The following is a 141,567-nucleotide window of genomic DNA, read 5'->3' as shown; positions in this document are numbered from 1 at the left end:
ATGGCACAGATCTGCTGACCTATGGTTTTCCAGGCACTGACTAAATCCACACCTGTGTTAAGTGATTTGAAGGCACACTTAGGAATGATCTTCAAAATCTCCTTAATTATATTTTGGCTGGCCCCAACTAGGCGCCTGGCTTCAACCTCATCTGACACTCTGATTGATTCTTCCACAACGGTGGTGGTGACACCTGTCACACCTGCTGTTGCTCCCAGCCCCACTGCAGTTGCTGAGAGCAGCGGACTGGCCCCTTCTGTGAAGGGGGCCAGAGCTAATCCAAGGATGCCCAGGACTCCAGAGGCAGTGCCGACAGAGCCGGACACCACATTGGAGATGGTGCAGCCCTTGTGCACCTGGTCAAGATGGTCAGCCAGGTCTCGGAGCTTCCTGATGTGTTCTTCAAGCTTCCTTTTTAAGTCAGGAAATTCTTCCAAAAGCCTCCTTTTCTGCAGCCTGTCCTTTTCATCTGTGGGCTCCTGTGCTAAACGCTCCTTCAGTGCATCATGCAGTGCAGCTCCCTCCTCGCTGTGACAGAAGAGGTCAAGTGCATGAGAAAAACAGTTATTTAAAGCTAAAACCGTGTTCAAACTTCACTTCCATACTACACACCCAACAGGGAGCAGTTTTGCAGAGATCCATAATTTTGCATTCTACCATGAGTTTTGGTACTTCATAGATGCCCAAGGTTCTTAGTCCATAGGGGTCCGTGTGTAAAGTCAAGTCAAGACATTTGATAAAATTAGAGGCACTTGATAACATGACTTCACTCAAGGTCAATATCATCACTATCTGTGGGAGCCCTGCAGATGAACGCGGGGACGGGGACTTAGAGCAAATACTGTTTAACTCAGAGAACTGTGTGTGTCGTGAGGGATTCCCCTTTCCCAAGAGTCTCCTCTCTGCCCTCGGCTGCCAGAAAGTCATCTGCAGCCCGTGCAGTACCCAGCCTGCAGGAATGCCTGTGCTTGCCAGGGGAGCTCTGCAATTGCACCATACACAGTGCTCAGCAAGAGTGGATTCTTCAATCTGAAATGCTCCCAAACCCGAGCAATGGAAAGCTCCACATCTGTCCTCAGGGGACAACAATACACAGCGACAGCACATTTGCTTTAAAAGCTTTGCATAAACCAGCTCCATCTACAGTGCACAGTGTCTGCATTAGGGTAGATTTGGATCCTATGTGTAAGATACTCCACTAAATATCTGCAAATATTTCAAAGTGGGGAAATGCAGGATCTGAGATGCGTCTGTTCCCAAGAATTTCCTATAAAAATGCTCAACCTTACGGATGTGGGGTGTGGTGGGAACTCGGGTGCCGTTTCTGACCTTCAGGGGAATGGGAGGCCAAGGCACTGACTTCAGGAAGATTCCCATGAGGACAGTGTCGCTGGATTGATCTATTGTTGGTGTCCCTGTAAGGGATGTGCTGTCTCTGCCTTCCCTGACAGGTGCTGTAAGTCCCCAGGTCTCTGTGTGTACAGAATGGCTCCATCTCTGTCCCCTAGAGCAAGAGTCTTGAGCAATGAATGTCTGCTTTAGCCTGTTTCAGGATGAATATTCTTTCCTAGGGTGGGCTTCCCAGTGTGCAGCAGTCATGTGATTTCCTGGTGTGCAGCAGTCATGTGATTTCCTGGTGTGCAGCAGTCATGTGATTTGTGACACTGTCAATTCAGGACAACACTGTGTCCTGAGGACAAGAAACTTCAAGCTTGAAGCTCTCTAATTCCTGCTTGGTGCATGCTTTCATTGTTTTATTTTAACCCTTTGTGCTCCACGGTCAGCTGTAACTATCTTATATGTGAGTTCTATGGGTGATTCTTGAAAATTCACAATCCTGGTTGGTTTAGAGTAGTCCTTTATTAACAGCTGGTGTTAAATATAAAAAGAAGGGCTCACTGCAACTCTTTTCTCAGTTTTTTCATTTAACTATCTCTGAGAATTAATAATAAAACCCCAAAACAAACCCCTCAGAGCCACAAGTGACCCTCCAGGTAATTTTGCCTGCTGTCTGCTCTCTGCAGATTCCCAAATTCCTTTCCCTCCCTAGCTGGAGCTCACAGGGTCAGTGGCTGCCTGAGGTGACTGAGCCAGGACAGCTGCCACTGACCCTGGCTGCATGCTGACCCCAACCCTGACTCACTCCTGACCCACCACCTGGCAGTTCTAGTTCAGGGTCCTGCAGTCAGAGGCTACCAGACTAACAGACCCCACAGCTGGTGACAATGTCACATTTGAATACAACAAGGCCACGTGCAAAGGTGCAAGGGACCTGGAGATCACTAATAGTGGTAAATAGGCTGGACATCCCCTGAAGTTGGACAAGACAATAAGGGTTGTATTTTCCTCTGAGATGGTGACCTGGGACCCCCTCAGACTCTTGAGTTCTGCAAACCATCCTCCAGCCACACTGACTTTGGGCTCTTGCTTCTAGCCACACATCCTTCCTGATATTCAGGGAGCTCTGTGTAGAACAGAAGAGAGCCCCAAAAAACACCTGAGAACTCCTGAGCACACACAGCTGGTGGAGGGCGTACCCTAGCACATCCCTGCACAACCATGATGCATGAGGTCAGAGCGGAGGAGATAAATGTCCCTTGTCCTCTTGCATGTCCTCTGCCAGGCCTCTTCTTGTGCCCTCAATTCCTCTCTCCTTCCAGCCCTGCTGTCCAAGCCCTCTACCCACACCTCCTCTCTAGGTCACTCACAGTCTCTCCTGATCTCTGGCCCTGACCCTGGCCCTGGTCTCTGGGCTTTGGGAAGGGTGCTGGCACTTGGTTTTCCATCCCTGACCTGTTGCTCACCCCAGGCTGTCATCACCACATCCTTTCAGACTGAATTCCCATTCCTACTGAGCACACTGGGGCTCCAGATCTCAGTGAGGACAGTCAGGGTCACCCCAGCTCTGCAGCGGAGCACTGTGGGCTCTCTGCCTCCTCAGCCCACACAAGGACCCTGTTGTTGTTCCAGCTCCTCAGATGGGAGGAAAGTGACTGAGACAGAACCTGGGGACATGTTGACCATGTCCACACTTCTGAATTGTCCCCTAATGAGTTCTTCAGTCTTTTCTGCTACAAGGAGATTTTTGATTCTGGTTTCTTCACATTAGACTTTCAAAGCTAGCTTTCAGGAGCACCTACTGTGTGCTGAGCACTCCATGTGCATGCTCTTGTTCTGCTTACACTAATTTCAGTGTCAATGACACTAAGTCAGGAAGTGGTAACTAACTTGTCAAAGTCACATAACTAGCAGATGATAGAAGTGGTTCAGCCAGCTGTGGGTATCCCAGCCAAGACAGTGTCCTCCAGTCCTATTAGGATCCAAGGAAAAGTTGATCATTTGAAGTTGTGGCCATGAGAAGGGATTGAATGGGCACATGGGAGAGATGAGGAACAAGGTTCTGGCATCTGAGGGTGGGACCTGTGTGTATCAATGGTAATAGCTAATACAGATGAAGGGAATATGGCACAAGAGTGTGGACTCCCATGTTAGTGTTCATGGTTTCATTGGGAGGAGACCCTGACTGTGGACACTTGCTCTTGCTCTGACCCAACCAGCTTATTGATATTTGGATCAGTTTCTTAAAGATCTCATAACTGTAATTTCACTTGAGGTCTTTCTTTGGAATGGCATCATTGCCCACACTCTACATGGTACTCTGTGGGCAATCAGTGCCCACAGCCACTTCTCTTCCTTCTGTATTTATTCTTTACTTTATATCATGTGGATAGCAATGGATCAAGGCCACCATCACACTCTGATCAGCAGAGAGCAGAAAGTTAACTCTATGAATCCATCCTGAAACTTGTCAGCATTCTTAAAAATTCTCCTACATTTTTTCCTTGCAGAGCACTAAACTCGTTATGGAGAGCTATCATGGCATAGGGCGAGGTGTGAATGGTCATCATGACTGTCCACTTGGCTGAACTGCAGGACAATATGCAGGTTAATAGAGCTTGCCTCTGGTTGTGTCTGAATTTTCAGAGATTGCTTGGGGAAGGCTTGGACTTGAGTGGATAACTTAGTGAATAGCAAAATTCTGAAAGGTCTGTTAGGAAGTGGGGTATTCTTAGAGACAGTGGGTCACTCTGAGCATGTCACAGACTGGTTCATCTTGGCTGTGTCTCCTTCCTGTCACTCCTTGTCACTTCCTGGCTGCCATGTGGTGAACTGCTTTCCTTTGCCATGCCTGCCCAATGAGCTTGACCTCGGCACACACTGCAACTCCACTGATCTGACTGTGTCATTTCCATGTGTTCACAGTAGTCCTTGATTATTAATCACAGACATGGGTTCATAGAGCCCTTGTCACATCAAGGTCAAGAATTTTCTATCACCAAACAGTGACATCCTGGTGTATAGCCCTCAGGGTTCTGAACCTTCCCTATTCCCAAGGCAACTGCCCAACACTCCACTTCATCCATCATTTTTCATTTCAATAGTTTAGTTTCATAACAGAAATCACAGATGTTATAACCCATTACAATTGGCTCTGTCTTTACTAAGCACATGCCATTGACATCCATCTGTAATGGTGTGGGCACCATTATTCTTCCCTTATCTGTGGTTGAGGAATCACAGCTCAACATGAGGACCCTCTTAGTCTTCCCCATATCTCAGGACACCCTCAGAGCCTGATCTGAATGCAGTATCCCTCCAGGGGCAGCAGCTGCAGGCACAGTCCTGTTTCCTGACACTTGTGTTTGGCCGGGACAAACCTGGTCACAGCTTCTCCTCTGCACTGTCCTTCCTTCCCTCTGTCCATCTGTCATGTCCCTTTCATTTTCCCTGAGCATTTTCTGGTCTCCTTCTACAGACTTTTCCTTTGTTGATAGCAACTTCAAAACCCGAGACACATTATTACATCACATGAATTCATTTTAAGTTCTTTTTATATGTCTCTCTTTTTTTAAAATATTCTGCTACCTACTAGGATACTTTTACCACTCATAAAGTAACACAGTATCTATGAGAAGTGACAATAGGCCGTCTCCATTCTCCCCTCACACTCACCATGGCTTGTTTGTCTCCTTCGTAAAGGAAGGTGTGTTCCTAGGTGGGCAGAACTGTGGAGGTGAGGTGGCCCTGGACTGGAAGGGTGCAGGGATCTATCTGGACACTGGGCACTGGACACCTAGTGGTCATTCATTCAAAGGGCTGTGGTGCAGTGGTTCCCTGAGCCCTGAGAGCCTGGAGGAGTGCAAGGACAAAGGGACAGGCTCTTCAATAATTGATGTCCCAAAGGGCCAGACTGACAAAGTCAGGAAAGAGTACAGGGTTCAAGGTCAAGGGTGTGGTGAGCTCTGGTGATGGCTCTTGGTTAGTTAAGGGACAGATGCTAAGCAGCTGGCACAGAGTTCACTAACACAGCACATGGGCTCAACAGTAGAGAGGACTCAATGAACTTGGACCCGAGGAGCAAGTTGCTAGGCAGCTCAGGATGCAGGTAGCTTTCTTTCCCATGTTCATTCAGATCTCCGTTCTGTCCCTGCTCTGCACCCCAGGGAGATGATTCTGTCCACATCCAGCTTTCCCTTAGGCAGACATTCCAGTCCGGGAAGGACAGAAGGGGCTGTGGAACACAAGAAAGTTCCTCTAGAGGACAAGACCTAGGCTATGCACAGGTCATCTGTCAGTCTCCATTGGTGAAAACTTGGGAGGAAGGTGCTTGAGCTGCAAGGGAGGAGGGGACACTACTCGGTGTTGCCGCCTAGGGGAGCATCTGAGGCCAGAAGGGGAGGGCAGCAAAGAGAAGGAAATGCTTCTTGTCTAAATTTCAAATATTCTGGGGTTGGAGAGATGGCTCAGTGGTTAAGAGCACCTGTTGCTCTTGCTGAGATCCTGATTTCAATTCCCAGCTCCTACACGGTGGCTCACAACCACTTATACCTAAGATCCATCAGATCTGATGTTCACTTCTGACTTTTTTGGCCACTTCATAGACTTCGTTCACACATAGACATGCAGGCAAACACTTGTCCACATAAATAAAATATTTCTTTTTAAACCACAGGAAAGTAAACAGTTTTTAAAAGAGGAGTTGATGAATATCAGGAGACAATTATCATCTTTCTATAGTCAGAAATCCAGAAAACCCTTGATATTATTTGCAGAAAACACACAAAGCATGACTAGGTCAGTGTTCACAAGTTTACTCTTCAAATACTATGGAGCAAGTGTAGCCCTTCATGTGCATCTCAGCAGAACTCGTCCAGTTCCAGCAGATTTTAAACTTCAATAGGAAATAAACCTTGTGATTTTCCCCAGAATCTGGTAGCAGAGAGCAGAAATGACCAGCCATACCCTGTCACCTCTCCTTCCTTGTGGCACCCATGGCTGGCACTAGGACCAAGAACCTGTGATGACTGTACAGATGACATCCGCAGCATCCTTTCCTTTCTAGTCTCTGAGCATTTCACCAAAAGAGACATCACTCCACGTGACCAAACTATGAACAAAGATATGGGGTTTGTTGTTGGTTGTCTTTGCTCCTTTGGCCTTTTTGGGAGGCCTGCCACCCAGCTCGAAAATAAACCACACATGGAGGCTTAGTATTTGTTATGAATGCCCAGTCTTAGCTTGGCTTGTTTCTAGTCAGCTTTCCTTACCTTAAATTATCCAGTCTACCTTTTGCCTCTGGGCTTTTTCCTTTTTTACTTCTGCAATCTTACTTTCACTCTTACTCCGTGGATGGCTGTGTGCCTGTGTGGCTGTGTGGTTGTGTGGCTGGCCCATAGCATCCTCCTCTTCTTCTTCTCTCACTCTTTCCTTTTTTCCTTCCAGATTTCTCCTTCTATTTATTCTCTCTGCCTGTCAGACCTGCCTATCCTTTCTCCTGTCTTTCTATTCAGCTCTTTATCAGACCATCAGATGTTTTAGACAGGCAAAGTAACACAGCTTCACAGAGTTAAACAAATACAACATAAAAGAATGCAGCACATCTTGGCATTATTAAATAAGTGCTCCACAGCATACACAAATGTAACACATCATAAAATAATATTCTACAACAGGGGTTCATATCCAGAGTCTGATTGGAAGATTGAGAAATACTTAGAAAAAAAAAACAACAGATAATTAGGCAGAAGTAGGAAGGAGGAGAAGGTTTCTATGCACACATTTAGAAAGTAGTGGGAAAGTTGGCAGCTCAGGGGACAGTGAGGATGGTGAGCCTCAGCCAGGAGCAGTGTGGTGGGCATGACTGAGGAGGAGCCATGCTGTAGCTTAGTCATGCCTTGGATGTGCTCCGCATTTTGGGAGCTTGGTCCTCATGTGGGATGTTGGGAAGTTGTTGGATCTAAGAGGTGGAGTCTATGGGAGGTCCCAGGCCTGTCCCATCTGTGTTCTGGCTTCCTTTCTCTTAATGTGGCCTCCCGCTCTAGCAGGCACTTCCACCATGGTGACATTGCTGTAGAGGGGATACAGACAGGGTCTATCAGGTGTATAGAGCACCCCCATCCCCAGTCCTCTGAGCTGCACTGAAGAAGAGGTCACTTTGTCAGGCTGTCATGGACCTGGATGAGCTCCTGCAACTTCTGCTCTAGGTCCTGAGCCTGCTGCCGCAGCTTTGCAGCAGACTCTGTCTTCGAACCCTCGTACAAATGCTTTGAGTCTTGCACAAGGCTGACCACATCCAGCACCAGGAAGAGACCTGCGGTAGCTGCACCCATGATCCGGGCTCCTTTGGACATTGCCAGAGCTGTGCCTCCAAAGGCTTTCTGCACCTGTCTAGTGTTTCGGGCTGACACCCTCCCTGTCGTCATGAGACGCTTGGCATTAGATGCTAGTCGAGTGTTAGCTTTGGCCAGCTTGATGGCATCAATGTTCTTCTTGATGACTTCCAGGTTCCGGAAGGAATTCTTGGATACAAAAAGAAGCCTGGGGGTGCTCTCCAAAATTTCTTTAATGACCTTCCCTGGGTCCTTGCTAGTTGGCATCAGCTGGCTGGCTTCAGCTTCCACAGAGGCCGTTCTGACCTTTTCTACAATGGTTGTGGACACACTAGTCATAGCTGCTCCCACCCCCAGTCCCAAGCCTGTGGCTGAAAGTCCCAGACTGAGTCCTGCTGTCATGGGTGCCAGAGTGAGACCAAGGATGGTCAGGACTTCAGACACAGCACTGGTGGAGCCGGCCACCACTTGTGTGATGGTGCAGTCCCTGTGCACCTTGTCAATCTTGTCTGCAAGGGCGCGCAGCTTCCCGATCTGCTGCTCAAGCTCCAGTTTCACCTGAGGATAAACTTCCAAAAACCTTTTCTTCTCCTGCAGGTTGTTTTGGAGCTCATGTTCATCTTCTACATCAGGATCTGCAATGATCCCACCAAGAGCTTCACGTAAGGAAACTTCCTCTTCCCTGTGACAGGAGAGGACAATTGAGTTAGAAAGACAGCTTGTAAGATAAGCTCACTCAAGTGCAAGAAGTACACACACACACACACACACACACACACACACACACACACACGTATATGCACAAATTAAAAACAAAACCTGTAAAAATCAACTTTCAATGAACACATGTGCTCTGCTGGGCACATGCTATATGTTGGTCCTACACCTAGCCTTCCACACCAATCCTCTGATTTTTCTTACAATGAAGTTCAATGTCTCCAAATAAAGCACAAGGTCATAAACTAAGTTCTCATGGTCACAGGAACAGCAATGGCAGGAACAATCTTGTCCCCTGTGGCTGCCATCTCTCCTCAACCAGACGCTGTTCCCTGCTAGTGTAGCATTGAGGAAATATTTGCTGAGCAGGGAAACCCTGAACCCCTGTTACTTGGTCTTCCTGGGTAGAATATTCCTGCCCAGAAAAGCCAGTAAGCCTGTACCCTGGTGGCATTGCTAGCCTCCTCTAGGGCGGTGACCTGGATAGATTTGCTTCTGCCACAAGTTGTTTCCAGGCTTCCTTTTCAGTCAGCAGGCAATGCAGGTCTTCTGTACTCCATGTTTCCAGGAGATACTCAACCACATACTTAACGAAGCGTTTCCTCTCTAGATGGGAAGGAAAAGGAATATGGTTGGGGACCATGCTTAAGAACTTGAATGGCATCTGTAATATGCTGATTAAAAAATGTGTTTCTGAGCACCTGTCCCTTGAAGTATACTTTGGTGTCACTAGTGGTAGGGGCTGAGTTGTGTCCCTTATGTCATTTGTAACTCAGGTGACTGTATTTGGACACAGAGCCATTAAGGTAGAAAAGTAATTGAAATTAAGTGAGGCCATGAGTGAGGTCCCTAATCCATAGCGTTAGTGCCCTCATGGCAAGAGGAAGAAACTCCCTCCTTACTATTTCCTCCTTCTCTATCTTACCCCCTCTTCTTTTTCTCTCTTTTCCTGCGTCTCTCCTTCTCTCCAGACACATCACATAACCATGGGCCAGCACAGGTACAGGCTCCTACTACCTACGTTTGTATTTTTAAAACGGTTTGTGCAGCCTTGGTGTGTGGAGCCAAGGTGCCCCATGGCGGTTGAGGCATGGACACACCGTGCAGATGCTGCGGGCAATGGCCAGGGGGCCTTGAGCTAAGGAGAACGGTGGAAAAGTCACTCACACCATGCAGGAGGGACCCACATGTAGTTTTAAACTAAAGGGGAAGGGAGAAGAGAGGGGAAGTGGGGGAGAGAAAGACGGGGGGAGCGGAGTTGTGTGAGCCCTTGTGATAAGAGAGAGAGGAAGGATGAGAGAGAGAGAAAAGGGAGAGTTTTTTTCTTTCTTTCTTTTTTTTTAAAGATTTATTTATTTATAATGTATACAGTGTTCTGTCTGTGTGTACACCTACAGGCCAGAAGAGGGCGCCAAATCTCATTACAGATGGTTGTGAGTCACCATGTGGTTGCTGGGAATTGAACTCAGGACCTCTGGAAGAGCAGCCAGTGCTCCCAACCGCTGAGCCATCTCTCCAGCTGAGTTTCTTTTCTTTCTTTTTTTTTTTTGGGGGGGGGGGTTTTCGAGACAGGGTTTCTCTGTGTAGCTTTGTGCCTTTCCTGGAGTTCACTTGGTAGCCCAGGCTGGCCTCGAACTCACAGAGATCCGCCTGGCTCTGCCTCCCGAGTGCTGGGATTAAAGGCGTGCGCCACCACCGCCCAGCCAGCTGAGTTTCTTTTTTTAAAGGGGACTTTATGTAGGATGATGTCAGTATATTGGGTGGGTCAGGGGTGGGTCTGAATGCTAACACCTACCAGGAAGAGAGTTCTCCCTAGGCTAACCTGCCTCACTTTGTGGATGTTGGATTCCAGGGCAGTGAGAGAAGAGGTCTTTTCATTCAAAGCCACATACCCAGTGTCACTTTGTGATGGCATCCTGAGAAGACCAATGTACCAGAGCTGTGTCATGGTGCTTTGCAGAGACATGTCGATTTTAGCTCAGAACAAGTAGGAAGTGAGCTCCTCATCCCTAGGAAGAGGGAGAATCCAGTGATGGCTTCCATTTACACTGTGCCTATGGCATGGCCCTTGAGTGTGACTTTTTTTCCCTTGATTTTTATTTTATGTATAGGAATATTTGCCTGCTTGTATGCATGTCTATGTACCGTGTGTGTGGTGCCAGGGTGAGCCTTGCATCCCCTGGAGTGGCAGTTACAGACAGTTATGAACCTAATGTGGGTGTTGGGATTTGAACCCAGGTACTCTGCAAGAGCAGCAATGTTCTTAAACACTGATTCCCTCTCTAGCTCAGACATGACTTTTGACACTGAAAAGGTTAGTCATTAATTTCAGGGTGGTCCTTGGATGTAGTATGGTTCCTGGGTGTAAGTTGGTCCCTGGGTGTAGGGTGGTTCCTGGGGTTAGGGTGTTCCTGGATGTAGGGTGGCTCCTGGTTAGGAGCCACTTGTGGGTAGGGTTTTTTTTTTCCTTCTATTTTTTCTGGTTTTCATCTTAAAGTTCAGACATTTCTTTTAAATGAGAAGAGAAACCATCAGGCCCCACCTTAGGTAGGCACACCTGGTAAACAAGTGCCGGTCCTGGAAGTGCAGGGTGGGTATCCTAACACAGCTTGCCATGGGGATTGGATCTCATGGAATTAACAGGGTCCAGGAAGGGGAGGTGACCAAGGAGGGAGGACCTGCTATGCAGCAGGCACTGGCCTGCCTCTGTATTACTCTCAGAACAGCATGGGGACCCTGGACCCTGAAGGGATAGGTAATGTGAGAGTCTCTAGGTAACAGAATGTGGACAAGGTCTCCCTGAGGTGCAGGAACTTCCTGCTGAGACAGTTAGAAAAGGTGGGTTCCTGGGCTGGAACAGGGTGGGCTGCCTCCTCAGGGACAGCTCCCCAGCATCAGCTGAGAGCAAGCCTCCATGAGGGGGCTGAAGCTGTGCTATGGGCCACAGGAATGTGAAAAAGAGATTCAGCTGTATATGATAAAGCTATACATAGAAGGATCAAGGAATTCTTCTGGAGTAGAAGTCAAATGTCAAGGAATATTTGATGTTATTCAGCTTTTAATATGTCAACTGTTTCCTACTATGAATTTCTTGCACACTCTCAACTTCCAAGAATTTTACAGTATATTTTACCTAGCATCCTAGGCCAATGGCTGTCTTCTGTCTTAATGTAAACACCCTTCTGGAGACACCACCTAGGGGACAGCTAGGTGCATAGCTTTCTTTCTTGTGCAAATGAATCTCAGGCCCCTATCTCTCTCATAACCCAAATGGCATTCCTGAGCTATTGACTCAGATCAAAAGGTTTTTTTTGCATGCCAGGTGCAAAGTAGCTTTGAGACAGACTTCCCAGCTCTGAGCAGAGTTACCCTATCCTGTCAGTATATGGCGGCATAGGAAAACAGAGACAGTTTTATTTTTGTGACTTATAGACTTGTTTACCTAACTACCTGTAAGATTGTAGTTTGAGCACATTTATGATAGACTCGTAACTTTTCACCTAACCACTTATATGAATATATTTTGAGCACATAAATTTCCTTTCTGACTTATTCCAGGCCTTACCTGACCCCATCTCCTCTATCCACTCTCCTTTTGGGTTGCAAATGAAGCTGGCTATCATGGCTCTTACAGGGAGCTTGGAAGCTTTGCATAGTATTGTAAGTCAGGCTGCTGGCAGGGAGAGACTGGTTCCAGGAGAGCTAGGGGAAGGAACCACGATGGAAAAGTATGAGGATGAAGATGAGGATGGGGAAGAAAAGAGTTAGAGTTGTGAGAAGACAGGAAGAGAAGGGACAGAGAGGAGCTAAATATAAGGATAGAGTTGAAACTGTATAGATAGAATTTAATCTCAGAGGAATAAAGTAGAGAGCCCCATAAGAACCCAGTATACTTAGATTATTTTCCTGCAGAGTACCCCCATCATTAGTAGTGTCTCTTCTGGCCTCTGGGAAGGAAATTAAGAGGCCCTCAAAGTTTCCAAAAGAGCAGCCTGCCATCTCAACACTTCCTGCCTTCTGTTATCTCCATTCTTCTTTCCCTCCCTCCTTGAACCCCTCCCCCCTTCTCTCCCTCAACCCCTTCCCTCTTCTCTACCTCAGCTCCCTCCTTCCTACCCCTCCTCCTCCTGGCTTCTGTTTTTCAGGGTGGGTATTGAAGAGGTGCCTCCCAAGAAAGTACCCCAAGACAAGTTCAGGAAGGGGGGCCGCTCTGACCCAGGACTGGGACACTCTCTATGCTCCCCTTGGGGTTCTCCTGTATCCTTGACTCCTCAGCAGACACTCAGCAGGGAGGCTCTGGCAGTCCTAGGCCATGAGCAGGAGCAGAGAGCAAGACTGGTTACCTGGGGAGCCCATGGCAGCTGCTGGGTCTTGGTGTCACTCAGGGGTTCCTGACAGGTTTTTTTCTTTACAGCTCAACGGGTGTCCAGGCTACAGGAAGAAAAACAAGTGTGGGACAGAATGGGGACAGGTGCTGTGACCAGGGATCTGGTGACCCACAGTTCTCTCAATGGTGGCTGCCAAGGACGAAAAGAACTTGATCCAAAGTTCTACTGTTTCCCTGGGCTTTGTCATTCCTACTTAAAGAAGTTGGTCGTGTGGCTCCAGCCTTGCTGCCTTCTCCACAGCCAAAGCTTCTGGCTCTTATTCCTCCCAAACCAAGGATCCATTGGGGACAATGAAGAAGGCATCAGCTGAGGACACAGCTGTGGAGAATCAATGGACTCTGCATATGGAAGGAAAGATGGAGAAGAATGTTCTGGGGACCACAGTATTAATGGTTGTCGTCAGGTGTCCTGTGTCCCGCCTGGTCTGTGGTCAGGCAAATCTCTCATCCACAGTCCCACAGCCTCTATAAAATAATCACACCGAGGATTATATTAATTATGAACTGTATGGCTATTAACTCAGGCTTATTACTGACTAGCTCTTACACTTAAATTAACCCATAATTCTTGTCTATGTTTAGCCATGTGGCTTGGTACCTTTTCTCAGTTCTGCCTTGTCAACTTGCTTCCTCTGGGTCTGGTGGTGACTCTTGACTCTCTTCCTGTTCCCGGAATTCTTCTCATGTGCTTACCCTACCTATACTTCCTGCCTGGCTATTGGCCAATCAGCGTTTTATTTATCAGCCAATCAGAGCAACACATATTCAGAGCATACAGAATGATATCCCACAGCAAATGGTATTTTGTATTAATGGTAATTTCTATTAATGGAAATTTCTTATGCTTACTGTCCTATTTCCTGTCTTATTGCTGGGAAGAGACACCATGGCCAAAGAAACTCTTATAAAAGTAAACATTTAATTGGGGCTTGTTTACTGTTTTAGAGCTTTAGTCCATTTATATTCATGTTGGGAGCATGGTGACACACAGGCAGACCTGATGTTTTTATAGCTGAGAATTCTACATCCAGATCCACAGGCAGCAGGAAGAGAGATACTGGTCTACCTTGAGCTTTTGAATCTTCAAGGTTTACCCCTACTGACACACTTCCTCCATCAAGGCAACACTCACTCCATCAACACCATACTTCCCGTTTGCCCTCAAGTAGCGCCACATCCTAATGACCAGGCATCAAATATATGAGCCTACAGGGGCCATTCCTATTCCAAACCATGACACTTACTGAGCATGATGCACTGGGCTCCTTACTCATATACAATGAAGTCTTTACACATGCTCTGTTAGGTTGAGACTCTTGTGGCTCCATGTCAAGGAGGTCAACAGGCACGTATTTATCTAATGTGCACGTGTTTTCAGTGTTGATAGAGTCAGGACTTGAACTCGGGACATTCTACACTTGATCTTAGCCAAAAGGCCGAGAAGCGATGAACTCGGGACATTCTAATCCAGATCCCACTTCAGACAAATAAGCTTTACTATCTTAAAAACACAATGGCATTCCTACCTCTTTGTATTACCTATGTGCATCATTGTATGTGCATGCTATAAATGCTTTTTCTGCTTCCACAGCACTGCCTTGTATGGTGATATTTTATTTGTGCTGAAATGTGATTTTATTTGTATGTTAATAAATAAAAGTGCCTGGGGGTCAGAGTTAATAACAAGCCATTTAGCAGAAGTCTGGCAGTGGTAGCACACACCCTTAATCCCGATCACATGACAGGCAGATTTCTGTGTGTTCAAGGATATAGCCAGCATGGAGACACTTGCCTTTAATCTCAATACCAACCATAGAGACCTAGAGGTCTGTATAGACAGGCAGTGACGAGGAGGTCATGTGGTTGGATTTACAACCAGTGAGAAGGCAGAACAGAAAGTCAATAAGAAGACAGACACACAGGAAGTAGGTCTCTTTCTGAGGGGAAGGACGCCAGCGACAGCCAAGGGTAAGAAGGTAGTTTTGGTCTTAGCTCTTGGCTGCTGCTCTGACCTCTTGGGCTTTTAACTCTGCATTTGGCTCTGTGTTTCTTATGTAATAAGACCATTACATCTACAGCCTTGTGCCAAGTACTAGGTCCTTGTCTTAGTAAATTCACTGGGGTCCTTTGTGGTTCTTAGGGACCACACCCTCCTTGCTTCTGGGATTTCCTTGTCCTATCAGGACCTGGAGTCCTACCTGGCCCTGGTCCTGCTGTGTGCTGCCTTTGACATCTGCTCTTCTCCCTGACTCCTGGACCTTGTGCTGTTCCTAATCATTATGTAAATGTAATGCAAAGAATGTTTTCTTTGCCTGTTAGTGCCCGCATTTGAGATTATTTCCTTATGCTGTTTGTAGAAGTAGAAGAATTGGACTAAAGGGTGTTAACATCTAACACAGGCACCGTGTGAGGATGCTCATTCCTTCCTCTGACCAGTCCTCAGTAGTATTTGGGGTGGGGAAGACTTCATAAAGAGACACAATCTGCACTGAGATTGCCTGAAGCTGAGGAAGGAATGAAAACATGTTTAGCAGTGTGGGTCGGAGGCATCAGCTCCTCCTGGGACCTGACCAGAATGAGAGTGAACGACCTGTTGATATGGTGAGAGCTGAAGATAATGGTGGCTCACTCTCAGGACTGCACTCTGTCCTTGTAACTGATGACTCGGTGTTCTTGCCCAAACCTTGCAAACATGCACCTATGCCAGGCTGGCCTCAGACTCACTATGTAGACTAGGAGAATCATGAACTCCTAATTTTAGGCCTGTCCCACAGAAGTGTTAGGATCCCAGGTTTGTGCCGTCCATAAGCCTTCCAATATTCACATGAAATCAAAAGGAGATAGAGAGAGAATATTTAAAAAAAACTTTGAGCAGGGCGGTGGTGGCGCACGCCTTTAATCCCAGCACTCGGGAGGCAGAGGCAAGCAGATCTTTGTGAGTTCAAGGCCAGCCTAGTTTACAGAACGAGATCCAGGAAAGGCGCAAAGCTACACAGAGAAATCTTGTCTCGAAAAACAGAAAAACAAAACAAAACAAAACAAAAAAACCCCAAAATACTTAATAGCCAAACATGATCTGAGATGTGACAGGTGTTCTGAAGTCCCACCCCCCCAAAGTGAGACCGAGTGTCAGCTCCTCAGAGCCCAAATTCTTTCTGCTCTATAATGCTAACAGGGATTTGAGACATTAGCAGACAGGGTGGAGTCATTCATCTCATCATTGACAGGTTAAAAAAATCACATTAATACAGAGATGAATTTTAACTAATTTGCTCGCAAAAGAATTTAAACATAGAGATGATAAGCATTGATCCAGCTATGGGTACACATCCCATTGGGTACACATCAACACATTGTTGAGCTGTGGAAGGTTGTGGAGTTTTGTAGGGCAGTCAACAACAATCACCCAGGACTGTAATTCGCCCAGGTGGGGCCACAGCCACCCACATGTCCAGCAGGCAGACAGCAGAGTGAGTCCATGGCAACCTTGTGCAGGGGTGCGAGGTGCAGGTCAGAGTAGCTATAAGGCTCAGAGTGGGGGTAGGGTTGGGAGAAGTGACCCTCTGTATTAGTCAGGGTTCTCTAGAGTAACAGAATTTACAGAATAAATCTCTCTCTACATACAGAAAGGGGATTTATAGAATGACTCACAGGCTGTGGTTCAGCTAGTCCAACAATGGCTGCCTATGAATAGAAGGTTGAAGACTCCAGTAGCTGCTCAGTCCACAAGGCTGGATGTCTCAGCTGCTCTTCAGTACAGGCTGGAATCCTGAAGGAGGAGGATCTAATGCCAGGGAAGGAAGGGACTTGTTAGTCAGGCAAAAGCAAGCAGGCAAAGATCAAAAACTTCCTTCTTCTGTGTCCTTATATGGGCTTCCAGCAGGAGGCGTGGCCTAGATTAGAGTCAGGGCTTCCCTCCTGAAAAGATCTGTATTAAAGGCATATTTTCCCACCTCAAAGATGGGGATTAGAAGTGGGTCTTTACACTTCCAATTATACAAAAATCCTCTTATAGGTGTTCCCTATATATGGGTTTTAAGTTAATTCCTGATGTAATCAAGTTGACAACCAAGACTAGCCATCACACCACTCAACCAGAGTCTTAACAGACTCCAAGAGGTGCTCTGCCATCCAGACCCCGCCCCCCCAAAGAGTTAGCAAATAAACCCTATTGGAAATCTGTGGGACAAAGGTTGAATCACAGTTTCGTTGAGCTAAGTCTGAGTGGGAACTACGTGTGCACCTGTGTTTATGTGCACTGTGTTGGCATGTTGTTTCAATTAGTTCAAGTGGAAAAAAACCAAATTATTTCCATCATATAATACCCTTGATGGTTCTGGAATAAAGGATGCAGAGCCTGGCTTCTTCCCTCTGAGTATCTCCAGGATCAGAGACAAGCTCAAGATTCTTGGTACCCATATTCCCTTGGTGTCTGTGGCATATGTGCCAGATGTCTGCCCACAAAGGAGAGCAGTGCCCTGCTGGAGATGAGCAGAACAGCCAATCCTAACTCTGTTTATCAGGAGAAAAAGAGAGATTCTGAGTGGGCAAGCACTGTACACAGTGTCACACAGCTGATTCTGACTTTAAAGAGAAAATGTGATTTTAATAATTCCAAAGTTTCTAGACTATTCTTTGCTTGTATTGACAAATAGGTTGCCCTTACCTGGACTCTGCCCTTGGGTCTTTCAATTACACAAAGGTGCTGTTAACAGGATTATGCACCTTGCCCTCCCTGTCCCCACACTGGCTCTCTTTCCCACCCAGCACCCAGACTGCAGAGAGGATGGCTAAGGCCAGGGGTGTAGGCAGGACACCCACTAACTTAGTTCCTTCTGGTATGTGGAACAGGACACTCTTTTCTGGGCCTCAGTTTCCACTGTGGATCCTGCCATAGACACACACTCTGAGAGAGTCATGGTGCAGTCTCTGGGTTCCTTGTGCCTCACAAGTCTACATTTGCCACCATCTGTTCATGTGGGGGCCTTAGGGACAACGCCAGGGTGGTCTTCACACAAAGATGGGTGGACTTTGGGCTCTCTGCTCTCTCCATTCACATCCTTCAATTCCTCCATTACCCTGAGGACACCCAGAACAGCCATGTTCCCTCTGAGGTGCCCTGGGAAGGCATATATCAGGCGGCCTGAAATGACGTTGAACCTTTTAGTGATCCCATCTGAGGGGTGTCCCACAGTCTCTTCTGCTGATTTCTGAGGGAGAGAAAAAAGCAGCCAGATTCCAGCCAGGATGAAAGTTTAGTCAAAGGCTAATGAACCTGTGATCTGGACCAATGCCTAAATTACGTTTATAGACAGGGGCAATAGTCCTTTTTTAGAGTGGCTGTGGGCATGAGCAGTGATTTCCATACTTAGAGAAGTTCTTTCTGGCTGAGTTAGGTGGGACACAGGGGTCCTTAGCAGTGTGTCCAGTCTCCAGCTGAGCATCTGAGTCACAGCCAGAGGCAAGTGCAGGGCCAATGTTCCCAGCCTGAGAAGGGGAAGTGGAGTCACACCTGCTGAGCAGCTGATGATCCCGTGGACACCCCAGACAAGCCACTTACCTGCTGCCACCCTCAGTCTTGCCTTCTCCACAGACCCACTCGGAAGAGCGACCTCAGGCCCTTCTCATCTCATAGTGCTGGATGAATGTCTGTGGTCTCAGCCACCACTGACTGTGGGACCCTCTATAGATCACTCCCCAGCTCTGATGGACCCTGTCCCTCTTTCAAGTAGAATCCCCTTCCTATCTCCTCACCTGGGTTCTTAAGGGCACAGAATACTACTCCAAGGTCAGTAACAAATGTGGATATTGCAAATGAAAGTCCTGAAGGAGTCCCAACTGAGTCTTCTAAGAGCCAAAATAGGTAGGTAGAATGTCAACAGCTGTGGAGAGCTTGGAATGTTTCAGATCAAGAGCAAAATGACAGTTTGTCTCTGGCTGTTTTTAGTCCCTTAAATATTGGTTCCTTGTCAGCCCTGTGTTGGATTTAACATCCTGTGACTAAGAGATAAAAACCATTTGGGATATATTAACTTAGCTGACCACTAACTTCCACAAACCCACAAGCTGAGAACATCAGCAGATGGAATCTGAGGACTGTAACCTGCTCTGATGTTCGACAAATGTGTTCATTTATGGCTTTCTTTTTTCTGTTTCTACAACAACTCCATGATTGGTTACCATGCTGAAAGATGGACTTTGGTATAACCTGACTCTGTGTTCCTGGGCCATGGTCCCTCCTATTAGGCTCCAGATCAACACTGTCTTAATCCCTTTGAGGTGAGAGTTAGATATTTGTGTTGACAATGGCAATGAGCAGCTGCCTCCCAACCCTAAGCCCAGGCTTTGGACTTTAAACCCATTCCTGTCCTTCTTTGTCCCAGCATCAGTTCAGCTCCTGCCCCAGTTGGAGGGGAGGGTTCAGTCACACTGTTCTTCCTGCTGCCAACATCTATGGGAAGAAAACACAGAAGGGAGAGGCAGGAGGAGAGGAGTGCCCCCCACCCCCAGCCTCCTGAGGAAGGTTCTCCCAGGAGGAGGGAGCATCTCTGCACCTGGAGTCCTTGTTAATGCAGAGTTCAGGAGCATTTGTGCTTGGCTCCTGTCTGGCTGCACCAACCCTTAGAGGCCACACTGAGAATCAGGATACCTGAGGAATCTTCCAGGTTCTTAGGTCCCAGGACGATTAACTGAAGCAAACACACAGTGAGGTAGTTACAGCAGAACAGTTTATTTAGGGGATGAAGACATGCCTGAGGATGGAGCAGACTGGGAATCCGGGGGGAAGGCATTGCTCTAAACCACAGGGCCGGGGCTCAGGACTTATTTACACAGCACACATCTTCTCTTGGGCCTGTGTTTTGCGGGTTCTTCTCTCCCATGCTTTGTTTCGGTAGCTGAGGTGGGGAGGGCTTTCCAGTCTTTGTGACAAGTAGTTTCTTCCATGTTCAGTGCAGAGACCGCTATCTCCAGTCCCTCTTCGGCACATCCCCTGGTCCTGGTCTCAGGCACCAGTTGGACTCATTGACCCACTGCTGTGCACACTGACCTGCCATGATCAGGCAGAGGCCTGGCTCTCTGTCCCATGGACTTGACTGGACCCATGTTCCCCTTCTAACAGTGTCTCCACTGTCCCCAGCTCCGTCCTGACCCCAGCTTGTCTTGGGGGATGGGGCCTGATCAGAGTGCCTTGTAGAATTTGTCAAGCTTCCCCAACTTCTCCTCCAGCTCCTCAGCCAGCTTCCTGAGAGCTTCAGCTGACTCTGACTGTGCCCCTTCCTGCAAATGCTTTGACTTTTTCACAAGGCTGTCAACATCTTTCAGGAGAGACATACCTGCCTTGGTGGCACTCCTGATTCAGGCTTCGTTGCTCATCGCCAGAGGGGTTCCTTTCAAGGTGGCCTGCACCCTTCTAGCACGTTGGGCAGGGATCCTTCCGGTGGTGGCAAGGATCCTGGCATCTTCTTCTAAGCCAGGGTTGGCTCTAACCAGCCTGAGGGCATCCATGTGCTGCTGAAGGGCGTCAAGGTCTCTGGTGAGATCTCTGGTAGCCTGAGGGAACTTGCTGGCAATCCACCCCACGGCTGTTCCAGCCTCCAACACATCCAGGCCAGGTGAGGCCTGGTGACCGGCTTCAACTTCATCCCCAAACCTGCTTGTTCCCTCCACGATGGAGGTGGCAGCATTAGTCACAGTAGCTGCCACTCCCAGCCCCAGGCCAACAGAGGAGAGCATCAGACTGCCCTCCGCTGTCACTGGTGCCAGAAACAGACCCAGGAGGCCCAGGATGTCAGAGGCAGTGCTGAAGGAGTCGGCCACGACATTGGAGATGGTGCAGCCCCTGTGCACCCCCTCAGTGTGCTCAGCCAGGGCGTGGAGCTGCCTGATGTGCTCTCCCACCTCTGCTCTCAAGGGAGGAAATGCGGTCAAGAACTTCCTCCTGCCCTGCAGGTCTCTCCGGAGTCTGTGTCTGTCTGCTAGGGCCGAGAGCGCTGTCAGATCCCTCAGCACTTTGTGCAGTGCCAGTGCCTTAGCCCTGTAACCGCAGAGGTCAAGTGCGTGAGAAAGTCGGCTCCTGTCTGGGTAAAATGGGCTGTGTCAGACCCACCCTACGGTTATGTATGCTGTAACCATCCTCCCGGAACTCTAAAGATGTGCAGAGTTCCCCTGGGGTGGGTGATGTTAGGGCTTTCCAAGGCAAACTTTGTGGTCCTAGTAGGAGGTGAGTCCTTGTAAGGGCTGGGGAGACTCTGTTGGGAAGGTGCTTGCCATGTAAGCATGCAAACCTGAGTCCCATCCCTCAGACCCAGGTAAGAAGGGCCAGGCCCAGGGGCATGATGTGTAATCTCAGAGCTGGGGAGGCAGAGCCCGGAGGACCCTTGGGACTCGCTGACCAGCTAGTCCAGTCTGCTTGGCAAATGTGAGTCCAGTGAGAGACCCTGTCTCAGAAACAAGGACAGTATCTGAGTACAACTGAGGCTGTCCTTTCTCCCTTTGTACGTATGTACACCTGCACATGTACATGAACACAGGCATGTAGGCACATGTGTTATAACAGTCGTCATAATTGGCATGTTATCGGTAGACATTGCAGTAAATTCCATCCCCTCCCGAGAGATATGCTGAGTGGTGGATCAACACTACCACCACCAAGACGAGTGTGCTGAGGGGAGTCTGCAGATGGACACAGAGCCCCGAACGACCTCAAAGCCCCCTTCACTCAGGGAGTGTTGGTGCGCTGTGGAGAGTTGATTGTCCCCAAAGACAAGATTTCTCCTTGTCCTCAGCTGCTGGAATGTCCTCTACAGCCATGGCCTGCCAGAAAGGTGTGTTCACCTGAGCACTTCAGCTGTGAGACCATGCAACTTGAGCATCTTGAATCTGAAAGAGTCTAAATATGGGACCAGTCTCTGACCATGACTGATTATGTGTGCACATCTCTGCATTCTATTCAAATTTCAATGTCACTCAGGACCCGAAAGATGGAACTGACGAGACACTGGGTCTCGGTCTTTCCCTTTTTCAAGTGGCCTCTTCCCACTTTACCACTAATTGGTCTACTCTGGTTGTTTAATTGAGGATGGGTGGCTGAACCTGACTTCCCCAGATACAGACTGTGACCAGGAGTTTGGTAACCAGTGGGCAGTGATCAACAGCTGTTTCCCAGTCTCAAGTCTGTGCTCAGCAGCTCTACCAACTCATGGGTTTCTTTGCCCCTGCACAAGTTCAGCCAAAGAAGTAGAATAAATAGTGTCCTCTGACCTTGACACACACGCCCACATACAAGTATCATACAGATCTCACTTATTATAATCCACTAATTTCAAAAACGAAGTGACCTTTGCCCCTGTGGGCACCATGTCCTCTCAACCTGATGCAGCTGCTTCCCAGGAAGATCATGTTAGGACAGTTTCCAAGGATTGTTGGGGAGTGCCCTAAACCCCATCTCCTGGGACTGTCTGGAATGGCTGTGCCTGTCCAGAGAGAACCAGTCATGCAGGGGTTTGGGGGCAGTGCCAGGGCATCCCATAGAGGTGACCTGGGCAACTTGGTCTTAGATACAAACGCCTCCCAGGCCCCATCTTCAGTCAGCAGGCGATGCAGGTCATCTCTGCTGGCCATGTCCTGGAGATGCCCAGGGTCTTCCGTGATGAAGTATCTGCTCTCTATGTGGAAATAAAGAATGAAGTCAGAGACGGGGCAGAGGGGCTGAAGTGGCATGGAGGACAAGGATCTTATGTCACGTCATGAGCTTTGGTTAATGACATTCTGCTGATGGATTGATTCGCCAGTGTTGTGGACTGAATTGTGTCCTTCGGTTTCTATGTAAGAGTTGCAAAAGGCACTGGTGTGTAGGAGAGCGCATCCTTCCTGCTTCCTTCTTTCTTCACAGGTAAGGGCCTGAGAGAATGTTGGCTGAAGAGTTGGAAATTCGGTAGACAGTATGCATTGGTAAAGTGTCTGCACGTGGACCTTCTAGTTCTGTGTGAGTCTGGGCTCACTCATCAGTCAGTGGGTGAGTTCTTGCTAAGCATGCCCTAGGCCCTGGGATTGATACCCAGTACCACAAAAACAAATGAATAGATACACATTTGTCTTGATCCACATGTATTCTCCCCTCCCTCTGGCCAGCAGGACAGTGAGCCTTCTTAGAAAAGCGACTCCTTGGGTATGTCCCAGGAGGTGTGAGGATGATCCAGTCTTTTCCTGTTCCTGGCCAACTGAAGTCTCAGGCTGAGAGCCTCTGTTCTCCACCAGTGCACAAGCTCTCCAAAAATGGCCAAGCAGGGGCTCCCAGCCCAGCATCTCCCAGTGTCTGCCTGACTTCATCCCTTGGGCAGACAGGGCTGAGGGCAGCAATCTCCTACTGAGAATCTGTAATTCTCTCCATCTCTAGAATGAGGCAATTATTCTTTACCCCAAGGAAAATAATTCAAGACCTGGAACCTATCACAGAGGGTCCCTCCACCCGCCCCACCTCAGCCAGCTACAGTCCATCCTGCTAATCTCCTCAAGCGACTTCCAGTTTTTGAGGCCTACACTGGGCTCTTCCCTACCCATCAAATGCCTCCATGCTCCACCCCTTGAAATCTCACAGGCCACCTCTTTCTGGGTGGCTTCTGCATTCCCTCCCTGGACTGAATACACGGCTTTCCTGGGGCCCCTCTGTATATTAGTGTTGTTTCAGCATCAGCATCAGCCATGATGCCAGTAGTAGCCCAGTGCTGGTGCCAGAAACATCTAAGTTGGTATTGTCCTCCTGGGCCCAGGGTTCCCATATCTATGCTCTGGGAGACATTTATTGGACATAGAGTCACCAATATCTGAGGATATAGCATCATTAAAGGAAAAAAGAATGACTGCTTTTCAACTTTCTTCTTCCTCCCCTTCCCCTGTCCTTATCATCCCAAAGATTCCAGAATGTTCTCTGCTTCTACATGCCTCGAGGACCACACTCCCTCCCTCAACACACACACACACACACACACACACACACACACACACACTCACACACACACACACACACACCCACACACACACCCCTGAAGTCTGACTGTTGACCTTGTGATTAACAAACAGCCCAGTGTGCTGTTTATGGGATTGTTCCCATTTTCCCTCCCTGCCCCACACTGACACCCTTCCCCATCTAATACACAGGGAACCATTTTTCTCTTCTCTATCCTCTACAGATAGAGGCCAGGACAGGCTCAGATCCTGTGACCCCCCTGCTCAGCCTCTATCACACTCCTCAGGAATACACATTTCCTGGGTCCTCAGTTTTCCCCAGGGCATGGCACAGATAAATGCACAGAACTGTTCATGGCACAGTCTTTCTGCTTCTTAGATCTCCAAGTCAACATTTGTCCTGGCTGGTCTAGGCAACCACAGTCCTGGTCCAACTTCAGGATTCGCCCAAGGACCAGTAAGTTCTCAGCCTCCTGCCCTCCTCCACATACCTCAGTTTCCCCATTTTTCCAACTGCTGGACACCCATAACTCTGCCGTCTATCAGGAGTCTGCCTGCTGGATCCTAGGCATTCCAGCACCTGAGCTGAGCCCCCACCACATGGTGATCCCATCTGAGGGCTTGCCCATCCTTCTTGTGTTTAGTGCAGAGAAAGAGCCAGATGCCGACCTGGCCGCAAGTCCAGTTTTTCTGAACTCAGAGCTGGTGATGATGCCTAAATTTACTGAGTCCATCCCTCCAATGAGGCAATTATCCCTTATCCCAAGGTAAAATCATGAAGAGGAGGAGGAAGAGGAGCTGAAGAGGCTCAACTTACCAAGGAGTCTGGATCTGGTGAGTTTGAATAGGACACAGATATCCTTAACTGTGTAGATTCTGTCAACAGGTGCACATCTGAGTCATAAGGAGAAACAGCCTCTGGGCGGATAGACCTAGCTGGGAAATAGAAACTGAACGTCTCACCTGGGCAGACCTGGTCCAATCAGCATCCTGCAATGGATGGGTGCCACCCACTGCCCCACCCATCTTGCCGAGTCAAAAGAGTGACCTCAGCTCAACACTCCCAATTCTGCTCTGGGTAACCCATGTCTGGTGGGTTCTCCATGGTGGGAAGACCCACCACCACAAACTGTGGAGCCCTCCACAGATCACACCCAGCCCCTTCCTGCTCTGGCAAGCCTCCCCAGTGCCCTAGCACACCCCACCCCATCCCTCCTGCACTTCAGCGGAACATCCCAGTGCCATTGGTTGACGTGGACAGCGCTGCTGAGTGTGGCAGGCACAGTGCTCAGACAGCTGCCTATGTGGATTCTTCTGCCTCACGTCTCTGCTCCGTTCTCAGACCATTCCAGAGATTCCTCTGAGAAACCCCAGCATCTTACATGGCAGACTCCCTGGCTCCCTGATTGGCTCCTATAATCCCTAGACTAGAGGAGGCAAAGCCCATCTCTGATAGAAATTTTGTGTCTACAACCTCAGGTGAGATGGCTGTGGAATACCACAGCTTTCCTCCATGCAGCAGGGGATTTAAGCATGGCTGGACCTCAGTGGCCAATTGTGCCTTGTATGAGGAAAGGTTCCATTCCACACAAATGTCCTGCAGCTTAGCGGCCATCCCCACTCTTGAGAGAAGGACAGCAGGTGACATGGGATCCTCACCCTATCACTGTCAACACACTTATTTCAGTGTTTACTGAGTTTTATTCCTTATTGTCCACCTCTTCTCCTAGTTTCCAAAATCACACGCAAGTGTTGTGTTCATATGGAGGGAGCGCTGTGACTTTCTGTTGAGGACAGTGAGGCTCTGGGAGAGGGAATGGCTTATATCCCAGGGTTCAGGGACTTGTCAAACTCGAACCAAGATTCAGCATTAGACATTAGACAACTGTGACCATACTTTCTTGCCTGAAGTCATCTGGGGACTAGGTAGTTTGGTTCTCAGTTCATACATACATCATGTGGCCACAACCTCCTGTAATTTCAGCTGCAGGGGAGCGGACACACCGTTATGATCACTGTAGGCACTGTACACAGTGGAGCACACACAGACAACCAGACACACACACACACACACACACACACACACACACACACACACACACACACACAAAGACAGACACATGCACACACGCACCTACTCACTTACATTTAAAGAATCAATAAAATTTAAAAATTTAAAGCTATTTTTGTTATTCTCTTCCTCTCAACTCTCTTGCTCTGCCTCTTCCTTCTTCATCACCAAGGGTTTAGGTAGACAGTGAGAGAAATCCACAGCCAGATGCACATCATGAAAATGTCCACAAAAGTTTCGAGGCAGCCTCTCAGAACAGAGCATAGAATGAACCAGAACATTAACACACTCCTGAATAGAACCCACATGGGGCAGTGTGACCCGGCTGAAGATTCACCTGAAAGACAGAAATAAGGATCTCATCCTCCAGGTACACAAGAAGAGAACATCCCACCTGGACATCTTGAAGGTATGCTAAGGAAAGGCTCAGTAGATCAGTGACATGACAAGAAATGTCACCCATGGTGGCTGCCACTTCAGAGGTGAGGATGCTGATAAGACCTTTGTTCCAGAGGCAATTGTAGCCAATGGGAGTGTGACCTTAATGCATTGGGAAGCCACCCTGCAGTGACTTTGGAAAGCAGAGGGTGAACACCAGCACCACCTAGTGGAGCTCAGAGGGGTCCTCAGTAAGGCATCTGGCTACCCTGGTTATTGCATCCATCCAGTCCACACCATGAAGAATATACTCAACTCAAACACGCTGGACACTGTACTCGGTGCCCTGAAGCATGGGTCCATCTCTCTACTGGTCGCCCTTTCTCTAGGGACATCATGTAATAGGGACAGGGGATTGTCCAACTTACCATGTGAAATGGGGCTTCTGAAGTTATTCAAAGACAAACATCCCAGGACTATATACATAGGGAAGGGAAGTACATCCTATGCTCACATCTCTGTGACCACCTGGAAGCAGAAGAGGCAGACATTGTCCCCAAACACTGAGTCTAGCCGACAGCCTGAATCCAAGAAGAAACCTATGTGCCTTGGCTCCGATGAGACACCACATCCCAAATAAGAAGTGCCAACTTCAAGGAGATCACAGAAGATCAGTGTGTAGAGATGGAGTATAACTCACAATTACTACATTTTTATGACAAAGTGCAGATAACTCACCTCCAGTATTAAACACATATACAGGTCAGGAATGTCATGTGTATCTGCAGAGGGAACACAGTCCTGTGATTCCAGTTCAGACAGGATCTAGTGATTGACACAGTCCCTGAGGTTCACCTTGAAGACTCGCTGCTGAGTCCCGAGGATGGTGCCGGTGAGCTTTAGATAGAGAGAGGATCCATCTTCAAGTTGAAAGGCTCCCAAATATGAGTGGGGAGGAGAGAAAGGAGGGTCCATGAGAGTCACCCCACCAGGCTTTTGTGGAGAATGGGCGAAGGGCCCCACACTCCTTATTCACCAGAGAGAAGGTTGACTGGTATCACTCTCATGCCATTAAGTCTCAAATATCTCAAGATTTTAACCTAGCTTCCACCTCCTCTGTTGTAGTAGATACAGGGAGATGGGTCTGGAGAGGTCCCCATTGACCACTTCTATTCCAAAGCCATTCTGACGGCCAGATAGAAACACCAGCTGCAATGTTGACATTTCAGTCTCCCAGGCAGCAATTGCAGGCCATAGGGTTGACTCTATGATTCTCTTCCTACACAAACACACACACACACACACACACACACACACACACACACACACACACACACAAATGCACAAGCACACGCACACATGAACAGGGAAATGGACACAGTAGTAAGTAGGAAGCCCTGCGCTTGGACCTGATCTTGAGATGCAGGCAGAGTATCTGTTGTATCTTGGGAAATGGTCATGCAGTTGTTTGTCACATTAAGGAGGAGGACATCAAGGCCACAGCTAAGGCTGTGAGTGCAGTGTAATTAACCTGAGACCCCTTCAGGGTGAATTGCTATCATCCACTGCTCTCCACATCCTCTGGATGGACGGTCCAATTATTCACCACCTCAGCCAACCCTTGGTGTCTCCTGAGTATTTACAATTGTAAAGGTGGGCCCTAGAGTTCAAGGTGTTTGGACCTAAGCCATCTGAGGGCAGAGCACTGGGAGGGTGTCCAGAAGCTCCTGGTTTGGTTCTGGGTCCTCATGCCTGGGACCTGAGTGGATTTTGTTCTTTGCCATCCTCTGTGTGTGTCATTCCCTCTAATGGATGCTCTTTCTGTCCAAATCAGCCAACTCCACTTCTGCTGCTTCCCATCCAAAGCCCCTGACTGCACAGTTACCATGATTGGAGTCAGTGATCCAGGCCCAAGGGAAACTTCAGCTCTGGAGCCTGAGACACTCGGTGCCCAGGGACCATCTAGGGAAGAATGTGAAGTAGGAAACAGATGACAATTGACTAAGAAGTGAAATGTGTCATTCAGATGAGAGGCTGAAATGGGACCACGGCTCTGTGGACTGCTTCAGAGAAAGTGAAGACTCTATTGCAGGCCACAGGGGAAGCCGGGACAACGGACAGCTAGAGGGACAGTGAGAAGTCTTCAGCAGGGTTGTGGGCACTAAGGGACTCACTGAGCACTGTGGCCTCCTCAGGAGTGACAGGTGGTGTGGGGCGGTCTGCAACCTCATGCTCCTGCTCCGGTACAGGGAGAGCTTCCACTCAGACGCATGCGTGGATAAATGGAGAATCGATGCCCCTAGTGTGGACTCACACGGAGCCTTGTCACTTCTCCATGACAGAAGATCTGAGGATGGTCCCTTAAAGCCTCCTCAGAACGTTCTGGCAGGTTTAGTCGTCCATGTGAACAGGGGAAGGAGAAGGTGTCATTTTATCCACTATTGCTCTTCCCTCCGTCATTGCTCACAGTCGCTCCACACGCCCCAGAACCAGTCCTTACTCAGCCACTGTGTGTGACCCTGACCCCTGGAGGTGCCCGTGGACCCCCCTGGGTACAGCACTCACCGTATGTGTCATGGAATTGTAGGGGTTTGTCTGAATGGTAGTGGAAGCCACCAGGGAGGTGAAGCAGGTATTTCTCCAAATCTGTATTCTCAAGGACAAGAGGTCCCCTTGGAAAGTATTCAGGGGCAGTGCCACAGAAGAAATTTATGGAAGCTTTTGCAGGTCAAGGAGGGACCCAGAAGCAGATTGGGGCAGTTTTGCTGTCCAGCTGTCTCTCTGTAGCCGGTCCTCACACCCTCCTTTGTACAGGTCCCTGAGCCTAGGCAATCTTGTTCTCGCATGATGGCTGAGGAATGCACCTGTGCCCAGCCAAGCAGACAGGTGTGGTTTTCGACCATCGTTCCAGAGAGGCCTGCAGATGGCAGAGACCAAAGGAAGTGCCTGAGTGAGTGAGAGAGAGTGAGGGCACAGGGAGACAGTGGAGTATTCAGTTCCCTCACACCACACAGAAGGTTCACAGTGAAGGGAAGCCAGGCACGGGGTCCCAGGCATCAGTCAGCCATCACTACACAGGTTCAGTGTGTTATTGAAGGGATCCACCTTGGCTTGACGCAGCCATCTTGGAATGTTTCCATCAAGAGTGGCCATTAGAAAACCCACCCTGCTTTCCCTCCATGGTCCCCCTGCCATGACAGCAGCACATGGGACTTGACCACAGGATCCCTGTGCTGCCAGCGTTAGAAATCAGCCTCACAGCCTAGGTGTCAGTGAGATAAGAACAGCCACTACCTGACTCTGGCGAATGTCACCATTAGCCTACTCACCCCACACACCCTCCCTCTAAGTCCAGGCAGGCCCCCAGGCTTCCTGATTCCCTTGACCTTACATCAACCATAGCTCCCCAATAAAGACTACAGTAGGTGGCACCCCAACACTTTCTATCCATTTCTTCTGTCCCACGCCATCTTCTCTCGTATGGTTGACTGTTTCATCCATTTTTCCTGAGCAGTGAGTGGTTTTATTCAACCCAGGTCTACAGAGCATAGGAGAGTCAGAGCCAGGTGACCTGAGACATCGTGTTGACCGCACCCCATTCCCAGCTCTGGAAGAAGCTGAGACTCGGGGGCTGCATGCTTTTTAAAACCAAATAACCTCAGCATCTTTTAAAAAAGATACTTAATGACATTTATTAACTTACTGTGTGCATGTGTTTTGTAGGGGGTGGATAGGGTGCCATAGCCAGTTTAGGGGTGTCAGAGAACAGCGTGAGGAAGTCAGTGCTCCTCTTCCACCACGGGGTCCCCCAGCATCCAGTTCACATCACCATGTATAGAGGAAAGTGTATTCGTCCTTTGAGCCACCCTGCCAGGCCAAAAACATGTCTTGTGACACCCCATTGGTTGACACTACACACCACTAATTGTTTGGTTTCTGATAAAATCTGTCTGCACTCACCAGGCCCCAAATGTGCTGTGGTGGAAAACGGGCCGGCAAAGAACCAAGCGGAGCACAGAGAGCTGGAGCTCATGTTGATTTTTGCAATCTGGCCTGGACCCAGCTAGTGCTTTGCAAAGTCCAGCCTCAGCCTGGTTTTCTTTCTGATTTTAGGGGCTGAACAACTGTGTTGAATTCGTTCCCCGTGCAGTCACCTGCAGAGGGCGCTCTTAGTGGAAATCCATTGCAGTCAGGCTTGTCTACAGAAGCAGGGCTGACAAGGTTCCTGCAGTTCTGCCATGTCTGCTGAAGGGATAGCTTTCCCAAGTGTTAGCCCTCCCGAGGTCAGGGGGAGTGAGGGTGTTGTTGGGGTTCAGCTGAAGCAAGCAGGAACACAAGTCTGAGGTTAGCACTGTATCCTAAGTGTGTCAGAAGTGAAATTTTAATTCATTTTATTTCTACTTAATCCTAGAGGCCTGGAGTAGGAATTGTTATTTAAGCTTCCACAGTGTAAACAGAAGTGTGACTACACTAGGTGGACATTAGTGTAAACAGAAGTGTGACCACACTAGGTGCACATTAGTGTAAACAGAAGTGTGACTACACTAGGTGCACATTAGTGTAAACAGAAGTGTGACTACACTAGGTGCACATTAGTGTAAACAGAAGTGTGACTACACCAGGTGAGCATTAGTGTAAACAGTAGTGTAACTACACTAGGTGCACATTAAAGGTTATAATATGTGTCACAAATTTCTTTCTGACATTCACAACCACTGTCCCAGCACTGCACATGGTATCCATTTTAATTCCATTGGTCCTTTGGTTGTCTAAACCCTGCCAAAGGCTCCCCCCACTCTGCTGTCACCACCACTGTCACCATCTGGAAGTCACGTTCTGATGGACAAAGTACAAGCGAATGCTACAACTCTGGGCGGGGGAGGGGTATTCTGACTGCTCAGGGAGTCAGGCTATACCCTGAGCTGCTGGGACAGCTCTGGTGGCTGGAACTGCAATGGGACAGCTCTGCTCTGGAGGGAAAGGTTTCCTGACTGATCGGGGAGTCAGGCTGTACCTGCAGTTGGGGTGCAGTGGAGATGGTCTCCCCACAGGATATAGCAATCCTGCTCCTCTCCTGGAGAGCAGCTACAGCTGAGCTTTGCTCAGCCCCCACTTAAGAGGGCTTCCCAGCAGAGCTCTGCTTCTCCTCCAGCCCAAGGTGTTCCTTCTTCTACTTCACTCTGCTAAAGGGGAAACCCCTGCAGAAATACAGCAATCCCCTCTGGCTCTGGCAAAACGTTGCTACTTTTTCTGCTCCACATTGCTCAGTCCCCTGAGGGATGGCTCAGCCAGGTTCTTCTGTTCTGCTCCAGCAAATGAAGATCTTCACACCCAAGGCTCTTTTGAGAAAGAGATTTATTTGAGAAGGAGAAGTCCAGGAGGGTGGCTGCCTCTACCAGGATGGAGAGAACAGCCAACAACTGAACAGGCAGGTGGTTTATATAGGGCTACTTAGGGGTGGAGTTTCTCTAGGGAGATTTTCTGCTCAGGGATTGGTTAGATTTTCCTGCTCAGGGATTCTTTAGTTTTCTTGGTCAAAGGCAGAGATGGCCCTGGTTTCAGAGCCAAACTGTGTTTCTTTCACTGGCTTTGCTTAGCTTTTAGGCTCTAATTCTAAGGCCAGGGCAGATTTCTTTCACTGTCTCTGATTCTAGGGACAAAGTGTGTTTCTTTGGAACTGGTCTCAGAGTCAGGCATGTTTCTTTGGATCTGGGTTCAGGGATAAAGTGTTTTTTTTACTGACTTGGGTCCCTGATCCAGACTGTGTTTGTTTCACTGGTTCTGGGTTCCATGGTCAGGGTGGGTTCCTTTAGCTGTTGCTCCTGGAGAGGAAGGTCTGTGGCTGTGGCTGACATCACACTGTCCTGAGGGGAGGGGTATGGGAGAGCCGCTGTGTCTTCTCCATCTTCAATATTCTCACTCTGGCTTTCCCCTGTTCTCAGCACCTCAGTTTCCCCACTGTTCTCAGTGCTCCGGCTGCCCAGCCCTCTCTGTGTTCAGTCCATTCCCCTGCTCTTGTCTCCTCTGCCCCTTTGCCTCAGACTCCAGCCGTTGTCTTCCCTTTGATCCACATGAACCCTGGGCTCAGACACTCAAATCCACACTGCTCAGTGTTTGGTTCCCAGACTTGCTCTCACCCTTTCCCCTCTAACAAAATGGATCCACTGTTCCCCGCTCTGTCCGGCCATCTGTGTTCACCCTGTGCTGCCTGGGGACGTGTGGTCTGGCTGAGCTCTACAGACTTCTCAAGCTGCCCAGTCACCTGTCTTGTTGGTTTGGGCAGCCTTGACCTTTGCCCCCTTGTGTAGATAAATGGAGTCTGCTACGAGACTATACACATCCAATGCAAGGAAGGAATTCCCAGATGCTGCTCCTCTGACTCGGGCTCCTCTCTTCACTGACCAAGCAGTACCTTCAAAGGCATTCCACACCTGACAGGCACGTTGGGCGATGAATCCTCCAGTGAAGATCCTTCCAGGATTCTGCCTTCAGCATCATCTGACAACTGGCTTGCTTTATCCACAGGAAGTGGCATCACCAGTTACAGTAGCTGCTACTTCCAGCCTCAGCCCCACTCCTAAGAGAAGTGGACGTGATGTGAAGGGTCCCAGAATTATTCCAGCCATGTATAGTATTTCAGAGGCAGTGTCTGTGGACTGGCCACCATGTTGGAGCTGGCACAGCCCCAGTGAATCTGTTTTATGTGGTCAGCCAGGGCTAGGAGTTTTCCTGATTATCGCCTCAAGCTTCCTTTCAACCCAGGAAAAGCTTCTAAAAACCTCTTCCTGTCCTGTTCTTTTTGAAGACTGTCATTGGCATCCACAACCACGTGTGCTACATGCTCCTTCAGAGCATCAGGTACCACAGCTGCTTCCTCCAATGACAGAAGAGGTGAACCATGAGCATCACGTGGAACAAATTAAGTCCACACCTAAAGATTCAAGAGTATTTTAGACCCAGCTGTAGGAAATGCTGGGCCAGAAGTTTGCTGAATTTGGACAGTGCAGTAGGGGATGTATTTTCTTCTGGGGTCAGAACCTGGAGTCCCCTGAGATTCTTAGGTTGTGCAAATTGTCTTCAGACCACACTGACTTTGGAAGCTGTCTCAATCTTCCTGAATTTCAGGGAGCTCAGCGTAGATCGAGCAGCCACCTGAGAACTCTGCAGCGAAGACACTGTGTGGAGAGCACATCTAAGCTCAGCCCTGCACACACATGGAGTATGAGATCTTAGCAGGGCTGATAATGTCCCTTGTCCTGTGCTAGGCCTCTTCTCTGTGCCATCAATTTTTCCCTCTCCTTCCAGCCCTGCTGTCCTCACCCTCTACCCACACCTCCTCTCTAGGTCACTCACAGTGTGTCCTGATCTGTGGCTGTGACCCTGGCCCTGGTCTCTGGGCTTTGGGAAGGGTGCTGGCACTTGGGTTTCCATCCCTGACCTGTTGCTCACCCCAGGCTGTCATCACCACGTCCTTTCAGACTGAATTCCCATTCCTACTGAGCACACTGGGGCTCCAGATCTCAGTGAGGACAGTCAGGGTCACCCCAGCTCTGCACCTGCACTGTGGGCTTTCTGCCTCCTCAGCTCACACAAGGACCCTGTTGTTGTTCCATGTCCTCAGATGGCAGGAAAGTGACTGAGACAGAACCTGGGGACATGTTGACCATGTCCACACTTTTCTGAATTGTCCCCTAATGGTTCTTCAGTCTTTTCTGCTACAAGATTTTTGATTCTGGTTTCTTCACATTAGACTTTCAAAGCTAACTTTGAGGAGCACCTATTGTGTGCTGACCATATTCTGAGCACTCCATGTGCATGATCCTGTTCTGCTTACACTAATTTCAATGGCAATGACACTAAGTTGGGATGTGGTAACTAACTTGGCAAAGTCACAAATCTAGCAGATGATAGAAGTGGTCCAGCCAGCTGTGGGCATCCCAGCCAAGACAGTGGCCTCCAGTCCTATTAGGATCCAAGGAAAAGTTGATCATTTGAAGTTGTGGCCATGAGAAGTGATTGAATGGGCACATGGGAGAGATAAGGAACAAGGTTCTGGCTTCTGGGGACCTGTATGAAGCAAGGTAATAGCTAATACAGATGAAGGGAATATGGTACATGAGTGTGGACTCCCATGTTAGTGTTCATGGTTTCATTGGGAGGAGACCCTGACTGTGAACACTTGCTCTTGCTCTGACCCAACCAGGTTATTGATATTTGGATCAGTTTCTTAAGGATCTCATAACTGTAATTTCACTTGAGGTCTTTCTTTGGCATGGCATCATCGCCCACACTGTACATGATACTCTGTGGGTAAGCGGTGCCCACAGCCACTTCCCTTCATTCTGTATTTATTCTTTCTTTTATGTCATATGGATAGCAATGGAACAAGGCCACCATCACACTCTGATCAGCAGAGAGCAGAAAATCAACTCTATGAATCCATCCTGAATCTTGTCAGTGTTCTTCAAAATTCCCCTACATTTTTTCCTTGCAGAGCACTGAACTCGTTATGGAGAACTATCAGGGCAGAAGGCGAGGTGTGAATGGTCATCATGACTGTCCACTTGGCTGAACTGCAGGACAATATGCATGTTAATAGAGCTTGCCTCTGCTTGTGTCTGAATTTTCAGAGATTGCTTGGGGAAGGCTTGGACTTGAGTGGATAACTTAGTGAATAGTAAAATTCTGAAAGGTCTATTAGGAAGTGGGGTATTTTTAGAGACAGTGGGTCACTCTGAGCATGTCACAGACTGCTTCATCTTGGCTGTGTCTCCTTCCTGTCACTCCTTGTCTCTTCCTGGCTGCCATGTGGTGAACTGCTTTGCTTTGCCATGCCTGCCCAATGAGGTTGACCTCAGCACACACTGCAACTCCACTGATCTGACTGTGTCATTTCCATGTGTTCACAGTCGTCCTTGATTATTCATCACAGACATGGGTTCATAGAATCATTGTGAACATCAAAGTCAAGAATTTTCTATCACCGAAAAGCAACATCCTGGTGTAAAGCCCTCAGGATCCTGAACTTTCCCTATTCATAAGGCAACTGCCCAACCCTCTACTTCATCCATCATTTGTCATTTCATAGTTTATTTTCATAATAGAAATCACAGATGTTATAACCCATTACAAATGGCTCTGTTTTGACTAAGCACATGCCATTGACATCCATCTGCAATGGTGTGGGCACCATTAATTCTTCCCTTTCTGTGGTTGAGGATTCCCAGCTCAATATGAAAACTCTCCTAGTCTTCCCCATATCCCAGGACACCCTCAGAGTGTCTGATCTGAATGCAGTATCCCTGCAGGGGCAGCAGCTGCAGACAGAGTCCTGTTGTCTGTCACTTGTGTTTGGCAGGGACAGACCTGGTCACAGCTTCTCCTCTGCACTGTCTTTCCTTCACTCTGTCCATCTGTCATGTCATTTTCAGTGTCGTCTACTTAACTCTGAGCATTTTCTGGTCTCCTTCTACAGTCTTTTCTTTTTTGATAGCAATTTCAAAACCTGAGACACATTATTACATCACATGAATTCATTTTAATTTCTTTTTATATGTCTATCTCTTTTGAAAATATTCTGCTGCCTACTAGGATAACTTCACCACCCATAAAGTAACACTGTATCTATGAGAAGTGACAACAGGTCGTTTCCATTCTCCCCCACACCCACCATGGCTTGTTTGTCTCCTTCGTAAAGGAAGGTCTGTTCCTAGGTGGGCAGAACTGTGGAGGTGAGGTGGCCCTGGACTGGAAGGCTGCAGGGATCTATCTGGACACTGGGCACTGGACACCTAGTGGTCATTGATTCAAAGGGCTGTGATGCAGTGGTTTCCAGAGGCCTGAGAGCCTGGAGGAGTGCAAGGACAAAGGGACAGACTCTTCAATAAATGATGTCCCAAAGGGCCAGACTGACATGTCAGGAAAGAGTACAGGGTTCAAGGTCAAGGGTGTGGTGAGCTCTGGTGATGGCTCTTGAGTGAGTTAAGGGACAGATGCTGAGCAGCTGGCACAGAGTTCACTAACATAGCACATGGGCTCAACAGTAGAGAGGACTCAACTTGGACACTAGGAGCAAGTTGCTAGGCAGCTCAGGATGCATGTCCCTTTCTTTCCTAAGTTTGTCCAGGACTCTGTTCTGTCCCTGCTCTGCACCCCAGGGAGATGATTCTGTCCACATCCAGCTTTCCCTTAGGCAGACATTCCAGTCCAGGAAGGACAGAAGGCGCTGTGGAACACAAGAAAGTTCCTCTAGAGGACAAGACCTAGACTATGCACAGGTCATCCGTCAGTCTCCATTGGTGAGAACTTGGGTGGAAGGCGCTTGAGCTGCAAGGGAGGAGGGGACACCACTCGGTGTTGCAGCCTCAGGGGAGCATCTGAGGCCAGAAGGGGAGGGCAGCAAAGAGGAGGAAATGCTTCTTGTCTAAATTTCAAATATTTTTTAATAATCCATAAGAAAAAACAGGTTTTAAAAGAGGAGATGATAAAAATCAGGAGGAAATGGTCAACTTTATAGTCAACAATCTAGAAAACACAGGATATCATTTGCAGAAATTACACAAGCATGACCAGTCAGTGTTCACTAGTCTTCTCCTCAAATACTACGGACCAAGTGTAGCCCTGAATGAGTATCACAGCAGATTTTAAATGTCAATAGGAATTAAACCTTGTGATTTCCCCCGAATCTGGTAGCAGAGAGCAGAACTGACCAACCATACCCTGTCACCTCTCCTTCCTTGTAGGACACATGGCTGGCACTAGGACCAAGAAGCTGTGATGACCGTGCAGATGACATTCCCAGTATCCTTCCCTTTCTATTCTATGAGCATTTCACCAACACACCCATCACTCCAGATGACCAAAATCATGAACAAATAAATGGTGTTCCTTCCAGAGTCTGATTGCAGGACTTGGAAATACTTGGAAAAACAAAGAATTAGGCAGATCTAGGAAGGAGAATAAGGCCTCTATGCAACCAATCAGAAAGCAGTATGAAAGTTGGCAGCTCCGAGGACAGTGAGGATGGTGAGCCCCAGCTAGGAGCAGTGTGGTGGGCATGACTGAGGAGCAGCCATGCTGAGGCTAAGTCAGACCTTAGATGTGCACCACAGCTTGGGAGCTTGGTCCTCATGTAGGATGTTGGGAGGTTGTTGGATCTAAGAAGTGAAGTCTATTGGGAGGTCCCAATCCTGTCCCATCTGTGTTCTGACTTCCTTTCTCTTAACGTGGCCTCCCCCTCTAGCAGGCACTTCCACCATGGTGACGTTGCTGTAGAGGGGATACAGACAGGGGCTATCAGGTGTCTAGAGCATCCCCCATCCCCAGTCCTCTGAGCTGCACTGAAGAAGAGGTCACTTTGTCAGGCTGTCATGGACCCGGATGAGCTCCTGCAACATCTGCTCCAGGTCCTGAGCCTTCTGCCTTAGCTCTGCAGCGGACTCTGTCTTCGCACCCTCGTACAAATGCTTTGAGTCTTGCACAAGGCTGACCACATCCATCAGGATGGAGAGACCTGTGGTGGCTGCACCCATGATCCGGGCTTCTTTGGACATTGCCAGAGCTGTGCCTCCAAAGGCTTTCTCTACCTTTTTAGTGTTTTGGGCTGACACCCTCCCTGTGGTCATGAGATGCTTGGCATTAGTTTTTAGGTGAGAGTTAGCTTTGGCCAGCTTGATGGCATCAATGTTCTTCTTGATGTCTTCCAGGTTCTGGAAGCAATTCTTATATACAGAAACAATCTTAGGTGTACTCTCCTCCACAACTTCTTTAATGACCTCCTCTTGGTTCTTGCTGGTTGGCACCAGCTGGCTGGCTTTAGCTTCCTCTTTCGCCGTGATGACCTTTTCCACAAGGCTTGTAGAAACAGTAGTCACTGCTGCTGCCGCCCCCAGCCCCAAGCCTGTGGCTGAAAGTCCCAGACTGACTCCTGCTGTCACAGGTGCCAGAGCGAGACCAAGGATGGTCAGGACTCCGGACACAGCACCGGTAGATTTGGCCACCACTTGTGTGATGGTGCAGTCCCTGTGCACCTTGTCAATCTTGTCTGCAAGGGCGCGCAGCTTCCCGATCTGCTGCTCAAGCTCCAGTTTCACCTGAGGATAAACTTCCAAAAACCTTTTCTTCTCCTGCAGGTCATTTTGGACCTTGTTGTCATCACCTACATCAGTAGCCACTATGTTCTTACTAAGAGCTTCACACCAGTCATCTTTCTTTTTCCTGTAACAGGAGAGGACAACTGAGTGAGAAAGACAGCTTGTAGTTTAGATCTGTCCTGTGGAAACCACAGAGCATCTGCTCTCATGAAATGGCGGAGAGTGTTACAGTTGTATTGGATCTTCCTTATACCTATGAGAATTGACACACCACAATGTCTTGAATTGTTAAAAAGACAATGAGTTAAACCCATTCATGTGTCTTTTTAATTTATTTTATGTAGTATGAGTGTTTTGCATGTGCGCACACGTGCTTGAGTATGTGTGTGTGTGTGTGTGTGTGTGTGTGTGTGTGTGTGTGTGTGTGTGTGTGTGTGTTTACCATGTGCATGCCTGGTGCCAGTGGAGGGTAGAGGAAGGCATCATATCCCTAGGACTGGCTTTAGAGTCTGTTGTGAGCCATCATGATGGTGCTGGGAATCGAACCTGGTTCCTCTGGTGAGCAGCCAGAGTTCTTAACCACTGAGACATCTCTAGTCCCTTAACACACCTCTGTATTGCTAGATATTTAATAAAGATGGCTTCCCTTCCAGGTCAATGTTATCACTACTAAAATACTTTTCTGTAGGAACTCTAAACAAACACATAAAAGAGGATTTAGAGGAAAAAAATAATTCTTTGTTTTAGGAAAAGTTACTATTCCCTGTTTAGTTCACTGTCCCCCCACCCCCAAAAAAATCTTCTATGACCTTACTTGCTGAGATATGGCCTATGTCCTGCTGGTCAGAGATTTCCATGTTTGCTGGAGTACTTGGATTTTGAGAGTCTCCAAAGTGTATATTCCTAAGAGGGAAACCCTATATGGGAATTCTTTTTTCACTGCAGTGCTGTGTACATGTGTGATCTGGTGGGGCAGCTCACAGGTGAGATCCATCCACTCAAAACACAGCACAGAAAGTCCTTTTCTGGCTGTGAGTAGAAGTAAAAGAAACTTGAGCGGATTCCGCATTGATATGTGTCCTGTCCCCAAGAAATCTCACTGTGCCTCTACAAGTGTTTCAGTAGCAGGTAAAACTGAGTTCAGAACACGTAGGTTCCCTAGCAGTCCCCAGACTGAATTCCCAGCCTGAGAAAGGTGATGTGTGGTGGGATTTTTGCTGTCATTTCTGACCTGCAGGGGAACTAGACACTAAAGGCATGGACTCCAGGAGGGAGGCAGACCCCGGGTCCCTCTGGGGCTGTGTATATGATTAAGGCCCAACAAACTTCTGGACACAGAGGCTTATATGTTGACAAAATTTTCCCTTGAGTAAATATTACTTATTTCTAAACAACATCCAGAGTGTGGATCTGTCTTGGCTTTCCATGCCTTTCCTGTGTATGGTGGGTGTGCCCTGCCCAGGCTTGTCAAGAATCCTGTCAGGTTGTGAGACTGCCCTACCTCTGATACTTGGTACTCAATCAGGTTCCTGTGTCTAACTTCCGCGGTCTTAGGCCTTGACTCCCCTCAGGAGGATACCTGAGGTCAGCTGCCCAGTGCCCCTACTCTCTGCTGTCTACTGCCCCTCACTCCGCTTGTCCTCTAGAGTCCCCAGCTGAATGTATATCCAGAACTGTTCTGTCTCTTTCCTTAGAGCAACTGTCCTGAACAACATCTTCCTGACTGTTAACTTATATCAGAATAATTGTTCCTTCCCCTGGGAGCTTTCTTGGTGTGTGACACTCCATGTGAACTGTCACATGACTGCACCATGTCGTGAGGACAACAGTAGAATCCCCCTGAGGCCCTTGAAGAGGACTGTGGATGTGGCTAAGTTGGTAGAGTGTTTGCCATGCAAACATTGGCTCTGAGTTCAGTCTTCCAGAGTCCACATAGAAAGCCAGCTACTGGACATGGCCTGCAAACTCTATTTGGGGATGCAGAGTCATGAGGATCCTTGGTGTTCTCTGGTCATCCAGTCTAAACAAATTGATGATTTTCAGGTAGATAAAGGTAATTGTTCTTAAAGGGCCTGGAGAGATGGCTCCTTCATTCAGATCATGTACTTCTCTTCCAGGAAAAGTGAGTTTGGTTCCCACAACCCACACTTAGTGGCTCTAAGCTGAACGGTGTCTGATGTCCTCTTTGGCCTTCATTGCTAACACTTGGATAGGGAACTCACTCATGCCTCACTTAATTTCAATGATGTGGTCCCTTAAAGGCTCATTGTCTAAATACAGTCACCTGGGCTTAGGGCTTTTCCAAATGAGTTTAAAGACACCAGTCAGTCCACACCATTAGTGATACCAGTAAAATTATCTCATGTAGGGGTTGGAGATTTAACTCAGTTGTAGAACACTTGCCTATCAACCACAAGGCTATGGGTTTGGACCTAAGCTCTGTAATAAACAAAAAAAACCAAAAAACTTCAACACACACACACACACACACACACACACACACACACACACACACACACACACACACACACACAAGGGCACATAGAAATTAAAATAAAATCTTTTGTAAAAAATCAGCTTTCAATGAACACCTACAATGTGCTGGGCACGTATTTCATGCTGACCACGTACTTTATGCTGACCTGTTTCCTGAGGACAACAGAAAATTCTCCCATAAAGCCCTAGATGCAGCCTGAGGATGTGACTAAGCTGGTAAAATGTTTGCAATGCAAAGTAGATCTGAGTTCGTCTTGCAGGGGCCACAAAGAAATCCAGGTGCAGTTTTTAAAATCAAGCTACAGTTAACCTGACACCCAAACCACACAAAAATGCAACAAAGAAAGAGAATTATAGACCAATCTCCCACATGAACATTGATGTGAAAACACTCAATAAAATACTGACAAACTGAATCCAAGAACATATCAAAACAAAATCATGGGCTGGAGAGATGGCTCAGCGGTTAAGAGCGCTGGCTGTTCTTCCAGAGGTCCTGAGTTCAATTTCCAGCAACCACATGGTGCCTCACAACCCTCTGTAATGAGATGGTGCCCTCTTCTCGCCTGCAGGGATATGTGCAGACAGAACACTGTATACATAATAAATAAATAAATCTTAAAAAAAAAATCATCCACCATGATCAACCACGCTTCATCCCAGTGATGCAGGGATGGCTCCACATATAAGTCTGTCAATGTGATCTACCATATAAAGAAAATGAAAGAAAAACACCCACACGATAATCTCATTAGATGCTGAAAAAGCCTTTGACGAAATCCAACACCCCTTCATGATAAAGGTCTTGGAGACATCTGGGATACAAGGAACATACCTAAATATAATATAAGCAATACACAGCAAGCCGGCAGCCAACATCAAATTAATTAGATTGAAACTGGACAAAGCAGCTCCTTCCACAAGCTGTTGCCGCTCTACCACTTCATTCAGCTGGAGCTTCAGGTCCTCCTTGCTCCTTGTGTCCCAGAGGTACTCAACCACAGACTCAATGAAGCCTCTTCTCTCTAGATGGGAAGGAAAAGGAATATGGTTAGAGGACTGTGCATTGGCGCTTGAATGGCTTCGGGAACTAGCTTTGTAAATGTGGTTCTGAGCATCTGTCCCTTGAGGTAAATTTTGATGTCACTAGTGGAAGGAGCTGAGTTGTGTCCCTTAACTCATTTGTAAAAGTGAGGTTGTGAGTGAGGTTCTTAACCCATAGCATTAGGGTCCTTATAGCAGCCAGAAGAAACTCCCTCCCACCCTTTCCCCACTTCTCTATCTCCCCCCTCCTTTCTCTCTTTTCCTGCCTCTCTTCTTCTCTCCAGACACATGAGGGAGCCCATGGGCTAGCACAGGGTACAGACTTCTCTGCCCACCAGGAAGACAGAGCTCAGCAGTGCTAACCTGCCACACTTTGACTGTGGATGTTTGATTCCAGCAGAGTGAGAGAAGAGGTCTTTTCTTTTTAAATCACCTACCCAGTGTTGCTTTGCGATGGCATCCTGAGAAGACCAATGTACGAGAGCTGTGTTATGGTGCTTTGCAGAGACACATATCATATCATTTTTAGCTCAGACCAAGTAGGAAATGAGCTCCTAATACCCAGGAAGAGTGAGGAGATTCCATTGATGACTTCCATCTCCTATGTGCCTGTGGCATGGACCTTGAATGTGACTTTTCCCCTTGGTTTTTATTTTATGTATAGGAATCTTTGCCTGCTTGTATGTATGTCTTTGCACCGTGTGTGTGTGTGTGTGTGTGTGTGTGTGTGTGTGTGTGTGTGTGTGTGTGTGTTGCCCAAGGTGGGCCTTGGTCCCCTGGAGTGGCAGTTACAGACTGCTCTGAACCTGATGTGGGTGTTGGGAACTGAACCCAGGTCCTCTACAAGAGCAGCAAGTGCTCTTAACCACTGATCCACTCCAGCCTCAAACGTGACTATTGACACCAGAATGGTTAGTTATTAATCCCCAGTTTCAATCCACTGGACTAATGAATATCTTGGAAATCAGTAGATCTTATCTGGGCAGTTGTGAGGGGACTTCCAGTTATAGTAGAGCAGAATTGCTCTGAGCTAATGAGTGGTTCAAAGACTGAGCTGAGGCACCATGGGAAGGGGGGCCTGCTTGATGTCAGGAGGGCAGTTGGAATGAGTCTTTGGGTTGAGGGTCATCTTGTCTTGGACCTTTCATGTTACAGCTTTTTGTGTGCCATGATGTGAGCTCTCCTCCTGCTTCCCTTCCAGGATGGACCAAAATATGCAAAATTATAATAAATGTGCAATACTATAAGGAAAATAATGTTGTCATTAGTTACAACAATGACAAAGGTGAGTAATACCAGTTTAGAAACTGACTCATCATGAATAAATGAACGAATGGTCCACAGAGCCAATAGAAGAACCTTGAAAAGGAAATGCAGCCAGGCACAGTGGCGCATGCATGGGGAGACTGAGGCAAGTGGATGTATGTGAGTTCCACGTCCTGCTGGTCTACATAGTGAGTTCCACGACAGCTAGAGCGACAATGTCAGACCCTGTCTTGAAAAACAAAAAACATAAAAAGGAAATGGAATTGACAACACCAGAGGAAACAGCAGAGGAAGAGTGAGTATTCATGGATTATTCTATGCACGTCCATACGCACACACATATACATGCAAACACTCAACTCATTCAGAATCTAAATCCTTCACAATACTTTTAAGTGACCTTGGATTTTCATTTTTAATTGTCTCATTGTAATTGTAAGTATATATGTAACACAGTATGATATTTCATGGAAAATTAGTATGTTATTAGTTCAAACATTTGTCATTCAGCTAAGAATGATCAAAAGAGGGCTGGAGAGATGGTTTAGTAGTTAAGGGCCCTGGCTGTTCTTCCAGAGGACCCAGGTTCAATTCCCATCACTCATAGGTGTCTCATAACTGTCTGTAACTATAGCATTATGATATCCAGCCCTCTCATATAGATATACATTCAGGAAAAATCCAAGTTCACATAAAATGAAAATAAATCATTAGAAAAAAGAATGTTCAAAATTCATTTCTCACTATCACTACTACCTCTTCTGAAATATTCAATTAATTAGCATTTCTAATCTGTGAGAAATGCAATTCTGAAGTGATGGTGTAGACCCATAATCCCAGCACATCGAAGATGAGGCAGGGGGATTGTGAGTTTGAGGACAGCTTGAGTGACATAGCAAGACTTCCTTTGAGGGAAAGAGAAGAGAGAGAGAGGGAGGACAGAGAGAGAGGAGGAGGGAGAGATGCAAAAGGAAGAAGAAGAAAGGAGGAGGCATCCAGGGGCAGTCCCAGCAGTCCAGGCATTTATTCACGATGGCAGCAGAACAGGGGCGCTTTCCATGAAATGAGACCAACAGTGTAATGGCTGCAAATATTCTCAGGTCCCTTGAGGTCAGGTTCCAGCCCAAGTGACTTACCAACAATGTATGTTCTCAGGGATGTGGAGGTTATTATATTAAAGAGAAGGGAGTGAAGACGAGTTATTTGTAGCATGCCTGGTGGGTGTGCCTCTTACATTTGAAAATGACATTTCAAATGTCACACTACTAAAAATCAACTGTCAGTGAAGAGTATTCCTGTTGTGATAGAAATGCTAAGATCGGCAGCATATGGGGGTCGCTGGTAGGTGGGACCCTCCACGCTGACCTGTGGTTTCTTCATGTGTCAGGGGCTGATACCCCAGCACCTGTCAAGGTTTTCAGGCTGCCTCATTTAGTAAAAGGGAATATTTACCCTGAGGAATCCACATGCTTCCTAGCCTTCCTCAAGAATACCAGGGCCTGCTGGGTTCTCTGAGCTCCCTGCCTCTAAACTTTCCTCCCTCCCTTATTCTATTGAATGTTTTTTTCTTTTTTATTAACTCTATTTATTGTTAAAATGATGGGTTTCAAAAAGCCATACTCATTCAAGCTTATGTAAATTGACTATATTCACTCTGTACCATCTCCTGTTACTAGTCTGCCTTTGACTAAATAGTCCTCACTTTTCTTTTATACTGTGTGTGTGTGTGTGTGTGAGAGAGAGAGAGACAGAGAGAGAGAGAGACAGAGAAAGAGGGAGAGAGAGAGAGAGACAGAGAGAGAGAGACAGAGAGAGAGAGACAGAGAGAGAGAGAGATCTAGGTTCCATATTTGAAAGAAAACACTCAATATTTGTCTTCTAAGTGATAGATTCACAACACGCCCCCATGGTTGGGCATGCCCAGCAGACCTATTTTGACCAGTTCCGGGTCAAAATAGCCATTTCTGGGTCAAAATGTCTCATGTGACCAGGATCCTGTGGCTTTGCATGGTTGCATAAAGCACACAGCGCAGGCGTGGAGTAGCCACATGAGACTGTGTATACATGAGCCTCTGTATGCATGCACAACCCAGTCTTTATGAGCTGGTGCCATATTCCGGCTTCCTTCTTTATGCATGTGTCTTTCCGCAGGCCTGAGCACACCTGTCTCTCTCTTATCTTAATAAAACTCTTGTTAGTGGATTCTGTCGTGTTTCGCGACATTTCCTCACAGGGTAAGAGTGCCACCAAAATAACTAACACTAAGTCTGACTTATTTTGGTCAAAACACTGACCCACAGTTCCATCCATTTTCCTGAAGACAACATACTTTCATTCATCTTCAAGGATGAATGAAATTCCATGGTTAGTATACCACTTTGTCATCATGCATGTGGTCTGTGGATGTGCACGATTCTTCATTCCATATCTTAGTTACTGTGAATCACGCTGATAAACCAGGATGCACCAGCACCCCTCTAACACACTGATGGAGGTTCCCTTGGGTGTTCACCCTTGAGCTGGGTAACTGGGTCTTACGGAAGTTCTATTTTCATATTTTTGAGGAATCTCCATACTGATTTCCACAGTGGCCAGACGAACTTACATTCCCATGACGAACACGTGTCCCTCTCCCTGACTATCTGTTGCCTATTTCCTTAATGAGAGCCGCGCTGAGCGAGGTCACGTCTCTGCAGTTTTTTCTCTCTCATTCGTCAACACGACTGCTGTGCTGTGTGGGTTGGCCAAGTGCTGAGCAAATGACCTGACTGCCTAAGCAGCAGAGGTGGGGAGGAAGCCAGTGAACAGGGGGCTTGGAGATTGGTGTGGATCCAGGGCTGGTGTAGGGTGTTCCTGGGCAGAGTCACTCCAGAGTGGAGGTTTTAGTTCCTGTTTTATTGTTGTTGTTTGTTTTCTGGTTTCTGTTTCAAATTCAGATTTTTTTACATGACAAAAGAAAAAAAAATCAGGCCTTGCCTGAGGTAGGCACACCTGCTCTGGTCCTGGCTGTGAAGGGCAGGTGCCCTAACACAGCTTTGGGATGGGAACTGGGTCACTTGGAATTAATGGAGTGCAGGGAGAGGATGCAGCAGGCTGGAGCCTGCCTGTACACATGGGGACACAGGCCCTCGTGGTATAGGTAATTGAGGTGAGAGTCTCCAGGTAACATAGATGGACTGTGGACAAGGTCGCACTGGGGTGCAGTAACTTCCTGCTGAGGCAGTTAGAACAGGTGGGTTCCTGAGCTGGAGCAGAATGGGTTGCCTCCTCAGGGACAGCTCCCCAGCATCAGCTGAGAGCAAGCCTCCATGAGGTGGCTGGATGTTCCTGCTTCCTGTTCCTTTCATTCCTCCCTGCTCCCCTCCTGGCTTCCATTTTCCAGGAGGTGACTCCTGAGAATGTACCCCACGTCAAGACAGGAAGTAGGGACTTCTCTGAACCAGGACTGGGAAACTCCCTATGTTCCTCCTTGGGGTTCTCCTCCTGTATCCTTGACTCCTCAGCAGACACTCAGCAGGGAGGCTCTGGCAGTCCTAGGCCATGAGCAGGAGCAGAGAACAAGACTGGTTACCTGGGGAGCCCATGGCAGCTGCTGGGTCTTGGTGTCACTCAGGGAATCCTGACAGGTTTTCTTACAGCTCACCAGGAGTCCAGGCTACAGGAAGAAAAAAAAAACCTGTGGGACAGAATGGGGACAGGTGCTGTGACCAGGGATGTGGTGACCAACAGTTCTCTCAATGGTGAATGCAAAGGACCAGAAGAACTTGACCCTAAGCTTGCCTGCTCCCCTGGCTCTGTGACTGCTATTTAAAGAACTCAATCTGTGGCTCCAGCCCTGCTGCCCTCTCTCCAGCCAAGACAGAGGAATCTTGTCTTGTTGGGAACAATGGAGAAGGTGTCAGCTGGGGACACAGAGGTGGAGAAACAACAGACTGTGCACACAATGAGAGATGGAGCGTGCGGCTGTGAAGGCAATACAGACTCCATCTTAGGGTAGGGCCACCATCTTAGACCACCTGCTGTCCTTAGTTCCAGGAAGGACCTCAGGAATGTGCCATGACAACTCCAACAGATACAGGGCAGTGTGCTCCTGTAGACATTCTGTCTGCGGGTTATGGCCCTTGAAGCTATCTAGATAATGTTAGGATTCTGCCACTCCAACTTGATGACCACACATGTGCAATTCAGTAGCTAAGCAAGGGGTCCTCTGTCCTATGTCATCAGTGCCCTGCTTGATTGTGCAAATGTGGTCACACAATCAGCCCATGTGTGGTGTAGCTCTGTGAGCCCACCTGCTCATGTGCAGGGGAATCCTTAAAAAGCCAGACACAGACTGCTCCCCTCTCTTCTCTGCTCTCTCCTCCCCCCACTATCTCTCTGCCCATGTGTCTCCCCCAGGCCTGGTTACTCTCTTCTGTTGCCCCACCCTTCCTTCTAATAAAGTTCTGATGCTGGGTTTTGTTGTGTCTCGTGATCTTTTCACCTGGTAACAGTGCCATTTATCATTTTTTTAAAACAACAGATAATCCTATTGAGCAGCCCAGATAATCCTGCTCCACAAGTTGTGGTTTTCCACCAAAAGGTCTAACCCAATGGTTTTAAATGTGGTTTCTGTCCCAAAGTCTGGAACAATAGTTTCAAAAATTCACCTTGCCCCATATCCCTTCTGCCCAATTCCAAGTTGCCAAAGCATGTAATTCCCGGCTTGTGGTTTTTCCCTTTAAGAACCCTCTCTACACCTGGGCTCCCTGCTGCAGCTGCTGCATTTCCCTCCATTTGCTGTGGGGTGGCCCCTGTTCGAACCTTGCAATAAAAGAACTCTTATGTGCTTGCCTCAGAAACCGGCTCCTTGGTGGTCTCTGGGGGTTTCTTGAAATGGGTACAACACTGCAAGCCACAGGAAAATATAATGGAATTCAGTTACTACAACAAAACCTACTACTTGGAAAGTTCAAGGATGTTCCTGAAGGTCAAGCCATGGCTTAAGGAGTCTTGGTGATATTTTAGCTTTTGTATATATTGAGCTGGTTCCGGCAATGATTTTCTTGTATGTTATGTAAGTTTCCAAGAACTCCTCATAGTGTGTTTACCTGAAATATTCTCAAGCATCCTAGGCCATAACAGCAAACAGTCTCTTGACTTATGGTAAACAACTTTTGGAGCTATGCACCCAGGGGACAGCTAGGTGCACAGCTTTATTTCTTGTGCAAATGAAGACCAGACCCCCTTTTTCTCACAGCCCAAATGGCATTCCAGAGCAATTGACACAGAACAAAGGGCTTTTTGTACACCAGGTGCAATGTAGCTATGAGGCAGTCTTCCCAGCTCCATAGAAACCTTGTACAGGGGTGCGAGGTACAGGTCAGAGTAGCTTGTTTAACATGAAAGTGAGTAATGGGGAGAAGTGACCCTCTGTATTAGTCCACAGGCACATACTTAGCTAATGTGTGTGAGTCTTCAGTGTTGACTAGTGAGGACTTGGACCCAGGACACGCTAATTGACATCCCACTTTCAGATAACTGATCTCCACTATCTTAAAAACACAACTGCATTCCCTCCTCTTTATATTACATGTGTGCATCATTGTATGTATGTGTATGTTATAAATGCTACTTCTGTTTCCACAGCACTGCCTTGTGCCAAGTACCAAGTCCTCATCCTAGGAAGTTCATGGAATCCTTTGTGATTCCCACGGACCACACCCTCCTTGCTTCTGTGATTTCCTTGTCTTATCAGGATCTGAAATCCTACCTGGCCCTGGTCCTGCTTTGTGCTGCCTTTGATAACGGCTCTTCTGCCTGACTCCTGGACTTTGTGCTGTTCCTAATCCTTATGTAAACAGTAATGTAAAGGAGTTCTCATTGCCTGTTAGTGCCCCCATTTGAGATTATTTCCTTATGCTGTTTGTAGAAGTAGAAGGACTGGACGAAAGGGTGTTAACATCTAACACAGGCACTGTGTGAGGATGCTCATTCCTTCCTCTGACCAGTCCTCAGTATCTTCATAAAGAGACACACAGTCTGCACTGAGATTGCCTGAAGCTGAGGAAGGAATGAAAACACCTTTGGCAGTGTGGGTCGGAGGCATCAGCTCCTCCTGGGACCTGAGCAGGATGAGAGTGAACGACCTGTTGATATGGTGAGAGCTGAAGATAATGGTGTCTCACTCTCAGGAGTGCACTCTGTCCTTGTAACTGTTGACTTGGTATTCTTGCCCAAACCTTAACGTATGCACCTAGTCCAGACTGGCCTCAGACTCACTATGAAGACTAGGAGAACCGTGAACTCCAAATTAGGTCTGCTCCACCCAAGTATTAGGATCCCAGGTTTGTACCCCCCCCCAAGCCTTCCCATATTCACATGAAATCAAAAGGAGATATAAAGAGAATAGTTCAAAAACCACAAGAGAAAGTCAGGGTTTGAGATATGACAGGTGTTCTTAAGTCTCCCCAACCCCCAAAGTGAGACCCAGGGTCAGCTCCTCAGGACCAGCATCCTTCCTGTTCCATAATCCTAACTGGAACTTGAGACAATAGTGGACAGAGATGGAGTCATCTCTTCATTAACAGGCTAAAAAATCACATTAATACAGGCATCTATCTTAAAACTAATTTACTGGCCAAAGAATTTAAACATATGGAAGATGCCATTGATCCAGTTCTGGGAACATATCCCTGGAGCTGTTGGGCTGTGGAAGGTTGTGGAGTTTTGTAGTACAGCCAACAACACCCACTCAGGACTGTAATATTCCCAGGTGGGGCCACAGCCACCCACATGTCCAGCGGGCAGAGAATAGAGTGAATCCATGGAAACTTCGTGCAGGGCTTCGAGGTGCAGTTCAGAGTAGTTTGTTTAAGCTGAAAGTGAGTAGTGGAGAGAAGTGACCCCCTGTATTAGTCAGCATTCTCTAGAATAACAGAACTTACAGAATACATCTCTCTATATATATACAGAAAGGGGATTTATAGAATGACTCACAGGCTGTGGTTCAGCTAGTCCAACAATGGCTGCCTATGAATAGAAGGTTGAAGACTCCAGTAGCTGCTCAGTCACAAGGCTGGATGTCTCAGCTGCTCTTCAGTATAGGCTGGAATCCTGAAGAAGGAGGCTCTAATGCCAGGGAAGGAATGGACCTGCTATCGAGGTGAAAGCAAGAAGTCAAAGATGAAAAACTTCCTTCTTCTGTGTCCTCATATGGGCTTCCAGCAGGAGGCGTGGCCTAGATTAGAGTCAGGGCTTCCCTCCTGAAATGATGTGTGTTAATTGCATGTTTTCCCACCTCAAAGATCCGGCTTAGAAGTGGATTTTCTCATTTCATAGTAAGCAAAAAATCCTGACACAGGTGTGTCTCATATTTGGGTTTTAATTTAATCCAGATGTCGTCAAGTTGACAACAAAGATTAGCCATCCCACCACTCAACCAGAGTCCACTACCTCCAGAAGGTGCTCTGGCACCCAGACACAGAAATTGTTAGGAAATAAACCCTTTTGAAAACTTGAGGGACAAAGATTGAATCTTGTGGGACAAAGGTTGAAACTTGTAGGACAAATGTAGAGCTAAGTGTGACAGGAAACTATGTGTGTGCCTGTGTTTACGTGCGCTGTGTTGGGATGTTGTTTAAATTAGTTCAAACAAAAAAAATATTTTCACCATCTATACCTCAAGTATAACTCCTTGATAGTTCTGGGATTCAGGATGAAGGTCCTGGCTTTTCCCCTCTCAGTATCTCCAGGATCAGAGACAAGCTCAGTCTTCCTGGTACCCACTTTTCCATGGTCTCTGTGGAATTATTTATGTGCCAGACATCTAGCCACCAAAGAGAACAGTGCCTTGCTAGGGATGAGCAGAGCAGCCAATCCTAACTCTGGGATTATCTGATGAAAAAAGACTCTAAAAGGGAAAGTACTGTGCTCGATGTCACACAGCTGATTCTGACTTTGAGGGGAAAGTGATTTTTAGTAATTCCAAAGTTTCCAGAATATTCTTTGCTCATATAGACACATAGGTTGCCCCTCCCTGTACTCTGTTCTTTGATATTTCAAATACACAGCCTTTGGCACTGTTGGCAGATGTGCACCTTGCTCACTAGGTCCCCAGGCTGGCAGTCTTTCGCACCCAACACACAGACTGCAGAGAGGCTGGCTAAGGCCAGGGGTGTAGGCTGGACACCCACTAACTTAGTTCCTTCTGGTATGTGGAACAGGACACTCTTTTCTGGGCCTCAGTTTCCACTGTGGATCCTGCCATAGACACACACTCTGAGAGAGTCATGGTGCAGTCTCTGGGTTCCTTGTGCCTCACAAGTCTACATTTGCCACCATCTGTTCATGTGGGGACCTTAGGGACAACGCCAGGGTGGTCTTCACAATAAGATGGGTGTACTCTGGGCTCTCTTCTCTCTCCATTCACATCCTTCAATTCTTCCATTACCCTGAGGACACCCAGAACAACCACTTTCCCTCTGAGGTGCCCTAGTCATGTATCAGGCAGTCTGAAGCCATCTGTAAGGTGTCCCACAGTCTCTTGTGCTGACTTCTTAGGGAGACGAAAACACCCAGATTCCAACCTGGTTGCAAGTTCAGCCACAGGCTGATGAACTGTGACCTGGGCCAATTCCTAAATCATTTTAATAAAATTCGCAAAAGTCCTTTTTTTTTTTGGTTTTCTATTTTAGGTATTTCCATACTTAGGAAGAGCCTTCTTTTGGCTGAGTTAGATGGGACGTTGCAGTCCTTAGCAGTGTGTCCGAATCCCAGCTGCACATCTGAGTCACAGCCAGAGGCAAGCTCGGGGCCAATGTCCCAGCCTGAGAAGGGCAAGTGGAGTCACCTGCTGAGCAGCTGATGATCCCGTGGACGCCCCAGACAAGCCACTCACCTGCTGCCACCCTCAGTCTTGCCTTCTCCACAGACCCACTCAGAGGAGCGACCTCACACCCTTCTCATCTCATAGTGCTGGATGAATGTCTGTGGTCTCAGCCACCACTGACTCTGGGACCCTCTATAGATCACTCTCCAGCTCTGATGGACCCTGTCCCTCCTCCATGTACAAACCTTTCCATCCCCTCACCTGTCTTCTTGGGGCTACAGAATATGAATTCAATGTCAGTAACCAATGTGGATGGTTCAAATGAAAGTTTCCAGATGAATCTCAACTGACCTTCTAAGAGCCTGATTAGTTAATGAGAACTTCAATAGCTGTGGACTTTGGATGTTGCAGATCAAGGCCCTAATGACAGTTTTTCTCTGACTGCCTTTAGTCCCCTAAATATCTGTTCTTGGCCATTCCTGGTTCCAAAGGGCCAGACTGATATGTCAGGAAAGAGTACAGGGTTCAAGGTCAATGGTGTGGTGAGCTCTGGTGATGGCTCTTGAGTTAGTTAAGGGACAGATGCTGAGCAGCTGGCACAGAGTTCACCAACACAGCACATGGGCTCAACAGTAGACAGGACTCAATGAACTTGGACACTAGGAGCAAGTTGCTAGGCAGCTCAGGACGCATGTCCCTTTCTTTCCTAAGTTTGTCCAGAACTCCATTCTGTCTCTGCTCTACACTCTAGGGAAATGGTTCTTTCCACATCCAGCTTTCCCTTAGGCAGACATTCCAGTCCAGGAAGGACAGGAGGGGCTGTGGAACACAAGAAAGTTCCTCTAGAGGACAAGACCTAGGCTATGCACAGGTCATCCGTCAGTCTCCATTGGTGAGAACTTGGGTGGAAGGAGCTTGAGCTGCAAGGGAGGAGGGGACACCACTCGGTGTTGCAGCCTAGGGGAGCATCTGCGGCCAGAAGTGGAGGGCAGCAAAGAGGAGGAAATGCTTCTTGTCTAAATTTCAAATATTCTTTTTTTAAATTATTTTTTAATATATATATACATATATATATATATTATTTTACAATACCATTCAGTTCTACATATCAGCCATGAGTTCCCCTATTCTCCCCCCTCCCACCCCCTCCCCTTACCCCCAGCCCACACTGCATTCCCACCTCCTCCAGGACAAGTCCTTCCCCGAGGACTGTGATCAACCTGGTAGACTCAGTCCAGGGAGGTCCAGTCCCTTCCTCCCAGACTGAGCCAAGTGTCCCTGCATAAGTTCCAGGTTTCAAACAGCCAACTCATGCAATGAGCACAGGACTTGGTCCCACTGCCTAGTTGCCTCCCAAACTGATCAAGCCAATCAACTGTCTCACCTATTCAGAGGGCCTGATCCAGCTGGGGGCCCCTCAGCCTTTGGTTCATAGTTCATGTGTTTCCATTCATTTGGCTATTTTTTTTCAATAATTGAGTAAAACCGAAATTTATTATATGCCACAGTCGTCCTAGGGACCTCCATGCTATATATATATATATAGCCTCTATGGTTCTATGGGTTGTGGTCTGATTGTTCTTTATTTTATATCTAGAATCCACCTATGAGTGAGTACATACCATAACTGTCTTTCTGGGTTTGGGTTACCTCACTCAGGATGATTTTTTCTAGTTCCATCCATTTGCCTGCAAATTTCATGCTTTCATTGTTTTTCTCTGCTGAGTAGTACTCCATTGTGTATATGTACCACATTTTTTTTCATCCATTCTTCCGTTGATGGGCATCTAGGTTGTTTCCAGGTTCTGGCTATTACAAATAATGCTGCTATGAACATAGCTGAGCATGTATCTATATGGTATGAATCAGCATTCCTTGGGTATATGCCCAAGAGTGGGATGGCTGGGTCTTGAGGTAGTTCGATTCCTAATTTTCTGAGAAACCGCCATACTGATTTCCACAGTGGTTGTACAAGTTTACATTCCCACCAACAGTGGAGGAGTGTTCCCTTTGCTACACATCCTCTCCAACATTGGTTGTCATTGGTGTTTTTGATCGTAGCCATTCTAACAGGTGTAAGGTGGTATCTCAGAGTTGTTTTGATTTGCATTTCTCTGATGATTAAGGATGTTGAGCATTTCTTTAAATGTCTTTCAGCCATTTGTAGTTCTTGTTTTGTGAATTCTCTGTTTAGCTCTTTAGCCCATTTTTTAATTGGACTGTTCAGTACTTTGATGTCTAGTTTCTTGAGTTCTTTATATATTGTGGAGATCAATCCTCTGTCAGATGTGGGGTTGGTGAAGATATTTTCCCAATCTGTTGGCTGTCTTTTTGTCTTATTGACTGTGTCTTTTGCCCTGCAAAAGCTTCTCAGTTTCGAGAGGTTCCATTTATTAATGGTTGTGCTCAGGGTCTGTGCTGTTGGTGTTTTATTTAGGAAATGGTCTCCGGTGCCAATGCGTTCAAGAGTGCTTCCTATTTTCTTTTCTATTAAGTTTAGTGTAACTGGATTTATGTTTAGGTCTTTGATCCACTTGGACTTGAGTTTTGTGCATGGTGACAGATATGGATCTATTTGTAATCTTTTACATATTGACATCCAGTTATGCCAGCACCATTTGTTGAAGATACTTTTTGTTCCATTGTATAATTTTGGCTCCTTTGTCAAAAACCAGGTGTTCATATGTGCATGGATTAATGTCAGGGTCTTCAATTCAATTCCATTGGTCCGTATGTCGGTTTTTATACCAGTACCAAGCTGTTTTTATTACTATAGCTCTATAGTAGAGTTTGAGGTCAGGGATGGTGATGCCTCCAAGGGTTGCTTTATCGTATAGGATTCTTTTAGCTATCCTGGGTCTTTTGTTTTTCCATATAAAGTTGAGTATTTTTCTTTCCAAGTCTGTGAAGAATTGTGTTGGGATTTTGATGGGGATTGCATTGAATCTGTAGATTGCTTTTGGTAAGATTGCCATTTTTACTATGTTAATCCTACCCATCCATGAGCATGGGAGATCCTTCCATTTTCTGATATCTTCTTCAATTTCTTTCTTTAGAGATTTAAAGTTCTTATCAAAAAGGTCTTTCACTTGTTTAGTTAGTGTTATCCCAAGGTATTTTATATTATTTGTGGCTATTGTAAAGGGTGATGTTTCTCTGACTTCTTTCTCAACCCTTTTATCATTTGTGTATAGGAGGGCTACTGATTTTTTTGAGTTGATCTTGTATCCTGCCACTTTACTGAAGGAGTTTATCAGCTGTAGGAGTTCCCTGGTAGAGTTTTTGGGGTCACTTATGTATACTATCATATCATCTGCAAATAGTGAAAGTTCGACTTCTTCCTTGCCAATTTGTATCCCTTTGATCTCCTTTTGTGGTCTTATTGCTCTAGCTAGAACTTCTAGTACTATATTGAATAAATATGGGGAGAGTGGACAGCCTTGTCTTGTTCCTGAATTTAGTGGTATCGCTTTGAGTTTCTCTCCATTTAATTTGATGTTTGCTGTTGGCTTGCTATAAATTGCTTTTATTATGTTTAGAAATGTTCCTTGTATTCCTGATCTTTCTAAGACCTTTATCATGAAGGGGTGTTGGATTTTGTCAAAGGCTTTTTCAGAATCTAAGGAGATGATCATGTGGTTTTTTCTTTCAGTTTGTTTATATGGTGTATTACATTGACTGATTTTCGTATGTTGAACCATCCTTGCATCCCTGGGATGAATCCTACTTGGTCGTGATGGATGATTGTTTTGATGTATTCTTGGATTCGGTTTGCCAATATTTTGTTGAGTATTTTTGCATCAATGTTCATGAGGGAGATTGGTCTGTAGTTCTCTTTCTTTGTTGCATCTTTGTGTGGTTTGGGTATCAGGGTAATTGTAGCCTCATAAAAAGAGTTTGGTAGTGTTCCTTCTGTTTCTATTGTGTGGAACACTTTGAAGAGGATTGGTATTAGTTCTTCTTTGAAAGTCTGGTAGAATTCTGCACTGAAACCATCTGGTCCTGGGCTTTTTTTGGTTGGGAGACTTTTGATGACTGTTTCTATTTCTTTAGGGGTTATTGGTCTATTTAAATGGTTTATCTGGTCTTGATTTAATTTTGGTATGTGGTATTTATCCAGAAAATTGTCCATTTCTTCCTGGTTTTCCATTTTTGTGGAGTACAGGTTTTTGAAGTATGATCTGATGATTCTCTGGATTTCCTCATTGTCTGTTGTTATGTCTCCCTTTTCATTTCTGATTTTGTGAATTTGGGTGCTCTCTCTTTGCCTTTTGGTTAATTTGGCTAGGGGTTTGTCTATCTTGTTGATTTTTTCAAAGAACCAACTCTTTGTTTCATTGATTTTTTGTATTGTTCTCTTGTTTTCTATTTCATTGATTTCAGCCCTCAATTTAATTATTTCCTGGCGTCTATTTCTCCTGGGTGAGTTTGTTTCTTTTTGTTCTAGAGCTTTCAGTTGTGCTGTTAATTCTTTGGTATGGGATTACTCCATCTTCTTTATGTGTGCATTTAGAGCTATGAATTTTCCTCTTAGCACTGCTTTCATAGTGTCCCATAAGTTTGGGTATGTTGTAATTTCATTTTCATTGAATTATAGGAACTCTTTAATTTCTGTCTTTATTTCTTCCTTGACCCATTGATGTTTCAGGTGGGCATTATTCAGTTTCCATGAGTTTGTGGGTTTTCTATAATTTTTGTTGTTATTGAGGTCTAACTTTAAGGCATGGTGGTCTGATAAGATACAGGAGGTTATTCCAATTTTTTTGTATCTGTTGAGATTTGTTTTGTGTCCAAGCATGTGGTCAATTTTTGAGAAGGTTCCATGGGGTGCTGAGAAGAAGGTATATTCTTTTGTGTTAGGATGGAATATTCTGTAGATATCTATTAGGTCCATTTGAGTCATAACATCTGTTAGGTCCTTTATTTCTTTGTTAAGTTTCAGTCTGGTAGATCTATCTTTTGGTGAGAGTGGTATGTTAAAATCTCCCACTACTAATGTGTGGGGTTTGATGTGCGTTTTAAACTTTAGTAGTGTTTCTTTTATGAATGTGGGTGCTTTTGTATTTGGAGCACAAATGTTTAGAATCGAGACTTCATCTTGGTGGATTTTTCCCGTGATGAATATGTAATGTCCATCCTGGTCTCTTTTGATTGATTTTAGTTTGAAGTCTATTTTATTAGATATTAGGATAGCTACACCAGCTTGTTTCTTAGGTCCATTTGCTTGGAAAGCCTTTTCCCAGCCCTTTACTCAGAGGTAGTGTCTGTCTTTGGAGTTAAGGTGTGTTTCTTGTATGCAGCAAATGGATGGGTCCTGTTTTCTTATCCATTCTGTTAGCCTGTGTCTTTTTATAGGTGAGTTGAGACCATTGATATTGATGGATATTAATGACCAGTGATTGTTAATTCCTGTTATTTTTTTTTGGTTGTGTTGTGTTGTCCTTCTGTGGTGTATGTTGGTGTGGGATTATCTACTGCTTGATTTTTCATGGATGTGTTTAGCTTCTTTGGGTTGAATTTTCCCTTCTAGTGCTTTCTGTAGGGCTGGGTTTGTGGACAGGTATTGATTAAATCTGGTTTTATCCTGGAATATTTTGTTTACTCCGCCTATGGTGATTGAGAGTTTTGCTGGGTATAATAGTCTGGGTTGGCATCCGTGGTCTCTTAGTGTCTGCATGAGGTTTGTCCATGATCTTCTAGCTTTCATAGTCTCTATTGAGTAGTCTGGTGTTATTCTGATGGGTTTGCCTTTATATGTTACTTGGTCTTTTTCCTTTGCGGCTCTTAATAATTTTTCTTTGTTCTGTGTGTTTAGTGTTTTGATTATTATGTGGCAAGGGGACTTTTTTTTTGATCCAGCCTATTCGGTGTTCTGTAAGCTTCTTGGATCTTCATAGGTATTTCTTTCTTTAGGTTAGGAAAGTTTTCTTCTATGATTTTGTTGAATATATTTTCTGTGCCTTTGAGTTGGTATTCTTCTCCTTCTTCTATCCCTGTTATTCTTAGGTTTGGTCTTTTCATGGTGTCCCAAATTTCCTGGACGTTTTGTGTTACGACTTTTTTGTCTTTAGTGTTTTCTTTGACTGACAAATCTATTTTCTCTATCGTGTCTTCAGTGTCAGAGATTCTCTGTTCCATCTCTTGCAATCGGTTGGTTATGCTTGTTTCTGTAGTTTCTGTTTGTTTAGTCAGGATTTCTATTTCCAGCATTCCCTCAGCATGTGTTTTCTTTATTGTCTCAAATTCATTTTTCAGATCTTGGAATGTTTCTTTCATCTGTTTAATTGCTTTTTCTTGGCTTGATTTGATTTCTTCCCATTTTTTGTTCGTTTTTTCTTCCATTTCTTTAAGGGAGTTTTTTATTTCCTCTTTAATGGAGTTTTTCATTTCCTCTTTACGGGAAGTTTTTATTTCCTCTTTAAGGGAGTTTTTTATTTCCTCTTTAAGGAAAGTTTTTATTTCCTCTTTAAGGTAGTTTTTAATTTCCTCTTTAAGGAAAGTTTTTATTTCCTCTTTGAGGGAATGTTTTATTTCTTCTTTAAGGGCCTCTATCATCTTCGTAAAGTCATTTTTAGGGTTGATTTCTTCTGTTTCTTCTGTCATGGTATGTTTAGGTCTTGCAGGTGTAGAATCACTAGGTTCTGATGTTGCCATATAGGTCTTTATGTTATTGCCTGTATTTTTGCGCTGGCGTCTACTCATCTCTTCCTCTGTGCAGTGCAGGTGGTGTCTGTGTCTGAGAGTGCCTCTCTTGTTCTAATTTTTAGTCTTGGTTTAGTAGGGGTTCTTGGTTAAATTGGTGCTATTGGGCTATTTCTTCAGGGGCAGCTGATTTCAATCGGTGAATTATATACTTATGATTCTGGTGATCTGGTTTGGTGGCTGGGTAGCGCCTTCTTCTGTGTTCCCAGGTCACGTTTTGTTCCTTTGTCAACTCCTCAGCTGATCTTGTTTCTTCAGACTTTAAACTGTAGGCATCTGAATCCTCTCCCAGATGGGTTTCAGCTGAGTAGGGTAGTCTCACCAACACCTCCAAGTTGTTGGGTTTCACAGGATCAGCAGCTGGGCCCTGGGTTGTCCTCAGACGGAGTGTTCAGATTCGTTCTGGTTCCAACCCATGGAGATAGCTTCTTCCCCAGGTGTTGGGGTTAGGGGCGTCCCTGTTCCAAGCTGCGTCTGCTTGTCTCCGTCCCTGGGTCTGTCTACCTCTGCCGTCTTCCGCCGGGCCTGTATGTCCCTGTCAGCTGCCGCTGGGTCTGTCTGCCTCTGGGGGCCGCCACTGGGCCTGTATGTCTCTGCCGGCTGCCACCGGGCCTGAATGTCCCTGTCGCCCGCTGCCGCCGGGCCCGTCTACCTCTGCGGGCCGCCTCCGCCGGCCTACCTGCATCTGCTTGTCTCTGCTGCTGTGCCTGTCTACCTCAGCGGGCCGCAGCTGGGCCCGTCTACCTCTGTGGGCCGCCGCCACAGGCCTACCTGCATCTGCTTGTCTCCACCACCGGGCCCGTCTCTCAAATATTCTTGTTAAACCGCAAGAAAGAAAACAGTTTTTAAAAGAGGAGTTGATAAGTATCAGGAAACAATTATCATCTTTCAGCAATCCAGAAAACACTTGATATCATTTGCAGAAAACACACAAACATGACAGGTCAGTGTTCAGAAATATATTCTTCAAATACTATGGACCAAGTGTAGCCCTTCATGTGTATCTCAGCAGATCTTTTCCAGTTCTAGCAGATTTTAAACATCAATAGGAATTAAACCTTGTGATTTCCCCCAAAATTTGGTTGCAGAGAGCAGAACTCACCAGCCATACCCTGTCATCTCTCCTTCCTTGTAGGACACATGGCTGGCACTAGGACCAAGAATCTGTGATGACCATGCAGATGCAGATGATATTCCCAGCATCCTTTCTTTTCTACTCTCTGAGCATTTCATCAAAAGACCCATCTCTCCACACGACCAAAAACATGAAGAAAGAAATGGGGTTTGTTGTTGGTTGTCTTTGCTCTTTTGGCTCTTTTGAGGGGTCCACCACCCAGCTCCCAAATAAATCACACAAGATGCTTAGTATTTTTTATGAATGTCTGGTCTTAGCTTGGCTTGTTTCTAGTCAGCTTTTCTTAACTTAAATTATCCAGTCTACCTTTTGCCTCTGGGCTTTTTCCTTTTCTTACTTCTGTAATCTTACTTTCACTCTTACTCCGTGGCTTGCTGTGTGGCTGTGTGGCTGTGTGGCTGGCCCCTAGTGTCCTCCTTTCCTTCTTCTCTTGCTCTTTCCTTTTTTCCTTCCCGATTCTGTTTCTATATATTCTCTCTGCCTGCCAGTCCTGCCTATCCTTTCTCTTGCCTTGCTATTGGCTCTTCAGCTTTTTATTAGACCATCTGGTGTTTCAGACAGGCACAGTAAGACAGCTTCAAAGAATTAAACAAATGCAGCATAAAAGAATGCAGCACATCTTGGCATCATTAAAATAGGTGCTCCACAGCATAAACAAATGTTAACACGTCTTAAAATAATATTCTACAACAGGGGTTCATATCCAGAGTCTGATTGCTAGAATTGAAAATACTTGGAAAGAAAACCTAGAGAATTAGGCAGAAAAAGGAAGGAGGAGAAGGTTTCTATGCAAACAATCAGAAAGTAGTGGGAAACTGGACATTGAGGATGGTGAGCCTCAGCTGGGAGCAGTGTGGTGGGCATGACTGAGGAGCAGCCATGCTGAGGCTAAGTAGGCCTTGGATGTGCTCTGCAGCTTGGGAGCTTGGCCCTCATGTGGGATGTTGGGAGGTTGTTGGATCTAAGAGGTGGAGTCTATGGGAGGTCCCAAGCTTGTCCCATTGTGTTCTGGCTTCCTTTCTCTTAACGTGGCCTCTCTCTCGAGTAGGCGAAACTTCCACCATGGTGACATTGCTGTAGAGGGAATACAGTCAGCGGCTATCATGTGTACATGGCTCTGTCCAGGGCACCCCCATCCAAGTCCTCTGAGCTGTAAAGAAGTCACTGAGTCAGGATGCCATGGATCCAGATGAGTTCCAGCAACTTCTGCTGCCTCAACTCTGCAGTGGACTCTGTCTTTGCACCTTCATACAAATGTTTTGAGTCTTGTACAAGGCTGACCAAATCCAGCACCAGAAAGAGACCTGCAGTGGCTGTACCCGTGATCTGGGCTTCTTTGGACATTGCCAGAGCTGTGCCTTCAATTGCTTTATCTACCTGTCTAGTGTTTCGGGCTGACACCCTCCCTATTGTGATCAGATGCTTTGCATTAGTTGCTAGGCGAGAGTTAGCTTTGCCTGCTTGATGGCATCAATGACTTTCAGGTTATGGAAAGAATTCTCACATAAGGAAACAAGCCTGGGAGTGCTCTTCTCCAAAACTTCTTTAATGGCCTTTTCTTTGTCCTTGCTGGTTGGCACCAGCTGGCTGGCTTCAGCTTCCACTGACGCCGTGATGACCTTTTCCACAAGGCTTGTAGAAACACTAGTCACAGCTGCTGCCACCCCCAGCCCCAAGCCTGTGGCTGAAAGTCCCAGACTGACTCCTGCTGTCACGGGTGCCAGAGCGAAACCAAGGATGGTCAGGACTCCAGACACAGCACCGGTAGATTTGGCCACCACTTGTGTGATGGTGCAGTCCCTGTGCACATTGTCAATCCTGTCTGCAAGGGCGCGCAGCTTCCTGATGTGCTGCTCAAGCTCCAGTTTCACCTGAGGATAAACTTCCAAAAACCTTTTCTTCTCCTGCTGGTCATTTTGGAGCTTGTTGTCGTCACCTGCATCAGTAGCCACTATGGTCTTAGCGGGAGCTTCATGCAAGGCATCTTTCTTTTTCCTGTGACAGGATAGGACAACTGAGAGAGGAAGACAGCTTGTAGGTAAGATCTGTCCAGTGGAAACCACAGAGCATTTTCAGTAAATGAAATGAATGAGGGAGAGTGTTACAGTTGTACAGGATCTTTCTTATGACAATGACAGGACTTGACACACTACAATGTCTTTAATTGTTAAAGAGACAGTGTTTTAAAACCCATCCTAATGTGTCTTTTCGATTTTTTTATTTTATGTGTATTAGTGTTTTATCTGCACACATGTGCGCAGCTGTGTGCGTGTGTGTGTGTGTGTGTGTGTGTGTGTGTGTGTGTGTGTGCGTGCGCGCGCGCCTTGTGAATGCCTGGTGCCAGTGGAGGGCAGAGGAAGGCATCAGATCTCTAGGACTGTCTTTACAGTCTATTCAGATCCATCAAGAGTCTGCTGGGAACTGGACCCTGGTCACCTAGAAGAGCAGCCAGTGCTCTTAAACACTGAGACACCTCTTGTGCCTTTAGCACACTTTTTTATTGCTAGACATCTAGTAAAGATGCCTTCCCTTTCAAAGTCAGTGTTATCACTACCAAAATACTTCTCTGTAGGAACTCTAAACAAAGACAGAGAATTGAAGTTAGAGAAAAAATAACCCTTTGTTTTAGGAAAAATTAGTGTTACAGGTAAAGTTAACTTTCCCCAAAGAAAAACCTTTTATGGTCTTAACTGCTGATACAATACCTATGTACCCAGAATGTCATGCTGGTCAGCAATGTTCACCTTTGCTTGGGGACTTGGGTTTTCAGAATCTGTAAATTGCACATCCCTGAGACAGAAACACTATACAGGCCATTCTTTGAAGCTAGAGGTCTTTTTATACTGCATTTGTGTGTACCCCTCAGCTGGTGGGGCAGCTCACAGCTGAGATCCATACACTCAAAATACAGCACAGAAAGTTCCCTTCCAGCTGTGAGCAGAAGGCAAAGAAACATGAGTGGATTCCTCATTTACATGTGTGTCGCACTGCCAAGAAATCCATTTGTTGCTGGAGGGCTTCTCTCCAGGTTCCCCAAGCCCTGCAGTCCCACAATCCACGTATAAAATAATCACTCAGACGCTTATATCATTTATAAACTGTATGGCCGTGGCAGACTTCTTGCTAACTGTTCTTATATCTTAAATTAACCCATTTTTATAAATCTATACCTTGCCATGTGGCTGGTGGCTTACTGGCGTCTTTACATGCTGCTTGTCCTGGCGGTGGCTGCAGTGTCTCTCCCCTCAGCCTTCTGCTTCCCAGAATTCTCCTCTCTCCTTGTCCCACTACTTCCTGCCTGGCCACCTACTTCCTGCCTGGTCACTGGCCATCAGTGTTTTATTTATATAGAACGATATCCACAGCATTTCCCCTTTTCTTCTTTTTTTAAAAAGTAAGGTTTTAACTTTAACATGGTAAAATTACATATAACAAAACAATTATCGAGCAAGAATTACAGTTACAATATTAAAGAAGATGTCCTATCTATCTTATATTTGTGAATTTAAGGTTTTATATCTAATTTATCTTTTATCATAACTGAGGAAATTACAACTATCTAGTTTTCAACTACATCAAAGACCTGAGAAGGAACATAATGGTACCTGAGAAATGGTAGATGCATGCAAGCAACTTTCAGGAATCTTGCAAGAGTAGACCAAGACAGCTGGCAGCCTGGACAGTCACCTAATGTTTCTCAGCATTGTTGGTGCATTCAAATTGGCTACAGGCCTAGAGTATCTGACAGACCATTTTCAGAAGCAGGAATGCTGAAAGACCATCTTACCCTGTCTTGGCAGAGTACAGTGGTCGCTTTCCTTGTGTCCTGCTTGTCCAGAAAGGACAGCATTGCATTCGTACTGTCAGCAGTCAAGGCAAGGGCAGTTCTTTGCCCAGTAGGCCATTTTGTGCCAAGAAGACAAACTTCCAAATGGAAATGTCTTAGAAGCCCAACATTCTCTCGGGATCAAATTGGTGCAGCCAGGAGCAATTGTGTCTCATGTCAACAGAATTCTAAGTTATTTAAATGCCATATTCTCTAGGACTATGAAGTGTTTGAAGATTACCTATCTATCTGAAATATATCTATGTATATCTAGAAGACTTAACTAACATGGCTACAAATATGATTATCATAGATGACTAATTATTAATCTATTTTTTAATTATCCATTACAATTTTAAATGAGTTAAACATAATACCTCAAACAAGAATGGAAATATATATATATATATATATATATATATATATATATATATATATATATATATATATATACAGTATACCAAAATTAGCTTCAAGTTTGTATCAATAAACTAAAATTTATACCAGTGTAAAACATTTTTTTTTTTTTTTGGTTTTTTTGAGACAGGGTTTCTCTGTGTAACTTTGCGCCTTTCCTGGAACTCACTTGGTAGCCCAGGCTGGCCTCGAACTCACAAAGATCCGCCTGCCTCTGCCTCCCGAGTGCTGGGATTAAAGGCGTGCGCCACCACCGCCCGGCCTGTAAAACATTTTAAACATAAACTAAAATCTATACCAATGTAAAACATTTTAAACAAGTTGTTCTTTAAAAGTAGGTTCATTAATCTACCCTTTTATCTTATCATCTCTATATCCTCCTATATATCCATATCATATCCCCTTTTCTTTTTTATAAAGAGATCACATTTATAATCAACCTGTTTTAAATAAAAATATTGTTTTTTCTCTGTCCCACACCAGAGGGCTCTTCTGATTTGGGACACAAGAACCTTGTACAGGGGTGCGAGGTACAGGTCAGAGTAGCTTGTTTAACGTGAAAGTGAGTAATGGGGAGAAGTGACCCTCTGTATTAGTCCACAGGCACATACTTAGCTAATGTGTGTGAGTTGTCAGTGTTGACTAGTGAGGACTTGGACCCAGGACATGCTAATCGACATCCCACTTTCAGATAACTAATCTCCACTATCTTAAAACCACAGCCGCATTCCCTCCTCTTTATATTACATGTGTGCATCATAGTATGTGTGTGTATGTTATAAATGCTTCTTTTGTTTCCACAGCACTGCCTTGTGCCAAATACTGGGTCTTCATCTTAGTAAGTTTATGGGGTCCTTTGTGATTCCCACGGACCACACCTTCCTTGCTTCTGTGATTTCCTTGTCCTATCAGGACCTGAAATCCTACCTGGCCCTGGTCCTGCTTTGTGCTGCCTTTGATAACGGCTCTTCTGCCTGACTCCTGGACTTTGTGCTGTTCCTAATCCTTATGTAAACAGTAATGTAAAGGAGTTCTCATTGCCTGTTAGTGCCCGCATTTGAGATTATTTCCTTATGCTGTTTGTAGAAGTAGAAGAACTGTGTTAAAGGGTGTTAACATCTAACACAGGCACTGTGTGAGGATGCTCATTCCTTCCTCTGACCAGTCCTCAGTATCTTCATAAAGAGACACACAGTCTGCACTGAGATTGCCTGAAGCTGAGGAAGGAATGAAAACATGTTTAGCAGTGTGGGTCGGAGGCATCAGCTCCTCCTGGGACCTGACCAGGATGAGAGTGAACGACCTGTTGATATGGTGAGAGCTGAAGATAATGGTGTCTCACTCTCAGGACTGCACTCTGTCCTTGAAACTAATGACTTGGTGTTCTTGCCCAAACCTTAAAGTATGCACCTAGTCCAGCCTGGCCTCAGACTCACTATGAAGACTAGGAGAACCATGAACTCCAAATCTTAGGTCTGCCCCACCCAAGTGTTAGGATCCCAGGTTTGTGCTCCACCCCAAGCCTTCCCATATTCACATGAAATCAAAAGGAGATAGAAAGAGAATATTTCAAAAACCACAAGAGAAAGTCAGGGTTTGAGATATGACAGCTGTTCTGAAGTCCCCTCTGCAATGTGAGACCCAGGGTCAGTTCCTCAGGACCAGCATCCTTCCTGTTCAGTAATCCTAATAGGAAGTAGAACATTATCTGACAGGGATGGATTCATCCCTTCATTGGCAGGCTCAAAAAAAAAAATCACATTAGTAGAGAGATCCACCTTAAAACCAATTTACTGGCCAAAGAATTTAAACATCTGGAAGATGCCCATTGATCCAGTTCTGGGAACACATCCCCATTGTAGCTGCTGGGCTGTGGAAGGTTGTGGAGTTTTGTAGGACAGTCAACAACACCCACTCAAGACTGTAATATGCCCAGGTGGGTACACAGCCACCCACATGTCTAGCAGGCAGACAACAGAGCTAGTCCAAAGAAGCCTTGTACAGGGGTGCGAATAGCTTGCTTAAGGAGAAAGTGAGTGGTGGAGAGAATTGACACTCTGTATTAGTCAGTGTTCTCTAGAGTAATAGAACTTACAGAATCTCTCTCTCTCTACACACACACACACACACACACACACACACACACACACACACACACGGAAAGGGGATTTATAGAATGACTCACAGGCTGTGGTTTGCCTAGTCCAACAATGGCTGCCTATGAATAGAAAGTTGAAGACTCCAGTAGCTGCTCAGTCCACAAGGCTGGATGTCTCAGCTGCTCTTCAGTACAGGCTGGAATCCTGAAGAAGGAGGCTCTAATGCCCTTGAAGGAATCGAGGTCAAAGCAAGCAGGCAAAGATCAAAAACTTTCTTCTTCTGTGTCCTTGTATAGGCCTCTAGCAGAAGGTGTGCCCTACATTAGATTCAGGGTTCCCTTCTCAGAAGATCTGTAGTAAAGGCATATCTTCAAAGATCCACATTAGAAGTGGGTCTTCTCATTTCAAATTAATCAAAAATCCCCCACAGGTGTGCCCATATTTGGGTTTTAATTTAATTCCAGATGTAGTCACGTTGACAACCAAGACTAGCTTTCACATGTCTCAACCAGATCCACTACCTCCAGGGTGTGCTCTGGCATCCAGACACAGAAATTGTTAGGAAATCAGCCCTTTTGGAAACTTGAAGGACAAAGGTTGAAACTTGAGGGACAAATGTAGAGCTAAGTGCGACAGGAAACTATGTGTGCACCTGTGTTTAATTGCGCTGTGTTGGGATGTTGTTAAAATTAGTTCAAATGAAAAAAGTTTATTTTCACTATCTATACCCTAAGTCCTTGATAGTTCTGGGATCCAGGGTATGGGATCCTCTCGCCTCTGAACATCTCTGGGATCATAAAGAAGCTCAGGCTTCGTGGTACCCACTTTCCCATGGCATCTGTGGCATGTGTGCCAGACATCAGGGCACCAAGGAGAACAGTACTCTGCTAGGATATGCAGAGCAGCCAATCCTCACTCTATCTGATGAAAAAGAGAGATTCTGAGGGGAAAAGTACTGAACTCAATGTCACACAGCTAATTCTGACTTTGAGGGAAAAAGTGATTTCTTTTCATAGTTCCAAAATTTCTAGAATATAATTGACTTGTATAGACACATAGGTTGCCCCTACCTGGACTCTGCCCTTTGATCTTTCAAATATACAGGATTGTGCACCTTGCTCTCTGGGTCCCCAGGCTGACACTCTTTCTACCCAACAAAGAGACTGAAGAGAGGCTGGCTAAGACCAAGGGTGCAGGCTGAACATCAGCTGCTATAGTTCCCTCTAGTACGTGGAACAGGACACGCTTTTCTGGACTTCAGTTTCCACTGCGGAACCTGGCACATATAACATGTTCTGAGACAGACATGGTGCAGTCTATGTGGCAATATCTTAGGGCTACCTCCAGGATGGTCAAGACCCAAGGATGGGTGGACTCTGGGTTCCCTGTTCTCTCTATTAACATCCTTCAGTTCCTCCATTTCCCAGAGGTCACTCAGAACAACCACTTTCCCTCTGAGGTGCCCTAGTCATGTATCAGGCAGTCTGAAGCCATCTGTGAGGTGTCCCACAGTCTCTTGTGCTGACTTCTGAGGGAGAGGAAAACACCCAGATTCCAACCTGGATGCAAGTTCAGCCACAGGCTGATGAACTGTGACCTGGGCCAATTCCTAAATCACTTTAATAAAATTCAACAATAGTCCCTTTAAAGATATTTCCATACTTAATAAGAACCTTATTTTGGCTGAGTTAGGTGGGACACAGCGGTCCTGAGCAGTGTGTCCGAATCCCAGCTGCACATCTGAGTCACAGCCAGAGGCAAGCTCGGGGCCAATGTCCCAGCCCGAGAAGGGCAAGTGGAGTCATACCTGCTGAGCAGCTGATGATCCCGTGGATGCCCCAGACAAGCTACTCACCTGCTGCCACCCTCAGTTTTGCCTTCTCCACAGACCCACTCGGAGGAGCGACCTCACACCCTTCTCATCTCATAGGGCCGGATGAATGTCTGTGGTTCATCCACCACTGACTGTGGGACCCTCTATAGATCACTCCCCAGCGCTGCTGGGCATGGTGCCTCTTCCGTGTACAAACTGTTTCCTGTGCCCTCACCTCTCTTCTTGAGGGCACAGAATGTGACTTCAAGGTCAGTAACAAATGTGGATGGTGCAAATGAAAGTTTTCAGAAGGAATCCCAACTGAGCCTTCTAAGATCCTAATTAGCTAATGAGAACTTCAAGAGCTGTGGAGAAGTTGGAATGTTGCAGATCAAGGGCCTAATGACATTGTGTCTCTGACTGTCTTTAGTCCTTTGAATATCTGTTCCCCGCCACTGTTGTGTTGGATTTAGCATCCCTTGACTAAGAGATAAAAACCATTTGGGATGTATTAACTTAGCAGACCACTAGCTTCCACCAACCCTCAAGCTCAGCACATAGGCAGATGGCATCTGATGCTTATAACAGTCTCTGATGTTTCCAAAATAGTCTTTGAAACGTGTTTACTTATGGTTTTCTGTCTTCTGCTACTATAACAGCTTCATGAAATGGTTACCATGTTGAAAGACAGATTTGCGGTAACTTAACTCTGTGTTCCTGGGCCGTGGTCCCTCCTATTTGGCTCCAGCTCAACACTGTCTTATCCTCTTTGAGGTGAGAGTTGGATCTTTGGGTTGACAATGGTAATGAGCAGCTGCCTTCCATCCCTAAGCCCAGGCTTGGGACTTGATGTCAATTCCTGTCATTCTTTGTCCCAGTATCAATTCACCTGATGTCCCAGGTAGAGGAGAGGGTTCAATTCACCCTGGCTGTGTATCTCCTTCCTGTGAGGCAGGACCTAGCTCATTGTAGACAGTAAGAGAAAAGATCCATGGTGAAAGCTCTAAGTGCTGTCCTCTGGGTCAATGATATTAGGCTGACTGCTCTCCCTCCCTCCATCCCTTCATTCCTCCCTCAAAGCTCTTAGGATTGCCACCAAGGTCACTGCTCCTTTCACAACTTAACCCTTGGCCATCCTGATACTGCCTACAGCTTAAACTGAGTATACAAAAACTGCAAAGTAAGGTCAACTTTCCAGAGTTCTTCCTCTACAGGTAAAACACTCAGACCTGGGTCTGACATCTGAAGGCTCGCTGCTCTGTGTGACCACTGAAGATTAAACGCTGCTCTTGTTTGACAGCCAAAGACTGATGCTTCTCCACCCCATGACCCACATAAGCCTCCAACAATGTCTAAGTACATCTCTGTTGTTTTAAATGATGCAAATCTCATCTAAATTACACTTCCCACTCAGTTATCCTTCTCAGATCTCTGAGGACATTTATAGCTAACTGCAGCTTCAAGGAGGACACACACTCAGCTGCCTGGTCAGTCCATTTCCTATGTACAGTTTCCTTGCTGACAGGCTTCACACTAAGAAAGATTTAGAGTTGCTGCAGGTTTAAGAAAGTTATTTAAGGTACATAAATCCAAAAAGTAATTCAAGACAGGTCTGAAATTCCATCAGGTCCTGTGGTGCCTCATACAGATCCTGCTCTAATACACAAACCTTGACCCCACCCCCTCGCCAGACTCCTCCTTAACCTTCTCCTTTCAAGGTTTTTCCTTTTTCAATCCCTTCTCCTCATTCCTCCTGTCCTATTCCTTACTAGGAAGGGATGTCCTCTCCAAAACTGACACATACTTTACCTTTTACCCTTACAATCAGGACACCCCTGCATCTCTCCTCCTTCTTTCCTCAGCCTCATTGGTACACCCCCACTCTATAAATTCCCAAATCTCCTACCCCATCCTCTCACACACAAGAGGGTCCTCTTCCTTCTTTTCTTTCTACACATTTTCCCCCCACAGATGGCTGCTCCTTCCTTTCAGATGGCCACATCAGACTGACCCATCCATTGTCTAAAGACAATAATCACACCAACCTAACAGCTGGTCAAGCTGTCCTATGACACATCTCACTTCCTTCCAGACTACTCTACCACATAACCCAGATAACAACATACCCAACTTTCCGTCGACCAAGGTAACTCTCCTAACCCTCTGGTTCCTGCTTCCTCAAGATCACTTGTTCCCCACAAATCTCATCTCTCTTCTCACACTTTTACTTTTCCTCTGCCCAAATGATTGTCAAATATAACCGCCAACTGACTCCTCTATAATCATGACCAATTCAGATGTCCTCATACACCAAACACTCTGAACAAACCCAGGCTGAACCAATTCTAACCCCAGTCATCCAGCAGGCAGAGTCAGAGCAAACATTCCAGGAAACCATGTGCAGGGTCACAGAAGCACCTGATAGCAGCTGAGTTTTAATGGCAAAGGAGAGAAGGGATTGACTTTCCAGTCATTCTGCAGTGGTCAAGCAATCCCGAGTCCAGTGACACCAGAGAGCACTCTGACATCCAGAACGTATGCTGCAGGTGTGGGGACAGGGGAGGCACTCGGCTTCCTGGAGCTAGGTCTGAATGCATAATGCAGCTTGTGTGTGTGTGTGAGTGTGTGTGTGTGTGTGTGTGTGTGTGTGTGTGTGTGTGTGTGTGCGCCAACCTCCACTTGGATGCACCGGAGCCCCTGCCCTTTCCACTCACCCCCTAACAGTTGAGTAGAGCTCAGGTGAATCCCAGAAGGAAGATGGCTGCCAGGCACCTGTTCAGCCCCTGTCCCAGAATCCTGGTCAAGTCACTCTCTTCTGAAGCCTCAGTTTCCTCACAAAGCCTGACCCAGAGTGAGGGTTCAGAGATAGACTGGGTGGAAAAACTCTGAGGTCTCAAAAAAGCAGCCATTGTCCCTATTCCATTTAAGTCACAACACCCCAGAGCTGGGTTTGGGTGTCCAGGCCCCAAGAACAGAGAGGCTCGGTCCTCTGCCCCCCACTATCTCATTGTTTCCTCTGTAATCAGAAGTTTCTGTCTCACCAGCAACTCCCAAATACCTGGCAGGCACTCTGTACATAATTGACTCAGAGGCTTAATATTACTTACAAATGCTCAGACAGTAGCTCAGGCTTATTACCAACTAGCTCTTACATTTAAATCAACCCATAATTCTGATCTATGTTTAGCACTGACTTGGTACCTTTTCTCAGTATGGCATTCTCATCTTGTTTCATCTGCATCTGACTGGTGACTCCTGACTCCGCCCTTCTCTTTCCCAAAATTCTCAATTTGGCTTTCTGTCCTAACTTCCAGCCCAGCCTCCAGCCTGTCAGCTTTTATTAACCAATGAGAATAATACATATTCATAGTGTAGAAAATGATTATTCCACAGCATTTCCCCTTTTTGTCTAATTAAAATGGAAGATTTCAACCTTAATATAATAAAACTATATACAACAAAAACAGTTATTAAATAAGAATTACAATAACACTACCTGATCTATTTGCATTTGGCAAAATTAGAGAAAATAGTTAATTATCTACCTTATCTTGTTGAGTCTAAAGTTTTGTGTCTAATTTATCTTTTTTTTTTTTTTTTTTTTTTTTTTTTTTTTTGGTTTTTGAGACAGGGTTTCTCTGTGTAGCTTTGCGCCTTTCCTGGGACTCACTTGGTAGCCCAGGCTGGCCTCGAACTCACAGAGATCCACCTGGCTCTGCCTCCCGAGTGCTGGGATTAAAGGTGTGTGCCACCACCGCCCGGACTAATTTATCTTTTATCATAACTAAGGAAAACTATAATTATAACTATCTAGTCTTCAGCTCCATCAAAGACCCCAGAAGGATATAATATTACCTGAGTAAACAGGAAGTGTATTGTAAGCAACTTCCAAAACTATAGAAATGACAGAGACAGCTGGCTGCATGGAGAGTCACCCAAAGTTTTTCTGTAATATTAGGGCATCCATCTTCATTCTGTAGGCCTAGAGTATCTGGCAGACATTTTAGTGAAGCAGGAAATTTGAATGATTGTCTTGCCTATATTGGCAAAGTTCATCAGTCACTTTCCTCTGTGTCCTGAAGAATGTCTGGAAGTTTCTTTTGTGAAGCAGGAACCATCTTGTCTTGTTTTTAGAAAGTTTAGTGGTCATTTTCCTGTGGGTCCTGCATGTCCAGTTTATACAGCATACTGCCAAGCAGTCCAGGTAAGAGCAGTTTCTTGCTCAAATGGTGAGCCTTGCCACATTGAAAGCAGACTCCATAGCCAGTTTCTTTGATGCCCATCATGCTCTTTGAAGTAATTGGTGCTGCCAGGAGCAGATGTGTCTCACTGTTGAGAAAAGTCTAAGTTCTTAAAATATTTAAAATGCCATATTCTGTAGGCCTTTGAAGGGTTTGAAGATTATCTATCTAATTGAAATATATCTTTATATATCTAAAAAATCTAACTAATATGGTTATAAGTTTGACTATTATAGATGACTATTAATCTGTATTTTTAATTATATATTACATTCCTAAATGAGCTGCATAAACATAATACCTTAAACAAGAGTAGAAATATACATACAGTATAACAAAATTGACCTTAAATTTATATCAATAAACTAAAATATATACCAATGTAAATCATTTTGAGATTAACAATTTTTTTTGGATTAAAGTCAATCCAATAATCTGTCCTTTTTCCCATCATTTCTATATTATATCCTTCTTTATTCTTTAGAAAGAGATTGACTATGACCATCAACCATTTATAACCAACCCCACCTTAAATGAAAACAAACATTCATAAAGAATATTAGTAATTTGGGTGTGGTTTTCTAGACTATTTCCTGTTGATTGAGGGTGCTGGTAATCTTATAGGGACCCTGAGAAAATTTGAGATAGTGGCCAAGTCCTGGGAAGATTAGTTATAACCTTTGTTGATAGATACCACCTGAAAAGGTTCAGGAAGTCTCCCTTGATCAAATCTGGTCCATCTTATCTGGACTGAATTCATAGCCTCTTGTTTGCAAAACCACTTCTCCAAAGCAATGCATGTTTTAAGTTCTGGTTTACAAATATATTTTTTGACTTCTGTTATAAAGTTAAGGCACTTAAAAAACATTTATGTTGGTATAATCACTCTTCCTTTCAATCTCATGTCTCCCAGCAGCTGTCTCTTGTCCATCATCCATGCAAAAATTCAAAATCAACATAATAATATACAGGATCCAAGCTCCAGTTTGTCCCTGAAACCAGAGCCAACACTGCCTCTGACCAACTAAACATGAAACCAACCAATCCCTGAGCATGCAATCTAGCACCCTGATCCTGAACCCATAGTGAAAGAAACAATTTAGCCCTGAAATCGGAACCAAAGAAACACACTCTGACCCTGAAATGAGAGCCAGTGAAAGAAATAAGCCCTGGCCCTGAAACTGGGGCCAAAAAGCTAAAAAAGGCCAGTGAAAGAAGCACAGTTTGGCCCTGAAACTAGATTCAACTCTGCCTCAACCAACTGAACATGAAACAAACCAATCCCTGAGCATGAAATCTAGCCAATCTGAGCTTGTTCAAGCTCAAGGAAATTGAAATCTGACCAATTCCCTCCCTGAAAATCTTCTTCCTGGGAAAACTCCATCCCTTAGAAACCCTATATAACCACTCTGCCTGCTCAGTTGATAGCTGTCCTTCTCCATCCTCGCAGAGATAGCCGCTCTTCTGGATTCATCCTTCCCAAATAAATCTCTTTCTTAAAAGAGTTTTAGGTGAAGACCTTCTTTTGCTGGGGATGAGCAGAGTCTCTGCTGAGAAGCTCCTTTGGGAGCAGAGCAGAGCAGAGCAGAGTAGAGCAGAGCAGAAAAAGAAAGGGATACTTCTGCTGGGCAGCTCCCTTTGGGGAGGAGCAGAGCAGAAGTAACAACTTTTGGGCTGGAGCAGATTGCTACAATTCTGCAGGAGTTTCCCCTTTAGCAGAACCGAGCTGAGAAGAAATGGATACCTCTGCTGGGACATTCCCTTAGGGGAGCAGAGCAGAAGAAATGGATCCCTCTGCTGGGCAGCTCCCTTGTGTGGGGAGGAACAGAGCTCAGTTGTAATGAATCTCTTGGAGAGGAGCAGGATTGCTACATCCTGCAGGGAGACTATCCCCCACCAGACCTCTGCTTCAGGTATAGCCTGACTTCCCAACAAGTCAGGATATCTTTCTCACAGCTGTAGGTATGCAGGATACCTCCCTTTCCAGCTGTAGGTAGAGCCTGACTTCTTGGCAAATTAGGATACGTTTCCCTCCAGAGCTGTAACACTTGCAGGTATAGCCTGACTTCCCGACAAGTCAGGATACCATTCCCTCCAGAGCTGTAACACTTGCAGGTATAACCTGACTTCCTGACAAGTCAGGATACCATTCCCTCCAGAGCTGTAACACTTGCATTTTGGTGCCCAGGCTCTCCCATTGTAGTCTGAGCCACATTGGGACCCTATCCCTTATCTCTAGTCCATCTGCAATGGACTCACCTTTGGCTGACTGATCCCTCAGCATTCCATCCAACAGCAGCAATTAGGTGAGTTCTCCCTTTGGTCGGTGTCTGAGGACATGACCATTGAGTGTCTGGCACCCCTCTAGTACTCTTGGAAGTGGAGGTACTCTCAGTCATTGTCTTTAAGGCTATGGCTGGCCCTCTTCACCTGACCACACTCCCCTACCTGTGGAGTTTCAATCAGGCAGTTTCCTTAGGGCCAAATTGGGTTATTGCATTCCTTCTTGTCCTCTCCTCCTAGTGCTGTGGGATGTTCTGTATGTTAAATGTGTTGTTCTGATTGGTTAATAAATAAAACACTGATTGGCCAGTAGCCAGGCAGGAAATATAGGTGGGACAAAAAGAGAGGAGAATTCTGGGAAGTGGAAGGCTGAGGCAGAGAGACACTGCCAGCCACTGCCATGAGAAGATGTTAAGATACTGGTAAGCCACGAGCCACATGGCAACTTACAGATTAATAGAAATGGGTTAATTTAAGATATAAGAACATCTAGCTAGAAGCCTGCCATGGCCATACAGTTTATAAGTAATATAAGTCTCTGTGTGTTTACTTGGTAGGGTCTGAGCAGCTGTGGGACTGGCAGGTAAGAGAGATTTGTCCTGAATGTGTGACAGGCAGAAAAACTCTAGCTACAAATGGTGCCCCATGGCTTGAGTTTCCACCTTAAACTTGAGAATATTTAATAAGCATTTCTAAACAGAGCCAAAACCAGGTTTCTGCTTCATGTCTCATATGGGTGGCTAGACACCACAACATGCGGGCTTGAGCTACTCTGTCAGGTTTGTGACATGTGGGCTTGACTTATTCCCACCAAGTTACACAGAGGTTTCTGTAAGCTGCACAACATGGTGCATGGTGGATTTAGCCTTTGCTAGTACAAAAAAAAAAAAAAAAAAAGAAAAAGAAAAAAAAGAGGTTTCTGGGCTACACACTGCTTTGATGGAAGCATAGACCCACTGTTTCTGAGAGTTGATGGCTCCCAGAGCTGACAGAAAATGTACCACCGCCATGTTGGGGAGCTGAGGTGGGCAGAGCCAGCAGCCACAGCACCATTTCAGTCTTAGAATGGTGCAGTTTAAAGCAATAGGTTCACAATAAGGCAGATTCAGCCTGCCGTGGCCATACAGTTTATAAGTAATATAAGTCTCTGTGTGTTTACTTGGTTGGGTCTGAGCAGCTGCAGGACTAGCGGGTGAGAGAGATTTGTCCTGACTGTGGGCCAGGCAGAAAAACTCTAGCTACATCCTGTCTTCCCTTGCCAATAATTACACAACTTCTTCTCTGGGCCCTTGTGGCTTTTGTGGATTCTTTCTTCGGCCATTTCCTGTGGATGAGACCCTCCCTTTAGAGCTTGGTTTTCTTTTGCCTTCTTGCCTCTATGGAAGCCCTGGCACCAGGCACCCAAGTCTCTCTGCTGGCTTAGCCAGGCTAAGCTTGACCCCCTTGACTGTGGTGATGACCCATTGAACAGCTTTGTCCTTGTCCATTCCTCCCTGAGTGCAGAAGATGCCTGTGACTACAGATTGCAACGACCTTTTCCCTCCCCTCTCTCATGCATGGGAACTTAGCATTCCATACCCTCCCATTCCCCCTTGGGATGCCTCCTAGAAAATCTCAAGCCTCTATACCTGGTGCCCAATTTAAAAAACCCTAAACTAGTTCACCTTTGCAATGAACTTTGGCCTCAATATCCCTTAGATGATTAATCTAAATGGCCAAATAACGACACACTAGATCCCAATATTATTTCGGACCTTCACAGCTACCGTGAGGGATCAGGGAAATTGAAAAAGACTGTGTCAAAGCTTTCTCCTACCTTCACTCCAAGCCTTCTCTCTGTGCCTCCTGTTCCCCCACTTAGCTCTTGCTAGCTATGAAGTCAGAACAGGATAAATCTATTACTTTCAATCCAGCTAATGAGCCTCCCCCCTACAGACCAAAGCCCACAGCTCCCTCTCCTCTGGTCCCTTCAGTTTCCCCTTCTCCTTACTCAGTGACAGGTCATCCAGGTCAACCCTCACTGGCACCTACTTCCAGCCCTCTGACAGCCCCGAGTCCTCCCACTAATCATTCCTGCTCTATCCTGGAGTTCTGTCCCCCACTATCTATTCCTCCTGTACCTTCCCCATCTAAACCAGCCCCAGCATTCCCTTTGTGAGAGGTTTCCAGGGTGGATGGTTTAGTCAGGATAAGTGTCGGCTTCTCGTTATCCGAACTCTCCCAAGTAGAAAAAAGATTAGGGTCTTATACTGCCAATTCTTCAACTGTTACTAAAGAATTCTAGTCCATTACCCAATCCTATGACCTTACCTTGCACGATGTTTATATGATTCTTGCCAACAATCTTCTCCCAGAAGAGTGTAGGTGAGTCTGGGATCAGGCTAGGGCCCATGCAGATGAACTCCACCAAACAAATAACACCTACCCAGTGGGGGCTAAGACAGTCCCTGATCAGGACCCCGAATGGATTATAATGCCTCAGGGGAATCCTAGTGAGGAACCTATAACTTGCCTCTTAGCTGGTCTCCACAGGGCTGCCCTTAAAGCAGCAAATTATGAAAAGCTCCATAAGGTTATCCAGGAAACACATGAAAACCTGTCTGGATTCCTCAACTTCCTTACAAAGGTCCTCCTACAATATACCAACCTGGATCCTGAGACCCCAGATAGAAAGCAACTCCTTATGACCTGCTTCTTCTCCCAGAGTTTCCTAGATCTTAAGGCGAAACTTAAACATCCAGAGAGGGGACCCCAGATTCCATAGGCAGAAACCTTAGCTATGACCTTTAAGATGTACCATGGAAGAGATGAGTCTTGCCCTGCCTGAGATTGACAGCCCTGCCTGAGCTGTGTAGATCCAGTCACCAGCTGCACATCTGAGTCCTAGGGAGAAGCAGCCTCTGGCCTGATGGACCCAGCACAGAAATGGAAAGCAGAAGTCTCATTTGGGTGGCCCTGATCCACTCAACACACTGGAATGGACACTTGAAGGGTGCCACCCACTGCCCCACCCACCTTGCCAGCTCAAAAGAGTGACCTCAGCTCAACATTCCCAATTCTGCTCTGGGCAACCCATCTCTGGTGGGTTCTCCATGGTGGGAAGACCCACCACCACAAACTGTGGAGCCCTCCACAGATCACTGCCAGCCCCTTCCTGCTCCAGCAAGCCTCCCCAGTGCCCTAGCACACCCCACCCCATCCCTCCTGCACTCCAGTGGAGCATCCCAGTGCCATTGGTTGATGAGGACAGTGCTGCTGAGTGTGGCAGGCACAGTGCTCAGACAGCTGCCTATGTGTATTCTTCTGCCTCACGTTTCTGGTCCGAGCTCAGACCATTCCAGAGATTCCTCTGAGAAACCCCAGCATCTTACATGGCAGACTCCCTGGCTCCTAGATTGGCCCCCATGACACCCTGAGTAGAGGAGCCAAAGGCCACTGCTGACAAGTTTTGAGTCTACAAACTCAGGTAGCAATGGCTGTGGAATACCTCAGCTTTGCTACAGGCAGCAAGGGTTTAAGCATGACTGGACCTCAGGGGCCAACAGACCCTTGTATCAAGACAGATTCCATTCTCTACATATGCCCTTAAGGTTTGGTGGCCATCCTGACTCTTGAGAGAAGGACAGCAGGTGACATGGGATCTCCCCACACTGCTGCCAACACACTTCAACATCTGACTGGAGTTTAATCATCGTTCATTGTTATCCACCTCTTTCCCCAGTTTCCAAACAGACAAGCAACTATTGTGTTAAAATGGAGCAGTGCTGTGACTTTTCAGTTGGTGAAACTGAGGTGTTGAGAGAGGCGATGGATTAGACTTCAGGATTCGAGAACTTGCCAAGACTCAAGACTCATCATTACACGTTAGACCATACTTACTTGTTTGAAGTAATCTGGGGTCTGGGTGGTTCAGTTCCTGGTACCAACATCAAGTGGCTCACAACCTCTTATAATTCCAGCTCCAGGGTATCTGATGCTCTGCTGTGATCTCTGTAGGCATTGTATGAAAGTGGAGCACATGCAAATAAGTGGACACACACACACACACACACACACACACACACACACACACACACACTGAATTTAAAGAATCAATAGAAATCAAGAAGTTTAAAGTTATTTTTGTTGTTTTCTTTCTCTAAACTCTCTTGCTCTGTCTCTTTCCCCTTCATTATGAAGGGTTTAGCTAGACAGTCAGAGAAATCTACTGCAAGATGTAGACCCATTAAAATGTCTACAAAAGCCATGAGGCAACCTTGAGGGGAACTCTCAGAGACTGGAACATTAACATACTCCTGAATAGAGCCCACATGGGGCAGCAGTACCCGGCTGCAGATTCACCTGAAAGACAGAAATAAGAATCTCATATTCCAGGTACACAAGCAGAGCGTATCCCATCTGGGCATCCTGAAGATATGCTCAAGAACAGATCAGTAGACCAGTGACATGACAAGAAATGTCACCCAGGGTGGCTGCCACTTCAGAGGTGAGGATGCTGAAAAGAACTTTGGTCCAGAGGCAATTGCAGCCATTAAGAGTGTGACCTTAGGGCTGGAGAGATGGCTCAGAGGTTAAGAGCACCGACTGCTCTTCCAGAGGTCCTGAGTTCAATTTCCAGCAACCACAGGGTGGCTCACAACCATCTGTAATGAGATCTGGCTCCCTCCTCTGTATATATAATAAATAAATAAATCTTTAAAAAAAAAAAAACAACAACAACAGCAACAACAAAAAGAGTGTGACCTTAAAGAATGGGAAACCACTCTGAATGACTTTGGGAAGCAGAAGGTGAACACCAGCACCACCTAGTGGAGCTCAGAGGGGTCAGCAGCCAAGGCATCTGGGTACCCTAGTTATTACCTCCACCCAGTTCACACCATGGAGAGTATGCTCAACTCAAACAAGCTGGATACTGTACCAGGTGCCCTGAAGCATGGGTCCATCTCTCCACTGGTCTCCCTTTCTCTAGGGACATCATGTAATAGGGACAGGGGATTGTCCAACTTACCATGTGAAATGGGGCTTCTGAAGTCATTCAAAGACAAACATCCCAGGATGGCAAAACACAAAGAAGGGAAGTGGATCCCACGCTCACAGCTCTGGGCGAGCATGTGGAAGGAGAAGAGGCAGACACTACCCCCAAACACTGGTGTAGCCACAGCCTGGATTCAAGAAGAAGCCTGTTTGCCTTTGCTCAGATGGAATATGAGGGTCCAAATAAGAAGTGCCAACTTCAGGGAGGATCATAGAGGACAGTGTGTAGAGATGGAGCATAGCTCACAATTATCATACTTTTATGACAAAGTGCAGATAACTCACCTGCAGTTTGACACACATACAGGGCTCAGGAATGCCAGATGTATCTGCAGAGTGAACACAGCAGTCCTGTGATTCCAGTTCAGACAGGATCTAGTGATGGACACAGAGCCTGTGGCTCACCTTGAAGACTCTCTGCTGAGCCCTGAGGATGGTGCCAGTGACTTTAGACACCGAGAGGATCCAGCTTCAAGTTCAATGGCTCCCAAGTAGGAGTGGGGAGGAGAGAAAGGAGGGTCCACGAGAGTCACCCCACCAGGCTGTTCTGCAGAATGGGCGAAGGGCCCCACTTACTCCATATTCATCAGAGAGAAGGTTGGCTGGAGTCACTATAATGCCATTATGCCTCAAATATCTCAAGATTTTAGCCTAGCTTCCACCTCCTCTGTTGTAGACATAGGAAGATGGGTATGCCCGTGTCCCTATGACCACTGTTATTGATGCAAGTCATTAACATATTCAAAGCCATTCCTACAGCCAGGTAGAAACAGCAGCTGCAATATTTACAGACTATCAGGGAGCAGCTACAGGTTTTTGCCTCTACTGTACTATTCACCTTCACACACACACACACACACACACACACACACACACAAACAAACAAACACACACATACACACAGACACACATGTGCGGGGCAAAAACAGGGGTACTGACATAGTACTAAGTTGGGAGCCCTGCACTTGGACCTGATCTTGAGATGCAGGCAGAGTATCTGGTGTTTCATCATCTTGGGAAATGGTGTGTGTGTGTGTGTGTGTGTGTGTGTGTGTGTGTGTGTGTGTGTGCTCTTGTCTTGGGCTTTCGGGATCTATGACAAGTAATGAAGTTGTTTGTCACGATAAGGAAGAAAACATCAAGGCCACCGCTAAGGCTGTGAGCGTAGAGTAATTGTACATTATGCTTGACCTGAGACTCCCTTCAGGGTGAACTGCTATCATCCACTGCTCTCCTCATCCTCTGGATGGACGGTCCAATAACCCACCACCTCAGCCAACCCTTGGTGTCTCCTGAGTATTTGCAATTGTTACGGTGGGCCCTAGAGGTCAAGGTGTTTGGACCTAAGCCATCTGAGGGTAGAGCACTGGGAGGGTGTCCAGAAGCTCCTGGTTTGGGATCTGGGTCCTCATGCCTGGGACTTGAGTGGATTTTGTTCTTTGCCATCCTCTGTGTGTATCATTCCCTCTAATGGATGCTCTTTCTGTCCAAATCAGCCAACTCCACTTCCACTGCTTCCCATCCAAAGCCCCTGACTGCACAGTTACCATGAATGGAGTCAGTGATCCAGGTCCAAGGGAAACATCAGCACTGGAGCCTGAGGCACTCAGTGCCCAGGGACCATCTAGGGAAGAATGTGAAGTAGGAAACAGATGACAATTGACTAAGAAGTGAAATGTGTCTTTCAGATGAGAGGCTGAAAGGGGACCACGGCTCTGTGGACTGCTACAGAGAAATGGAAGACTCTATTGCAGGCCACAGTGGAAGCTGGGACAAGGGACAGCTAGAGGGACAGTGAGAAGTCTTCAGCAGGGTTGTGGGCACTAAGGGAGTCACTGAGCACTGTGGCCTCCTCAGGAGTGACAGGTGGTGTGGGGAGGTCTGCAACCTCATGCTCCTGCTCCTGTACAGGGAGAGCTTCCACTCAGACACATGCGTGGATAAATGGAGAATCGATGCCCCTAGTGTGGACTCACATGGAGCCTTTTCCCTTCTTCATAACAGAAGATCTGAGGATGGTCCCTTAAAGCCTCCTCAGAACGTTCTGTCAGGTTTAGTCATCCACATAAACAGGGGAGGAAGAAGGTGTCATTTTATCTACTATTGCTCTTCCCTCCGTCATTGCTCACAGTCGCTCCACATGCCCCAGAACCAGTCCTTACTCAGCCACTGTGTGTGACCCTGACCCCTGGAGGTACCCGTGGACCCCCCTGGGTACAGCACTCACCGTATGTGTCATGGAATTGTAGGGGTTTGTCTGAATGGTAGTGGAAGCCATCAGGGAGGTGAAGCAGGTATTTCCCCAAATCTGTATTCTCAAGGACAAGAGGCCCCCTTGTAAAGTATTCAGGGGCAGTGCCACAGAAGAAATTTATGGAAGCTCTTGCAGGTCAAGGAGGGACCCAGAAGCAGATTGGGGCAGGTTTGCTGTCCAGCTGTCTCTCTGTAGCCGGTCCTCACACCCTCCTTTGTACAGGTCCCTGAGCCTAGGCAATCTTGTTCTCCCATGATGGCTGAGGAATGCACCTGTGCCCAGCCAAGCAGACAGGTGTGGTTTTCGACCATCGTTCCAGAGAGGCCTGCAGATGGCAGAGACCAAAGGAAGTGCCTGAGTGAGTGAGAGAGAGTGAGGGCACAGGAAGACTGTGGAGGATTCAGTTCCATCACCCCACACAGAAGGTTCACAGTGAAGAGAAGCCAGGCACGGGGTCCCAGGCATCAGTCAGCCATCACTACACAGGTTCAGTGTGTTATTGAAGGGATCCACCTTGGCTTGACGCAGCCATCTTGGGATGTTACCATCAAGAGTGGCCATTAGAAAACCTACCCTGCTTCCCCTCCATGGTCCCCCTGCCATGACAGCAGCACATGGGACTTTACCACAGGATCCCTGTGCTGCCAGCGTTAGAAATCGGCCTCACAGCCTAGGTGTCAGTGAGATAAGAACAGCCACATCCTGGCTCTGGCGAATGTCACCATTAGCCTACTCACCCCACACACCCTCCCCTAAGTCCAGGCAGGCCCCCAGGCTTCCTGATTCCCTTGACCTTACATCAACCATACCTCCCCAATAAAGACTACAGTAGGTGGTACCCCAACACTTTCTATCCATTTCTTCTGTCCCATGCCATCTTCTCTCGTATGGTTGACTGTTTCATCCATTTTTCCTGAGCAGTAAGTGATTTTATTCAACCCAAGTCTATAGAGCACAGGACAGTCAGAGCCAGGTGACCTGAGATATCATGTTGACCAGCACCCCATTTCCAGCTCTGGAAGAAGCTGAGCCTCAGGGGCTGCATGCTTTTTAAAATCAAATAACCTCAGCATCTTTTAAAAAAGATACTTAATGGCATTTATTAACTTACTGTGTGCATGTGTTTTGTAGGGGGTGGACTGGGTGCCACAGCCAGTTTAGGGGTGTCAGAGAACAGTTTGAGGAAGTCAGTGCTCCTCTTCCACCATGGGGTCCCCCAGCATCAAGTTCACATCACCATGTATAGAGGAAAGTGCCTTCATCCTTTGAGCCACCCTGCCAGGCCAAAAACATGTCTTGTGACCCCCCCCCATTGGTTGACACTACACACCACTGATTGTTTGGTTTCTGATAAAATCTGTCTGCACTCACCAGGCCCCAAATGTGCTGTGGTGGAAAAACGGGCCAGCAAAGAACCAAGCGGAGCACAGAGAGCTGGAGCTCACGTTGATTTTTGCAATCTGGCCTGGACCCAGCTAGTGCTTTGCAAAGTCCAGCCTCAACCTGGTTTTCTTACTGCTTTTAGGGCCTGAACAACTGTGTTGAATTCGTTCCCCATGCAGTCACCTGCAGAGGGCGCTCTTAGTGGAAATCCATTGCAGTCGGGCTTGCCTACAGAAGCAGGGCTGATAAGGTTCCTGCAGTTTCTGCCATGTCTGCTGAAGGGATAGCTCTCCCAAGTGTTAGCCCTCCCGAGGTCAGGGGGAGTGAGGGTGCTGTTGGGGTTCAGCTGAAGCAAGCAGGAACACAAGTCTGAGGTTAGCACTGTATCCTAAGTGTGTCAGAAGTGAAATTTTAATTCATTTTATTTCTACTTAATCCTAGAGGCCTGGAGTAGGAATTGTTATTTAAGCTTCCACAGTGTAAACAGATGTGTGACTACACTAGGTGCACATTAGAGTAAACAGAAGTGTGACTACAGTAGGTGCACATTAGTGTAAACAGAAGTGTGACTACACTAGGTTCGCATTAGTGTAAACAGAAGTGTGTCTACACCAGGTGCACAGTAAAGGTGATAAATGTGTACCACATGTTTCTTTCTGACATTCACCACCACTGTCCCAGCACTGCACATGGGATCCATTTTAATTCCATTGGTCCTTTGGTTGTCTAAACCCTGCCAAAGGCTCCCCCCACTCTGCTGTCACCACCACTGTCACCATCTGGAAGTCACGTTCTGATGGACAAAGTACAAGCGAATGCTACAACTCTGGGAGAGGGGGGTATTCTGACTTCTCAGGGAGTCAGGCTATACCCTGAGCTGCCAGGACAGCTCTGGTGGCTGGAACTGCGATGGCACAGCTCTGCTCTGGAGGGAAAGGTTTCCTGACTCTTCGGGGAGTCAGGCATACCTGGAGTTGGGGTGCAGTGGAGATGGTCTCCCCACAGGATATAGCAACCCTGCTCCTCTCCTGGAGAGCTGCTACAGCTGAGCTTTGCTCAGCCCCCACTGAAGAGGGCTTCCCAGCAGAGCTCTGCTTCTCCTCCAGCCCAAGGTGTTCCTTCTACTTCACTCTGCTAAAGGGGAAACCCCTGCAGAAATACAGCAATCCCCTCTGGCTCTGGCAAAACGTTGCTACTTTTTCTGCTCCACATTGCTTAGTCCCCTGAGGGATGGCTCAGCAAAGCTCTTCTTTTCTGCTCCAGTAAATGAAGACCTTCACACCCAAGACTCTTTTGAGAAAGAGATTTATTTGAGAAGGAGGAGTCCAGGAGAGTAGCTGCCTCTACCAGGGTGGAGAGAACAGCGGACAACTGAACAAGCAGGTGGTTTATATAGGGTTACTTAGGGGTGCAGTTTCTCTAGGGAGATTTTCTGCTCAGGGATTGGTTAGATTTTCCTGCTCAGGGATTCTTTAGTTTTCTTGGTCAAAGGCAGAGATGGCCCTGGTTTCAGAGCCAAACTGTGTTTCTTTCACTGGCCTTTCTTAGCTTTTAGGCTCTAATTCTAAGGCCAGGGCACATTTCGTTCACTGGCTCTGATTCTAGGGCAAAGTGTGTTTCTTTGGAACTGGTCTCAGAGTCAGATCATGTTTCTTTGGATCTGGGTTCAGGGATAAAGTGTTTCTTTTACTGACTTGGGTCCCTGATCCAGACTGTGTTTGTTTCACTGGTCCTGGGTTCCAGGGTCAGGGTGGGTTCCTTTAGCTGGCCCCTCTACCCTACACCAAGCATGAGAAGGTGCTGTTGCTGCTGGAGAGGAAGGGCTGTGGCTGACATCACACTGTCCTGAGGGGAGGGGGACGGGAGAGCTGCTGTGTCTTCTCCATCTTCAATACTCTCACTCTGGCTTTCCCCCCGTTTTCAGCACCTCAGTTTCCCCACCGTTCTCATTGCTCTGTCTGCCCATCCCTCTCTGTGTTCAGTCCATTCCCCTGCTCTTGTCTCCTCTGCCCCTTTGCTTCAGACTCCAGCCGTTGTCTTCTCTTTGATCCACATGAAACCTGGGCTCAGACACCCAAATCCACACTGCTCAGTGTTTGGTTCCCAGACTTGCTCTCACCCTTCCCCCTCTAACAAAATGGATCCACTGTTCCCTGCTCTGTCCGGCCATCTTTGTTCACCCTGTGCTGCCTGGGGACGTGTGGTCTGGCTGAGCTCTACAGACTTCTCAAGCTGCCCAGTCACCTGTCTTGTTGGTTCGGGCAGCCTTGACCTTTGCCCCCTTGTGTAGATAAATGGAGTCTGCTACAAGACTATACACATCCAATGCAAGGAAGGAATTCCCAGATGCTGCTCCTCTGACTCGGGCTCCTCTCTTCACTGACCACGCAGTACCTTCAAAGGCATTCCATACCTGACATGCATGTTGGGCGTTGAACCCTCCAGTGAAGATCATTCCAGGATTCTGCCTTCAGCATCGTCTGACAACTGGATTGCTTTATTCACAGGAGGTGGCATCACCAGTTACTACTGCCAGCCTCAGCCCCACTCCTAAGGGCAGCAGATCTGATGTGAAGGGTTCCAGAATTATTCCAGCCATGTCTAGTCTTCCAGAGGAAGTGTCTATGGACTGGCCACCATGTTGGAGCTGGCACAGCCCCAGTGAATCTGTTTTATGTGGTCAGCCAGGGCTAGGAGTTTTCCTGATTGTCGCCTCAAGCTTCCTTTCAACCCAGGAAAAGCTTCTAAAAACCTCTTCCTGTCCTGTTCTTTTTAAGGCTGTCATTGGCATCCACAGTCACGTGAGCTACATGCTCTTTCAGAGCATCAGGTACCACAGCTGCTTCCTCCAGTGACAGAAGAGGTGAACCATGAGCATCACGTGGAACAAATTAAGTCCACACCTAAAGATTCAAGAGCATTTTAGACCCAGCTGTAGGAAATGCTAGGCCAGAAGTTTCCTGAATTTGGACAGTGCAGTAGGGGATGTATTTTCTTCTGGGGTCCGAACCTGGAGTCCCCTGAGATTCTCAGGTTGTGCAAATTGTCTTCAGACCACACTGCCTTTGGAAGATGTCTCAGTCCTCCTGAATTTCAGGGAGCTCAGCATAGAACAGAGCAGCCACCTGTGAACTCTGCAGTGAAGACACTGTGTGGAGAGCACATCAAAGCTCAGCCCTGCACACACATGGAGTATGAGATCATAGCAGGGCTGATAATGTCCCTTGTCCTCTTGCATGTCCTCTGCCAGGCCTCTTCTTGTGCCCTCAATTCCTCCCTCTCCTTCCAGCTCTGTTGTCCTCGCCCTCTACCCACACCTCCTCTCTAGGTCACTCACAGTCCCTCCTGAGCCCTGGCTGTGACCCTGGTCCTGGTCTCTGGGCTTTGGGAAGGGTGATGGCACTTGGTTTTCCATCCCTGACCTGTTGCTCATCCTAGGCTGTCATCACCATCTCTCTGGACACTGGGCACTGGACACCTAGTGGTCATTCATTCAAAGGGCTGTGGTGCAGTGGTTTCCAGAGGCCTGAGAGCCTGGAGGAATGCAAGGACAAAGGGACAAGCTCTTCAATAATTGATGTCCCAAAGGGCCAGACTGACAGTCAGGAAAGAGTGCAGGGTTCAAGGTCAAGGGTGTGGTGAGCTCTGGTGATGGCTCTTGAGTTAGTTAAGGGACAGATGCTGAGCAGCTGGCACAGAGTTCACTAACACAGCACATGGGCTCAACAGTAGACAGGACTCAATGAACTTGGACACTAGGAGCAAGTTGCTAGGCAGCTCAGGACGCAGGTCACTTTCTTTCCTAAGTTTGTCCAGGACTCCATTCTGTTCCTGCTCTGCATCCCAGGGAAATGGTTCTGTCCACATCCAGCTTTCCCTTAGGCAGACATTCCAGTCCAGGAAGGACAGGAGGGGCTGTGGAACACAAGAAAGTTCCTCTAGAGGACAAGACCTAGGCTATGCACAGGTCATCCGTCAGTCTCCATTGGTGAGAACTTGGGAGGAAGGCGCTTGAGCTGCAAGGGAGGAGGGGACACCACTCGGTGTTGCCGCCTAGGGGAGCATCTGCGGCCAGAAGGGGAGGGCAGCAAAGAGAAGGAAATGCTTCTTGTCTAAATTTCAAATATTCTTGTTAAACCACAAGAAAGAAAACTGTATTTAAAAGAGGAGATGATAAAAAATCAGGAGGCAATGATCAACTTTTTATAGTTAGCATATAATCCAGAAAACACACAAAGCATGACCAGGTCAGTGTTCACCAGTTTACTCTTCAAATCCTGTGGAGCAAGTGTAGCCCTTCACATGCATCTCAGCAGATCTCATCTGATTTCAGCAGATTTTAAAAGTCAATAGGAATTAAACCTTGTGATTTCCCCCAGAATCTGGTAGCAGAGAGCAGAACTGACCAGCCATATCTTGTCACCTCTCCTTTCTTATAGTGCCCACTACTGGCACTTAGGACCAAGAACCTGTGATGACCGTGCAGATGACATTCCCAGCATCCTTTCCTTTCTACACTCTGAGCATTTCACCAACACACCCATCACTCCACACAACCAAATCATGAACAAAGAAATGGGGTTCCCATCCAGAGTCTGATTGTAAGATTTAGAAATACTTGGAAAAACAGAGAATTAGGTAGAACTAAGAAAGGAGAAGAAGGTCTCTATGCAACCAATCAGAAAGCAGTATGAAAGTTGGCAGCTCAGAGGACACTGAGGATGGTGAGCCTCAGCTAGGAGCAGTGTTGTGGGCATGACTGAGGAGCAGCCATGCTGTGGCTCCGTCAAGCCTTGGGTCTTCTCCCCAGCTTAGGAGCTTGGCCCTCCTGTAGGGTGTTGGGAGGTTGTTGGATCTAAGAGGTGGAGTCTAGTGGGAGGTCCCAAGCCTGTCCCATCTGTGTTCTGGCTTCCTTTCTCTTAATGTGGCCTCCCCCTCTAGCAGGCACTTCCACCATAGTGACATTGCTGTAGAGGGGATACAGACAGGGTCTATCAGGTAGTTGTCTAGAGCATCCCCTATCCTCAGTCCTCTGAGCTGCACTGAAGAAGAGGTCACTTTGTCAGGCTGTCATGGACCATGATGAGCTCCTGCAACTTCTGCTCTAGGTCCTGAGCCTGCTGCCGCAACTCTGCAGCGGACTCTGACTTTGCACCCTCGTACAAATGCTTTGAGTCTTGTACAAGGATGACCACATCCAGCAACAGGAAGAGACCTGCAGTAGCTGCACCCATGATCCGGGCTCCTTTGGACATTGCCAGAGCTGTGCCTCCAAAGGCTTTCTGCACCTGTCTAGTGTTTCGGGCTGACACCCTCCCTGTGGTCATGAGATGCTTGGCATTAGATGCTAGGCGAGAGTTAGTTTTGGCCAGCCTGATGGCATCAATGTTCTTCTTGATGACTTCCAGGTTCCGGAAGGAATTCTTGGATACTGAAAGAAGCCTGGGGGTGCTCTCCTCCAAAATTTCTTTAATGACCTTCCCTGGGTCCTTGCTGGTTGGCACCAGCTGGCTGGCTTCAGCTTCCACAGAGGCCGTTCTGACCTTTTCTACAATGGTTGTGGACACACTAGTCACAGCTGCTCCCACCCCCAGTCCCAAGCCTGTGGCTGAAAGTCCCAGACTGAGTCCTGCTGTCACAGGTGCCAGAGCGAGACCAAGGATGGTCAGGACTCCCGACACAGCACCAGTGGAGCCGGCCACCACTTGTGTGATGGTGCAGTCCCTGTGCACCTTGTCAATCTTGTCTGCAAGGGCGCGCAGCTTCCCGATCTGCTGCTCAAGCTCCAGTTTCACCTGAGGATAAACTGCCAAAAACCTTTTCTTCTCCTTCAGGTCATTTTGGAGGTTGTCTTCATCTTCTATATCAGTATTCTCTATGTTCTTACCAAGAGCTTCACACCAGTCATCTGTCTTTTTCCTGTGACAGGAGAGGACATGTAAGTGAGGAAGACAGCTTGTAGTTTAGATCTGTCCTGTGGAAATCACAGAGCATCTGCTCTGAATGAAATAGCGGAGAGTATTACAGTTGTATGGGATCTTTCTTACAGCTATGACAAGACTTGACACACCACAATGTCTATAATTGTTAAGGTGACAGTGAGTTAAAACCCATCCTAATGTGTCTTTTTAATTTTTAATTTTATGTGTCCGAGTGTTTTGGCTCTCTCTCTCTCTCTCTCTCTCTCTCTCTCTCTCTCTCTCTCTCTCTCTCTCTCTGTGTGTGTGTGTGTGTGTGTGTGTGTGTATGATGTGCATGCCTTGTGTTAGTGGAGAACAGAGGAAGGCTTCATATCCCTAGGACTGACTTTACAGCCTGTTGTGAGCCATCATGAGGGTGTTGGGATCTGGATCTCAGCCTCTGGAAAAGCAGCCAGTGCTCTTAATCACCGAACCATCTCTAGTCTCTTAACATACCATTTTTATTTTTAGACATTTAATAAAGATGCCTTCCCCTCCGGGTCAATGTCACCATTACTAAAATACTTCTCTGTAGGAACTCTAAACAAACACAGAGAAGTGAGGTTAGAGGGGGAAAAAAACCCTCTTGATTTAGAGAAAGTTAGTGTTCTCGGAAGAGTTCACTTCCCCCAGAGAAAAGCCTCCATGTGGTGTCAGCTGTTGGACACTGACCTGTCTGCCCTACAGTGTCCTGAATGGTCAGGGATGTCCATGTTTGATAGCAGACTTGGGCTTTGAGAGTCTGCAAATTGCAAGCCCTAAGAGACACACCATATACAGGGCACTCTTTGAAGCTAGAGGTCTTTTTGCACTGCAGTGGTGTGTACATGTGATCTGGTGGGGCAGCTCACAGCTGAGATCCATCCACTCAAAACACAGCACAGAAAGTCCTTTTCCAGCTGTGAGCAGAAGGTAAAGAAACCTGAGTGGATTCTGCATTGACATGTGTGTCCTATCCCCAAGAAATCTCACTGTGCCTCTACAAGTGTTTCAGTAGCAGGTAAAACTGAATTCAGAACATGTAGGTTCCCTAGCAGTCCTCAGACTGAATTCCCAGCCTGAGAAAGGCGATGTGTGGTGGGATTTTGCTGTCATTTCTGACCTGCAGGGGAACTAGACACTAAAGGCATGGACTCCAGGAGGGAGGAAGACCCCGGGCCCTCCTGATGTATGTGATTAAGGCCCAACAAACTTCTGGATGCTGAGGCTTATGTTGACAAATATTTTACCTTGCGGAAACTCTACTTAAGCTTTTCTATACTGCTTTCCGAGTGTGGATTGACATTGGCTTTCAAAGTCTTTCCTGTGCATGGTGGGTGTGCCCTGCCCAGGCTTGTCAAAAATCCTGTGAAATTGTGAGACTGCCCTACCTTCGATACTCAGTACTCAATCAGGTTCCCGTGTCTAACTTCCTCGGTCTTCGGCCTTGACTCCCCTCAGGAGGATTCCTGAGGTCAGCTGCACAGTGCCCCTACTCTCTGCTGTCTACTGCCCCTCACTCAGCTTGTCCTCTAGAGTCCCTGTGGTGGTATTCTAATTGTACTGAAATGTGATTTTGATTGTATGTTAATAAATAAAGTTGCCTGGGGGTCAGAGCTATTAGAGCCATAGCAAGAGGGTGGTGGTGGTGGTGGTGGTGGTGGTGGTGGTGGTGGTGGTGGTGGCACACGCCTTTAATCCCAGCACTTGGTAGAAGAGCTAGGTAGATCTCTGTGTTTTCAGGGATACAGCCAGCATTGGAGACATATGCCTTTAAGACATGGGGGGGCTGTACATACAGACAGTGACGAGGCAGTCACGTGTTTGGGTTTACAACCAATGAGAAGGCAGAACAAAAGACTATGAAAAGAGATACACACAGGAAATAGGTCTCTTTTGGGAAGCTAGGAGCACACAGGAGGAAGGGTAAGATTTTAGCTCTGAGCTCTGACCTCTCGGCTTTCTCTTTTACATTGGTTCTGTGTTTCTTATTTAATAAGACGGTTGGTTACATCTACAAGTCTCCAGCTGAATGTATATCCAGAACTCTTCTGTCTCTTTCCTTAGAGCAACTGTCCTGAACAACATCTTCCTGACTGTTAACTTATATCAGATTAATTGTTCTTTCCCATGGGAGCTTTCTTGGTGTGTGACACTCCATGTGAACTGTCACATGACTGCACTGTGTCCTGAAGATAACAGTAGAATCTCCCTGAGGTCCTTGAAGAGGACTGTGGATGTGGCTAGTTTGGTAGAGTGTCTGCCATGCAAACACATGGACCTGAGTTCAGTTTTCCAGAGTCCACATAGAGAAGCCAGGTGCTGGACATGGCCTGCAACCCTTGCTTGGGGATGCAGAGTCACCAAGATCCCTGGTGCACTCCAGTCAGCCAGTCTAGACAAACTGATGATGTCCAAGTAAATAAAGGTAATTGGTTTTTTAAGGGATGGGAGAAATGGCTCATTCATTCAGATCGTGTACTTCTCTTGTAGAAAAACTGAGATCGGTACCCAGAACCCACACCTGGTGCCTCACAGCTGCAGTGCGGATCTGAGGTCCTTTTTTGGTCTTCATGGCTAACACTGTGGATTAGGGACCTCACTCATGCCCTCACTTAATTTCAATACTTTATATATTATAGGTTCAATGTCCAAATAGAGTCACCTGGGCTTAGGGATTTTCCAAATGAGTTTAGGGACACAACTCAGTCCCTACCACCAGTGACACCATTAAAATACCCCATGTGGCAGGTGCTCAGAAACACATCTAAACAGCTTGTCCCTGACACCATTGAAACTCTTATGCACTGTCCTCTAACCTTCCCGCCCCCTCGCAACTAGAGAGAAGCTTCATTGAGTGTGGCTGAGTACCTCCCTTTCTTCTCTTGCAGGTCATTTTGGAGCTCATCTATATCTTCTCCATCTGCAATGATCTCACCAAGATTTGCAATGATCTCACCAAGAGCTTCACGTAAGGAAACTTCCTCTTCCCTGTTTCAAGAGAGGACAAGTGAGTTAGAAAGATAGTTTGTAAGATAAGCTCACTCAGGTGCAAGAAGTACACACACACACACACACACACACACACACACACACACACACACACACCAAAACCTTTTTGTAAAAATCAACTTTAAATGAAAACCTACTATGTCCTGGCCATAGACTATGACTGACCATCTGCTGAGTCCTCCACATGCATTCTCTGATTTTTCTTACAATGTAGTTCAATGTCACCCAATAAAGCAGAACGTCATAAACTAAGTTCTCATGGTCACAGGGATAGCAATGGCAGGAACAATCTTGTCCCCCGTGGCTGCCATCTCCCCTCAACCAGAGGCTGTTCCCTGCTAGTGTAGCATTGAGGAAATATTTGCTGAGCAGGGACACCCTGAAACCCCAACTACTTGGTCTGCCTTGGTAGAGTATTCCTGCCCAGAATAAGTCAACCAGTCATGGGCTCTGGTGGCATTGCTAGCCTCCCCTAGGGTGGTGACCTGGACAAATCGGCTTCTGCCACAAGCTGTTTCCAGGCTTCCTCTTCAGTCAGCAGGTGTTGCAGGGCCTCTGTGCTCCACGTGTCCTGGAGGTACTCAACTTGAGACTCAAGGAAGCCTTTTCTGTCTAGATGGGAAGGAAAAAAAAACCCACATGATTAGATGACTGTGAATAAAAGCTTGAATGGCACCTGGGACAAGCTGGTTAAATGTGTTTCTGAGCACCTGCCACATGGGGTGTTTTGATGGTGTCACTGGTGGTAGGGACTGAGTTGTGTCCCTAAACTCATTTGTAAAATCCCTAAACCCTATATTTGGAGATAGACCTGTTAAGGAACTAAGTGAGGCCACGAGTGAGGTCCCTAGTCCATAATGTTAGTACCCTCATGGCAAGAGGAAGTGTAGCTAGAGTTTTCCTGCCTTGCCCACAGTCAGGACAAATCTCTCTCACCCTCCAGTCCCACAGCCGCTCAGACCCAACCAAGTAAACACAGAGATTATATTGCTTTATAAACTGTATGGCCATGGCAGGCTTCTTGCTAATTGTTCTTATATCTTAAATTAACCCATTTTTATAAATATATATCTTGCCACGTGGCTCGTGGCTTACCGGCATCTTTACATGCTGCTTGTCCTGGCGGTGGCTGACAGTGACTCCTTCTACCTTCCTGTTCTTTCTTTTCTCCTCTCTGTTAATCCCGCCTATACTTCCTGCCTAGCCACGGGCCAATCACTGTTTTATTTACTAACCAATCAGAGCAACACATTTGCCATACAGACCATCCTACAGCACAGCCAAGTGCAGACCATCTCAGACACCTGCACTCAGGCCTGTGGTCCTAATCATCCTCTATGCGGACCTGCCGGGTAAAGCCACGAGGGCTCCCACAGGACATACAGAACATCCCACAGCAAGGAAGAAACTCCCTTCCTCCATTTCCCTTCTCTTCTATCTCACCCCCTCCCTTTCTCTCTTTCCCTGATTTGTTCTTCACTCCAGACACATAAGAGAGCCCATGGACTGGCACAGGGTACAGGTTCCTCTGCCAACCAGGAAGACAGTGCTCTCCAGGGCCAACCTGCCACACTTTGATTGTGGATGTTGGATTCCAGGGCAATGAGAGAAGAGGTCTTTTCTTTTTAAGGCAGTGTCATTTTGTGATGGCATGCTGAGAAAGCTGATATACAAGGGGAGTGTCATGGTGCTTGGCAGAGACAGACATGTGTCGTTTCCAGAACAAGTGGGAAGTGAGCTCCTCATCCACAGGAAGAAGGAGAGTCCAATAATGGCTTTTGGTACTTTGTGCCTTTGGTACGTCCTTGAATGTGACTTTTTCCTTGATTTTCATACTGCGTGTGTTGTTTGGGGCCACATTTGAAAGTAAATATTTAATATTTGTCTTCTAAGTCTGACTGGTTTTGCTCAACATGATGACCCACAGTTCAATCCATTTTCCTGCAGACAACATGGAGAAGAAGAATGATTACCTGGGGAGCCCATGGCAGCTGCTGGGTCTTGGTGTCACTCAGGGGTTCCTGACAGGCTTTTTTTTTTACAGCTCACCAGGTGTCCAGGCTTCAGGAGGAAAAAACAACCTGTGGGACAGAATGGGGACAGGTGCTGTGACCAGGGATCAGGTGACCCACAAATCATTCAAAGTTTACTGCCATGGTCCAAAAGAACTTGACAAAAGCATGTCTGTTCCCCTGGCTCTGTGACTGCTATTTAAAGAACCCAATATGTGGCTCCAGCCCTGCTGCCCTCTCTCCAGCCAAGGTGGAGGACTCCTGTCCTCTTGGGGACAATGGAGAAGGTGTTAGCTGAGGACACAGCTGAGGAGAAACAACAGACTCTGCACACAAAATGAGAGATGGAGAGTAATGTTCTGGTAGCCACCTGGGTGTGGGAACCTGGTTTGTATTAATGGTAATTTTTTAAATACTTACTAAGTGTCCATGATGCTCTGGGCTCCTTGCTCATAAATAATGAAAATTTTGCACATGCTCTGTTAGGTTGGGGCTCTTGTGACTTCACGTCAAAGAGGAGGGACAGGCGCATATTTAGCTAATGTATGTGAGTTTTCAGTGTTGATAGAGTGAGGACTTAAACCAAGAACATGCTAATTCACACCTGCTGAGAGTCACACCTGCAGAGCAGCTGATGATCCCGTGGACGCCCCCAGACAAGCCACTCACCTGCTGCCACCCTCAGTCTTGCCTTCTCCACAGACCCACTCGGAGGAGCGACTTCAGGCCCTTCTCATCTCATAGTGCTGGATGAATGTCTGTGGTCTCAGCCACCACTGACTGTGGGACCCTCTATAGATCACTCCCCAGCACTGCTGGCCTCTGTCCCTCTTGGGTGAACAACCCCTCCCCCATCCCTTCACCTGTCTTCTTAGAGGCACAGAATGTGACTCCAAGGTCAGTAACAAATGTGGATGGTGCAAATGAAAGTTTCCAGAAGGAATCTCACCTGAGTCTTCTAAGATCCTAATTAGCTAATAAGAACTTCAATAGCTGTGGAGACGTTGGAATGTTGCAGATCAAGGCCCTAGTGTCAGCTTGTCTCTGACTGTCTTTAGTCCCCTAAATATCCTTTCCTTGCCACTTCTGTACTGGATTTAACACTCTATGACTAAGAGATAAAAACTACTTGGGATGTTTACTTAGAAGACCACTAGCTTCCACCAACTCACAAGCTAGGAATATGGGCAGCCAGCATCCAAGGCCTATAACAGTCTCTGATGTTTCCACAAATGTCTTGGAAATGTGTTCCTTTATGGCTTTCATTCTTCTGTTACTATAATAGCTTCATGAAATGGTTACACCATGGATTTTGGTGTAAACTAACTCTGTGTTCCTGGGCCATGGTCCCTCCTATTTGGCTCCAGTTCAACAAGTCTTCTCCTCTTTGAGGTGAGAGTTGGATTTTTGGATTGACAATGGTAATGAGCAGCTGCCTCCAAACCCTAAGCCCAAGTTCGGGACTTGATGTCAATTCCTGTCATTCTTTGTCCCAGTATTGATGCAGCTGATGTCCCAGGTGGAGGAGAGGGGTCAGTTCAACCTGGCTGTGTATCTCCTTCCTGTGAGGCAGGACCTAGCTCATCATAGATAGTAAGAGAAAGGACCCATGGTGAAAGCTCTAAGAGCTGTGCTCTGGGTCAATGATATTAGGCTGACTGCTCCCTCCCCACTCACCCCAAAGCTCTTAGGAACACACCTAAGGCATTATTTGTTTCAGGTGGATTGCCACCAAGGCCACTGTTCCTTTCCCACCTTAACCCTTTGCTCTCCTGATACTGCCTACAGCTTAAACTGAGTATACAAAAAAAACTGCAAAGTAAGGTCAATTTTCCAGAGTTCTTCCTCTACAGGTAAAACACTCAGACCTGGGTCTGACATCTGAAGGCCCGCTGCTCTGTGTGACCACTGAAGATTAAATGCTGCTCTAGTCTGACAGCCAAAGACTGATGCTTCTCCACACCATGACCCACACAAGCCTCCAACAATGTCTAAGTACGTCTCTGTCATTTTAATTGATGCAAAACTCATCTAAACTATACTTCCCACTCAAAGTTATCCTTCTCAGATCTCTGAGGACATTGATAGCTAACTGCAGCTTCAAAGTGAACACACACACCCAGCTGCCTGGTCAGTCCATTTCCTATGTACAGTTTCCTTGCTGGCAGGCTTCACATTAAGAAAAATTTAGAGTTGCTGCAGGTCTAAGGAAGTAATTTAAGGCACATAAATCCAGGACACACTTCAAGACAAGTCTGAAATTCCATCAGGTCCTGTGGTGCCTCACACAGACCCTGCTCTAATACACAAACCTTGACTCCTCCTTAGCCTCCTCCTTTCAAGGTTTTTCCTTTCTCACTCCCTTCTCCTCATTCCTCCTGTCCTATTCCTTACTAGGAAGGGATGTCCTCTCCAAAACTGACATGATTTACCCTTTACCCTTATAACAGCTCCCAGAACACCCCTGCATCTCTCCTCCTCCTTTCCTCAGCCTCATTTGTACACCCCCACTCTATAAATCCCCAAATCTCCTACCCTATCCTCTCACACACAAGAGGGTCCTCTTCCTTCTTTTCTGTCTACACATTTTCCCCCCCCACAGATGCCTTGTCCTTCCTATCAGATGGCCACATCAGACTGACCCATGCATTATCTAAAGACAATAATCACGACAACCTAACAGCTGGTCAAGCTGCCCTATGACCCATCTCACTTCCTTCCAGACTACTCTACCACATAACCCAGATAACAACATACCCAACTTTCCGTCAACCCAGGTAACTCTCCTAACCCTCTGGTTCCTGCTTCCTCAAGATCACCTGTTCCCCACAAATCTCATCTCTCTTCTCACACTCTTCCTTTTCCTCTGCCCAAACGATTGTCAAACATAAACTGCCAACTGACCCCCCTATAATCACGAACAATGGAGATGTCCTCAGACATCAAACACTCTGAACAAATCCCAGGCTGGACCAATTCTAACCCCAGGTATCCAGCAATCAGAGCAAACATTCCAGGAAACCATGTGCAGGGTCGCAAAAGCAGCTGGAAGCAGCTGAGTTTTAATGCAGAAGGAGGGAAGGGATTGACTTTCCAGTCATTCTGCAGTGGTCAAGCAATCCCGAGTCCAGTGACGCCAGAGAGCACTCTGACATCCAGAACATATGCTGCAGGGATGGGGACTGGGGAGACACTCGGCTTCCTGGAGCTAGGTCTGACTGCATAATGCAGCTTGTGTGTGTGTGTATGTGTGTGTGTGTGTATGTGTGTGTGTGTGTGTGTGTGTGTGTGTGTGTGTGTGTGTGTGTGTGTGTGCCAACCTCCACTTGGATGTACCGGAGCCCCTGCCCTTTCCACTCACCCCCTAACAGTTGAGTAGAGAGCAAGTGAATCGCAGAAGGAACGAGGCTGCCAGCTACCTGTTCAGCCCCTGTTCCAGAATTCTGGTCAAGTCACTCTCTTCTGAAGCTTCAGTTTCCTTGCAAGGCCTGACCCAGAGTGAGGGCTCAGAGACAGGTTGGCGAAAAAACCCCTGGGGTCCTCATGTTTAAAAAAAAAAAAAAAGCCTTTGTCCCCATTCTGCTAAAGTCAGAGCACTCCAGAGCCAGCTTTGTGTGTCCAGCCCCAAGAACAGAGAGGCTTGGTCCCCTGTGCCCATCTCATTGTTTTCTCCAGTTCCCAATAAAGGGACACTGACAGCGGACATCTCTCTGAGGTCTCCTAGTCAAGTCTCCGGCATCCTGTGCACACGCTGAGCCCCATAGGTTTTATGGTCTTCTCGGAGGAGTCCCTCATCCTGTCTTGTGCTTAGGGAAGATGGAAAGGGGGAGCAGTCCGACCCCAACCTGCCTGCAAGGTCAGCTTCATTGCTACTGTGTCTGTGACCTGAGGCAGATGCCCAACCTTGCTGAATTTATCAACAAAATGGGTCCACAACCCTCTTTCAGAGTGGCTGCTGGGGGTATGCAGGTGTGAGAGCTGAGAGATTCCCCAACTTACCAGGAGTCTTCAACAGGCAGAGTTTGGATGGGACTGGACAGTCCTTAGCTGTGTGCACACCGTGGCCAGCTGTGCATGCAGGTGATAACGGAACACAATATCCTGCTGATATACCCAAACCAGAAAGAGAAAGAGAAACAGAAAGAGAAAGTGGAAGAGAAAGAGGAAGAGAAAGAGAGAGAAAGACCCACTTCTAAGGAACTTTCCACTCATACTACATGGGAAACTTGGTTGCTGGATGCTTCCCTCATCCCATGCTCCCAGCTGACCCACTCAGAGGAGTGACCTTATGCCCATCATTCTAGGTTCTTCTTGGTGGAGCCCATTTCAGAGGGGGGTCTCTGTGATCTGGAGGGAAAAGGCAGACTAGGGGACCTTCCACACTCCCTCCTGGGTTCTGTTCATGGCCCCCTTCCCCACCTGCAGCCTCAGCACCACCCCCACCTCCTTGGTCCTGTTGATGCAGACTGTGGTGCTGCTGAGGATGAGGTGCACAGCACGTGGACATCTGCTCTCCTGGGTTCTCCTTCCAGGAGCCCCTGCTTGGAATCATCATCAATCATATCCTTTCAGTGTAACAGAACCCCAAACCTTAGCAGGCCTCCAGACCTTAGCACAACTGACTCCATGATGGAAGTAGCATTCAGGCCTTAAAACAGCACATAGACAGTATCACCTGACAAAATGAATACAAAGTCCTAATCCATCAAAGTCCATGGTTCTCCCAGAAGTCTCTGAATGTGCTAACCTTGATTTTTAGCATCTGGAGATCTGCTCAGGGGTAACTGTTTTTGTTACCTGAAGAATGTCCACACAGGATATGGGTTTTGTGCTTCAAGCTCACCCTGAGAAAGGCTTAGGGCTACACTTCGATTCTGAATACTGGTGCACTTGTTAGCAGACTAACAAAGACTCTTTATTGGCTTAAACCCATGTCTGAATAGTCTTCTCTGGTGGAGACCCTACAACATTTCTGGAGATCCCTAGAGACACTGGGGGTCTCAGAGTGGGAAAGAGTGCATGGTCGAAGGGCTCGGAGGGAATCAGAAACCTGAGATAATCCAGGTCCCCAGGATTCCCTTTGAATAATCCCTCCCTAATGCTTTGGAGGGGTCTGACACCTCTACCAGAAAAGGAAACACATTAGAATATGTCACCCTGGATTACCATTTCATAATTGCTTACTACAGCTAGCACAGTAGAGACCCTGGCAACAAAAGTAGCTACCACAGCTAGTTAATCTTTCATTCTATTGGGCATGATAAATTTAATTCAGTAGTTATATACATCTCGATTGGCTTTGAAAATTATAAATTTATAAACTCAAGTTCCAGTTGCTTTTGGGATACTATCTTACATGGACTCCAACGTACAGTATGGTTCGATAAGGAAGGGAATGGCTCAGTTGCCTTTAGCCTACTGGCTATGGGTGAGATAGGACATCTGTTGGTCTTTTCTGTATCGAACACACAGATTGCAAGCCCAGTGCCACTCTGAGATCTTTGGCAGCAATTAACCATGCAGCTCACACACGATTGAGCCGGTATGATAATGAGTATTCAGAGATGGGTAATGCCTGGGGGGCACTCACCAACCTAAGACAGAGAACCTGTGTGGCCTGGGCAGGCGTCTCCATGACGGGTAAGGTGACCTGCTGATGTCCCATGCAACCCAAGTCAGAAGCTCATTTTTTTTAATAAAAGGGGGACCTGAAGGGTCCTGGCCCCCATTTTGGCTAATTGTTGCCTTGCTTGCAGACCTTGACCTTGATATCCTCCCAATGCTAATTCCCTGTCAGGTTCCACCCTCCTGAATGCTTAAGGGAAGTTCCTTGTCTGTGCATCCTGAGTAATGGGCATTAACAGCTTAGATGCAAGATTTTAAAACATCAGTAGCGAACTTCTGCCCTCCGGTGTCCTCCCATTGTGCTGTAAGCCTGTATTTAAGACCTCCTACCCCCTTCAAGAAATGACATTTGACATTTAAAATTAAATATATATATATTTAAAATTAAACATATATATATATATATATATAATTGAATGAATACTGCGAATGTAATCTATGAATACCACAAATGTGATTAATATCATGAGTGTAATTTAAAAAAAAAAGAATGTCACCCTGGAGGTAAGTCTGGTTAAGGTAAGTCCTTCTGTTTAGGACAAAGGGAGAGGCCGGACATGGGCACTGCTCAGTGTCCAGGATCTGTGTGAGACATCACCAGACCCCCCTGGGCTGCTCAGGTGTATGAACATATGGCAGCCACCACTTGTTGTCTCTACTGTGTGTCTCTCTATTTGTTTCTGTCAGTTCTATTTCCCTGTATTGACCTGACCAATGGCTTTCTCTGGTGTGAGACACTCACCTCTCCCTGCTTATGACCTGTGCCCTCCTGTTGGGGACCTGAATCTTTTGGTTCTGCTAGGTCACCCAGAGAAACCCAACAACCTCTGCCTGTCCCACACCCAGAGCACTGGTTGGTTTTGTTGCTTGACTCCACTCATGGTTGGAGTGAGTCCCAGGCCCCATGGAGAGGAGGGAAGGGGCCTGGATCTTGTGCAGGAGGGCCCTGACATCTAAGCATAGTGCACACAAGGGGGAGAAATAGTTTCTCAAGCCACACACTCCCTCTACCAGCCCCCTTCCTCTAAGCAGCCCCTGAGAATGGGAAAAGTTGACCTGATTGAAAAAGGAAGTTCCACACCTTCCTCTTTCATGATTTATGTGTCCTTTCCAACAAATATTATCTGTAATTAGAAAACTAAAAACCTACCATTCTCTAAAAAAGTAAAAAAACCCTGGACCTTGTGAGGGTGGGAATTAGTTCCTACTGGACAGAATGGATTTTCCCTTCTGTCCTACCCTGACCAAGGGGACTTTTAAAAAATGGTTGCTGGGTCCTTTTTTTTTTTTTTTAAGAATGATTAACAACAGCTACTGAAAAGATTTCCTTTGTCAGCCAGTTGGCCATCAATATTAGAAAATAATTATAAAAATCAGAAAAACATAAGGTATAAATAGGTCCCAGTTGCTGGAGTAGCTCAAAGATGTTTAGCAACAGAGAACATACTGAGAGATGAGACCTTTTGCATAAACTGAAAGCCACAGTCATCTTCTCTGATGATGAGACACAGTTAGACTCACACATACCCAGCAGAATGTTGGTGTCTTGCCCTCTGCCAGAAGAATATCTCCTAGCGCAAGGATATGCTTGGACTATCTCTTGGATTTACAATTCTGGGTTATGTGGGCAGAAAGCTATCCCCAGGACTGGTCAAACACCAACTTCCTATAATCGTTCAACTAATCAGTTTATCTACTTTCATGCAGATTCAATATCACCCAGTGACCCTGGAAACAAAAAGGGAAGCTGTGGTCCACATTGTCAGGTTTAGAGAAACAGGCATCCTGGTGCCCTGCCAATCACCCTGGAACACACCTCTCCTGCCTGTGAAGAAACCTGGAACCTCTGGTTCTCATGAGTCTCATTCTTCTGGAGAAACATGTATATATTGTCCTGCACCTAGAGGATGAATTCTTCAGCTTCCTATGGGTAGAGGTGAGTCAACCCATGTTTGCTTTTACATGGACAGACCCAGAGAGAGGTAACAGTGAGCAACTTACCTGGATCAGGTTGTCCCAAGGTTTTGAAAATTCTCTAATCCTGTTTAATGAGATATTAAGTGCTGATCTCCTGCTCTTCCATCAGAGGTTTCCTGGGACCACACTCTTACAATATATACTCTTACCATACCTCCTCCTGGACTCTAAAGCTAAAATAAATCATAAAAGCGCCAGTGAGGGACTGCTGCAAGAGTTACAGTCCTTGGGCTACAGAATGTCACCCAAGAAAGGCCAACTTTGTACATCAGAGGCTACCTATCTTGGCTATGTGCTGAGGGGAGGCAAAAGAGCCTGTCTCAGAGTAGGATTGCTGTCGTCCTTCAGATCCCAGCTCCAAAGGCTGAGAGGCAGGGTCGAGAGTCCCTAGGTGTGGACAGGTATTGCTGCCTCTGGGTACCAGAGTCCGTGGAAACAGCAAGGCCTCAGCCCAAGGTGGGGAGGTCACTGACCCCCTAATCTGGACAGACACTGACCAAGAGGCATTTGAAGCTCTAAAAACAGCTCTGACTTCAGCTCCAACCCTAGCACTTCCGGATGTCTCCAAACCTTTCCATCTGTTTGTCCACAAAACAAAAGACATTACAAAAGGCTTTCTAACTCAAACTTTGGGGCCACGTTAATGCCCTGTGACGTACCCTTCCAAACAGTTGGACTCTGTAGCCACAGGATGGCCCAACTGTCTAAAGGCTGTAGTGGCTACCATTAATCTAATGAAAAACAACAACAACAACAAAACAAATCAAGTTAACTCTGGGTCAGGATCTTACTCTCACAGCACCCCACACTGTTGAGGCTCATCTCCGAGGAACACAAAAATGCTGGCTGTCTAATGCTCATTTGACCCAGTCAGTACCAGGCCTGACCCTGGACCACCTTCCAGTCCAGTTTGAGAAGCCCACTGCCTTCAATCCTGCTACCCATTTGCCTGATTTCAACACACAGGTCCTCATCCATGACAGTCATAAAATGAACGATGAACCAGGTACATGGGGCTGGAGCAGTTACTTTAACTGAAATGTTTTTAGCCCAAGCCAGGTACCTCAGCCCAGGGAGCAAAGGTGATTGACCTGACCCAGGTTCAGATGGGAAAAAGGAAAGTTCATCACATATACATGGACAGTCACTATGCTTTTACTACTGTGCATGTCCACAGTATGATCTGTAGAAAAAGACGGCCTCTCACATCACGGAAAAGACATCAAAACAAAGAGAACATCTTGGCTCTCCTAGAGGCTATTTGGCTCTCCCCTAGGAATACTTGTGGCCATGTTTTCTGGTTTACAGTGATTGTTGACCATGTTTCTTTTGACAAGTTCTCTTACACTAAGTTCTCTTTCCCCTTTTATTTCCATAATTTTAGATAGACAATCAGAGAAGATCAGTGAAATGTAGGACCATGAAAGGGTCCACATGAGCTGAAGGCTAGCAGTGACGTGGACCCTCTGCAGAGTGCAGAATAGACTGGAGTGTTAAACACTCTTGAACAGTCTCTGGGTTGAGTAGCAGGATGGAGCTGCAGACTCACATGCTGGGGAAGTGGAGTAGGGGTCTCTAACCTTGGTTCTGTCCCACCTGAACATCCTGAAGTTCTGCTAAATGTCACACAGGATGGCTGTCACTTAAGAGTTGAGGATGATCTAGTGGTAATTTATACCAATGGAATGTGACCTTGATGCAATGGGAAACATTAGCTGAATGAGCTCTCTGGGTAGTTGTGTGGACACAAGCATCCTCTAGTGGAGGGGTCAGCACCAAGATGTCTGGCCACCATGGTCACCCTATCACAGTCCAAACACTAGAGAAGGCGTAAGGCCCCAGAACAGCATTCACCTCTCTGCTGGTCTCCTTTTCTAGGGTCTGGGATCTTCCTAATGAGTGTATGACTTGGTGGATTCTGATGTCATCTCCCTGATCATGATAGACAAATCTCCCATGATGCAATGCACAGAGAATAGAGTAAGCATTCTGTGTTGATGGCCATCGGTTCCTTCCTGGGAGTGATGGACAGCCACTGCTCCCAGGTCATCATAGTCTTTCCACTTGTACTCCACCAGCATCTGATAACAAGTGTCAATTTCAAGAAGGTTCCAAGTTTTAGAGCCAAGTAAAAGTATAGCATAGACATTTGGCCTATGTCCAATTGTAGAACTGCACACAAGGAGAACATAACCTAACCCGTAATATTTTGTATCAAAGTACAGATAACTTTGCCCTCAGTTTGCCGCATGTGGGATCATCAGGAGCACCAGGCACATTTGCTGAGTGAACTCAGTAGTTTTTGGATTAAACCAGACTGTGATGACCCAGAATTGACCCAGAAAATCTGGAAAGCACACCGAAGACTTTCTGTTGATTATTGCGGAAGTTGCCTAAAAAGTTCAGCCAGAGAGAGGATGTGGCCTCATGTTCAGTAGTAGTAGGGAGAGGGGACTGGTTATGAAAGTCACATCACCAGGCAGTTCTGCAGCAAGTTTTAAAGGTACCGTCCAGTCTACCCCCCTGTACCCTGAGTTAGAAGACATAGGAGAGTTGGCAGGTGTCACTGTTATGTCATAGCAAAGTCTTGAAATTCACTACACCTGGCTTCTGCAACCATGTGGTGGATCATCATACAGAACCACATCATCAAGCCAGTCAATGTACAGAAGCAACAAGGAAAACAGAGACATGGATGGATGGCTGTTCTCATATAACCACACCAACTTGATTGATCACAGTCAAAGGCACATCCTGGATGTCCATCGTGAGATGAACAGACTTGAGGATATGGCAGTGTGTTGAATGGAAAAAATCTCAGCATTAAATGGGCAGCAAATTCTGACCCCCACATAACACGATGAAGCCTGGGGACATCAGCATAAATCAAATAAACAGGACATGGAAGGACAGATGCTCCATATCTCCTTCGAGAGTCCTATGGGGAAGTAAGATCCTGCAGGGAGGAGCCAGTGGTGTTTGCAGAGGTTGTAGAGAGAAGTTATTATATAAGTGTTCAGTGTCAGACCACATATCAGGTGATCTGGATGATGGAGATGTTGCTAACGCAGACACACACACACACACACACACACACACACACACACACACACACACACCCCACACAGTGGTTACAGTGGTGGGGAAATGTGTATTTTAACACAGATTCAAAAATCTAATTTTTTTCTTTAAAACTTTATTCTTCTCTCATACATAGCCTCTCCTCCCTCCCTTTCTCCCAGTCCCCCCCACCACATACTTTCCCTCTCTCTCAGATCCACTGCTCCTCCACTTCCCTTCAGGACAGAGCAGGCCTCCCAGTGATATCAACCAAACATGGGATAACAAGATGCAGTAAGACTAGGCACAAACTCTCATTTCAAGGCTGGAAGCAACCAAGTAGGAGGAAAGGGGTCCCACAAACAGGCAAAATAATCAAAGACACACCCTCTCCCACTGTTAGGACTCCACAAAAACACCAAGCTAAACAACCATAGCATGTCCTCTGAGGACCTTAGCAGACCCATGCAGGCTCTGTTATTGCTGCTTCAGACTCTGGGAGCCCCTTTGAGCCCTGGTTAGTTGATTCTGTGGGCTGTGTTCTCCTGGTGTCCTTGACCTTTCTGGTTCCTACAATCCTTCCTCTCCCTCTTCTCAAGGGTCCCAGGAGCTCTGCCTAATGTTTGGGTGTGGGTCACTGCATCTGCTCCCATCAGCTGCTGGAAAAGCCTCTCTGATGACAATGGGGGTAGACACTGGTCCTGTGAGTATAGCAGACTGTCCTTAGGAATCAGCTCACTGCCTTTTTTTTTTTTTTTTTTTAATTCAGTCGGGTTCAGTTCTACCCTAGGTCTGTGAGCCTTGTAGTTTCCAGTTCCTGCCCATCCAGGCAGTGTTGGGCATGGGCTCCCTCTTGTGGCTCCAGCCTCAAGTTAGACCAGTCACCTGTTGTCCACACCCACCAACTCTGAGCCACCATTGTCCCAGTTCATCTTGACAGCAGGACAGGCTGTGGGTCAAAGGTTTGTGGCTGGATTGGTGTCCCAGTCCCTCCACTGGGGGCCTTGTCTGTTACAGAAGATAGCGTGTTCAGGCTGCATGTTCTCCATTACTACGAGTCCCTCCTAAGTTTACCCTCATAGGTTCCAGGAAGTTTCCACTGTACTAGGTTTCCACTCTGCCACTCAAATGCCCACTTATTCCAGCCGTTTCTTCTAGTACTCTCTCCCTTCACCACTCTCTCCCCACATGTTCCCCACTCCTTTTCCATTTCCACTTGTCCCCAAATCCACCCACAAATCTATTCCATTTTCCCTTCCCAGGGAGATCCATGCTTCGCTCCTAGAGCCCTCCTTGGTACTTAGCCTCCTGAGTCTATGGATTGTAGTGGGATTATCCTTTATTTAACAGCTAATATACACTTATAAGTGAGTACATATCATGTTTGTCTTTCTGGGTCTTGGTTGTCTTGCCTAGGATGAGGTTTTTCTTTTCTTTTTTTTTTTTAGTTCCATCATTTGCCTGTAAATTTCCTGATGTCATGTTTTCTAACATCTGAGTTATACTCTGTTGTGAAAATACACCACATTTGCCTTATCCATTCTTGGGTTGAGGGACATTTAGGCTGTTTCCAGTTTTTGGCTATTATGAATAAAGCTACTATAAACATAGTTTAGCAAGTCTTACATTTCTCTAATTCCAAACTTGTCTGTTAAAAATGATAGCTAAAGGGGCGGGGGTCTGGAGAGATGGCTCAGAGGTTAAGAGATCAACAAGGCTGTCACTCACCATTGCTGCTCTTGTCAACAACCAGGGTTCAATTCCTAGAACCCACACAACAGCTTACAACCATCCTTAACTCCAATTCCAGAGGATCCAGCACTCTCTTCTGGCCTCCTTAGACGTAAGGCATGCATTCAGTGCATGCACAGATATGCAGGCAAAACACTCACACACATAAAATATGAATAATAAACAGATTTTTGAAAGAAACATTGGCAATGTTTGACTTTAGAAAATTCATAGGAGGAGAAAGCATGGTCCTGCCATGCACCATGAGAGATTGAGCAGGACAAGGACGCCCATATACATGCCAGGGTGGTCTGCCCCAGGCTCCAAAGAGAAAACACAGTCCTGCTCAGTACCTTTCAGTGCTGGGTATCGGGCATTATTATGAGGAACAATGAATGGGGTGGTATGGGAGAGAGAGAGAAAGAGAGAGAGTTATGTGTGTGTGTGTGTGTGTGTGTGTGTGTGTGTGTGTGTGTGTGAGAGAGAGAGAGAGAGAGAGAGAGAGAGAGAGAGAGAGAGAGAGAGAGAGAGAGAGAGAGAGAGAGAATGTTTCATTTCCTATGGAAAGAAACATATCTGAAGAGGTAAGGAGTATGCTGAAGTGAGTAGCTTGATTGCCATCCAGGGCCATGGCCAGAGGATAGGGCTGTACAGAGTTGGCCCTGCCCCTTACTGTCTGCACCCCTAGGAAAAACTTGTCCTGCCTCCTACTGGCTGAAGTAAGCACTCAGGAGAAAGGGTCCTACACCTCACCCGGGCATCACGATAGAGCTGACCCTGTGAGCCTCTCCTCTGCCATGTGGTAGCATGCATGAGGGAAAGATGCCCTCCTCCCCTCACGCTGCGCCACCTGCAGCAGGTGGGGGAGCTGCCCAACCCCTCACCAGCTGCAGCACTTTTGAGAATGGGCCCTGCACCTTGGCTGGGCAGCACAGTAGAGTTGACCCTGTAGACAGCGGAATGAGTGAGCCAGTCCTGAGGGCATGAGATTGGGATAGCTGTTACTGCCTACTCATATGGGGTGTGTCGGTGGGGGTCTAGGGAACACAGTAGGGCTGGCCCTGGTGGTGTAGGTGTGGGAGAGCTGATCTGAGGGCACATAAGCAGGGGAACTGTCCCTGTCCCTTGCTCCTTGCTGCATAGGGTGAGCTAGCTGGGGCAACCCTGGAGAGCTCACCCTGGTCCTGAGGCCGGGGTGGGGGGGTGGGGGGGGGAGCTGGCAGGCTGACCAACCTTTCAACTACCCAGGCCCAGAACTATGGCTTGAGTTCACCCACTCCAACATTCACTCCATCTATGATCTGCTTGAGCACTTGAAGGTGTTGTTCCTGCAGACCCAAAGCTTCAAGATCTCCATGACACAGGGCAACTACAGGATAGTCGAGAGGAGTCCCAGTGGGGGCCCAGCATCAATAGTGTAGCAGAAACCAGAGGCATCAACCCAGACCAATGACTCTTTACAATGAACACTGGCAAGTAAAGATATATGGATAAAAGGGTAAAATGTGAGAATCTGTGCCACACTACAGCTTCCATAAAGAGAGCTATCTATCTATCTGTCTGTCTGTCTGTCTGTCTTCTCTTAAATTTTATTTTAGTTCATTTTGGGGGGAGGTTGCAAGGGCAGAGGGTGGATACGAAGGGATGGGAAGATGAACGGGATCGAGATGCATGAGGTGAAAGACACAAAGAATAAATAAGTTAAAAAAAATAGAAAAAGAAGTTTATAGATGCTTCAGAGACAGACCTGGTATGTAAACATCTACTTCCTTGATTGCAAATGTGAAAATTACAATTAAGAGTGTTACTGCTGGGGTTGTATCCAGGTGTGACTCCTGTTTCCTTCTTTGTTCTAAACCAGTCTAACTCTCCAAAGGGAGAGAAATCCTCAAACTGTCAAGAGTTCTGAGAATGTGATTTTCATCCCTGCATTTCCCCTGAAGCCTAAGATGAGTCACGACACTTTAAATACCGTAAAATCATTGGCCAATTCCCAGCTGGCCTTGAGGACAGTGGACATAGTGTGGGTGGTCTGGCTGGGTCCCCTATGAGCAACTGCTACTGATGTTAACCACCCACATGTTTCTGAAGCCCTTTGCCTTGTCTAATGGGGTGGTAATGTTGCCTGAAATGTGTGTGTCAATCATTCATCCCCAGCATGATGACCCAGGAATTGCTTCACCTGATCCCAGCTATCCACGTTCTGAGAACTCCAAATTGGTACCTGAGTTTTCTGGGGAGATATGAAAACTGTCTCTTTACACCAGTTCAGGGAAGGAACTGGTGACAGACCAAAGGAATGGTCCTACCTGAGCCCAGCTTAGTAACTAGGTTTATTCGGGTTACTCACAGGACTATGTTTAAGGGTCTGCTTATAGGAGACCGGGGAACACAAAGACAGCTGCCTCACAGGACAGCCACTCCAGCATGGGTGACAGCTCACAAAAGCTGTGCATCTGGAGGTCACTGCACAGGTTTTGGGTGGACCGACAGAAAGCTTCATTCAGAAATGATAGCCCCGCAGCACTCAGCCCCTCCCCCAGCTCTTACGTTCTTTGTTCCCTCCACGCTCCATAATGTCCCCTGAGCTTTGAAGGGGAGTAATATAAATGTGTGACGACTCACTTCTGTTCACGGTGGTGCACAGCCCCCCTTTGCCACAGCCATGGTCACTTGCTATAGGGAGCTTGTCTGGGTATCAACCTCTAATGGATACTGCCCAGTACCTGATTTTCCTTCATACTGTCCAAGGCTGGAAAAGCCATCTACAGGTGTGAACACAAATGTTTAGAAGACAACTTGACAGGAACATCTCATCTGATTATCGGAATGGGAGATTTATCCCTCCCTGAGGCAGTTCCATGTTGGACATCTCTCTTTTCCCTGGAAAGGGCCATCTAAGGATGTTCTCAGAAGACTCCTCAGAAAGTCCAGCTGGACTTCATCTCCCGTGTTAAAGATGAAATGGAGAACATGCCAACGTCTTTGCCCTCTTCTCCACCACTCCTCCTCACTCCCCCACCCAGAGTCAGTCCCTCTGTGTATGGCTGTACATGCCAACATGGCTGGATACAACAGGCATCTCTGGGCAGCATGAAATCTTTCTTATAAGGGTAATGAAACCCATGAGAAAATCAAGCCATCAGTTAATCAGAACGACAGTCTGAAGGGCCATTCTGGTCCTGTGTGCAAATTGGCAGGGACACCATGAGAAAGACCGTCCTTATGCTTTCCTAGGGATTAAGAAGCAAACAAGAAGTCATCTTGTGTAAGAATGGCGCTGTCCAGCTGTTTTTCTTGGCCCCTCTACAGCTGAGCCGCACACACATCTGCACACAGATCCCTGAGCTCAGTCAGTCCATGGGAAGGAACAGGCCTGAGCTCAGCTCAGCCTGACAGAAACAAGTGTCCCTGGGTAATCTAGCTGTACCGCAGGTTGCAGAGTCTGGAGGAAAAGGGTCTCTGGAGAGTGAGAAGTCTATACAGGAACACAGCACAGGACTTGCTCTCTGACACCTTGAGAGAAAAGGTCAGGATAAAGAGAAGTCAGGGAGCCCAGGGGAGCCAGCTGGCTAACACATCAGAGGCTGAATGTGTCCAGGGATCCCGCTTGGCTTGACTGAAGCCATCTTGAGTCACACCCATCAGGAAGGTCAGGAATAACTCTGACCTGGTTTCCCTGTATAGTTCCCGCAATTTCAGTGGCTCCTGGGACTTGACAACTGTACCCCAGTGCTGTGATCGTTAGGAATATGTCTGGCATCCTTGCTGTCAGCTGAGATAAGAGCAGGCACATTCCATCTCTGATAAATGTCATCATTATCCTCCCTCTGGGCTGAGAGGCAGGGCCACCAGGCTTCCTGCTGCCCTTGTCCCTGGTGTGGTCCATGGCTCCCTACTGAAAAAATACAAGTGAAAGTTTGCATTCTCTCCTCTTCCCACAATATGGCAGCCTCACCACAGAAGAAGAAGAAGGAGGAGGAGGAGGAGGAGGGGGGGGGAGGAGGAGGAGCAGAAGGGGGAGAAGGGGGAGGGGGAGGAGGAGGAAGTGGAAGACCATGTCCCTAACGGACTTTCTGGCTGAGAATGGGGCCACGGGAGCTGGTGAAGGAAGCACCTTTGACCCCAAACCAGTCAACTGGACTGATGAAGCAGATGCTCTGGCAGGATGTGCCCATACACTAGCATAGCAATGTGTATTGGGCTCCTCTGATTGGCTGTTCCACCCTGTTCACCGCTCCATACCCTGCTTGGGAACCCAATGTCAACTGGAGCAGTCTTTCCAAATTGTTACTCTCGGCTGTTTCCAAGAGGAATCTGCCCTATGATGGTGGGACAGAAAACCTCCTAAGGAATTCTCCGGAGGACTAAACATCAGTGCAGCACATTTACGTCATGAACCTAGCTATCCAGACAGGTTGAAAGGCTGTGGTGACTTAGAGGACCTGGGTTCCCTGCTCAGTGCCCTCAGTCTCAGTGAGAAGTCTCTAGGAAACAGAAGGCCTGGAGGTGTTTTGCTGATCAAGCATAGGATAAAGACAGGATGACTGTTCTTTCAACCCAGTAGAAACCAAGATTCTGACAAAACAGATGCAGACGACAGGACCAGGACCAGCACAGACAGCTTTGATAACCATCCACCTAGGAGAGGCAAAGATCATTTTGAAGACAAGTATTGATATGGTTAAGATTAAGACCAGTACTAGGATGGGCCTTGGGGTACTAGGATGGGAATTGTGTTTTGGGATGGGCATTGGGCACTAGGGTGGGCATTGGGCACTAGGATGGGCATTGGGATACTAGGATTGTATTGGGCACTAGGATGGGCCTTGGGGTACTAAGATGGGCACTGGGTACTAGAATGGGCATTGGGTACTAGGATGGGCATTGGGCACTAGGGTGGGCATTGGGCACTAGGATGGGCCTTGGGGTACTAAGATGGGCACTGGGTACTAGAATGGACATTGGGCACTAGGATGTGCATTGGGTACTGGGATGGGCATTGGGTACTAGGATAGGCCTTGGGGTACTAGGATGGGCATTGAGCACTAGGATGGGCATTGAGCACTAGGATGGGCATTGAGCACTAGGATGGGCATTGAGCACTAGGATGGGCTTTGGGGTACTAGGATGGGCATTGGGTACTAGGATGGGCATTGAGCACTAGGATGGGCATTGAGCACTAGGATGGGCATTGAGCACTAGGATGGGCTTTGGGGTACTAGGATGGGCATTGGGTACTAGGATGGGCATTGGGTACTAGGATGGGCATTGGGTACTAGGATGGGTATTGGGGTACTAGGATGGGTATTGGGTACTGGGATGGGCACTGGGGTACTAGGATGGACATTGGGTACTAGGATGGGAATTTGGGTACTAGCATTGTCATCAGGGTACTATGATGAGCATTAGCCAGAATATGGATGACAATGGGCCTGAGATTGACATGATTCCAGGGGCTGCAGAGACCATGACTGAGGCTATGACTCCTTGACAGGCAGAGGAAGAGGAGCATTTGGTAGTGGATACTGTAGGGTGATGACTACAGGGGAGTCAGGAGCCACCATGAGACCAGTAAGAAAGACAGGATGACAGGGTATGGAGCCCCAGAGATGATCTCTCTCTCTCTCTCTCTCTCTCTCTCTCTCTCTCTCTCTCTCTCTCTCTCTCTCTCTCTCTCTCTGAATGATTATAGATGTGATGATAGAGGTCTCCCCACGTGACCCAACCTGAGTCAAAAGCCTCAGAGTACTCCTGAGGAAGAAGGCTCCTCTTTCAGCACTTCCTGGTCCAGCTGAGTGGATTCTGTAGAGGAGCAAAGACAGTTGACCCAGTTGCTGGAGAAGAAAACGGAAGAGCAGCAACAGAGAGGGCAAGACGAGCTGCAGCCTCAGCTGGATGAGCCAGAACTGGACCACAGGTCCAGAGGGGCTGGGGACATGTAAGTTGGGGGAACTCAAAAGCATTTCATCTCATCCACCAGAAGCCATGGCTTGAGGAGTCACTGCTTTTCTCAAGGGAATCATCTCTGACATCTTTGATTTCTGGTCCTGTCCACCATTTCCTACTGCCCTCCCCTCTAGAGGTCAGAGTATCTCAGCTGATGGACTGGGGTGGTGAATAGAGTGTAAAAAGGGGGATTTGAGCTGCAGTTCCTCAACCTTGACTTGGGTGTTTTCAGGTGTCTACTGTAAAAGGCCTCCAGACCTTAGCACAATTGACTCCATGATGGAAGCACCACCATTCAGGTCATAAAACTCAGCATGTAGACAGCATCCCCTGACAAAATGGAAACAAAGACTTAATCTATCAAAGTCTCTAGTTCTCAGAAAGTCCCTAAATGTACTAACCTTGCTGTTTTACTTCTGTAGTTCTGCTCCTGGTTAACTGTTCTAACTGAAGAATGTCATCCCAGGATATGGTTTTTGTGCTTAAAAGCTCACCCTGAGAAAGGCTCAGTGCTACACTGGGATCTTGAACACCCAGTGTAGTCACTGGCTGGCCCATAAAGACTTCTTATTGGCACAAACCTGTGTCTGAGTAGTCCTCTCTGGTGTCTACCCCACAATACTATAAGTTCCTTTGCTGGAATCGCACACCAGTGTTCGGGTCTATCATGTGACCTAGACGGTGTGTGGTTTTCTGCTTAGGAGAGTTGGTTTCATGACTTCCTTCCAGAGTAGACAATAATGGGAAGAACGCTTGAAGGTCTTGGTTTCCTTGGCAACACTGCAGCTTGACCTGTGTGCTTTGATGTGCACCGCTGTAGGCACCAGCTCCAAAGATGGCAGCTGTTCCTGTTGCAGGAAGTCAGGGAGCCTGCAGGGAAATGGTTCCCTGGTCTCCAGTGTGAGCCCTAAGCCTACTGTGCAGGAGCGTTGGTTTAGTGTGCTGCTGCAGTGGGCACAGCAAACCGCTGATCCAGTGGACTTGATGGCCAGTAGCTAGAGAGTGGGCTTTTAGTGAGAGACCCGGGGTTGAATGTGGTCATGGACAATGAAAGGTAGTTTGTCCTCTTTGTTTTTCTGCAGATAATTGCATCCAAGAGAAAGTGGTTCTGTCCCACTCTCCTACTCTGTTAAAATAAAACAGGGGTTGATTTAAGCTCCTGAATATATGTAAAACTTGTACAAAGGTATCTTCTGTGAAAATGACTCACAATCTGTAGACATTAATTAGGAGATGCCTTGAGATGTAAAACCCTGTCCTTTGGGTTGAGAGATTTTTGGCTTTCCCCAATTAAATTTACTCTTTAAAGATAAAAATAAAGATTACAGCTGGGTCATGCGGACGCTGTCGCCGGTTTGGTCGCATGCCACCATCTCTTGTGCTGCTGGTTGTTTCTTATTACATTTTCCCCCAGAGGTCAGCAATATTTATTTAACCAAATTTATGGATACCATGTAAGCAGAGTCAGTGGATTTGAGGTATCTCTCCCCTACCTCCTCTTCTTCAGTTGAGTTTCCAAGGATCACAGGCTCAGTCTCATGATCCCAAACTAGCTAATATATCCATCCCACAACTTGTTTGACCTCTTACTCAAACACAGCTTCCTTTCTCTCCTCAAGTCAACTACTGACCCAGGCCCACACATGGAGAATAGTTTTAACTTCATTGGTCTGTCCTGTCACCCTGTCCCCTTCATGGGCTGGCGACTTGTCAAGAGCTCTACCCACTGTGCAGTCACCACCCCCATCCTCAGCACCATCCTCAGCATCTCCATCATCGTATGGGAGCTGCCTGATGGTCAAAGGGGGAGCTGGTGCAGCTGATGCTGGACAGAAAGGACTGTGGCTCAGAGCACATCGTCCTGTGGGGAGGGAGGACGTGGAGCCTCCTACTCCAGCCCTTCTGTTTCCCTGGCTTCTCATTACTTGCTCCTGCACAGCCCTCTCTGTTCACACCCACAGACCCCACTGTGTGGTTTTAGACCCATTCGCCCATCTCTAGTCCGCTCTGGTCCCTCGGTTCAGGCTGCTGTCACATCTTTCTTTGACGCTCAGGCCGTCCATATTAACTCTACAGTGAGACACAGAATGACAAACACCTCAACACTTGGTTCTGTGGACTCAGCCCCACACTCTCTGCTTTCCAACCTTCACTTCTGGTGCTGTGATAAATACCTGACAGAAGCCAGTCCCTCGGCTTACAGTCCCTGGCTGTCTGTAGTCCATCATTGTGAGGAAGTCAAGGCAGGAACTCAAAGCAGATAGCCACAGTGCATCCACGGTCCAGAGTAATGAGAAATGAATTCATGCATTCATGCTTATTAGTGCTCAGCCTGCTTTCCCTTATACAGTTCAGAACCCATACCCAGAGAATAGTGCCCCCTTTGGTGGAGGAATTTACCCACCTCATTTAGAGTCATGCAGAAAAATCACTCCCAAGCATGCCCACAGGACAGCTCAAGCTAGACAATCGCTCACTGAAACTCTCTTCTGACATGATTCTAGGTGGTGTCAAGATGACAGTTAAAACTAACTACCTCATTCCTCCTCTAACAAGACTTCTCGGTGCCTCTAATCTGTCTGGATCATCTCCACAGACCTCCATGTACCTGGAGGAGGCTGTCACAGGCACCTAGAGGGTCTTGTGAATCTGGGCAATCTCCGACAACTTCTCCTCCAGCTCCTGAGCCAGGGCCCGGAGTTCTTCGGCCGACTCTGATTTTGCTCCATCGTATAAATGCATTGAGTCCCTTAAAAGGAAATACACATCCAGCGCAAGGAAGACACCTGCAACAGTGGCCCCTCTGATTCTGGCTTTTTTAGTCATTGCCAGAGCAGTGCCTTCAAAGACATTCTGCAGCTGACTAGCTCGTTGGGCAGGGATTCCTCCAGTTGTCACGAGGAGCTTGGCATCTGCCACTAAGTGAAGGTTGGCTCTGGCTGCTCTAATGGCGCGGATGTTTTGTCCCAAGGTTTTCAATTTTTTGCAGAGACCATAGGCGCTTATAGCAAGTTTAAATGCAATCTTTCCCAGGACAAGAAGCTTCTTCATCATGTCCATGGTGTCTGACATCAGGCGCTTGGCTTCAGCCTCATCTGACCACTTGCTTGTTTCTTCCACAACTACAGTGGCAGCACCAGTCACAGTAGCCACCACCCCCAGCCCCAACCCAGTGGCTGAGAGCAGCAGACTGCCCCCTGCTGTCACAGGAGCCAGAGTTATACCCAGGATGCCCAGGCCTCCAGAGGCAGCGCTGGTGATGTTGGTCACCACATTGGAGATGGTACAGCCCCTGTGCACCTGGTCAAGATGGTCAGCCAGAGCTCGGAGCTTCCTAATGTTTCCCTCCAGCTTCCCTTTCAACTCAGGAAAAGCTTCTAGAAACCTCTTCCTGTCCTGCAGCTCTCGTTGAAACCGCTCTTTGTCCTCCAGGCCTGGGAGCTCTAGGAGCAGCTTCAGAGCCTTACACAGTTCAGCTTCCTCATCCCTGTAAAGAAGAGGTCAGCGCATCAGGAAGAAGGCTTGTTTGACTGTAGGATGGGCCCCCACGACCTATCTCCTTCACATCACAGTGTTTAGTGTCATAGAACCAATGGGAAGGTATTTCACTACATGCAGGACTCTGCATTCCACAAGGAACATTGATGATCACAGGCACTCCATGGTTCTTAGTCCATAGGTGTCAGTGTGTGAAGTCATGTGAAGACACACATTAGTGACATGCCCATGACAAAGAAGCCTCTACTTCTAAATATTTGCCCAGTGGGGACTCTAGATGAGCATAGGGATGCAGGATTAGAGCAAAACTGGGGACATTCTGGGGGTCCCATGGAGATGACCTGGACAATTCAGCCTCTGTCACCAACACCTTCCAGGCTTCATCTTTGGCCAACAGGAGCTGCAGGTCTCTTCTGCTTGCTGAGTCCTGCAGATACTCAGTGACTTCCTGGATGAAGTGTCTCCTCCTCAACACTAGGAAAGAAACAGAATGAGGTCTGAGGACAGCATGGAAGAGTTTAAATTCCAAAAAGTGTACGGTATTTAACAGCCAAGGTATTCAGCATCTGCCACTGGGTACCTGATGGAGTCAGCAGTGCTGGGGAATGAGTTGTAACCTTCAATTCATGTATAAAAAGCCTTATGGCAGCAACTAGTTTTAGAGATGTATTATTAAGAAAGTGAGGTAATAAGGATTAGGTGATGTCATAAATATACATCCTTAACCAATGAGAGTGTGGTACTGATTAAAAAAAAGAATAGATACTATATATATATATAATGTCATATCTATCTATCTATCTATCTATCTATCTATCTATCTATCTATCTATCTATCTCAGTAGTTCTCAATCTTCCTAATGTTGTGACCCTTTAATATAGTTCCTCATGTTGTGGTGACCCCCAACCATAAAATTATTTTCATTGCCACTTCCTAACTGTACTTTTGCTACTGTTATGGATCATAATGTAAATATCTGTGTTTCCTGATGGTCTTGGGTGACTCCTGTGAAATGGTTGTTTAACCTCCAAAGTGGTTGAAACCCACAGACTGAGGACTGATGATCTATCTACTTACCTGTCATCACTGATCTCGGTGTCTGTGTGTCCTTCCTCCTCTTGGTCCCTTCCCGCCTCTCTGTCCCCAAACACACAGGAGAGGCTGTGTGCAGACTCTCAGTTAGCAGGCTGCTGCTACAGACCAGGAAGAGTGTCCTCACCACAACCATCCTGCCATTCCTTCACTGTGGACTTTGGCTTTCAGAACTGAGGAAAAATTAGGTCCTTGGTTCAAGCCCTCAGTGTGAGGGATCAGGGTATGGCAGCTGGGAGACTCCTACACCAGGGAGGTGTCATGGTGCTGTGCAATGAAAGGAAATGTCTTCTGCTCTGAACAGTTGAAGGGTATCTCTTTTAGTCTCAGAAAGTGACAACTTTGCAAAGTGACTTCCCTCTGCCTGGCTCTTACATGTCAACACAGGCACCAGAGAAGTGAATGGGACTTTCAATTCCTCCTCACAGGGTTGTGACATTAGTTTGTTGGATAAAGGCAGCAGGTCAAAGAAAACAGGATTTGCAATGTCAGAATTATTTGCTTGTAGGAAGAGTAAGGCTAGTGTGGTGGTTTGAATGAGGATGGCCCCCATAGGCTGATATATTGGAATGCCTGGTCCCCCCTTGGTGGATCTTTTTGGGAACTGTGGCCTTGTTGGAGGAGGCATATCACTGGGGATGGCCTGTGAGTTGTCAAAAAGATGATACCATTCCCAGTTAGTTCTCTCTCTCTGTCTCTCTGTCTCTCTGTCTCTCTGTCTCTCTCTCTCTCTCTCTCTCTCTCTCTGTCTCTCTCTCTCTCCCTCCCTCCCTCCCTCCCTTTCTCCCTCCTTCCCTCCCTCCCTCCCCCATGCCTCCTTCCCTCACCCCACCCTCCTGTTTGTGGATCAGACGGAAGCTCTCAGCTACTGCTCCAGTCCATTCCTGCCTGCTGCCATGACGGTCATGATCTCATCCTCTGAAACTGTAAGCCCAGATTAAACACTTTCTTCTATAAGTTGCTTTAGTCTCGGTGTCTTAGCACAGCAATGGAAAAGGAACTAAAACAGCAGCTATTCCTAGGGAGTGGGCTATTGCTGTGACAGGCCTGACCATGATGTTTTTTGATGAATGTGGAAGACTTTGGGGCTCAGGACTAGGAGAGTGGTTGAACATAATGAGTGGGGGTTACGGGGCCTCCTAGTAGGAGCTGGGAAGACAACAGTGCTGAGATCAGGTGGTCCATGGAGGTCCAGCTCAAGATGTTTCAGAGGGGAATAATTTTAGCAACCAGGCTAGAAACCATTTTTGTGATATTTTGACAAAGAATCTGTCTGCTTTCTGCCACTGTCCTATGAATCTGCCTGAGGCAAAATTGAAGACTTTTTGGATTAATTATATTGGCAGAGGAGACTTCAAGCAGACTGATGTTGACTCTGCCATTTGGATATTATACAGATCTACAACTAAAAAGAGCCAATGAGCACCGTTTCTCTATGGCCTCTGCATCACCTCCTGCCACAGGTTCCTTACCTCCTTGAGTTCCTGACATGAAAGCCTTTGTTGATGAACTATGAAGTGGAAATGGAAGTGAAAGAAAGCCCTTCCTCTGAGGTTGCTTTGGTCACAGTGTCTGATTACAGCAGCAGGAACCCTTGCTCATACACTCACTGTAGTGAGATTTTATAGGAGATGAAGGGCTTATTCACAGGAACAACCAAGCATGTGAAACCTGGTATGAGCAAGATCACAGACAGTGTTCTCCTGTGTGCTGGGGAATTTGGATTGTCCTCAGACTTTGGGGGTTGTCACTAAGTCACATGACCTGCTGTGCTCCACTTTTTCAGGCTGTCCTAACCTCTCTGAGAGGTAAAGGGGGGGAGAAAGGGATCCCTGAGCATGCCCCCAAGACAGCCAAGAAGAGAACTCCTTATACACAGGTAGGGGAGACCCCCATTACTCCATTTTGGGGACTTTTTTTCTATCTTGAACTCAATACGCTCTCAGTGTGGAGGTCCAAGGTTCTAGACCACACTCAGGAAACATAGAAGAGAAGTTCATACCTCTGGAGGCCATGAGGGCTTCAGGGTCCCTGGCGGCAGAAGTGGGGTCTCTCTCTGGTCCTTCTCACAGGTATCTGTGAATCCTGGCTAAAAGGGAGAGAAAACCCAACTTTAAGATGGAGTGGGGACAGCCTCAACAGAGGCTGGTGTCTCATGGTTCTCTCTGGATAGCAGAGCAACTAAGGTCGAAGAGTGACTGGCCCTGGCTCTCCTGAGTAAGGGTCAGTCCCAGGCCTCTCCTCACTCTTCCCTCACACTAGCCAGAGCAGAGCCCTCCTGTCCTGGTGGGTCCATGGAACAGAAGATCACCTGGAGACAGCCATGAGTAGGGAGTTATCTTCTCTGGAGAGATGAGGAAAAATGTTCTGGCACCTAGGGTGGGAACTGTGTGTGTAGCAATGATGATAGCCAATGTTAACTGAAGGAATATGGTACATGGGTCTGGGCTGCCACGCTAGGGCTCATGACAGTGAATAGAAGAAAAACCCTAAATCTGCAAATTTGCACTGTCTTGCTGCATGAAGACACCTTATTATGGTGCATCAAGAAGATCCGGCCAGAAACAAAAGCTGGTGCCTGGTCCATCCTCTGACCCCCCAACCTGCTACTGTGCACTACATCAATACCTATCTCTGTAAGTCCTGTCTGCACAGTAAGCTGCTCTAGTCTCAAGCATACGGAGGCACCTTACCTTGGAGAGAAAGAATGAGTGCTAGTCTTTGCTGAGTACAGCTTGACCTCCTGCGTTGTGTCTACAGACAGGATTTTCACAGATGCAATGGACACAACTGGCCCTCACTTTCCACCACACACACCTAGACACTCCTTCAAGCTTCCCATTCAAAGCCCTGATCCTATGGTGGGTTCTTCCTACTGCCCTGGTCCAGCTTTGGATCTCCAAGGTTAGCCTTTGCCATCACCTAGAATAACCACCACAGGCTCACTGATGATGGGAGTGTCCCTTCACCTTTGGGCAGGAGAGCACAAACCACTCAGAACCTGCTGCTTCTGTCACGTGGGGAGTAAGGACTGAAGCCAGGCAGTGGCAAGGCACCCCTGCCAGGACACCCAAAGCTTCCTTTTGCTCCCTTACCCACAGCTGCCCTGGCTATTCCCAGGCCACTCCAGGTTCGGCTGCAGGTCTTAATTAACCTCAGTAGGACAGTGACTGTGAGGGCTACAGGTGCCTGGCCACCCAGTGTGGAAGCCATGCTCCCCGAGTTTACCCTTTCTTCTGGACCCTGTTTCTTCCAGATATAATGTCCAGACTTGGAGTCGGTAATACAGTGACTGAGTGACCCAGCTGTGAGCATCCAGACACAAAGGGTTGATGGTGAGGGTTCTTGCTAAAGGCACCAGATGACAAGAGAGCTGGTGTCCCTTTCCTGTGTCCTGTTTCATAGGCTACAGGACCCCAGAGGCTGCTAGAGAGAAAGACTGGCATATGTAGTAATCTTATCCTTGGGTGAAATCTCTACACTCTGAGTTTCCTGTTTCTGTGTGGCTCTGAGCTGGTGGCAGAGCCCAGTGGTAAAGCCCTTGTCCAGTGCAAAGGTCCTGGGGCTGACACCTAGTACCACAAAAGAAATCAGGGAAAGAGGAGAGAAAGTGCAGCTGTCTTCATGCTTGCCTTAAGCCCTCCTACTAATCTGCAACACACAGAACCTCTTAGCATTGGCTTCCTGTGGATGTGAGACAGGAGGACGTGTAGCTGGCCCTAGCCCTTGCCTTCCGATGGCCAGCTGAAGCCCACGCTGGGCATCTCCCCTCCCTAGCAGTGCCAAGCTCTCAAAGTGGGGTAGAATAAAGACTCTCAGTAAGTCACACTTCCCTGTGGGTGTGGTAAATCTTCCTAGGGCAAGGAGACAGGGCTCAGGACAGCATGAACCCGAGAATCTTTAGTTAGCTCCCAGTGTCAAGTTCAAGGCCAGTCACCGTGGACAGAGGGCCTTCTTCCTACTGCAGTCCCTCCCTTCATTCCTTCCTTTCTCAGTCTCCACAAGCAGCTGATAGGACTCCAGGACTATGCTAAGTCTCTTCCTCACAGGAAATGCCACCCAGTCCTATGTGGTGCCAGGACCAGCTAGGACTGCCTCATTCCATGTGCCCAACCTGCCACTCTCTGGCCTCTGGGGACATTCTTTGGACGCCAAGCCATTAGCTTCTGAGGACACAACTCTATTCAAGGAAATGGCGTGCATTAAAAAAGATAATAGTCTTAAAGTTTCTAGGACTTTCTGCTTTTACAGACACAGAGATAATCTCCTCTAACCACACCTGTGGTCTGGTCTTTGACCTTGCAATTACAGGGTTCACAGAGCTGACTATGTGGTTGTGCAACCTGTCCTGCCCTGCCCCACATGGTACCCCACCCACCCAAACACACAGGCCAGCCTGTCTTCCTTCTCCACCCCTCACAGGCTGGGCAGAGGCTGGGGAGGGCCAGAGGAGGCAGTCCTGCCAATCACCTGCTCAGTCTGCTTCACAGAATCCTCAGCAAGACCTAGATTTCCCCAGGGCTTCACACAGCCACATGCTCAGAGACACAGTGTGTGGCATAACTTGCCAGTGGCCATGGCTGTGTCAGAGCAACAGCAGGTGGTAACTGAAGTTCAGGTGTCAGCCCCCCAGAAGAAAAACTCTCTGATGGGAATGTCTCACTTAAAAAAGGCTTGTGAGAATACAGACTCCAGAATGTCATTTGTTTCTGCTGTACCTTTACATGCTTTCCTCTGGTATTTGATAGGATGTATATGTATGCGGGGAGTCCCCCATTACCTGTATTGTAGTGTGTTTATCTCAGGAAAACACCCTGATCTACTGGGCATTTATATTCTGTGGATTGTCAGAAAGATGATTTCCTCCTTCAGCTGTATTGTCTAAATGATAGAGTTTTGGGGTATAAAAATAAATAATTGGGATATGTTTCATAGCTAAGGCCTATTGCTCCACACGAGGCCTATGAGTCACACTTTGGAGATGCTTTAGATCACAGTTCAGATTTATGATTTAGGAAAATATTAGAGTAGGAGCCAGGCTGGCTAAAATTCCTTTCACTAGACCAGATGCCTTGCTAATAGTTTTTAAGGTAAACTGTCCCAGACAAGCAAGAACACACAGCTAGGTTGTAAATACAAAAACAGCTCAGTTATTTCTATCTGGAAAATGATTAAATTCTTGCACCCATTCCTGACCTCAATTTGTGAACATAAATTCTGACTAGTCAAGGCTACAGAAAATAATTTGACTCTGTAGCCCCAAATGAGGACTGCAGGTGTTCTTGGATAATCAGAAGTTAAACACAGGGCAGAAAATTCACTAAGTTTTAGGTCTTATGGTCATGTCTTGTGGGAAATGTCAGCTGAGCTGATATTACAAGATATACAGTAACCTGGCCCTGAACTAGAGAGGCCTGACACCCTTAGCCTGTCAATCACCAGGCAACTTTGTAATGTAGATGAAATCAGAATTTATGACTTCTAATTATAGAGTGTTAGTTCAAAATTGTTACATAGTTGTTGGTTAGTTTGAACTGCCTTTCCCCTGCCTGGAATTTTTTTTTTTATTTTTCTAGACAGGGTTTTTCTGTGTAGTTTTGGTGCCTGTCACAGGTCTCACTCTGTAGACCACGCTGGCCTCAAACTCACAGAGATCCACCTGGCTCTGCCTCAGGAATGTTGGGATAAAGGCATGCGCCACTGCCACCGGCCTGGGACTTGTTTCTATCTATAATCCTTTACTTGGGAAATGGAAAGTACCTTTTTATGGCCTTTGTATTGCGTGAGAGATTCTGTTAGAGTATTTAAGCAGCAGAGGGAAAGGGAACAAAGGAACAATGAGAGAGAACATCACAAGAGATTAAAGAAAAGAACCATCAAAAAAGTACGTGAGTTTTTCCTTCCCTACAACCCCTCAGATAGAAAACTCTTAGCTTCACTGATGCCGTGGATTTCTTTCAAAACCCTGAGCTGCCTTGTAGGATGGCACTCTAGACAGCGTTAATCACTCTTGGACACCTTGAATCCCCCAAGTCAGTCAACATTTGTCGCATCTGATCGTGGCAGCAATAGCTACTCAGTGCCAACCTCAGAGTGCATAGGACATGTGAACCAGTGAGCTCTGGGTTGCCTACCTTCCCCTATACCCTTTATTCCCTCCATTTCCAAAGGAGTGGGGACCCACAACAGCCACCGTCCTCTAGGAGCCTGTTATCAAAGTCTCAGGCAGACTGGCACTTCAGCAGAGCCCAGAGAACCTTGGTGATGTCTTCTCAGAGTTCCCACCCTTTCTGGTGCTTATGGCTGAGAGGGAGAGAGGGACAATCAGAGCCGGCATAGCTGCAAGTCTATTCTGTGTCCTGGGCTGATGTCTGACCTTGACCATCTTTCTCTTCAGGAGTGGCTGGGAGGAGGAGCAGGCAGGGGAGCTTAAGAGGTCCCCAACTTACCTAAAAATCTTCCCCTGGCTGATCTGGAATCTTCCCGTGTGCATCAGCTCACTAGCTGCACATCAGTGTCCCGATAAGAAGCAGCTGCCTGCTGGTTATACCCAGCAACCAAAAGTGAAAGTCTCCCTTTGCTGAGCAAGGTCAAATCCACACAATTGTATGGCCACCTGTAGGGAACCACCCACAGTCCTACCCTCATGGACGACCCACAGAGAGGAACAACCTTAGCTTTACATTCCAAGTCTTTCTCAATGATGTCTTGAATGCGACTTCTCTGTGGACTTGAAGAAACAACTGCCATGACAGATTGTGGGAACCTCCGTAGATCACCCCCTAAATGACCCTACTCTGTCCATGCAGTCCAGCGAAACATTTCTCTCTCCTCTACCTTGACATGGCCCTTTATCCTGGGGTCTGTTGATGCAGACAGGGGTGCTACTGTATTCAGCAGTGGTACCTGGAAATCTGCTTACATGGCTTCTGCCTCTAGCCCCTGTTCTGTATCTGGAACCATTATACATTGCATCCTCTCAGAAGCCCTCGATATCCTCCAAGGCAGACTCCTTCCTTCTTCCTCTTTTGGCTCCTAGAGTACTTGAGGTCAAAGTCCACTCTGGCTCCTCCTGTCTATAAACTGACATAGCTTGATGGCTGTGGAGCAGTCCTGCTTTGCTCCAGGCAGAAGGAAATTTATACAAGGCTGGATCACAGGGACCAAATGACCTTTGCATTACAGTGGGCATCATCCCATACATATGTCCTTGGGGCTTGATGGTCATCCCCATCCAGCCTCTCAGAGAAAGGTTCATGGCCCTGTTACAGCCATGGTCTGTGTTGATGTCCATGGCTACTGATTCCACTGAAGCCCCAGAGGATAGGGCTGTACAGAGTTTTCCCCGCCTCTCACTGGCTGCAACACTAGGAAACTGGTCCTGCCTCATACTGGCTGAAACACTCAGGAGAAAGGGTCCTACACCTCATCTGGGCAGCACAATAGAGCTGACTCTGTTTGCAGGGTCATGGGTGAGGTGGCCCTGAAGGCATAAGAATAGGTGGGAGAGCAGGTTGCACCCCTCTTCTCTGCCACGTGGTGGCATGCATAAGAGAAAATTGCTCTTCTCTCCTCACCCCTAACAACCTGCAATAGGTGGGGGAGCTATCCAATCCCTCACCAGCTGCAGCACTTTCAAGAATGAGCCCTGCACCTTGGCTGGGCAGCACAGTAGAGTTGACACTGTAGACAGGGGCTTCGGCAAGCCAGTCCTGAGAGATGAGATTGGGATAACTGGTACTGCATCCTTAGTCTGGGGTGTGGTGGTGGCGGCAAGGGAAAGATACCCTTATGACAGCAAATGATTTTAGAGATGTGTCTTTTGGAAAGAGAGGTAATGTCACAAATATATATCCCTAATCCATGAGAGTGTGGTACTGATAACAAAAAGAATAGATATCATATGTATAATGTCTTCTCTCTCTCTCTCTCTCTCTCTCTCTCTCTCTGTCTCTCTCTCTCTGTCTCTCTCTCTCTCTCTCTCTGTGGTTCTCAGCCTTCCTAATGTTGTGACCCTTTAATATAGTTCCTTATGTTGTGGTGACCCCCAACCATAAAATTATTTTCATTGCTACTTCTTAACTGTACTTTTGCTACTGTTATGGATCATAATGTAAATATCTATGTTTCCTGCCGGGCGGTGGTGGTGCACACCTTTAATCCCAGCACTCGGGAGGCAGAGCCAGGTGGATCTCTGTGAGTTTGAGGCCAGCCTGGGCTACCAAGTGAGCTCTAGGAAAAGGCACAAAGCTACACAGAGAAACCATGTCTCGAAAAACCAAAAAAAAAAAAAAAATCTATGTTTCCTGATGGTCTTTCCTGATGCTGTGAGATGGTTGTTCAACCTCCAAAGTGGTTGAAACCCACAGATTGAGGACTGCTGATCTATCTACTTACCTGTCATCACTGATCTCTGTGTCTGTGTGTCCTTCCTCCACTTGGTCCCTTCCCGCCTCTCTGTCCCCATGCACACAGGAGAGGCTGTGCGCAGACTCTCAGTTAGCAGGCTGCTGCTACAGACCAGGAAGAGTGTCCTCACCACAGCCAACCTGCCATTCCTTCACTGTGGACTTCGGCTTTCAGAACTGAGAAAAAATTAGGTCCTTGGTTCAAGCCCTCAGTGTGAGGGATCAGGGTATGGCAGCTGGGAGACTCCTACACCAGGGAGGTGTCATGGTGCTGTGCAATGAAAGGAAATGTCTTCTGCTCTGAACAGTTGAAGGGTATCTCTTTTAGTCTCAGAAAGTGACAACTTTGCAAAGTGACTTCCCTCTGCGTGGCTCTTACATGTCAACACCGGCACCAGAGCCAGTGAATGGGACTTTCAATTCCTCCTCACAGGGTTGTGACATTAGTTTGTTGGATAAAGGCAGCAGGTCAAAGAAAACAGAATTTGCAATGTCAGAACTATTTGCTTGTAGGAAGAGTAAGGCTAATGTGGTGGTTTGAATGAGGATGGCCCCCATAGGCTGATATATTGGAATGCCTGGTCTCCCCTTGGTGGATCTTTTTGGGAACTGTGGCCTTGTTAGCGCTCTCTCTCAATCTCTCTCTCTCTCTCTCTCTGTTGGTTAAGTGGCGGCCATGCCGACGGAGGAGATTGCTGGATGTATTATTGACTGAAGAGTCACAAGCCATGGTTTCCTTTCTAGAGCTTTATTGGGAGGGAGAGGGAGAGGGCGAGGGCGAGGGCGAGGGAGAGGGAGAGGGAGAGGGAGAGGGAGAGGGAGAGGGAGAGGGAGAGGGAGAGGGAGAGGGAGAGGGAGAGGGAGAGGGAGAGGGAGAGGGAGACCACACTGAGAGGGGAGAACACGGAAGGAGAAAGTGTGGAAAGACAGGGCAGGCACAGAGAGCACGCCTGCTTTTTAGGCTGGGACAGGCTAGTGATGTAATTAAAGACAGAATCCTTACATCCTAGACTTTCGCTTATTATTTTAAAAAAAAGCAGGTAGATGGGAATAGGGGCATCATTTTTCTCAAAAGCTGCTTCCAGCTGACTGTTGGACATCAGATGGCACTTTGGGGAGTCTTCTGAGGTAGACAGGCATTGTGGGATGCTGTCCGTCATCTGTTTGCTCTGGAGACATGTATCCCTCTTGGCTGTGACTGGGAACCTTCTCTCTGACAAGATGTTGGTGACATAGAAAAGAAAGAGAAAAGAATATTATTTTATGTTGACATTTATCTGAGGTAGATCCAGCCTGTCCAGATGGATTTTGAAATATGTTAAGCTTTATTAGAGACAGAGTATTTTAAAGCACCTGTTTCCTTTACTAGTTCGGTATCCAGGAGATAGGTGATCAATTGTTAAAAGCATCTCACAGTAATAGATGTTTATATTAAAGTCTTTTTATAGCACCCAGATGCTTTTGGGTCTGGGGGTGTAAATACCTTTAGCTGTTACAGTTCTTACTTGATGATTTCTGGACTCCAGTTCTGTGGTGGTCCTGTATCATTGGCTGAACAGTGAGTTAGAACAGGGAACTAGGAAGAGAAAAGCTTGTGGTGCATGAGAACTTACTTTTTTTGAAATTAGGGACAAGGCAAAGATCAGGACCCTGTCTGTATGCACGTGAGAAACACAGGCAGTGGATCTGGAGTGAAACAATGAGCTCTTACCTTAGCTGGAAATCTTTTCTCACTAAGTAACTCTGAAAGTGCAATTAAATCTGGTGAGGTGGTAAGGCTGTCCTCTGTACCCGACAATAAAAAAGAGGTGGCATCCCAAAACTCCCAGGACCAAGTCAGTGGCCCTGGTGTCCAGAAGGAAAGAAACGGATCACTTCTCTGCTGCATTCTGGGTTCTGTGCCATGTCTGTAGCCAAGCCTAGGTCTGCTGGAGGTCTTAGTTTGATGTACCCATGTGTCTTGGTACCTAGGGGCAGTCAGCTGACTCTTTGTCTTTCTAGGTGGCACTTTTTTTTTTTGGTTTTTTGAGACAGGGTTTCTCTGTGTGGCTTTGTGCCTTTCCTAGAACTCGCTTTGGAGACCAGGCTGGCCTCGAACTCACAGAGATCTGTTTGCCTCTGCCTCCGGAGTGCTGGGATTAAAGGTGTGCTCACCACCACCCAGCTTCTAGGTGGCACTTCAAACAAGGCTGTTGATGGCCTGGCAGGCCATCCTGTGGCCTTTTCCCTCACATAAAACAGGGACCCAACAGCTTTTGGGAGTCAGTGAGTGCCAGCACTTGGCAATTTTGTTTTGGGGCTTTTATCTTTTCCCTGGCACACCTTAAATGCCACAGATGACTCTTTTGCCTGTTGGGTCAGGACCCTTGCTTTCCAGATGCTTAAGTTTTAGTTGGGGAGGTCTGGGGAACAAGAAACGGATTTTACTCTGTGTCCTGAATTTTTTTCCCTGATGATTGATGGTATAAGGACAGCTTTAGGAAGATCTGCCAGGAGGCAAACTATAAACCGATCCTTTTGGAAGACTTGTCTGAGGCTATAAGCTGATTTTTGACTTAAGAGTCATCCTGACAACTGTAAATTTATTTGTATGGATTTTAGCCACTACACAGACCTGTCTGTGTCTCTCAAGGCAGTTTGAGAATGAGTGGGTGGAGTTAAGGTGAGTTAGGGCGAGAGTCATAGAAGCCGCCCAAGCCCGCCCATGTGAGCCCGCCCACTGCCGGCGGAAGTCAGACAGAAAAGGTTGTACATGGCAGAGACATAAATGGGGAGGAAGAAGGGTTGAGAGCTTTAAGAAAGCTTGGGGATAAAGTAACTCTTTCATTTGCCCATTCACCGGCAGAAGTTCCCACCACACTGTTATGCAGCCAGATTTATGAGTACAGCGAAGCTGTTATGCCACCAGATTTACCAATACCTGCCCCTTTTTTCTATGGTTTTTGCCCATTGTTGGCAGAAGTTCCCACAAAGCTGTTATGTGACCAGATTTACAGGTACCCGCCCCTATCCACCAATGTAAGTGGTAAATGTATCTGCCTCTTTGTCCCATGGCTGTAGCTGAGAGAAAAATAAAAAATTAAAATAACAAACGGGGATCAGACTCCAATCTTGGGCATCCCCAAGGAGTGAAGAGAGATCTATGAATCAGCTCAAGTTACCCGTCCTCTTCGTCAAGGGATGGGAAGGGATGCGGCTGTGCTGCAGTTGGTCCACAGTGGTCCGAGACACCATTTACTCCCTTGTCAGGAGCGAAAATGTGCCTGCCGTTGCCAGCACACCTGAGGACAAACCCCCGGGTGTCCGTCACAAAGAATATAGGTCAGACTACAGCCGCAAGAACGGCGGACTTTCTCACTGTGGTGAAGAATCATGGCGATAGCAGTAATGGTAGCTCTGTGGGGGTCCAGCGGAGGCGAGGGACGCATGTGCGCTCACGATATCCCTGTCTCGCTGAATGGGAGAAGAGGCGGCAAGCGGCAGTGGTCACAGCAGGTCCTTGGTGGTCTATAATGGCACCAAATGTTGGTTAAGTGGTGGCGCTTGTGGCTGGCCGCCGCCCGCGGTGGCCATGCCAATGGAGGAGAGTGCTGGATGTATTGGTGATGGAAGAGTCATGAGCCATGGTTACCTTTCTAGAGCTTTATTGGGAAGGAGAGGGAGAGGGAGAGAGAGAGAGAGGGAGAGGGAGAGGGAGAGAGAGAGACCGCATGGAGGGGGGACAATACGGAAGGAGAGAGTGTGGAAAGAGAGGTCGGGCACAGAGGGCATGCCTGCTTTGTAGGCTGGGATGCCATTGCAGGCTAGTGACATAACTAAGAACATTATCCTTACACTTTCCCTTCCTCCTTTCCCTCTCCCTCCCTCCATATCTCCCCCTCCTGTTTGTGGATCAGGTGGAAGCTCTCAGCTACTGCTCCAGTCCATTCCTGCCTGCTGCCATGACAGTCATGATCTCATCCTCTGAAACTGTAAGCCCAGATTAAACACTTTCTTCTATAAGTTGCTTTAGTCTCGGTGTCTTAGCACAGCAATGGAAAGGGAACTAAAACAGTAGCTGTCACTAGGGAGTGGGCTCTTGCTGTGACAGGCCTGACCATGATGTTTTTTGATGAATGTGGAAGACTTTGGGGCTCAGGACTAGGAGAGTGGTTGAGCATAATGAGTGGGGGTTACGGGGCCTCCTAGTGGGAGCTGGGAAGACAACAGTGCTGAGATCAGGTGGTCCATGGAGGTCCAGCTCAAGATGTTTCAGAGGGGAATAATTTTAGCAACCAGGCTAGAAACCATTTCTGTGATATTTTGACAAAGATTCTGTCTGCTTTCTGCCACTGTCCTATGAATCTGCCTGAGGCAAAATTGAAGACTTTTTGGATTAATTATATTGGCAGAGGAGACTTCAAGCAGACTGATGTTGACTCTGCCATTTGGATATTATACAGATCTACAACTAAAAAGAGCCAATGAGCACCGTTTCTCTATGGCCTCTGCATCACCTCCTGCCACAGGTTCCTTACCTCCTTGAGTTCCTGACATGAAAGCCTTTGTTGATGAACTATGAAGTGGAAATGGAAGTGAAAGAAAGCCCTTCCTCTGAGGTTGCTTTGGTCACAGTGTCTGATTACAGCAGCAGGAACCCTTGCTCATACACTCACTGTAGTGAGATTTTATAGGAGATGAAGGGCTTATTCACAGGAACAGCCAAGCATGTGAAACCTGGTGTGAACAAGACACCAGACACGAGTTTTCCTGTGTGGTGGGGAGTTTGGATTGTCCTCAGACTTGTAAGTCACATGACCTGCTGTGCTCCACTTTTTCAGGCTGTCTTAACCTCTCTGAGAGGTAAAGGGGGGAGAAAGGGATCCCTGAGCATGCCCCCAAGACAGAGCCAAGAAGAGGACTCCTTATACACAGGTAGGGGAGACTCCCATTACTCCATTTAGTGGACTCTTTTCCTATCCTGAACTCAACATGCTCTCAGTGTGGAGATCCAAGGTTCCAGACCACACTCAGGAAACATAGAAGAGAAGTTCATACCTCTGGAGGCCATGAGGGCTGCTGGGTCCCTGGCGGCAGATGTGGGGTCTGTCTCAGGTCCTTCTCACAGGTATCTGTGAATCCTGGCTAAAAGGGAGAGAAAACCCAACTTTAAGATGGAGTAGGGACAGCCTCAACGGAGGCTGGTGTCTCATGGTTCTCTCTGGATAGCAGAGCAACTAAGGTCGAAGAGTTACAGGCCCTGGCTCTCCTGAGTAAGGGTCAGTCCCAGGCCTCTCCTCACTCTTCCCTCACACTAGCCAGAGCAGAGCCCTCCTGTCCTGGTGGGTCCATGGAACAGAAGATCACCTGGAGACAGCCATGAGTAGGGAGTTATCTTCTCTGGAGAGATGAGGAAAAATGTTCTGGCACCTAGGGTGGGAACTGCGTGTGTAGCAATGATGATAGCCAATGTTAACTGAAGGAATATGGTACATGAGTCTGGGCTGCCATGCTAGGGCTCATGACAGTGAAGAGAAGAAGAAACCCTGAATCTGTAAATTTGCACAGTCTTGCTGCATGAAGATGCCTTATTACCGTGCATCAAGAAGATCTGGCCAGAAACAAAAGCTGGTGCCTGGTCCATCTGACCCCCCAACCTGCTACTGTGCACTACATCAATACCTATCTCTGTAAGTCCGGTCTGCACAGTAAGCTGCTCTAGTCTCAAGCATACGGAGGCACTTTACCTTAGAGAGAAAGAATGAGTGCTAGTCTTTGCTGAGTACAGCTTGACCTCCTGCTTTTTGTCTACAGACAGGATTTTCACAGATGCAATGGACACAACTAGCCTTCACTTTCCCCCGCACACACCAGGACACCCATTCAACGTCCTGATCCTATGGTGGGTTCTTCCTACCGCCCTGGTCCAGTCTTGGATCTCCATGGTTAGCTTCTGCCATCACCTAGAATAACCACCACAGGCTCACTGATGATGGGAGTGTCCCTTCACCTTTGGGCAGGAGAGCACAAACTACTCAGAACCTGCTGCTTCTGTCACGTGGGGAGTAAGGACTGAAGCCAGGCAGTGGCAAGGCACCCCTGCCAGGACACCCAAAGCTTCCTTTTGCTCCCTTACCCACAGCTGCCCTGGCTATTCCCAGGCCAATCCAGGTTTGGCTGAAGGTCTTAATTAACCCCAGTAGGACAGTGACTGTGAGGGCTACAGGTGCCTGGCCACCCAGTGTAGAGGCCATGCTCCCCAAGTTTACCCTTCCTTCTGGACCTTGTTTTTTCCAGACATGAGGTCCAGACTTGGAGTCGGTAACACAGTGACTGAGTGACCTAGTTCTGAGCATCCAGATACAAGAGGTTGATGGTGAGAGTTCTTGCTAAAGGCACCAGATGACAAGAGAGCTGGTGTCCCTTTCCTGTGTCCTGTTTCATAGGCTACAGGACCCCAGAGGCTGCTAGAGAGAAAGACTGGCATATGTGGTGATCTTATACTTGGGTGAAATCTCTACACTCTGAGTTTCCTGTTTCTGTGTGGCTCTGAGCTGGTGGCAGAGCCCAGTGGTAAAGCCCTTGTCCAGTGCAAAGGTCCTGGGGCTGACACCTAGTACCACAAAAGAAATCAGGGAAAGAGGAGAGAAAGTGCAGCTGTCCTTCATGCTTGCCTTAAGCCCTCCCACTAATCTGCAACACACAGAGCCTCTTAGCATTGGTTTCCTGTGGATGTGAGCCAGGAGGACGTGTAGCTGACCTTGCCCTTGCCTTCCGATGGCCAGCTGGAAGCCCACGCTGGGCATCTCCCCTCCCTAGCAGTGCCAAGCTCTCAAAGTGGGGTAGAATAGAGACTCTCAGTAAGTCACACTTCCCTGTGGGTGTGGTAAATCTTCCTAGGGCAAGGAGACAGGGCTCAGGACAGCATGAACCCGAGAATCTTTAGTTAGCTCCCAGTGTCAAGTTCAAGGCCAGTCACCGTGGACAGAGGGCCTTCTTCCTACTGCAGTCCCTCCCTTCATTCCTTCCTTTCTCAGCCTCCACAAGCAGCTGATAGGACTCCAGGACTATGCTAAGTCTCTTCCTCACAGGAAATGCCACCCAGTCCTATGTGGTGCCAGGACCAGCTAGGACTGCCTCATTCCATGTGCCCAACCTGCCACTCTCTGGCCTCTGGAGACATTCTTTGGACGCCAAGCCATTAGCTTCTGAGGACACAGCTCTATTCAAGGAAATGGTGTGCATTAAAAAAGATAATAGTCTTAAAGTTTCTAGGACTTTCTGCTTTTATAGACACAGAGATAATCTCCTCTAACCACACCTGTGGTCTGGTCTTTGACCTTGCAATTACAGGGTTCACAGAGCTGACGATGTGGTTGTGCAACCTGTCCTGCCCTGCCCCACATGGTACCCCACCCACCCAAACACACAGGCCAGCCTGTCTTCCTTCTCCACCCCTCACAGGCTGGGCAGAGGCTGGGGAGGCAGTCCTGCCACTCACCTGCTCAGTCTGCTTCACAGAATCCTCAGCAAGACCTAGATTTCCCCAGGGCTTCACACAGCCACATGCTCAGAGACACGGTGTGTGGCGTAACTTGCCAGTGGCCATGGCTGTGTCAGAGCAACAGCAGGTGGCAACTGAAGCTCAGGTGTCAGCTCACCAGAAGAAAAACTCTCTGATGGGAATGTCTCACTTAAAAAAGGCTTGTGAGAATACAGACTCCAGAATGTCATTTGTTTCTGCTGTACCTTTACTTGCTTTCCTCTGGTATTTGATAGGATGTATATGTATGCGGGGAGTCCCCCATTACCTGTATTGTAGTGTGTTTATCTCAGGAAAACACCCTGATCTACTGGGCATTTATATTCTGTGGATTGTCAGAAAGATGATTTCCTCCTTCAGCTGTATTGTCTAAATGATACAGAGTTTTGGGGTATAAAAATAAATAACTGGGATATGTTTCATAGCTAAGGCCTATTGCTCCACACGAGGCCTATGAGTCACACTTTGGAGCTGCTTTAGATCACAGTTCAGATTTATGATTTAGGAAAATATTAGAGTAGGAGCCAGGCTGGCTAAAATTCCTTTCACTAGACCAGATGCCTTGCTAATAGTTTTTAAGGTAAACTGTCCCAGACAAGCAAGAACACACAGCTAGGTTGTAAATACAAAAACAGCTCAGTTATTTCTATCTGGAAAATGATTAAATTCTTGCACCCATTCCTGACCTCCATTTGTGAACATAAATTCTGACTAGTGAAGGCTACAGAAAATAATTTGACTCTGTAGCCCCAAATGAGGACTGCAGGTGTTCTTGGATAATCAGAAGTTAAACACAGGGCAGAAAATTCACTAAGTTTTAGGTCTTATGGTCATGTCTTGTGGGAAATGTCAGCTGAGCTGATATTACAAGATATACAGTAACCTGGCCAAGAACTAGAGAGGCCAGACACCCTTAGCCTGTCAATCACCAGGCAACTTTGTAATTTAGATGAAATCAGAATTTATGACTTCTAATTATAGAGTGTTAGTTCAAAATTGTTACATAGTTGTCGGTTAGTTTGAACTGCCTTTCCCCTGCCTGGAATTTTTTTTTTTTATTTTTCTAGACAGGGTTTTTCTGTGTAGTTTTGGTGCCTGTCACAGGTCTCAATCTGTAGACCACGCTGGCCTCAGACTCACAGAGATCCACCTGGCTCTGCCTCAGGAATGTTGGGATAAAGGCGTGCGCCACTGCCACCGGCCTGGGACTTGTTTCTATCTATAATCCTTTACTTGGGAAATGGAAAGTACCTTTTTATGGCCTTCGTATTGCCTGAGAGATTCTGTTAGAGTATTTAAGCAGCAGAGGGAAAGGGAACAAAGGAACAATGAGAGAGAACATCACAAGAGATTAAAGAAAAGAACCATCAAAAAAGTACGTGAGTTTTTCCTTCCCTACAACCCCTCAGATAGAAAACTCTTAGCTTCACTGATGCCGTGGATTTCTTTCAAAACCCTGAGCTGCCTTGTAGGATGGCACTCTAGACAACGTTAATCACTCTTGGACACCTTGAATCCCCCAAGTCAGTCAACATTTGTCCCATCTGATCGTGGCAGCAATAGCTACTCAGTGCCAACCTCAGAGTGCATAGGACATGTGAACCAGTGAGCTCTGGGTTGCCTGTCTACCTTCCCCTACACCCTTTATTCCCTCCATTTCCAAAGGAGTGGGGACCCACAACAGCCACCGTCCTCTGGGAGCCTGCTATCAAGGTCTCAGGCAGACTGGCACTTCAGCAGAGCCCAGAGAACCTTGGTGATGTCTTCTCAGAGTTCCCACCCTTTCTGGTGCTTATGGCAGAGAGGGAGAGAGGGACAATCAGAGCCAGCATAGCTGCAAGTCTATTCTGTGCCCTGGGCTGATGTCTGACCTTGACCATCTTTCTGTTCAAGAGTGGCTGGGAGGAGGAGCAGGCAGGGGAGCTTAAGAGGTCCCCAACTTACCTAAAAATCTTCCCCTGGCTGATCTGAAATCTTCCCGAGTGCATCAGCTCACTAGCTGCACATCAGTGTCCCGATAAGAAGCAGCTGCCTGGGCGGTGGTGGCGCACGCCTTTAGTCCCAGCACTCGGGAGGCAGAGGCAGGCGGATCTCTGTGAGTTCGAGGCCAGCCTGGGCTACCAAGTGAGTCCCAGGAAAGGCTCCAAAGCTACAGAGAGAAACCCTGTCTCGAAAAACCAAAAAAAAAAAAAAAAAAAAAAAAAAAAGAAGCAGCTGCCTGCTGGTTATACCCAGCAACCAAAAGTGAAAGTCTCCCTTTGCTGAGCAAGGTCAAATCCACACAATCGTATGGCCACCTGTAGGGAACCACCCACAATCCTACCCTCATGGACGACCCACAGAGAGGAACAACCTTAGCTTTACATTCCCAGTCTTTCTCATTGATATCTTGAATGAGACTTCTCTGTGGACTTGAAGAAACAACTGCATGACAGACTGTGGGAACCTCCGTAGATCACCCCCTAAATGACCCTGCTCTGTCCATGCAGTCCAGCAGAACATTTCTCTCTCCTCTACCTTGACATGGCCCTTTATCCTGGGGTCTGTTGATGCAGACAGGGGTGCTACTGTATTCAGCAGTGGCACCTGGAAATCTGCTTACATGGCTTCTGCCTCTAGCCCCTGTTCTGTATCTGGAACCATTATACATTGCATCCTCTCAGAAGCCCTCAACATCCTCCAAGGCAGACTCCTCTCTTCCTCTTTTGGCTCCTAGAGTACTTGGGGTCAAAGTCCACTCTGGCTCTTCCTGTCTATAAACTGACATAGGTTGATGGCTGTGGAGCAGTCCTGCCTTGCTCCAGGCAGAAGGAAATTTATACAAGGCTGGATCACAGGGACCAAATGACCTTTGCATTGCAATGGGAATCATCCCATACATATGTCCTTGGGGCTTGATGGTCATCCCTATCCAGCCTCTCAGAGAAGGGTTCATGGCCCTGTTACAGCCATGGTCTGTGTTGATGTCCATGGCTACTGATTCCACTGAAGCCCCAGAGGATAGGGCTATACAGAGTTCTCCCCGCCTCTCACTGGCTGCAACACTAGGAAAAACTGGTCCTGCCTCATACTGGCTGAAACACTCAGGAGAAAGGGTCCTACACCTCATCTGGCCAGCACAATAGAGCTGACTCTGTTTGCAGGGTCATGGGTGAGGTGGCCCTGAGGGCATAAGAATAGGTGGGAGAGCAGGTTGCACCCCTCTTCTCTGCCATGTGATAGCATGCATAAGAGCAAATTGCCCTTCTCCCCTCACCCCTGGCTACCTGCAGCAGGTGGGGGAGCTATCCAATCCCTCACCAACTGCAGCACTTTCAAGAATGAGCCCTGCACCTTGGCTGGGCAGCACAGTAGAGTTGACACTGTAGACAGGGGCTTCGGCAAGCCAGTCCTGAGAGATGAGATTGGGATAACTGGTACTGCATCCTTAGTCTGGGGTGTGGTGGTGGGGGCAAGGGAAAGATACCCTTATAACAGCAAATGATTTTAGAGATGTGTCTTTCGGAAAGAGAGGTAATGTCACAAATATATATCCCTAATCCATGAGAGTGTGGTACTGATAACAAAAAGAATAGATATCATATGTATAATTCCTCTCTCTCCAATGTTGTGACCCTTTAATATAGTTTCTCATGTTGTGGTGACCCCCAACCATAAAATTACTTTCATTGTTACTTTCTAACTGTACTTTTGCTACTGTTATGGATCATAATGTATATATCTATGTTTCCTGCCAGGCGGTTGTGGTGCAAGCCTTTAATCCCAGCACTCGGGAGGCAGAGCCAGGTGGATCTCTGTGAGTTCGAGGCCAGCCTGGGCTACCAAGTAAGTTTCAGGAAAAGGCACAAAGCTATACAGAGAAACCATGTCTTGAAACCAAAAATAAAATAAAATAAAAAAAATCTATGTTTCCTGATGGTCTTGGGTGACTCCTGTGAAATGGTTGTTCAACCTCCAAAGTGGTTGAAACCCACAGATTGAGGACTGCTGATCTATCTACTTACCTGTCATCACTGATCTCTGTGTCTGTGTGTCCTTCCTCCACTTGGTCCTTTCCCGCCTCTCTGTCCCCATGCACACAGGAGAGGCTGTGCGCAGACTCTCAGTTAGCAGGCTGCTGCTACAGACCAGGAAGAGTGTCCTCACCACAACCAACCTGCCATTCCTTCACTGTGGACTTTGGCTTTCAGAACTGAGGAAACATTAGGTCCTTGGTTCAAGCCCTCAGTCTGAGGGATCAGGGTATGGCAGCTGGGAGACTCCTACACCAGGGAGGTGTCATGGTGCTGTGCAATGAAAGGAAATGTCTTCTGCTCTGAACAGTTGAAGGGTATCTCTTTTAGTCTCAGAAAGTGACAACTTTGCAAAGTGACTTCCCTCTTCTGCCTTAAGGCTCTTACATGTCAACACAGGCACCAGAGCCAGTGAATGGGACTTTCAATTCCTCCTCACAGGGTTGTGACATTAGTTTGTTGGATAAAGGCAGCAGGTCAAAGAAAACAGAATTTGCAATGTCAGAACTATTTGCTTGTAGGAAGAGTAAGGCTAGAGTGGTGGTTTGAAGGAGTATGGTCCCCATAGGCTGGAATGCTTGATCTCCCCTTGGTGGATCTTTTTGGGAACTGTGGCCTTGTTAGCGCTCTCTCTCAATCTCTCTCTCTCTCTCTCTCTCTCTCTCTCTCTCTCTCTCTCTCTCTCTGTTGGTTAAGTGGCGGCCATCTGTTGGTTACGTGGCGGCCATGCCGACGGAGGAGATTGTTGGATGTATTATTGACTGAAGAGTCACAAGCCATGGTTTCCTTTCTAGAGCTTTATTGTGAGGGAGAGGGAGAGGGAGAGGGAGAGGGAGAGGGAGAGGGAGAGGGAGAGGGAGAGGGAGAGGGAGAGGGAGAGGGAGAGGGAGACCACACGGAGAGGGGAGAACATGGAAGGAGAAAGTGTGGAAAGATAGGGCGGGCACAGAGAGCATGCCTGCTTTTTAGGCTGGGACAGGCTAGTGATGTAATTAAGGACAGAATCCTTACATCCTAGACTTTCGCTTATTATTTTAAAAAAAAGCAGGTAGATGGGAATAGGGGCATCATTTTTCTCAAAAGCTGCTTCCAGCTGACTGTTGGACATCAGATGGCTCTTTGGGGAGTCTTCTGAGGTAGACAGGCATTGTGGGATGCTGTCCGTCATCTGTTTGCTCTGGAGACATGTATCCCTCTTGGCTGTGACTGGGAACCTTCTCTCTGACAAGATGTTGGTGACATAGAAAAGAGCTTAAAGAGAAAAGAATATTATTTTATGTTGACATTTATCTGAGGTAGATCCAGCCTGTCCAGATGGATTTTGAAATATGTTAAGCTTTATTAGAGACAGAGTATTTTAAAGCACCTGTTTCCTTTACTAGTTCAGCATCCAGGAGACAGGTGATCAATTGTTAAAAGCATCTCACAGTAATAGATGTTTATATTAAAGTCTTTTTATAGCACCCAGATGCTTTTGGGTCTGGGGGTGTAAATACCTTTAGCTGTTACAGTTCTTACTTGATGATTTCTGGACTCCAGTTCTGTGGTGGTCTTGTATCATTGGCTGAACAGTGAGTTAGAACAGGGAACTAGGAAGAGAAAAGCTTGTGGTGCATGAGAACTTACTTTTTTTGAAATTAGGGACAAAACAAATATCAGGGCCCTGTCTGTATGCACGTGAGAAACAGGCAGTGGATCTGGAGTGAAACAATGAGCTCTTACCTTAGCTGGAAATCTTTTCTCACTAAGTAACTCTGAAAGTGCAATTAAATCTGGTGAGGTGGTAAGGCTGTCCTCTGTACCCGACAATAAAAAAGAGGTGGCATCCCAAAACTCCCAGGACCAAGTCAGTGGCCCTGGTGTCCAGAAGGAAAGAAACGGATCACTTCTCTGCTGCATTCTGGGTTCCCTGCCATGTCTGTAGCCAAGCCTAGGTCTGCTGGAGGTCTTAGCTTGATGTACCCATGTGTCTTGGTGCCTGGGGGCAGTCAGCTGACTCTTTGTGTTTCTAGGCGGCACTTTTTTTTTTTTTTTTTTGGTTTTTTGAGACAGGGTTTCTCTGTGTGGCTTTGCGCCTTTCCTAGAACTCGCTTTGGAGACCAGGCTGGCCTCGAACTCACAGAGATCTGTTTGCCTCTGCCTCCGGAGTGCTGGGATTAAAGGTGTGCTCACCACCACCCAGCTTCTAGGCGGCACTTCAAACAAGGCTGTTGATGGCCTGGCAGGGCATTCGCTAGCCTGTGGCCTTTTTCCTCACTTAAAACAGGGACCCAACAGCTTTTGGGAGTCAGTGAGTGCCAGCACTTGGCAATTTTGTTTTTGGGCTTTTATCTTTTCCCTGGCACACCTTAAATGCCACAGATGACTCTTTTGCCTGTTGGGTCAGGACCCTTGCTTTCCAGATGCTTAAGTTTTAGTTGGGGAGGTCTGGGGAACAAGAAACGGATTTTACTCTGTGTCCTGAATTTTTTTCCCTGATGATTGATGGTATAAGGACAGCTTTAGGAAGATCTGCCAGGAGGCAAACTATAAACCAATCCTTTTGGAAGACTTGTCTGAGGCTATAAGCTGATTTTTGACTTAAGAGTCATCCTGACAACTGTAAATTTATTTGTATGGATTTTAGCCACTACCAGACCTGTCTGTGTCTCTCAAGGCAGTTTGAGAATGAGTGGGTGGAGTTAAGGTGAGTTAGGGCGAGAGTCATAGAAGCCGCCCAAGCCCGCCCATGTGAGCCCGCCCACTGCCGGCGGAAGTCAGACAGAAAAGGTTGCACATGGCAGAGACATAAATGGGGAGGAAGAAGGGTTGAGAGCTTTAAGAAAGCTTGGGGATAAAGTAACTCTTTCATTTGCCCATTCACCGGCAGAAGTTCCCACCACACTGTTATGCAGCCAGATTTATGAGTACAGCGAAGCAGTTATGCCACCAGATTTACCGGTACCTGCCCCCTTTTTCTATGGTTTTTGCCCATTTGTTGGCAGAAGTTCCCACAAAGCTGTTTTGTGGCCAGATTTACAGGTACCTGCCCCTATCCACCAATGTAAGTGGTAAATGTATCTGCCTCTTTGTCCCATGGCAGTTTTTGGGGTGAGAGCATTTTGGTCTTATTTTGGTTCCACAGTCAAGGGATAGGAAGGGATGCGGCTGTGCTACAGTTGGTCCACAGTGGTCCGAGACACCATTTACTCCCTTGTCAGGAGTGAAAATGTGCCTGCCGTTGCCAGCACACCTGAGGACAAACCCCCGGGTGTCCGTCACAAAGAATATAGGTCAGACTACAGCCGCAAGAACGGCGGACTTTCTCACTGTGGTGAAGAATCATGGCGATAGCAGTAATGGTAGCTCTGTGGGGGTCCAGCGGAGGCGAGGGACGCATGTGCGCTCACGATATCCCTGTCTCGCTGAATGGGAGAAGAGGCGGCAAGCGGCAGTGGTCACAGCAGGTCCTTGGTGGTCTATAATGGCACCAAATGTTGGTTAAGTGGTGGCGCTTGTGGCTGGCCGCCGCCCGCGGTGGCCATGCCAATGGAGGAGAGTGCTGGATGTATTGGTGATGGAAGAGTCATGAGCCATGGTTACCTTTCTAGAGCTTTATTGGGAAGGAGAGGGAGAGGGAGAGAGAGAGAGAGGGAGAGGGAGAGGGAGAGAGAGAGACCGCATGGAGGGGGGACAATACGGAAGGAGAGAGTGTGGAAAGAGAGGTCGGGCACAGAGGGCATGCCTGCTTTGTAGGCTGGGATGCCATTGCAGGCTAGTGACATAACTAAGAACATTATCCTTACACTTTCCCTTCCTCCTTTCCCTCTCCCTCCCTCCATATCTCCCCCTCCTGTTTGTGGATCAGGTGGAAGCTCTCAGCTACTGCTCCAGTCCATTCCTGCCTGCTGCCATGACAGTCATGATCTCATCCTCTGAAACTGTAAGCCCAGATTAAACACTTTCTTCTATAAGTTGCTTTAGTCTCGGTGTCTTAGCACAGCAATGGAAAGGGAACTAAAACAGTAGCTGTCACTAGGGAGTGGGCTCTTGCTGTGACAGGCCTGACCATGATGTTTTTTGATGAATGTGGAAGACTTTGGGGCTCAGGACTAGGAGAGTGGTTGAGCATAATGAGTGGGGGTTACGGGGCCTCCTAGTGGGAGCTGGGAAGACAACAGTGCTGAGATCAGGTGGTCCATGGAGGTCCAGCTCAAGATGTTTCAGAGGGGAATAATTTTAGCAACCAGGCTGGAAACCATTTCTGTGATATTTTGACAAAGAATCTGTCTGCTTTCTGCCACTGTCCTATGAATCTGCCTGAGGCAAAATTGAAGACTTTTTGGATTAATTTTATTGGCAGAGGAGACTTCAAGCAGACTGATGTTGACTCTGCCATTTGGATATTATACAGATCTACAACTAAAAAGAGCCAATGAGCACCGTTTCTCTATGGCCTCTGCATCACCTCCTGTCACAGGGTCCTTATCTCCTTGAGTTCCTGACATAAAAGCCTTTGTTGATGAACTATGAAGTGGAAATGGAAGTGAAAGAAAGCCCTTCCTCTGAGGTTGCTTTGGTCACAGTGTCTGATTACAGCAACAGGAACCCTTGCTCATACACTGTGGATCCCTTCCTTGGCCGTATTAACCTGACTTGAGTCAGTG

At 47.1% G+C, this 141,567-nt stretch overlaps 6 protein-coding genes, 1 long non-coding RNA gene and 1 pseudogene across 15 annotated transcripts in view; 1 reads left to right on the top strand and 7 right to left on the bottom strand.

The window, feature by feature from the left end:
- LOC102925949 (apolipoprotein L3-like) overlaps nucleotides 1-2,121 on the bottom strand; it is a 2,437-nt gene extending 316 nt beyond the window's left edge. The window contains exons 1-2 of the mRNA XM_042265184.2: nucleotides 2,111-2,121; nucleotides 1-528 (exon numbers count right to left, since the gene is read on the bottom strand). The exon at nucleotides 1-528 is cut by the window's left edge and continues 316 nt beyond it. Coding sequence (XP_042121118.2) covers nucleotides 1-528; nucleotides 2,111-2,121 — 539 coding nt within the window. The remainder of the gene's footprint in view (nucleotides 529-2,110) is intronic.
- A 3,957-nt stretch (nucleotides 2,122-6,078) lies between these two features.
- LOC121824274 (apolipoprotein L3-like) lies at nucleotides 6,079-16,638 on the bottom strand. 8 transcript variants are annotated; one of them, XM_076556236.1, is made up of 5 exons: nucleotides 16,426-16,638; nucleotides 12,731-13,239; nucleotides 10,280-10,396; nucleotides 8,831-8,993; nucleotides 6,079-8,352 (listed from the first exon to the last, which is right to left on the bottom strand). In XM_076556236.1, the coding sequence occupies exons 4-5, from the start codon at nucleotides 8,839-8,841 to the stop codon at nucleotides 7,491-7,493; spliced, it is 873 nt and encodes a 290-aa protein (XP_076412351.1). In that variant the 5' UTR covers nucleotides 8,842-8,993; nucleotides 10,280-10,396; nucleotides 12,731-13,239; nucleotides 16,426-16,638; the 3' UTR covers nucleotides 6,079-7,490. The 8 variants fall into 8 exon arrangements, with proteins under 8 accessions (XP_076412351.1, XP_076412352.1, XP_076412349.1 ...); XM_076556237.1 differs by having other exon boundaries at nucleotides 12,731-12,818; XM_076556234.1 differs by lacking the exon at nucleotides 10,280-10,396 and having other exon boundaries at nucleotides 8,867-8,993; nucleotides 16,426-16,636.
- Nucleotides 16,639-19,487: 2,849 nt separating this feature from the next.
- LOC102908030 (apolipoprotein L2-like) lies at nucleotides 19,488-23,653 on the bottom strand. Its single transcript, XM_076556228.1, has 2 exons — nucleotides 22,313-23,653; nucleotides 19,488-20,848 (listed from the first exon to the last, which is right to left on the bottom strand). The coding sequence occupies exons 1-2, from the start codon at nucleotides 22,492-22,494 to the stop codon at nucleotides 20,131-20,133; spliced, it is 900 nt and encodes a 299-aa protein (XP_076412343.1). The 5' UTR covers nucleotides 22,495-23,653; the 3' UTR covers nucleotides 19,488-20,130.
- On the top strand, nucleotides 22,477-30,013 carry LOC121826386 (uncharacterized). Its single transcript, XR_013046472.1, has 3 exons — nucleotides 22,477-22,789; nucleotides 24,507-24,573; nucleotides 28,215-30,013. It is a non-coding gene; the product is annotated as an uncharacterized LOC121826386 (long non-coding RNA).
- Nucleotides 30,014-35,261: 5,248 nt separating this feature from the next.
- LOC121826273 (apolipoprotein L2-like) lies at nucleotides 35,262-50,274 on the bottom strand. The gene is made up of 5 exons (XM_076555684.1): nucleotides 50,065-50,274; nucleotides 46,658-46,741; nucleotides 41,446-41,801; nucleotides 40,876-40,922; nucleotides 35,262-38,440 (listed from the first exon to the last, which is right to left on the bottom strand). The coding sequence occupies exons 2-5, from the start codon at nucleotides 46,668-46,670 to the stop codon at nucleotides 37,540-37,542; spliced, it is 1,317 nt and encodes a 438-aa protein (XP_076411799.1). The 5' UTR covers nucleotides 46,671-46,741; nucleotides 50,065-50,274; the 3' UTR covers nucleotides 35,262-37,539.
- Nucleotides 50,275-59,807: 9,533 nt separating this feature from the next.
- LOC143269678 (apolipoprotein L3 pseudogene) lies at nucleotides 59,808-61,789 on the bottom strand (annotated as a pseudogene).
- Nucleotides 61,790-87,722: 25,933 nt separating this feature from the next.
- LOC102925636 (apolipoprotein L2-like) lies at nucleotides 87,723-94,122 on the bottom strand. Its single transcript, XM_076556230.1, has 4 exons — nucleotides 94,007-94,122; nucleotides 92,519-92,645; nucleotides 91,893-92,012; nucleotides 87,723-89,001 (listed from the first exon to the last, which is right to left on the bottom strand). Exons 1-4 carry the CDS (start codon nucleotides 94,017-94,019, stop codon nucleotides 88,137-88,139), a joined length of 1,125 nt encoding a protein of 374 aa, XP_076412345.1. The 5' UTR covers nucleotides 94,020-94,122; the 3' UTR covers nucleotides 87,723-88,136.
- Nucleotides 94,123-111,759: 17,637 nt separating this feature from the next.
- LOC102903098 (apolipoprotein L3-like) lies at nucleotides 111,760-135,093 on the bottom strand. 2 transcript variants are annotated; one of them, XM_076556227.1, is made up of 4 exons: nucleotides 134,853-135,093; nucleotides 130,424-130,510; nucleotides 116,227-116,359; nucleotides 111,760-115,874 (listed from the first exon to the last, which is right to left on the bottom strand). In XM_076556227.1, the coding sequence occupies exons 2-4, from the start codon at nucleotides 130,434-130,436 to the stop codon at nucleotides 115,019-115,021; spliced, it is 1,002 nt and encodes a 333-aa protein (XP_076412342.1). In that variant the 5' UTR covers nucleotides 130,437-130,510; nucleotides 134,853-135,093; the 3' UTR covers nucleotides 111,760-115,018. The 2 variants fall into 2 exon arrangements, with proteins under 2 accessions (XP_076412342.1, XP_076412341.1); XM_076556226.1 differs by lacking the exons at nucleotides 130,424-130,510; nucleotides 134,853-135,093 and adding exons at nucleotides 118,981-119,067; nucleotides 123,428-123,875 and having other exon boundaries at nucleotides 111,762-115,874.
- Between the last annotated feature and the right edge of the window lie 6,474 nt (nucleotides 135,094-141,567).

Source organism: Peromyscus maniculatus, chromosome 20 (genome assembly GCF_049852395.1).
Source record: "Peromyscus maniculatus bairdii isolate BWxNUB_F1_BW_parent chromosome 20, HU_Pman_BW_mat_3.1, whole genome shotgun sequence".
Classification (NCBI taxonomy): Eukaryota; Metazoa; Chordata; class Mammalia; order Rodentia; family Cricetidae; genus Peromyscus; species Peromyscus maniculatus.
The sequence above is the reverse complement of the archived record's forward strand: the minus strand, read 5'-3'. Positions and strand labels throughout refer to the sequence as shown.

Coding starts and splice junctions, on each gene's coding strand:
- LOC121824274 (XM_076556231.1), bottom strand. CDS start 12,010: ATGATAGCCAGCTTCATTTGCAACCCAAAAGGAGAGTGGATAGAGGAG. Junction 8,994..11,952: donor GATAGAGGAGATGGGGTCAG/GTAAGGCCTGGA, acceptor CTTCCCATCTAG/AGAGGAAACGCTTCGTTAAG. Junction 8,353..8,866: donor GCAGAAGCAAATCTATCCAG/GTCACCGCCCTA, acceptor CTCCTGTCACAG/GGAAGAGGAAGTTTCCTTAC.
- LOC102908030 (XM_076556228.1), bottom strand. CDS start 22,494: ATGCCACTTCAGCCCCTCTGCCCCGTCTCTGACTTCATTCTTTATTTC. Junction 20,849..22,312: donor TCTAAGACCAAGTTGCCCAG/GTCACCTCTATG, acceptor TTACCCAGACAG/GAGCCGACTTTCTCACGCAC.
- LOC121826273 (XM_076555684.1), bottom strand. Junction 40,923..41,445: donor TTATATGTGGAGCCATCCCT/GCATCACTGGGA, acceptor CTCAGGAAACAG/GTCAGCATAAAGTACGTGGT. Junction 38,441..40,875: donor AAATACGTGCCCAGCACATT/GTAGGTGTTCAT, acceptor CTAAACTACAAG/CTGTCTTTCTCACTCAGTTG.
- LOC102925636 (XM_076556230.1), bottom strand. Junction 92,013..92,518: donor GCAGAAGCCGATTTGTCCAG/GTCACCACCCTA, acceptor CTCTTGAAACAG/GGAAGAGGAAGTTTCCTTAC. Junction 89,002..91,892: donor CTGCAAGAGAAGAAAGGGAG/GTACTCAGCCAC, acceptor CTCCTGTCACAG/GAAAAAGACAGATGACTGGT.
- LOC102903098 (XM_076556227.1), bottom strand. Junction 115,875..116,226: donor ACAGAGGCTGAATTGTCCAG/GTCATCTCCATG, acceptor TCTTCTTTACAG/GGATGAGGAAGCTGAACTGT.